Source organism: Saccopteryx leptura, chromosome 5, assembly GCF_036850995.1.
Source record: "Saccopteryx leptura isolate mSacLep1 chromosome 5, mSacLep1_pri_phased_curated, whole genome shotgun sequence".
Classification (NCBI taxonomy): Eukaryota; Metazoa; Chordata; class Mammalia; order Chiroptera; family Emballonuridae; genus Saccopteryx; species Saccopteryx leptura.
The window spans coordinates 205,082,772-205,212,034 of record NC_089507.1 but is presented as its reverse complement, the minus strand read 5'-3'; the positions used below and the strand labels follow the sequence as shown (position 1 = coordinate 205,212,034).

The following is a 129,263-nucleotide window of genomic DNA, read 5'->3' as shown; positions in this document are numbered from 1 at the left end:
AGAGAAATGCTTTGGGCTACCCTCCCAGCTCATGATTCTCCCTTGCAGGGAGGAAAAAGCCTCTTCCTGTTGTACTGGTCTGTTTGTTTTCATTAGTAAATCCAGATACATATCTTCTATACCTCAAAAAGAGAAAGTCCTCAGTCATGTTTGATGTCACTACTAAACCTGCCTCAAATGAGGTGAGAGCCATGCCTGCTTAGAGAGGCAGTAAGAGGGGTACAGCCCCCCGCTCTGAAACAGTCCCCTGGCCGTGGCCATGGTGCTCGTCTGTGGACTCTTAAGACAAACTTGAGCTCGCGGGTGTGACTTCTCAGCCGAGCCTCCTGCAGAGGTCGGAAGCAGCATGCCAACAGCGAATGAACACTAGGCACTGGAATGGGGAGCGAGAGGACGGGGAGAACCCTCCGTCTGCTCTGCGTCCGCAGTCATCAACTGCTACTCCATTAAGAGGAAAACAACTGAACTGGGACACAGCCCAGGAAAGGGAGGCAGCCTCAGTTCTGGCTGGATTCTGAAGTGCTCTCTGGCCTCAGCCATACCATGTTTTATAACCCAGAGTGTCACCTTCTGGTCCCTGGGCTCACTGTGTCCTCCCAAAGAGGCCCTTTGCCCTCGCCTCTTCACCAGCTAAGATCCCACATTAGAACTCAATTCAAGTTTATTTACTTCCCCCATGAGGTCAGATCTCCACAGTTAGGCAGGGAAGGCATTGTTTGATGACTCCTTTAAAATGCCTAGGCTGGCCCTGGCCGGTTGGCTCAGTGGTAGAGCGTCAGCCTGGCGTGCAGGAGTCCCGGGTTTGATTCCTGGCCAGGGCCCACAGGAGAAGCGCCCATCTGCTTCTCCACCCTTCCCCCTCTCCTTCTTCTCTCTCTCTTCCCCTCCTGCAGCCAAGGCTCCATTGGAGCAAAGTTTGCCCGGGGGCTGAGGATGGCTCTGTGGCCTCTGCCTCAGGCGCTACAATGGCTCTGATTGCGGCACAGTGACGCCCCAGATGGGCAGAGTATCGCCCCCTGGTGGGCATGGCGGGTGGATCCCGGTTGGGCGCATGCAGGAGTCTGCCTCCCCGTTTCCAACTTTGGAAAAATACCAAAAAAAAAAATGCCTAGGCTGGCTACAGTTTTAGCACTTGCTCCTGGGATTGTGTTTATTTTCTCACAGTCCTGCCTGACTGCCAGCCCGCTGAGAGCAGGGACTGTCTATTCATTCACTGTTGTTTCCGAAGCACTATACACAAGGCCTGGCCTAAGCAGACACATCAGTGGATCTGATCAATGAATAGATAGATGGATGCTCAGAAAGTGGTAGCTTTTGTTGTTACTGCAGAGTTCCAAGCACAGAGCGAAGAAACATACATGAAAGTACAATGGACATTTATGTAGAAGAAAGATGTTTAATGTAATTGCTTAAGCACACAGTTCAACAAAATTGGAGTCAGTTCAGTTCAAATTAACTTCACATAACAAAGAAATAAGCCTGGAGGGGGCCACTGTTGGGGTCAAAAGGCAAGTCCCTGCCCAGAACACAAGGACACTGACTTCAAAGAGGCCATTCTTGCCACCTACCTTCAAGAGTGGCCACACCTCCAGGCTCCTGAAACAGCTTAAGCACTTCCACACAGGAGGAAGCACAGAGACACAAAGCCATCCAAGGGTCGGAAGTCTGCATCCCTACCAAAGTGGGGCCTGGCCAAAAGGGGCTGGAGCTCAGAACTTGGGACATGCCAAGGACAGGGCAGGATGGCAGCCCTGGAGAACCAGCTCAACAGGCTGCTTTAGGTGCCAGTGGGCCAGGGTTTTCCAGTCCTGGGCCCCCCTCCATGCCCAGCTCAATGTGCTCTGATCAACCACACCGAGGTGGGTCTGGTGAGGCTCGGAGGGCAGCACTCAGGGAGTAGCATGCTTAGGGCAAGCACAGAGCCCAGCGCTTTGCTGCTGAGGACCTGCTTGCATGATCCGCTAGCTGTCCAAGGCAGGGGGAATGGAGAACGGCTTGAGCAGAGCAGGGGACCTTTCCAGCAAAACAGTGTCTGGTTTTTGGCTAAACTGAGCTTAATTTGAACCAAGCCTCTTAAGGGGTGGGAGGCCTCTACCTCTCCAAGGGGCAGAGGAAGGTGCTTCAGAGCTCGCTCTGGGCGCGCGGGGTCCCAGGAGCAGGCACAGAGGATGGTCGTCTGGCAGAGGTTTCCTGCTGCCCTTTAGGGTTTTTAAAATTCTGGTTCACTTCTTGCTGCAACTTCTTTGCAGGGCCGTTCCTGGGCTCAATTTTTAAGAGGCTGTTGATGTCTGCAATGCTGGATTTGTAGTCCTAAGAGAAGAGAGGAGGGTATGGGAATGGTGCCGTGACCAAGGGGAGGTCAGGTGTGGGTGGGGACAGCTGCTGCGACAGCAGAGGCTTTTCAAAGCCAGCAGCAGGCCCGACCTGAGCTGCCCTAGGCCCCGAAGGCGAAGCAACACGGCCAGCACCACCTCCCCTTGCCTGTGCTCTGGAAGCGCCACTGCAGGCACGGATGTCTGTAGCTCAGCTGGTGCCTCCGGTCAGGGTCCTCTTACCTTGAGTGCCTTATAGGCTTGAGCACGTCTGTAAAATGCCTTCACGTTCCTCCCATCCAGCCTGAGGGCCTCTGTGCAGTCCTTCACCGCTTCCTTGTACTGCTTCAGGACCAAATAGCAGAGGGCTCTGGCAGGACGAGACCGTGCCAGAGGTCTCAGGCGCTTCTTAGGGGCCCCCCAGAGCTGTGAGGCAGCCTGAGGAGTCATCCTGATGTGCAGATCTACTCTATGCTGCTTACTTTACACCTTCGTCCATCCTCACAACCACCTTGGCTCTTTTCACAGGTGGGAACGCTGGCTCGGAGGGGTGAAGCGACCTGCTGAAGGGTCTACCACTGCTGAGGGCAGACCTGGGACTCAACCCAGGTCCTCCTGCCTCCAGACCCTGACCTCACCGAGTCCCGCATTTCGTCTACCTCACGTTCCCACTCTGTGCTCTTTCAAGCAAAGAAAACGCTTCCTAAGACCCTTCCCTGTGACAGATTAAAAAGTTAACCTGCTTAAAAAGAAAACAAAATACCTAACTACTGGACTTCAGCTACCGCTATGCATGCTGACATGTTAGGGGTAAGACGTAATGGTGTCTGCAACTTTGAAATGCATCAGAAATAAGACAGAGTGATAGATGGCTAAATAGTGATAAAGCCAAATAACAAAATGTTCATTATGAATTTGGATGATAGGTATATAGGTGTTCAGTGAAAAAAATCTTTCAATTTATATTTAAAATTTTTTAAATGTTGGGAAAAATAAGTCATGCACATACGCACAAACCACTCTGCAGCTATGAGGAGTGTGTGTGTGTGTGTGTGTGTGTGTGTGTGTGTGTGTTCCTCACTCAATTCCAGTCCTTTCGCCAAAGACGGTCTCTAAAACAGATGTCCTGGAGCTCAGTACGTAAGTCCATCTGTTCCACCTCATCGTTCTGAGTGGGTGCAGAGTAGTCACTTAGTTAGGTGTACCTAATTTATTTTTCATTACAAAGCTGTCTGAGAGACAACATGCATGAGTGAAAAGGAACCCAAGCTTTGGAGTGACAAAGACCTGGCTTCAATCACGGCTCTACCTTGCCTGAGTTGTTTCCTTCAGTGCTTGTTAATTCATCTTTCCGAACCTGTTTTCTCACAGGTAAAATGGGACCATGACCTAACTTGAAGAATTGATTAAATGAGTCTGGAGGCCCATGCAGGGCCTGGTAAGTGTGGGTGCCGAGTACCTGAGCAGTGATATCCAGGGGTATCACCTGCACTGAGAGAGTGGAAGCGAGCCCAGGACGATGCACGGGTCCACGCTGATGCATACGCATGAGGCGGAGCAGCAAACGGCATCCAGCATGTGGTACAATTTCAGCCTCAATGGGTGGAAATCGCAGTTTTGTGTCAAGTTATCAGCCCTCTAAGTTAATTGATAAATTCAACATAACCACAACCAAAAGCCCAACAAGATGCTTTTTGTAATGTGTCAAAATGACTTTAAAGTTTAGCTAGCAGAGCAGATCTGGGAAGAGAGCCAGGGATGCTGTGATTGAGAAGGGGGCAAGACCAGTCCTACAGATAGCATAAAGCAACAGTAATTACACCAGCGTGGCACAGGCACACTTGTATGAAAAACAGTATTTAAACAAAGCAAAGCATTGTCCCAAAACATGACAACGATCCAGGAAAATGGGTTATGACAGGTCGGGAACCTATGGCTTGCGAGCCAGATGTGGCTCTTTTGATGGCTGCATCTGGCTCGCAGACAAATCTTTAAAAAAAAAAAAAAATGTTAAAAATATAAAACATTCTCATGTATTACAATCCATTCATTTCCTACCGCTCATGTTCATGGTTGCGGGTGGCTGGAGCCAATCACAGCTGTCCTCTGGGACAACACCAAATTTTTATTGGATAATGCGTAACATAAATGGGTTGTTGTACGGCTCTCATGAAATTATATTTTAAAATATGTGGCATTCATGGCTCTCTTTTAGCCAAAAAGGTTCCCGACCCCTGGGTTAAGAGGTCTCCAGCAACTTGAGGTTAGCAAGGCCGGAGGCCCAGAGAGAGAGGGCTCAGAAGCTGCTGCTGCACGAACCCGGAACAAGTGTATGGCCCTCCTGTTCCCAGGCAGGCCGAGGCTCCCTGGTCTGCTAAGCCAGCAGACCACAGGTCCAAAACTGAAGCTTTAAATCTAGAAGTTCTCTTTTCAACTCATTAGGCAGTAAACCCTGACCCGAACTGACATGAAACTGTTCTTTCCTCATACTACCCCATGTTAATGTGGAATTTCCTTATGTTTTGCCACGGAAATGCTAACAATTAACTTCACGAGCTGTCCCAGACCGTAAATGTTACGTGATTCAGTATGTGGACCATACTACCTTACTAAAATCTGAAACATTTAGATTAGGAACGGTGAGTGGACAGCAGATCCAAGCTCTCTGAACTAAAGTGTAACGTGGCGCAGGGCCTTCTACACTGCCAGGAGTCTAACCCCTCAGGCTAGACTGCCCTGTCTCTTGCTCCCAGGCCAGGTGATTACTCCATACCCTGGGTCTGCCCTGTGTTCAGGGCCAAAATTTCTAACAGGAGGGTCTTGGAGAAGCCATGGGCACGAGCAGGGAAGGGGTGCAAGACTTGTGCTGGGTGTTTCTGTGTAGCAAGACAGCGTTGCTGATTGGGGTGGTTAATGAAAGTTCTGGGGAGGGGAGCTAACAGAGCCCAGGCTCCCCTTGGCTTCCCTCAGTTTCTATCCCTCTAAGAGAGTGAATGCTATTGGCAACGCCTGCCTCACGGTAACCAAAATGAGTGTGAATGCGCGTTCTGAGCTGTAACATATTGACTAAGTGCTGAGAAGAAGAGCCCACCATAGTCCAAGAGAACATTACGGAACGGTAGAGCCAATGTCCTGAAATCCCCCAGACCAGTGGCTGTGGGGAAGGTACCTGTTGCTGTACGTGGCGGATTCCAGGTTACTAAGCGAGAGGCTTTCACTGTACTTCTCAATAGCTTTCTTATGGTTTCCCTTCTTTACAAGCTCATTGCCTTCTTCCTTCAGAACTCTGGCTCTCTCCACATCCCCAGAAGGCACTAGATGCAAATTCAGAAGAGGAAAGAACCATGGAGCAGGTGCCCAGCGGAGACCATGAGGCCTCATTGACATCATCTCTTCTAGCTGACTGCAGCCCTCTCCCCAGAGGTGCCCTACACTGTCGTCAAGGGTCCTTCCTGATCAATAGTTCCCCCAATCAATGGCTTCTGGGGAATTAAACGTGGTGTTTCATTCAGAAGAGGGTGGGGACTCCTGATTCAAACATACCTGCACACAGTAACCTACACATGATAAAAAGCAACCTGAGTTCCAGCCCTGGCACTGCCACTGGAGCTGGAAGATCTTGTGTGACCTACCCCTACCTTCTCTGCTGGCCTCAACGTCCTCACCAATCCAGTGGGGGCGACACCTACTCTACACACTCTACACAGGGCTGTTGTCAGGAGGAAAGCTGAGACTCCACAAGAAAGTGCAGGACCCCCTATGAACTTAAGCAGGAGAATTAATTATTTAAATAAACTTGCATCTGGTAAAGAAAGGGTGTAGCCCCCGGGCTTCCTCATCACTGTTCTGGTCCAAGCCTGTGAGGATCCCCCTCCCTCCACCGTCTGCTCAGCTTTTGAGGGGAAACAGGAGAGAAGGTGAAATCCAAGCTGCTCAACCTGGCTTCAGGCTGGAATTCATGTTCTAGCCCCAGCTCCCATATCACCTTTTTTAATTTTTAAAAACTATATAAACTAGCCTGACCAGGCGGTGGCACAGTGGATAGAGGGTTAGACTGGGATTCGGAGGACCCAGGTTCGAGACCCCGAGGTCGCCAGCTTGAGCGCGGGCTCATCTGGTTTGACCAAAGCTCACCAGCTTGGACCCAAGGTCACTGGCTCGAGCAAGGGGTTACTCGGTCTGCTGTAGCCCCATGGTCAAGGCACATATGAGAAATCAATGAACTAAGGTGTCACAACAAAAAACTAATGATTGATGCTTCTCATCTCTCTCTGTTCCTATCTGTCTGTCCCTATCTATCCCTCTCTCTCTGTTTCTGAAAAAAACAAACAACAAAAAAATACAACTATATAAACTAAGTATTTATGACAAAGGTACGGTTTTAGGAGTAAAACACCCTGGCACTCATCCCTCACCTTAAGAAAAGAACATTTTCGCCTGACCTGTGGTGGTGCAGTGGATAAAGCGTCGACCTGGAAATGCTGAGGTCGCCGGTTCGAAACCCTGGGCTTGCCTGGTCAAGGCACATATGGGAGTTGATGCTTCTAGCTCCTCCCCCCTTCTCTCTCTCTCTCTCTCCCTCTCTCTGTCCTCTCTAAAAATGAATAAATAAAATAAAATAAAAAAATTAAAAAAAAAAAAAAAAGAACATTTTCGAGGACATTTGCAGGCCTGAGGGCCCTTCTCCAAATCAACCCACCCAGAAAGAAACCATTCTCCCCACTGTGTGCATCCTTCCCTTTTTCTTTCTGGTAGTTTACTACGTACAATAGTTTCTATAAACCACTGTTTATTTTTGAGCTTTATGAAAGGACCAAATAATTCCACATATTCTCCTGTGATCTTGTTTTCTTTTTCCCCTCAAAATCATTACTGAGACAGATCTGTGTTGGTAGGTGTACCTATAGTAGTTCATCCATTCTCCCTGCTGTCATACAATTGGTTTTCTGTTCCCCTATTTATGGAGACTTGTGTTATTTCCAGTTCTGTTTTGTTTTGAGAGAGGAAAAGAGGGGGGGAGAGGAGAAAGAGAGAAAGACAGATGGGAAGGAAGAGAGAGAGGAGGGAGAGGGAGGGAGAGAGAGGAAGAGAAGGGAAGAGAGAGAGAAGCATCAACTTGTTCCACTTAGTTGTGCCATTGATTGCTTCTCATATGTGCCCTGGCCGGGGCTTGAACTAGTGACCTCGGCACTCCAGGACAATGCTCTATCCACTGCGCCACCTGCCCGGGCTTCAGGTTTGTTTTTTGCTATTATAAACATTTTGCTGTGGCCTGACCAGGCGGTGGCGCAGTGGATAGAGCATCGGACTGGGATGCAGAGGACCCAGGTTCGAGACCCCGAGGTCGCCAGCTTGAGCGCGGCTCATCTGGTTAGAGCAAAAAGCCCACCAGCTTGAACCCAAGATCACTGGCTCCAGCAAGGGGTTACTCGGTCTGCTGAAGGCGTGCGGTCAAGGCACGTATGAGAAAGCAATCAATGAACAACTAAGGTGTCGCAATGTGCAACAAAAAAATAATGATTGATGCTTCTCATCTCTCTTCGTTCCTGTCTGTCCCTGTCTATCCTTCTCTCTGACTCACTCTCTGTCTCTGTAAAAAAATAAACAAACAAACAAAAAGGAATAAACATTTTGCTGTGAACACTCTTACACAGGGGTCCCCAAACTGCGGCCCCCTGAGGCCATTTATCCAGCACCTGCTGCACTTCTGGAAGGGGCATCTCTTTCATTGGTGGTCAGTGATGCATCTTGTGCTCCTGGAGTACTGTATGTGACGGCACCGCAAAGCGCGGCGTCGCTCACGTACAGTACTACTTCTGCTGAAGCGGGATGTTTGCGTCATGGCTCTGGAAGCGCGTCATATCATTTGTTACGGCTAGCAGTGACAAATATGGAACCGTACATTGACCATCTCATTAGCCAAAAGCAGGCCCATAGTTCTCATTGAAATATTGGTTAGTTTGTTGATTTAAATTTACTTGTTCTTTATTTTAAATATTGTATTTGTTCCCGTTTTCTTTTTTTTACCTTAAAATAAGATATGTGCAGTGTGCATAGGGATTTGTTCATAGTTTTTTTTATAGTCCGGCCCTCTAACGGTCTGAGGAACAGTGAACTGGCCCCCTGTGTAAAAGGTTTGGGGACCCCTGCTCTTACGCGTCTCCTTGTGCACAGGAGCATGGGCTTCTCTAAGCAGAGCCAGTAGACTGCAATGTACGTAGCTCCTCATTTTACCTGGCTCTGCAATGCACTGCGTACTAGTCCTGCTAACTCCTGCTGCTCACCAGCAGCACCCCGTATCTTCATTAACTCTCTGCCAAGAATTTCCACCCCTTTTCCCTTTCCCACAGGAAGAATGTGCCTTTTTTTTTTTTTAAGGTGGGCAATTTTTTTTTTATTCATTTTAGAGAGGAGGGGGAGAGACAGAGAGAGAGAAGGGGGGAGGAGCTAGAAGCATCAACTCCCATATGTGCCTTGACCAGGCAAGCCCAGGGTTTTGAACCGGCGACCTCAGCATTTCCAGGTAGATGCTTTATCCACTGCACCACCACAGGTCAGGCCAGAATGCGCCTTTTAAAAAAATTTTTTTTTCCCTGAAGTTAAAAGCAGGGAGGGCCTGACCAGGCGGTGGCGCAGTGGATAGAGCGTCGGGCTGGGATGCGGAAGACCCAGGTTCGAGACCCTGAGCTCACCAGCTTGAGCGCGGCTGCTGAAGGCCCGTGGTCAAGGCACATATGAGAAAGCAATCAATGAACAACCAAGGTGTTGCAACGCGCAATGAAAAACTAATGATTGATGCTTCTCATCTCTCTCTGTTCCTGTCTGTCTGTCCCTGTCTATCCCTCTCTCTGACTCACTCTCTGTCTCTGTAAAAAATAAGTAAATAAGTAAAATTAAAAAAAAAAAAAAAAAAAGCAGGGAGGGAGAGAGACAGACTCCTGCATGCGCCTGACTGGGATCCACCCGGCATGCCCACCAGGGGGCGATGCTCTGCCCATCTGGGGTGTTGCTCCATTGCAATCAGAGCTATTCTAGTGCCTGAGGCGGAGGCCATGGAGCTGTCCTCAGCAACCGGGCCAACTTTGCTCCAATGGATCCTTGGCTGCAGGAGGGGAAGAGAGAGACAGAGAGAAAGTAGAGGGGGAAGGGTGGAGAAGCAGATGGGCACTTCTCCTGTGTGCCCTGTCTGGGAATTGAACCCGGGACTTTCAAACGCCAGGCTGATGTTCTACCGCTGAACTAGCTGGCCAGGGCCAAGAATGCACCTTTTAAGGCGCAGCTCAACCTGTCACCTCTACTGCCACCTCCTCTGTGAGCCTTTCCCTGATGCCCCCAAGCACACATCAATTCTGATTCTGAACTCCCCAAATACTAAAGACTCTTAAGCACTTGTTCTTCCTCCTGCATTTTCAAACGCTGTGTTTCTCAGTCTCCCATCAGACTGAGAGCTTCTGAGGGCTAAGACCGCCCATCCGGTCTGTGTCACACTGCTCAGCACAGGGCCTGGAACACACACGGCTCAGTATCTCTGAAAGAATGAAATAAGTGGTAGCTGCACTGAAGCCATCTAGTTCCTCAGCACCCCACAATTCCAGTCCAGGGAAGAGTGGGGACCAGTTACCTGGCTCCCACAAACCAGACTGAATGCTACCTACGGCCACACAGGTTCCTCCTGGGAAAGGAATAATTCCTGCCATCCACGGAGGCTCTCGCTCTGACCCCCTGCATGCACCACCTACCCTCAGCACCTACTTGCTTAGCTGGGAATTCCCCTGGAGCACTATCAGTGTCCAGTGGGCCCCCTGAAGAATGGCCTCTTAGTTTCCAGTCAAGGTGGACTGTCCCCTGTGTAGGGCTACCTGCCTGTGCTCTCCCTTCTCTCGTTTCTCCTCCCCAGGGGCTTGCACAGGGCTCATGTTCCTGGGGAAGTTATCACCCTCTATCTGTAGAGTAGGGCAGATGGCTCAGGGCTGAGCTCAACCCAAAATTTCAGGCCTTGGTCACAGTGACTGGTTCAGGGAATAGTCCATGACCAAATGGGCCAGAATAAACTGAAAATATGTGAGTTAAAGATTTGGGGGAAAGAAACCCTCACAGAAAAAAGGTAAAGTTTTCCTCTTCCTCTGAGTCATGAGCCACGGTCTATGGATGTGAGGCCAGGGACTGCTGTGGCTATTTTATTGCCAAGAGGGAAGTGTGCCTGAAGCCCACACCAGAGGAGAGAGCGGAGAGTATTGAGAAATGGAGTCAGAGCCTGCTAGCAGTGAGCTGCTGGGCAACTTCCCCTGAACCTGAACTCTGGACTTTTCAATTATATGAGCCACTAAAATCTCTTCATTATTCACCATGGTGAGTTTTGTGTTCCTGCAACCAAAGTGTCCAATACGATACATCCCAAATGCTGCCAGAAGAGAGAAGGAAACTAACACCATATACCTACACGCCAGGCTAGGAGTTCAACAATTCTTACAGTGGAGGGGCTTTGCTCACAACCCTCAATGTAGATCGAGACAGTCTCTAAGAGGGTAAGACTTTTTTGTTTTAATATTATTTTATAACTCAGCTTAAATGAGGCCAATTTTTAAAGGCTTGCTCTAGAGAAAGTGGCTACGGGGAAATCGCAAAACTGAGGATAAGTCACAGCTTACCTCTGCTCTTGGCAGTTGTGGTTTCTTTGGGTTTACTTTTAGCTGACTCTCTGTGGTTTTCCGGAGGCAAGGAATCCCACCTCTTCTGAGCTGAAACAGGCACCAAGGGGATAGAGGGGAGCTTCAGGCGCCACTCGGGCCCAAGTGAGTCCATGAGCGCTCTGGTCATTCTGGAAACAAAGCATACAGGGAGGTTTCCGGCTGGGTCAAGAAGCTTCTCTTCTCATAAACCCCAAGGCAGTGTCTGAGAGTCAGAGTTATTATTTTTTCCTGAGTTGAATCATCTCCTTATATCCTCCTGACAGGCAGAGGAAAGGCACAGGAGTCTGACACCTATATAAGTCTCAGTTCAGCCACAATCATGATGCTCCCTGCCTGCTTGGCCCTCATCTGGTCACATTCTACTTTCAAAGTGATGATCTATTTCTTGTTAAGGGTCTACATAAACCTTACCTTAACCCCAAAGGACGGCACATTCACTAGGAAAAGACCATGTTTTATATTTCCTTAATGAAGCTATTATAAAGCCATGCAAGCACTTGACATTTGATTTGATTAATGCTCAGAGATGTTTTAAAAATACAAATCTCATCATGTCATTCTCCAATGTTAAAGTCCTTCAGTGGTTCCCGTTTCCCTAGGGCTGCGATCTGGTCCCCTCCACCTGTCCATCTTCATCAGATGCCACATTCATGCTTGAGCCTATGTTCAAGCCTGTGCACGTGGCTGTCCTCTTCCTGGAACAATCTCCCCCAATTCCCTGTCCCCAGTCCCACCTCTAGGCCCAGCTAACTTGCTCAAAATGTTGTTCAGTGACCATATCTGATTTGTCAGCTGAAATCTAGCACCTAACACATCATTACCTGGCACCAAGATCCAATAAGTACGTATTGAATGAGTGAATAAAGCCAACTGTGTGCTTTTTCTGCTTTTACAACCATGTTCCTACGATATAGAATGAAAACAATACAATGATGATACCACTACAAATTCATGGTCTCAAAGCCCCCAAAGCTGTTTTTCTGATCAGCCTAGCTATACTGTTCACAAAAATTATGGGATCAGGGAACTCCAGTACCTTTAGCCTTTTGTAGAGTGCATTTTCATCAATGAAATAAAAGTTGGTTTTCATCACATTTGCTTTTTTTTTTTTTTTTTTTTTTTTTAAAACAGAGACAGAGAGAGAGTCAGAGAGAGGGATAGACAGACAGGAAAGGAGAGATGAGAAGCATCAATCATCAGTTTTTGTTTTTTTGTTTTTTTTTTTTTTCATTTTTCTGAAGCTGGAAACAGGGAGAGACAGACAGACTCCCGCATGCGCCCGACCGGGATCCACTCGGCACGCCCACCATGGGGCGATGCTCTGCCCATCCTGGGCGTCGCCATGTTGCGACCTGAGCCAGTCTAGCGCCTGAGGCAGAGGCCACAGAGCCATCCCCAGCGCCCGGGCCATCTTTGCTCCAATGGAGCCTTGGCTGCGGGAGGGGAAGAGAGAGACAGAGAGGAAAGCGCGGCGGAGGGGTGGAGAAGCAAATGGGCGCTTCTCCTGTGTGCCCTGGCCGGGAATCGAACCTGGGTCCTCCGCACGCTAGGCCGACGCTCTACCGCTGAGCCAACCGGCCAGGGCCAATCATCAGTTTTTTATTGCGAAACCTTAGTTGTTCATTGATTGCTTTCTCATATGTGCCTTGACCGTGGGCCTTCAGCAGACTGAGTAAACCCTTGCTCAAGCCAGCGACCTTGGGTCCAAGCTGGTGAGCTTTGGTCAAACCAGATAAGCCCGTGCTCAAGCTGGTGACCTCGGGGTCTTGAACCTCGGTCTCCGCATCCCAGTTCGATGCTCTATCCACTGCGCCACCGCCTGGTTAGGCTCATTTGCATAACTGAACAACTTTCTTTGACTTGTTTGCTTTTTTGATGTTCTTGTTTAATAAAACAAATCAAATGCTTCTTTTTTATCACTTCACATTTTGAAATATCCCCTAATTTTTGTGAGTATTTCAAACCTCTAGCCCCAACTCTGCTCCCTAACCCTCCTCTTCATCTAGAGCAAACAAACTTCCTCATACCCCAAATACAAGCGTACCTGCATGGGCACCCAACCCTCCTATTTCTTTTGTCACAACAGAAGAACTGACAAGGCCAACGCCTCCACCTACGCTCGGACCCCATCTCTTCCCAGGCCTCTCAAGGGCCACACTCGGCCAGCATCTCCGTCTCCGGGACTTCACTGTTTCTCTCCACTCACTCCAACTATCGGCACTTAATAAAACCCTCCTGGACGTCCCTCTGCCATCACAGTGACAACCCTCTGTCCTCACAGCCAGACTTCTTGAAACCACTCCCATAGTGTCTGACCCCACTGACCTGCTTCTATCAGAATCACCAGTGACTTTATTCCTGAACCCTTCGTCTGCTTAAGCTCACTGGGACACCTGACATGAATGACATCTTTGCCCTTCTGGAAATATTCCTTCCCTTGTGACACCAAAAGCTTCAAGTTTCCTCCTATTGCTCCAGCTGCTGTCCCTCTGTAAGTCCCTAAAATGCTGGAATTTCTCAAAGCTCCATCCATTTCGCCCTACACACTTGCTGTAGTGGTCTTTTCTTCCATCATTTCAGACCACCTCTATGCCTATAACCCCCCAACCTGTATGTCTGGCCTGTATTTTTCTCCTTTGCTCCAAACACATGTAAACACCCACTGCCTTCTCACCCCTCTAGTTTCATGCCCCCAAATCACCTTCAACTCAACATGTCAACCACTTGGATATCTCCTCTGTTTTTCCCTTCTCCCCATCCCTCAACCACCAAAACTTATTGAAATACTACCTCTATGCCCCGGGGGGTCCCACTGCCCTCTACCACGGTCTCCATGAGCTCTTCTGGATTATTGCCTGCCCCCTTTCCAGTCCGGTCTTTCACGTCATCCTTCCACAGGGCAGCCAGTGAACTTCTCTTTCAAGTCTGCTCACGTTGCCCCCCTGCCTAAGGCCCCATCATGGTGCCTCGCTGTGCTTGAATCGAGCCCAAGCGCCTGAACACCAGGCCCCGTGTGATCTGGCCTCACCACCTGTCCCGAGCGGAGCTCCTTGCCTGCAGCACCACGTGAAATAGACTTCTCACAATTTCCATAGTGCATCACACTTGCTCACTCTTGTGCAGGTTGCTTTTTCTCCTTGCTGGCCTTTGGCCCCAGACCTCTACTCACCTCTGTCTCAGCTCACCTCCCCGGAAACCCTCTCTGGCCTGCCTCTAGCTGGTTAGGGGCCTCCTCTCTGCTCCTACTGCCTCTGTGCTGCGTCATCTGTTCCCTGGTTCTGACGGGTGTTCTCCATGAGACCACAGATAGATAGAGCTCCCCATGAGCTCTACTAGGGAAGAAAGAGGTATGTCTCCAGCATCAGCCCTGGCCCTAGTGCAAAGTTAGGCACATAAGTGGTAGATTTTGTTTAACGTTAGAACTGAAAAGGAGGCAGAGAGTTCAAGGTGAAATGCAAATCCAGCCAGAAATGATGCACAAATATATACCATGAAACCCTCACAAGGCTTTGCTACTAGTGTGGTGTCTGGCTTTCTAGCAGCTCATGCAAAGGAAACACGATCAGTCACCCAAATGAGGACATCACGACATGTCAACTGCTGAGGGCCATGACATGTCATAGTACAACATTTTGAACCATATGCACAACAATATACCCATGACTGCTTATCTGAGCTGTTTATGCTTGAGCCTTCCTTTCCCCTCTGCTAGCTCTAAGGCAAGTGGAGTCTGTACTTCCTTTTGTTTTCGTATTCCCACTAACCCTGGCACAACACCTTAAATAGAGCTCAACAAATTACCACTGTTTGAATGAATCTGAGCACCTAGGGAAAAACAAAACAAAAACTCAGTACAGTAATCCTGACCCCTTAAACACCTACCAAATGGGACAGCAAATTCTCCTTCCACACCTTCACACTAGGTCATGAGAAATTTCTAAACCTATTCCAAAGGGACCTGCTGGAAGATGCTCAGGGGTTAGTTCCCAGCCAATGACAGAGGGCAGGGAGATCCAGAGGGAGTGCCCGCAGTGCCTCAGGCTCACCTGTTGACACCTTCCAAGGCTGACCTCACACTGCCATCAATCTGCAGCACAATCTTGTAGTCAACATAGGCCAGCGGATACTTCTCCAGAGCCTCGTAGGCTGATGCTCGCCGCAGCAAGGGCTTCATGCTGAAGGGAACCAAGGCCAGTGCTCTAGAGTGGGAGACAGAAATGTCATCAGCTGCTGTCACCAGGCTCCGCCCGCAGCTCCCTTGAGGCGGGCTCATCTATAAACCTTGTAAGATAATCTTTTCAACTTAGACTGAAGCAGAAAAGGGAAATGGATAGTCACTAATATTATGAAATTTGTATGCACATGCATCAATTTTCATAGTTGCAATTCCCCCCAAAATCAAGAACAAGTGCCTTGTAGCTTTTATGCTTTTATGTGTTTCCAGAGTTGTGGTCCCAAAGGAATACCACAGAGGCTTGAAATCAGATGGAGTGGTGTTTGAATTCCACCTATGCCACTACCATCTATCACCAGGGCATGAATCTAAAACAGTAGTACAGGCTATCAGATCTAAGAACACATTCAGGTATGCATACTACTTTAGTGATGATGAAAGAAGGCAATATCAGACTTGCTTGAAGAAAAAGAAGTATGAAAAATTGTTTCATGTTCTCTATACCTGGTCATCGATGGATACCATTTTCTGCTTTCTCCTTGCTTCTTTCCTGGCTGTTAACCTCTCCCTCTCTCTTTCTTTCTCTCCCTTCCTCTCACACAGACTCATCCCAGAAAAAAACCCTAGCAAGCCAGTCATTAGTCTACAACTCTCCCTCATCCCCAGATCTCAAATCCCATAATTTAAGTTTCACCTGGAAGTGCCCACCCTACTTCTTTTACAGCTGCAGAGCCAAGACTCCAAAGACACAAGACAGGAGCCACAAAGACCAAGTAGAGCCTCCTATTCTCAGTGACCTGGTGACACTTTCTAGTATCCATCACAGATGTAAACTGGTGGGATCAGTCCGAAGAAGAAACAGGCCAGATAAACCCAGATTCCTCTCCTGAACCCCTCAGGCACCCCCAGAGTTCCCCTTGACCACTTACGAAGTGCAATCTTGGATGCAGTCGCTGCAGTTCCCATCCTTCAAGTGGCACGCTGCGCGGTTGGAGTAGAGAACACTTTCTTCTTCAGGGTCTGCAGGACCTGCCCAGGTGGAAGCAGAAAGTGTGAGATCAGCAAGTTGGGAAATGGATGCCTTGGAACGCGAAGTGCATTTCACACTGAGTTCTCTGGGCTTTGGTAAAAGGGAACAGAGATGCCTGTAACCTGACCTTTTTGCTGGTGGAAGATCTTGTCTTCCATTTGTAAAAAAAACAACATCTGTGAGGCATAATAAAGAGAAGCACAATAAAATGAAGTATGCCTGTGATTACAGTTCCTTCCACCTGAAATGTCCAAAACTTTGTGCACTTTTCTTCTTCTCATCATTCAGACATCTCAAATGTCACTTCTTCAAAGAAGTGACACTTCAGAGTTGTCCTTGACCTCCCCCCATTCTAATGGAGTTTCCTAGTCAACTCTCTATCACATTACCATGTTTGTCTTCTACATACCCTTATTTATTATTAGACAGGTTTTATGGTTTGAGATCAACCCCCCCCCCCAAAAAAAAAAAACAAGAATAATCATCGAAAGGACCTTCTCTGTCTTGTTATACACTTGTCTGTACATGTGTTAAACAAATATTAATTTAAATTGAAGAATGAATGGTTGAGGAGAAGGTAGTTTGAGCTACATATTATCCTCAGGGATCAGCATGAGGATCAAATAACAGGATAGGGGCCAAAAGGACAATTAGGAAGCAGGTAGCTCATACCTATCAGGATGGCCACAATCAAAAGAACAGAAAGTAAGTGCTGGTAACAACCCTGAGAAGTTGGAGCCATTGTGCACTGTGGGTGAGCATTATCCACAACAGCTAAGAGTGGAAGCAATTCAAATGTCCATCAACAGGCCCTGGCCGGTTGGCTCAGTGGTAGAGCGTCGGCCTGGCGTGCGGGGGATCCGGTTCGATTCCGGCCAGGGCACATAGGAGAAGCGCCCATTTGCTTCTCCACCCCCCCCCCTCCTTCCTCTCTGTCTCTCTCTTCCCCTCCCGCTGCCAAGGCTCCATTGGAGCAAAGATGGCCCGGGCGCTGGGGATGGCTCCTTGGCCTCTGCCCCAGGCGCTAGAGTGGCTCTGGTCGCGGCAGAGCGACGCCCCGGAGGGGCAGAGCATCGCCCCCTGGTGGGCAGAGCGTCGCCCCCTGGTGGGCGTGCCGGGTGGATCCCGGTCAGGCGCATGCGAGAGTCTGTCTGACTGTCTCTCCCTGTTTCCAGCTTCAGAAAAATACAAAAAATAAAATAAAATAAAAAAAATGTCCATCAACAGATAAATGGGTAAAAAAATCTGGTATATCCATGCGATGGAGTATTATGCAGCCTTAAAAAAGAAAAAAAATCCTGTCACATGCCACAACATAGTTTAAAATGTCCTCATGGACATTATTCTAAGGGAAATAAGAAATAAGCCAGTCACAACAGATAGATACTATATGATCTCACTCATTTCAAAGATTTAAAGTGGCCAAAATAATAGATACAGAAGTACGAAGGTGGACACCGAGGGTGAAGGGAAGCGGAGTTAGTGTTTACTGAGTTTCAGGATTGCAAGGCGATAAAGTTCTAGAGATCTGCTGCACACAACAACGTGGACAGTTTATACTTGTCACTACTCAACTCGACACTTAAAAATGGCTAAGATGATAATTTTAATGTTGTGGATTTACCACAATGAAAAGGTGATAAAATATTTATTAATACAGAAATACGTTTCTGATAAGTCATTAAGTGAAAAAGAACCAGTAATAAAACATTAAAAAAAAAATTTTTAAAGGCGGAAAGAAAGGGCCAAGGAAGTTTCTGGAAGGATGCCCCAAGTGGGGGAATGGGCGGGAAGGGTGGTGGGCGGGCCTGGCGGGGGAAGTCGGCTTGCAGGGAAGGCAGGTCCCACAAGAAAGGGACAGCGCGAGGTCCGGGTAGTTGTGATCAGAGTGGGGGGGGAGGGCGGGAGAGAGGAGCAGCGCTGGCGGGGAAAATGGGGGATCAGGGTCGTACCTTGCTCCTGCAACACCCGCAGCGCGCGGCTGTAGAACGTGGCGGCCTCAGCGAACTGGCCGTTGCGGAAGCTCTCGTTGCCGGCGGCGCGGAGTCGCTCCACAGAGTCCGCGAGTTTGGGGGCCATCCTCCGTTCCCGCAACCGAGCCTTACCGAACGGCGTCCGAGCGGCAGCTGCAGCTGTGGGTACAGCGTGCGACTATTAACCTGGCCTTGAGGGGGCGGGACGGAGCGCGGTGGAGGTGGGGCCTGCGTGAGTCGGTGGTCCGTGAGGCCTGGCCCTCTGCGCCTGGCGCATGCTCAGTTCGGAGTTTACGTTTCCGGAGCGCGCGATCACCCTGGAGATGCGCTGGGCTCCTTCAGTGGCTAGAATGCTATGGTGCAAACAAGTGAAACAGGCCGGGTCCCAGCTCGCAGGTCCCATTGGGAACCGGCAGGCAATTAACCCACCAGCAAACGAAGAGGATAACCTCAGGTTATTAGTGCTGTAAGGAAAACGAAACACTAATGCCCTGAAAGGGACCACGTGGGAACTATTTTAGATAAGAGGGGTGGGGAAGGCATTTCCGAAGGACTAATAATCGAGCTGAGACCTGAGGGATGGCAAGAGCGAAGGCACTGAGGCTGGAAGCTAACTGGCACTATCGCTTTAAAGACATTGACTTAATCAGTGAATGCACGGATAGACTAATAAAGATCTGCTGCGGGAAACCAGTTTATCTTCAACCTCATCCGTCTTTAGGTCCCACTTAATACTCCAATTTTTTTAAATTGCTTGTTGCTACCTGCATACATTAAACTGTTTCTCTCGCTCCCTAACCTTTGTTTATGCTTTATTTTTTCCAAACACGTTTTCTCTTGCCTCATCCCGACTCAAGCTATAATAAACTCAAATATCTCCTCTGAAAAGTCTTTCCTTAATACTCCTCTCCTCTCCCACTATGTCCCTTCTCTGCTCCCATTGCTTATGAGATTTATCCCTAATTTAGTATTTATCATTCTGTGGTGATCGGTTTACAGTTTTTGTCAAAGATTGTGAGGTCTTTAAAGGCAGGACATAGGTCTTCTTTATCTTGTCTCCCCAAGACCTAATAGGATCTGGCACCCAACATGCACTTATGAAGGTCTGTTGACAAAAGGCCTGGTCTCTGCCCTTAGAAATCTAGTTATAATTATTTGTGTAAACTCCTAACCCACAAGACTATGAACTTCCTGAGGGTTAGGTGGCTGTTCCATCGGAATCCTCTCAGCCTAGCTTAGGCCCCATAATGTGGTGGGGAAACCAGCTGAGACACACACACACCGAGGCCGGCACGGAGGCAGAGATGGGGTTCCGGGCTCTCTCGGGCAAACAGCATAGCAACGAGACAACATCATCGAGTCTCGAGCCTGACTCAGGCCACTCAGGGCAGGAGCCTTCTTGACTCTACGGTTCCCGGTCCACGCCCCGGTGCACCACGTGATCCAGACCGCGTCCTCGCGGCCCCGCCCAGCTCCCCGCGCCTAGCATCGCTTCCGGTATGGGCGGAAAGCGGAAGCGTGGGAGGGTCTGCGGGGCGGGCTCTGGGAGGTCTCCGGGGAGGATGGAGCAGTGAGCGGGTCTGGGCAGCTGCCGGCAGCGCCATGGAGACGGTGCAGCTGAGGAACCCGCCGCGCCGGTGAGGGGACACTGGCTAACAGGAAGGGATGCGGTGGGAAAGGCGGGAACTGGCAGAGGGGGAACACCCGTGTGCGAGCCCCCGGAGGGAAGGGACCTGCGGGGCGTGGCTACCCGGCTGATAGGGGCACCTGCTGAATGGGGGACCTCTGGCCGGTGGGGGTCCGACAGAGGGGAGCACGCGAGGAGGGGGATAAACGTGGGACTGGTTAGGGAGAGCACTTGCTGTGGGGGGGACGTTCTGAGAATAGGAGGGCACCGCTACGGAGCAGGTGCTGAGGACGCGGGGACAAGTTAGGGAGCAGCTGCTGAGGGCCCGGGGAGGGGGCTACTGGGGCAGGCTATCTTAGAAGGGACTCACTGAGATAGGGGGAATGCTGAAGCAGGCTGAGAACCCATGAGGGGTCTGTGTAAAGGATGAGTCCGGACAAGCAGAGGAAAGGTTGGGTAGACTTTGTAAGGGTGGAAGACTCACCGGAGGGGTGCAGTCTGGGAGGATGTGATGAAGGGAAAGCTTTGCTCCTGAGGCTGAAGGTATACCAAGAAAGAGTAAAGATCGAGCCAGGGGGACTTCGTGGATTGTAGCATTTAGGAAGATGATCTTGGTGGTGTCCTCACGCTAGCATAGCGATAGCACCTTTCATTCCTGATATCCAGTGTCTTATTTTCCTCACATCCTTCAAAACCCAATGTTGGGAGGAAGATAAGGAAATAGGTTATTTTCAAGATGGGCAAATTGAGGCCTAAGAAGAGTTGAGACACAGTCCTATAAGTTTCTTTCTTTGCTCTAGGTCTGGGTGACTGGACCCAGCCTGACTGTGCCCTTGTCAGGCCTCTATTGTTCTGTATCAGCTCCAGCTTCTACAGCTACCTGGAATTGTTTTAAGTCAAGATCAGGGAAGTGTCTCAGCCTAGAAAGTCTGAACTCCTGGGTTGATTGCAGTTGTATCATTGCTTTGCTCTGTGGGCACCAGGGTCTTATGCCACAGCTGGAGAAAAGTAGACAGAGACTGAGGGAGTCATGCTTTTCTAAGGTACAGCATAGTTAGCTTTGGTTTCACAGAGACCTCTGACTTCCTGCAGCAGAATGAGCGCTGAAGTAGGAAGTGTTCAGTGTGTGGGAGTGCGGGGCAATGGAGGTGAAGGGAAGGGATTGGCAGCCTGGGCTGCACGCTTGGTGTTTGTTTCAAGTGCACAATACTGCAGAAGGCAAATAGCTGGTTGGGATGGACTCATAATTCACCCTACTGTGATGTGCTGAGACTGAAATAGTAATGATTATTACACTTATACAGTACTTACCAAATGCCAGACGCTATTCTCAGTGCTTTCCACGTCTCCTGCTGAACCGTATGAAATTGCTGGTATTTGACCAGTTTTGACCTATAAGAAGGGTCATTTCATATGATTCAACTTACTGTTAACTCATTTGGTCCTCATAGATATTCTATGAGGTAGTTTTTCTGTCTCTCTATTTCACAGGTAACAAAACTGAGGCCCAGAGAGGTTACTGATTTGCTGGAGGTTCCATAGTTAGGAAGTGGCAGAGCTGGAGTTTTAATCCAGGCAGTGTGATCCAAAGTCAGTGCTCTTAACTGCCTCGCTCTGATGCCTCTCTGGAAGTACCCCTGTTTCCCAGGGCCTCCTGTGTGTCAGCAAGATTTGCTATGGCACCATGGTGACCCCGTTATAAACATACATTTGTTACATTTCTTTCTAAAACAAGTTTGTTCTTTCTCAGAGGCTTTGGTCTGATTGAAAAGAGAATTAGTCATCTGAGTTTTGTCTTTACCTTTACTTTGCATTGTGAGATCTTGGACAAAAGAGTAAACCTTTTTGTTATTCTACACTCATTCCTCTGCCTTTTGGATTTTAAAAAATGTATTAAATGTACAAGAGAAGAGTGTTGCAGGGCTGCATTTTCGAGACTGGTGCTTTCCTGCTCTCATAACCAGTGGATGCTTAGTTGGCAGCTGATTAACTTTATTATCATTTGTGCTAGTTTCTTAGGACTGCCATGTCAGTTTCGCACAGTGGGTGATTTAGCCAATAGAAATTTATTTTCTTACAGTGTGGAGGCTGGAAGTCTGAGAATAAGGTGTCCGCAGGGTTCTTTTGAGGCCTGTCTCCTTCCTGTGTCTTCATACTGTCTTCCCTTTGCACCTGTGTCCTCATCTGTTCTCAGAAGAACACCAGTCATACTGTGTTAGGGCCCGCCCATATGACCTAATTTTACCTTAATTACTTCTTTAAAGCTCTGTCTCTAAATACAGTCACATTCGGAGGTACTTCAACATATGAATTTGAGGGGGCGGGAAACACATTAATTTTATTACTGTTTAAAAACTTTATCAATTTATCTTATATATTTGTTGTAACCCACCCATATCAAATATTGTGGAAAGAGAATGGGTGTACATAAATAAAATGAACCTTACTAGAGTTCTAAAATGGGAGAAAGATGTTTGAGATTTAGCCAAACCTGTGAGTAACTATTTCATAAACACGTTTGTGTTTGGAAAGGTACAGGTGTCTTTCAGAGATTCAGACGGTATGTGTTTCCAAAAAGGGGTAGCAATCCCAATGCAGGAAATGCTCCTTGTGTTCATGAGTTTGACATCTGTGTGTGACTAAGTAAGTGATGACAGATTAAAGTTGGTGGTTGCGTAGGAGGTTGATTTTTAAAGTGAGTTGCCATTAGATAACAGTGTGGCGGAAGGTGTAGAGTGCATTTCTGGGATGCTGGCCATCCATGTGGCCATCTGACTTAGGAGAGGAGCAGCTGCTGGTATTTGGTCCATGGAGGCTGTGTTGGTCAGGCCTGTTTATGTGCAAGCCGTGAAACTGCCTAGGTCCTGAGGAAGTCTCAGCTGAGAGAGTTGAATCATGAGTTAGACTGTTACGTTTATAGTGTACTTTCCATGAAGACTCATGGTATAAAATATCAAATCACTTATCAAAAGATTTCCCCATAGAAATCCTATTTGTTGATAATCCAGTGATACTTCTTAGGGTGAAATTCTGTTTTATTTTGAAAACTCACAAAGATCGCTGATAAGAACATCATTATATTTGTTAATCCACTTAGCAAATATTTATTGACCACCTCCAGGTTATCAGGCACCAGTGTAAAGATCACTTAAACTGGAACCAAAAACAAACAGAAAAGCACTTAGATTGTTTTTAAAAAGTATCCGAGCAGTCATACAAAGTTTGACTTGTCAAAGTATTATCAGCGCTTGCAGCTGTCTCTTGTGGCAGCAAGCTTCCTTTGTTATGCGTGGTCTCCATGTAGTGGAAATAGTTTTGCTTTTGGTAAACCACAAAGTCAACATTTCAAAGGAACACATTTGATCTTCCTTTATATAAGCTGTTTATAAAACTTGAATTATACTTGAGGAATGAGGTATTGTCTATTGTTTATATAGTTATAAATTCAGTGCTTCCCAGCCCTCCTCCCCGATTTATGAGATGTCATTCTAACTTCTGAGTTCATAGAAATTTCACTTCTGAGGTTTAAGAGAAGTTTCACTTCAGCCCTTTATGTTTGGAAACTGGGAGTTTTTAATGATGTCATTGGAATTTAATTTTTTAGGATCTTTTGATTTCCAAAGGTCAGCGTGGTCATTTTGTTAAGTTTCAAGTCTTGGCAATTATTGACTTGAAGCAAAACTCCCATTTCTCTATACATAGTCTTTGGTATTTAGAAAATTCTTTAAGGTGGCTTTTTTTGAGATCAGTGTTTGTTGGTAGATACACTGATATGTTTACTGATATGTTTAGAGGGGGTTTTTTTTGTTGTCCTTTGGCTTTCCTATTTTCTCTAGTAAGTTACACATTTGTGTGGTGTTTTTTTTTTTAAGATTCATGTTTTGTTTTGTTTTGAAAAGATTGGTATTATTTAGCTAGTTTCAACCTTTTTCTTGACAAAGAAATCTCTAGTGTGACTACTTCATATTTCCCCATTTCCTGAGCTCTTTTCTTTGTTGTCCTTCATAGTTTCAGGAAGACACACACACACACACACACACACACACACACACACACACACACATTCCTTAACAAGCTCCCTGAAGCTCGTTAATGATTTTCAGAGGTCTCAGAGATTAATGACAATATTGTTCATTTATAACCCCCCATGTTTGTTACAGTTGTACAGTTGTCAAGCACAGACATGAAGATCTGAATTAGCTGGAAGTTGTAAGCAATCATAGATCTTTGATTTTGGGGAACTAGTTAGAGGTACATGGCTACTCTTGGGAGTCTCTTTTGATGCTCTTTGTAAGTCTCAGCTGCCTAGTTATTTTTCACTTTTGATTATGTCTAAGCATATACTTTCCACTTCCTGTGCCTGTGATACTTGTAGACTCTGTGTTTCCACAAAATTATCAACAACTTGTTATAGAGGAGCAAGGGTCTTTTATGTCTTCCTTGGCCTCCTAAGACCATATTTCAATTCATAGTTAACCTTACATTAAACCTGTTTTCTGAAGAGATAGTTATACCATTTTAATTCATGGAATCATAAGATTTAGATGAATTTTAAAGGTTACATCTATTGCTTGGATGCACTCTGTAGCATTTCAGCCAATGATAATGTATTCTCTATTTAAAGTCTTCAGTGATGGGGATCTTGGGACTGCTTAAGGCAGTCTAAACCACTTTAGAACTACTACTTTTCTTATTAGAAAATTCTTACACTTTTTGGAGTCAAGTTTGCCCATTGGTAGCTCTCCACCATCCGGTCCTGATTTTGCTCGTTTTATACTTCCATGGGACAGCCCTTCAGCTTCTCATAGTTTATTTTTGTTGTTGTTTACTAATGAAGACTTAAGAGAGAAATTCCTAAGATGATAACTTAAAAATAAACAATGTATTTTGTGTTCTGGGTGCTAGCAAGTAAAATGTGTTTTGTGTTTCTATTTCTTTATTCTCAGGCAGCTGAAAAAGTTGGATGAAGACAGTTTAACTAAGCAACCGGAAGAAGTGTTTGATGTCTTAGAGAAACTTGGAGAAGGGTGAGTGTATGGAAAATATAGGGAGGCCAGCGGACCCCAAAACGTTTCTTCCCGCAACACCAGAAGGATATGAACCTTTCTATGGAGATACTTTGCAAACCTAGGAGAAGAAGGGGGTGTGTGATGCATATTGTCACTGCTCTGGGTGGGGTGGGAGGTAGATTTATAGCTTGAAATGACTTTCCCTCTCCCCCCGCCCTGTCACTATTATTGACAGATTTAGTGATCCCTGGTCTTTTTTAACACCAGTGACATTTATTGGTTGTTGTTGTTGTTTTTTTAATTCTTGTAGAACCCATAGTTCGCATGATTATATCTATTTAACAGACAGTTCTAATTAGTTTACACTTTGTTTAAAATTTATTAGTCAGACATTTTTATTTGTAGGTCATAGCTTCTAATCGATACATAACAACTTGTTTCAGTAAAAAAAAAAAAAGAGGGAAATTCAGCAGTTTAGTTAGTGCAACATTATGAAATAAAGTAAATAAAATCAAAGACTTCTACTAGTTTCATCGCTTTCTAAGGATCCAAAATCACAGGCTGGGAACTAGTGGACTTCTTAAAACACAGATTTGTGATTGAGTTTATAATATACTGCTGACATGATATTTAGTAATAACCATTGGCCATTATTGACTCTAATGATACATAAAGGTTACATCATATTTTTTTTGTATTTTTACATATCCTTTTAATTCTTGTATATTTATTCTCCTGTAAATACTGGAACATTAAAATATTAGAGATACCCTCTCTTAAGTCTTTGTTGCTAATTTTCAAATAGGTAATTAATTCATATTCAAAATTCAAAAAGCATACAAGTGTCTACAGTGAATAAAATCCGTCCCCTATCTCTATCTCTCAGCTACCCAGAAGCAACCAGTATAACGGTTTTTTATGTATTCTTCAGCTATAATATGTATATAAGCAAATAGTGTATGTGTGTGTATTTTTTCCCTAGTCTCTTGGGAGTATTGGTTCAAGAGAAGACCTGAAATATTAACTTTAAAAAATGTCTATTATCTATTTACTGTATGTTCTGATCTTAAATGTCTGTTGTCTGATAACTGTATATTCTTTAAAGTCAGGCCTTATATGTCATTAAAATATTTCGCGGTTTAGTGCCATTTATGCCTAATATAGATGAATAATAATGTTAAACCCCTCCTGGATTACACGGAAGAGGGGTTTTTTTCATGGATTACCTCCTTGTAGAAAACATTAGTCATCATCTTTTTGTAAGTTGGAAAAATACTCTTTGGAATCAAGCAAGAAATTCAGCAGAGAGAAAAGTAAAAGACAACACCATCTGTGCTGCTTACAGACAAGCGCAAGATGAATCTGAAGACTGCACATGGACTTGGCCGAGTTAAAGGTATGGGAAATGGCAGTCCTCTGCTTCTCTTGCCTGCCACGTTCAGCTTTAGCTTGGCACCGTCGCTATTCTCCTCGAGGAAATGAATCTAAGGCCCTTAATCTAACAATGTCATGCTCTGAATGAGATCAAGAGTGGTAGGCATCACTGACTATGTAACTGACTTGTTTCTTTCATTTTTAGTAAAAGGGCGTTACTGTAGTCTGAAGTCAGGCAGACTTCAGACCTTTATTAAACCCTGGCTCTATTGTTTATTAGTCATAAATGAGTGAGCCTGGGCACATGGCTGAAGCTTCACAAGCCTCAGCTATAAAATGGGGATATTAGTAGCTCCCTCACAGGGTTATGTCGAGTACTACCTGAGATAACGGGGGTAAAGTGCTTAGTACAGTGCTTGTCACACAGTAAGTGCTCAGTAAGTGGCAGCTAGTGTTTTATTTTTAACTGTATCAACTGAAGCATTTTTCACACCTTCTCATGTGAAATCAGAGTTCAATCTTAAGCTTTCAAGTATATTGAGGCATTCTTGAAGGGAGCTCTGGGTTGACTGGGTTTGGGGAAGGTCAAAAGAAAACTGCAGACAGAACATGTCAGGAATATAATGTAAGGAAAAACTAAATTAATTATGATTATTTTTAATTGTGTTTTAGATCTATGGAAATTTCCCTATAAAAATATTCACCAGGGAAAAAACAAAGAATGCTTCAAGTCTTTCTTCCCATGTTATTCTTTTAAATGATGCCACAAGTGCTTAGATTTCTGTCATCATGGTTGAATGAAGCTGATCAAGCCTCACTTAACTAGCAGAATCCTGAAGGAAGACCTTAACTTCACTTTTCGCCATACACTGTCATGCCATCTTTACACTGTTCTGGAAAATGAGTGGATTGTGAACTCTCTGACTTGTGCCTCGTGAAATAAGCTCTGGCTAAAGGGCTGTATTGGATCCTCGAGGCTGCAGTCAGTCTGTTTTAAGGAAACTGGATCTGCGGAGCAGGAGAGCCAAAGCTCCAGACCGGGATGACGGGACAGCACCTGGAAAGTGTTTTGTTTTAGTGCCTTTTTCCTACTATTTTACTTAACAGTTTATACTTGGACTCATTTAGGTTTTTATCGAAGGATGATCAAATCATCTTGCCCGTGGTTTCATAGCTAGTGAGTAGTAATGTGACCTGTACCTGGTTAATTTGCCCTCCGATATTTCTTTTTTTCTACGTTGCTTCTTGCCTTGTAACACCTACTTCCCCACCAACAGTGCCAGTTAAAATTCATTGAACCACTTAATTTTCATTGTAGGGCATCAAGTATTAAGGGACTTGCCTATAAGTAAGCATGATTGCTGAAGGCTTCTAAATCCTCTTTAGATTATTGTCAGTGCAGTATGTAGAATTATGTATCTTAGCTGCTCACATGAGCTATCAGAGTTTTCTTCGCTGTCAAGATAGCATAGGGAAGCATGGAGTGTGTTCCGGTCAACATTGCAGAGGAAGTGTATGCAAAGACCTCTCTCTCCACTTGAAATATATAAGAATAATGAGTGAAGATGAATTTAAATACTAGGATACATAGCCAGCTCTGGAACAGTGATAGAAAGATATCTATAATAGGGAGAGGACGGTAAAGCATGTTCAGCCTTGTCAGGAGATTATAGGTGGGCTTCCGACATGCAGTTGTGGGCTGGGACAAGGCTCTGCATCTGTGAGCTAAAGCTGAAATAAATTTGTCTGATTTCCACTGGAAAGTATTGTTTGCCTGTGGCCTGGGGAGGAAGGGAAGGCACTGGTCTGACAATAGGAACTGGGCCTGGACTGAATTCAAGTATGGGTTCTTGAATGGCAACACCCCCAAACTTCTAATATGATATCTAGTTTGAATTGGACAGCCTGGATGACTGGGTTGAGGGAGCTATAAAACTATCATGTCATGGAGTGCTCATGACAGTGCGCATTATGTAGAGGAAAATCATTCAAGATGAAGGGAGACTCATACAAGGAAATCCGCTGCAATGAGATAATCAGCAGACCTAACAAATGGGAGAATCACACCCAAGGAAGTAGAAATAATGGAGCAATGTGAGAAGAGATTTAACATGTTCGTTTATGGTTTTCAAAAAGGAGGGAATAACATCCTTAAAAGAGGAACACCAGGTTATTAACGTGATCAGTTAGCTCCATGAATAATAAAAAGCTGGGATTTCTGACAGTGAAATCTATAATTATTGAAGTCCTAAAAGCCTAGTAAATTGGATAAACAATAAACTGGAGAAGCTGAAAGGAAGATTTGTGAGTTGAAAGATAGAAATGAGGCCAATCACACAGTGGAAGACAGAGAAATACAGTGTGAGAAACCAGAAAGAACATCGACCGAGGAGGTCCAGTACAGGCCCGAGAGGAATTATAGAAGGATATATTAGAAGAGACAAAGAGAAAATAAAGAGACAATGCTGAGAATTCTCCAGACTTGAAGGAGGACATGTATCTTCAGATTGAAGAAGTTTATGAAGTGCCAAATAAATTGACTTCTGGTTAAATGATAGTAAAACTGTAGAATGTTAAGGATAAAGAGAAAATCTTAAGAGCGACAGAGAGATTGCCTGTGAAACATGATAATCTGGGGATAGCTGACTTCTGAGTAACAACAGAAGCTGGAAAACTCAGTGAAAAATGTTGAGGGAAAGCTATTGTCAAGGAAGAGTTCTCTATCCAACAAAACTTACTCAAAATGAAGGTGAAATAAATGCATTTTCACACATAATGGGAATTGGTGTATCAAGAATAACTTTGGGCCCTGGCCGGTTGGCGTGCGGGGGACCCGGGTTCGATTCCCGGCCAGGGCACATAGGAGAAGCGCCCATTTGCTTCTCCACCCCCCCCCCCTCTGTCTCTCTCTTCCCCTCCCGCAGCCAGGGCTCCATTGGAGCGGGGATGGCCCGGGCGCTGGGGATGGCTCCTTGGCCTCTGCCCCGTGTGCTGGAGTGGCTCTGGTCGCGGCAGAGTGACGCCCCGGGAGGGGGGGGGGCGGGGGGGGGCGGGGTGGAGAGCGTCGCCCCCTGGTGGGCAGAGCTTCGCCCCTGGTGGGCGTGCCGGGTGGATCCCGGTCGGGCGCATGCGGGAGTCTGTCTGGCTGTCTCTCCCCGTTTCCAGCCTTAGAAAAATACAAAAAGAAAAAAAAAAAAAACTTTGGAAAAAAAGAATAACTTTGGATGAAAGTAACAGGATACTGAACTAACAGTAGCTAACTAATAAGGGCATTTAATGATTAAGTAATAATAAGTCTGGGGTGGGGGGATTCCAGAATGGTTAATTGGCTTGACAATGGTTTAGCATTTCTGTCATTTTCTTAGTCTCAAAATGACCACATTAGTTTCAAACTTCATGCCTCACATTACAGTCAATCAGGACAGGAAGTGGCAAGTAAAAAGGGCCTTCTGGTGTGCTTCTCTCTTACCTGGAAGAAAGTCTTCCCCAGAATCCCTACAGCAGAATTCCCCTCAAATTGCATTGGCCGGAACTTCATCACTGGCTGAAGGAGATAGGATTACTCTGGCTAGCTTGGGCCACTGTGCTTTATCCCCTGGAACCAGGTGTTCCCAACAAATCAGAGGATTATTTTAGCAAAAGGAAGAAGGTTCTTCTCGACATGATCAGTGGTTGCTTTTTTCTTGCAAAAAAGAAAGAAAGAAAAAAAGTTTATGTAACATTTAAGGATTACTATTCTAGTTTTGCCAATGTAAGGGATTCTGATGGAGTTGAGATTTCATGTGTCCTGCAAAGATTTTTTTTTTTACAGGGACAGAGAGTCAGAGAGAGGGATAGATAGGGACAGACAGACAGGAACGGAGAGAGATGAGAAGCATCAGTTTTTCGTTGCGACATCTTAGTTGTTCATTGATTGCTTTCTCATATGTGCCTTGACTGCAGGCCTTCAGCAGACCAAGTAACTCCTTGCTCAAGCCAGCGACCTTGGGCCCAAGCTGGTGAGCTTTTTGCTCAAGCCAGATGAGCCTGCGCTCAAGCTGGCGACCTCGGGGTCTCTAACCTCGGTCTTCCGCATCCCAGTCTGACGCTTTATCCACTGCGCCACCGCCAGGTCAGGCATGTCCTGCAAAGATTTAAAAAAAATACATTGACATGATTCTTGAGTACCATTTTGACAGCTTAGAGCACTCAGCTACTTTGATATATTAGGTTGTACTGTTATTTTGATCTCACTGAGACAGTATCAACAAACAGGTGTGTTTGGGAAACTTGAAAGACAGTTTTCTCATTATTTCACTGAATGCCTTCCAGGATTTCAATGAAGATACAGTCTGTTTCAGATGGAGGGATGGTATGTCATTTGACCATCAAAATTGTCTTGAACAGTAGCTTGTGGTGTTGTCATTTTACAGATGAGAAAATGGAGGTGCAACAGGGCTAATACTATGTCTATAAATGTAGTGGTGGTAGGACTCAAATCCTGGGTCTTTAGATTCTAAATCTAATATTCTTTTAGCCTCTAAATTAAATGGATCCAATGCTTTTTATTTATTTTGATAATAAACTCAAGAGGGCCCTGACCAGTTGGCTCAGCAGTAGAGTGTCGGCCCAGCATGTGGAAGTCCGGGTTCAATTTCCTGCCACGGCACACAGGAGAAGCGCCCATCTGCTTCTCCACTCTTCCCCCTCTCCTTTCTCTCTGTCTCTCTCTTCCCCTCCTGCAACCAAGTCGCCATTGGAGCAAAGTTGGCCTGGGCACTGAGGATGGCTCTATGGGTTTGCCTCAGGCACTAAAATAGTTCAGTTGCAGAGCAATGGAGCAACAGCCCCAGATGGGCAGAACATTGCCCCTAGTGGGCTTGCCGGATGGGTCCTGGTTGGGGCGCATGTGGGAATCTGTCTCTCTGCCTCCCTGCTTCTCATTAAAAAAAAAAAAAAAAAAAAGAATGCAAGAAAACAAAGACATCCACTTTTGTGACCCCATTCAGATATGGAGCAAGCATAGACTTTGTGTTCAGTCACAACTGGATTGAAATTCTGGACGGACCACTTATTTATCACTTATGTGACCTTGGCCAAGTTGTATAATCTCTATGAACCTTTCACACTTACCTGTGAAATAGGGATAATGACCCCTTCTTCATTGATTTTTGTAAGGGTGAACTGAGATGGTGCACAGTTCCTGGCAGACATCAGGCATGTAATGGTAGCTACTATAGTAATTATTTTATACTAACACATTTAGTACAATTTTAATGTCAAATTTTTAAGATGCCATTTTTGTGGCTGTTTTCTTAATGGCAATTTCCCCCCAAAAGTACTTGATCACAATTTTGCAAGTGTAGCTAAGTATATATTCATTAGGCACTTAGACATGTAAATTAAAACTGAGTTGCTTGTGTTTCACCACTTTTATCTCTTGGATTGCTTTAACTTTATAAATATTCTTCTTCCCCCAATTTTAGGTCTTATGGCAGCGTATATAAAGCTATTCATAAGGAGACTGGTCAGATTGTGGCTATTAAGCAAGTTCCTGTGGAATCAGACCTGCAGGAAATAATCAAAGAAATCTCTATAATGCAGCAATGTGACAGGTAAAGTCATGTGGTTTTACTTTGGAGAGAACACAGCTTTGAATTTGCTGTGATTGTTTAAATAGAGTTTGATGCCTAGAGTTGCATTTACTTACATGTTTTGCAATTTAATGGAAACATTATGCTTTTTTTTTTTCAGAAAAAAATGATGAAAAATGAGTGTTTTAGTAGGTAAACTTTTATAGTTTCCATTTCTGCATAGTTTTTGTTTTTATTTTTTTTCAGTAAGCCCTTTTCAAAACTAGGAAGAAGAGGCCAAGAGGGAGAAGGCGGTGCTAGCTTTTTTTTTTTTTTTTATAATGGTATCTTATTTCCTATTGAGAAAAACACTTCTACAGAGACAGCTAAGAAGAGGTCCTTCAGATGCTTTTAGCTTTAGAAAGCTTAGCATATACAGATAGATCTGTATCTTTTGCATTACTGTTCCTTCAAATATTTTAAGAAATTATTTAAGCTAGGAATAGCTGTTTTATTTTTTGAGGAACTAATATTTGTCAAATGCAGTAGCAGGAAGTTAGGCCAACAGGCGACCACAGAAAAGCACGTGGTTTGCTCTGAAATTCCGTGACAACATGGGTGGTCACAGTGATGAAGCAGACTTCTCCTGTACCCTTTAGATTAGAGAAACACGAACTTAGGGGCAATGCCAGCTCTAGAGAGTTAAAAGGAGAGTGAGGAAGTCTTGCACTTGAACCTGCATTCATTATTCTGAAGCTCTTTTGGTGAGCAGATGAGTTGGTACCTCCTATTTTTTTGTGAAGCTTCAACATTAGGAGAGGTGGCTCTACCTGCTAGGAAATTTGCTCAAGAGCCCTTAAGTCTCACTGACTCAAGAATTCAGTTGTATCTTTTCTCCGTTCCTCCCTTCCTTCCTCTCTTTTATTCTCTATACTTTGGTGATTACTTTTCTTTTTTATAAAGTGAAAGGAGGGGAGGCAGAGACAATTTCCCACATGCATCCAGACCAGGATCTACCCTGCAAGCCCCCTACAGAGCGATGCTCTGCCCATCTGGGGCATTGCTCCATTGCTTAGCAACGGAGCATAAATGCTCAGCAACAGAGCCACTCTTAGCGCCTGAGATGAGGCCACCACAGAGCCATCCTCAGTGCCCAGGGCCAACTCATTGCAATCGAGCCATGGCTGTGGGAGGGGAAGAGAGTGAGAGAGTGGGCGCGAGAGAAGTGAGAGGGGAAAGGGTGGAGAAGCAGATGGTCACTTTTCCTGTGTGCCCTGACTGGGAATTGAACCCAGGACATCCACAGGCTGGGGCGATGCTCTACCACTGAGCCAACTGGTCAGTGCTGGTGGTTACTTGATAGGAGATAAAAACCTCATATTTCTTGATTGGCTTGACCAGAGTAAGGTAGCAGTGTTGCTTTCCCTCATCCATAAGATAAATTATAGGATTGTTTTCCAGTTGACAAAATGGGATTTGGCAGCTTTTGAGGGACTATGCAAGAGCTATGTTTTAAACAAGGTATATTAATGTCTCTGGTTAAGGAAGAGGTATTTTGAAGAGCCTACTTTGTGTCTGAGTACTGGAGGGAACACAGAGAAATATAGGGCCAAGTTCTCATCTCCTGGGAGTAGACTGATTGGGCAGGCCAGGCATGCAAACGAACAGGAAAATGTAGCTGGAAATATGAGATGTACAGAACATATTCCAACAGGAAGTACCTGGCAGTAATTGCCTGGTAGAGGCCACAGACACCATAGGAATCGAAGGAAGAGCAAGTGTGAAGATATGTACCCTAAAAGATTTATTACTTTCTTCATTAATATTCATTTAGATTTTTTTTCCCTCCTGTCCTGATCATTAGCTTGTTTCCCAAGGATGAAGGGACTTGAAATTCTGAGAGTTAATGGAGCTGAGTGGGTTTTATCATCTTCACCTATTATGCAACACTATTTAGCCCTGGTAACAGTCTGGCCAGTTCAAGCTGGCGCTTCTCAGATGGCAAATTATTTCATTTTAATGGGATATTTTACTTTTCTCTGAAATTCCTTGTTTGGTATCTTTCTTGAGGCTTGAAACCCCCAATTTTCCCCTGTATTAGATTGTAGTGGGTTTTTTCTGCTCAAAGTACGTGTGACTTCTTGGGAAAATACAAATAAAAATAAGAAAATAAAATTACTTCTATTGGAAAAATAATCATTGTTAAATACTACTTAGTATACATATTCTCCCCTGTCTCTTTTTGGAGTTTCACTGTGCTTCCTATTATGTAACCTCCAGTATGCGCGCACGCATACTGGTGTGTGTGTGTGTGTGTGTGTGTGTGTGTGTGTGTGAGAGAGAGAGAGAGAGAGAGAGAGAGAGAGAGAGAGAGAGAGAACAGGAAATCTTATCAAGTATTTATTCTGTAACATTTTCCATGGTTATTTCATTATATGGATGTATCATTTTTTTACTAAACTCCCTAATGTTGAACATTTAGATGGTATCTAAATTTTCACTTTTATAAATAGTACTATGATGGTAATCATTTCTTTTTGAACATCTGTAATTGTTTTTATTTAGGATGAATTGTAGACTTAGAAATGCTGGGTTAAAAGACCCATACTTTTTTCCCACTTTTGTTGTTTACCGTGTTCAAGAAAAATTAGAGTAGTTTACATTCTTAGCAATAGGGGGTATCCATTTTATGAATGCTTGATCTTTTGAGCAGAGGAATTTTCAGGTATTTAACAGCATGAATTGAAGAGAGATGTTTGAAGGCTTTCCACTAATTTGTATTGTCTCTCTCACTTTCTCTCCAGCCCTCATGTAGTCAAATATTATGGCAGTTATTTTAAGAACACAGATTTGTGGATTGTTATGGAGTATTGTGGGGCTGGTTCTGTGTCTGATATCATCCGATTACGAAATAAAACAGTAAGTTTACCTTCTAGAATAATGCCACTGAGCACGTCTCTCAAGCCATCTTCTTTCCTCTGCCTTTTTTCACGCGCACTCTCCTGCTACCTTATCCAGAGAGATGACTGTCAGATTTCCCCCTTTCCATGGCTCTTTCCCCCTCTTTGCTCTTGGATGTCTCTTAAGTGGGGCAGTTTTTTGTTGTTGTTGTTTTTTTGTATTTTTCGGAAGCTGGAAATGGGGAGGCAGTCAGACAGACTCCCGCATGCGCCCAAGCGGGATCCACCCGGCATGCCCACCAGGGGGCGATGCTCTGCCCATCTGGGGCGTTGCTCTGCTGCAACCAGAGCCATTCTAGTGCCTGAGGCAGAGGCCATGGAGCCATCCTCAGCGGCTGGGCCAACTTTGCTCCAATGGAGCCTTGGCTGTGGGAGGGGAAGAGAGAAACAGAGAGGAAGGAGAGGGGGAGGGGTGGAGAAGCAGATGGGCACCTCTCCTGTGTGCCCTGGCCGGGAATCAAACCCGGGACCCCTGCACGCTAGGCCGTCGCTCTACCACTGAGCCAACTGGCCAGGGCTAAGTGGGGCAGTTTTGACAACAACCTAGTCCAGTGGTCTTTACACGCTTTGCTTATTCTGTCTTGGGGGAAAATGACTATCCAGTCCTGCCTAAACAATAAATTTTGAATGTTTAAATTTGGATTTAGCATTCTTCTCCTACCCACAATGTTCACAGATTAACTTCCTCTACATTCTGTCAATCAGGGAATACTTTCTGTGTCAAAGATTATTTGCTGTTAATTGTGATTACATGGTGGGATTTGAAATACAGTTTGTCTGAATTAAGATGTGCTGTAGGTATAAAATATGCACCAGATTTTGAAGAATTATTACAAAAGAGCGAATGTAAAAATAGTAACATTTTTATATTGCGCTCCTGTTGGAATAATATTTTGGATAAATATGGTTTAGTAAAATATGTTATTAAAAGTAATTTTGCTTGTTATTTTTTTCTTTTTTAAATGAACTACTAGAAAATTGAAAGTTGTGTTTGTGGTACACACGTATTTCTTTCGGGCAGTGCTACCATAGTGATTGGCTCAGCTGTTTAGAATAAGGAGCCAGGAAGCAAGTGATGAGCCCTGTCCTCTTTGGCCACAGAAGGTACCCCAAACGCTAGCTCACTACCCCACCAATATATTTGCTTGGACTTTAGTGAAAGCTTTATCATTTATTAGCGCTGTGACCTTTGGCACAAATTACTTAATTTGTGCTTCAGCTTATATAATAATAGTACCTACCTTATTTGATTACTGTAAGGATTAAATGCGATTACAAAAATAGTGCCTTGTATAAACTAAATGCTTAGTAATCATTAGATATTTTTAATGTTATTAGCATAATGCCTGGCTTATAATAGATGCTTCTTAAATATTTGTTGATTGGTTGGTAGTGTAGTTATTAAACCATGTGTATTCTTACATGCCTTATATCAGTTCATTGTCATGAAACTCTTGAAGGTGATATTTTTATGTCATAGATTGAGAAACTGAGATTAAGAGAAGTTTGGTAACTAGGTTAAGTCACACAGCTATAAAGTAGAGCCAAGAGTAAAAGCTAGATCTTTCTGTTCCCAGATTTCTTATTTTTTGTGCCACAGTATGCTCCCTTCTATTTGTGAGTTGTTTGTCTTAGAGGACTGAATGAGAACTTGTGGATTGACTGAGTTTGTTTAGGACTGGGACTGATCAGATAGATATCCTGTGTCAGTTTCCAGCATTCTCTTATGTGTTCATTATCATTCAACAAATATTTTTTCAGAACCCTACTATGTGTCAGGTGGCTTTCCTGGTGCTAGGGATACAGTAGTAAACAAATCAAAGACATTTTAAAATGCATCTGTATATTTCCAGTAGGGAAGACATTACATAAATAGGTATAGAAATAGTATATACTATGTCAGATGGTAGTAATGCTGTGTTGACCAGTAAGGTAGAATAAAGGAATAAAGGATAGTCTAGGAATGGAGGGATTTTCTGATGAGGTGACATTTGGACAGAGACAGTGAAGTAAGGGAGCATACAGCAATCTGGATGAAGAGCATTCTAAACAGAGAGAACAGCAGGTGAAAGGCCCAGAAGGGGGAGTGTGTGTACAGTGTTCGAGGAACACCAGGCAAGCCTACATGACACACAGACGGAATGAGCAAGGTGGAAAGTGGGAGAAGATGAAGGTAGCTGGAACCAGGTCATGTAATACCTTGGTGGGAACTGGCTCTACTTTGGAGTGACTTAGGAATCCATTGGGATTGTGAGCAGACCTGGCTTACGTTCTAAAAGGTTCTTTATGGCTTCTGTGTGGAAAACACACTGTAGAGATTCAAGGATTGGAGCAATGAGACCAGTTAGGAAATTATTAGAATAATTCGGGCAGGATATGATGGTAGCTTGGACCAGGGTGAGTACAGAGAAAATGTTTGGATCTGTTTTCAAGACAGAGTAAAGCCAAGGATGACTTCAAGGTTTTTTGGCCAGAGCAACTAGAAGAATGAAATTGCCTTTTAGAGAGAGAGAGAGAGAGAGAAAGAGAGAGAAGCCTGGGAAGAGTAGAGAAGGTTGGATGGGTGGTAAGGAAAGGGGTAGGATGTTGGAAGAAATAAAGACTTTGAGTTTGACATGTTATGCTTGTGGTACTTGTTAAGTATTCATTGGAGATGTTGTGTAGGCAGATACATGAATCTCATGTTTGGAGAGAGATCTGGGCTGGAAATAGAACTTTGGAAGTGGGCAGTGTAGCAATGGTATTACAAGCTGTCAAGTGCTGTTTATGGGTTGAATAAGATCTTTTATTCTAGGAGAGGAGTTTGGATTTTTTTTTCTTTTTCTAATGTGCTGATATAAACTGATAGAATTTTTATTTCTCATTCTTTTTTCAGTTAACAGAAGATGAAATAGCTACAATATTACAATCAACACTTAAAGGACTAGAATACCTTCATTTTATGAGAAAAATACACCGAGATATCAAGGCAGGAAATATTTTGCTAAATACAGAAGGACATGCAAAACTTGCAGATTTCGGGGTAGCTGGTCAACTTACAGTAAGTAAAAATGTTACTTGTACTGATAACTTTCAGCTCTGTTCTGAGAAGGAGTTCCTTTTATTTATTTTTCAAATATAATACTTGATGTAATTGTGTTAACAAAAAAATATAAAAAATTCATAGACTGTACCAGTAGGTTACCACATAGCTAGTAGGTTATTTTAGATCCTTTCCTGGACTTCAGGTCTCATAGTTTGAATTTGGTTAACTTTGATATAAATAAAATCTAAAACAAGAAATGACAGAGTAGAAGTTTGAATATTATTGGGCTACATCATTATTATATTTATAAAAGGAAGACAAATTAAATCCAAACTGCTTTCCTTGAATAAGACATAATGTCTTCTCACTGGGCCCGCCTAGTTTAAGTCACAGTTACTGAAACACTGTCCCCATTGGTTACAGGATACAGTGTCTTAATTCTCCTTCTGCCTCAACAGTGTTTGACAATGAAAAACAATTTTTTTTACCCAAAACAGGAAGTCTAGAATTATCTGATTCTGTAAAGTACGTAGATAAGTACGTATGTGTAAAATACACATAGAAAAAAATAAACAGTTATACACGTAGAAAAAAATAAACAGTTCTGGGTAGTTGTATACTAAAATTTGCAACAAAGTTGTATATCAATTAATTTTCTTGGGTGGTAGACCCTATAAATATATTTTGTTTGGTTGTTTTCTTAGCGCTGGTATTATGTGCAGTTTTAATTAATTTATTTTTTTAAATCAACCTGGAACATGTTAGTCTGTTTCTGGACTTAGTATTTTCTGTTGACCTAGTTGGCTTAGCATCTACTCAGAACTTTAAAAAAAAATTATAGCGATCCAAATACCCATTTGTGGTTTTAATCTTTGAAAACAACTTTGACTACCACCATTTGAAAATGCCCCAGCAAATTTCAAGTTTCAGAGCAAAGGAAGTGACTAAGCAGCAAGATAGTTCCTGTGTTAAAATTTTTTGCATAGGACTGACCAAATGAGATCGATTTAAAAATATTACCTGTCATTAGCTCCTGACTTGGCGTAACCTAACTGAAACCACAGGCATTTCAGAAGGAACATGGGTGATGGTGATGGGAAGTCCTGTTGCATATTTAGTTGTTTAAAATCCTCGTCCTGCCTGACCAGGCGGTGGCGCAGTGGATAGAGTGTTGAACTGGGATGAGGAGGACCCAGGTTCGAGACCCCGAGGTCGCCAGCTTGAGCACCGTCTCATCTGGCTTGAGCAAAAAGCTCACCAGCTTGGACCCAAGGTCGCTTGTTCCAGCAAGGAGTTACTCGGTCTGCTGAGGCCCCGGTCAAGGCACATATGAGAAAGCAATCAATGAACAACTAAGGTGTCACAACGAAAAACTGATAATTGATGCTTCTCATCTCTTTCCATTCCTGTCTGTCTATCCCTATCTATCCCTCTCTCTGACTCTCTCTCTGTCCCTGTAAAAAATTTAAAAAATAAATAAATAAATAAAATCCTCTTCCTAAACTACAGGAATTCAAGGAAGGTTCTCTTTCATTAGGGCCATGCCAACCTGGGGACCTATGCAGGTAGTTATTTACCCATGTTTACTGCACTATATATTCTTCTTTACTCCCCAAACTAAGCCTATATATATATATATATATATACATATATATAAATATATATAACATATATATAAATATATATGTTATATAAATGATATTTAAAATTATACATATATGTACATGCATATATAATTTTCTTTCTTAAATTTCCTGACTGTACATATAATACATGGTCATATAAACCATAGAGTATTACAGAAATATATGAGATGGGAAGAAGTCCTTAGTGATTCTAATTTCTAGATATACTTGTTGTTAATAGTTTGGTGTATGTTACTTGAGGGTTTTGGGGTTTTTTTATTTTTTGCTATTTATGTAACTTATTATTATTGGTTATTGTTTCATTATTTTTCTTTTTTGGAAACAGGCTATATGTAAGGTCACAACCAAATGTTTTTATTGATGTTAGAGAGGAAGTGAGAGAGAGAACAAAACATCAATTTGTTGTTCCACTTATCCATGTATTTATTGGTTGTATCAATTGATTCCTGTATGTGCCCTGACCAGGGATCAAGCCTGCAACCTTGGCCTATAAGACACTGCTCTAACTAACTGAGTGGCCTGGCCAGGACCTTTTTTTTTTTTTTTTTTTTGGTTTCACAATATATAAATAGTTTGTACATTTTTTCTATGCCAGAAAAATGTATTTATCTCTTTTTAAAAAATATAGTATTTTATTGTACAGATGGCTATTTATTGTTTTTAACATACCCCCTTTAGATAGTCATTTGGGTTATTTTTCCTCCCCTCTCCCTATTACACATATCCCTACAATACTTGTACATAGTATATATTTCAGGGTACCTACAGATAAGATACATCTCTAGAAATAGATTTGGATCCAAGGATATATACATTTAAGTTTAATAAATATTGCCAAATTACCTACTAAAAGTGGTACCAATTTATACCCCAATAACAGTGTATTTTATTGCATAATTTTATACTTTTATCAACACTAGTTATTAGTAATTTTTTTCATTTCTGCCAACCTTAGTGTTTTATGATTGTTATTTTCTGTGTTTCAGTAACTGATGGAGAATATTTTATGTCTCTAGGTCATTTGAATTTCTTTTGTGACTTGCCTGGTCACGTCTTGAGTATGATGGTTATATGTGTTTCAAGTATGAGACATTTCTTATTGTTGGAAAAGTCTCTTTTTCTTCATAGTTTCAATGCTGAGTGTTGACCTCTCCCCTTTCTACTTTAGGATACAATGGCCAAGCGAAATACAGTAATAGGAACTCCATTTTGGATGGCGCCAGAGGTGATTCAGGAAATCGGGTACAACTGTGTGGCAGACATCTGGTCACTGGGAATAACTGCCATAGAAATGGCCGAAGGAAAGCCCCCGTATGCCGACATCCACCCCATGCGGGTAAGGTGGGGTGCTTAGTTCCTGGTCATCAGAAAGTTAGTTCCATGGCTTACTTGGTTGGGCTTTCCACTTTATCAGTCTCCATGATTCCCTGTTTACTAAGTATCGGTTGTCACTTACATCAGTGTCTTCTCTAATGATGTCTTAGACTAATAGTGAGAGGAAAGAGAGGAAAGCAGACTATTTTTTTGAACTCATATCTCTAACACCCAGTCTGGTTTGTGTGTTGTGTTTTTCCTGCCCGACCCTTACAAGTATTTAAATTTTTTTTTTTTTTTTTTTTTTTTTTTACTGAGACAGAGAGAGTGTCAGAGAGGGGAATAGATAGGGACAGACAGACAGGAACGGAGAGAGATGAGAAGCATTAATCATTAGGTTTTCGTAGCGACACCTTAGTTGTTCATTGATTGTTTTCTCATATGTGCCTTGACCGTGGGGCTACAGCAGACCGAGTAACCCCTTGCTCGAGCCAGCGACCTTGGGTCCAAGCTGGTGAGCTTTGCTCAAACCAGATGAGCCCGCGCTCAAGCTGGTGACCTTGGGGTCTCAAACCTGGGTCCTCCGCATCCCAGTTCGACGCTCTATCCACTGCGCCACCACCTGGTCAGGCACAAGTATTTAAATTTGTAAGTTCTGGTTTATAGATCAGCAGACTCCCCTCATCTTGGAGGCTCTGTATCCTCCAACCTCCATCTACTTCTAGAGCACTAAAGGCCAATAGATCTATTGTCCACCGAAACACCCTAAGGCAGTGGTTCTCAACCTTTCTAATGCCGTGACCCCACAATACAGTTCCTCATGTTGCGGTGACCCCAAACCAAAAAATAATTTTGGTGGCTACTTCATAACTGTAATTTTGCTACAGTTATGATTCGGAATGTAAATACCTGATATGCATTATGTATTTTCCGATGGCTTTAGGTGACCCCGCTGGGGTCGTGACCCACAGGTTGAGAACTGCTGCCCTAAGGGGTGTCCAGACTTTGCCCACCCCAGGACCCTGCACCATAGCAGTTATAAGACTCGACCCTTCCTCAGGGGCTCTGTGGTTTTCTTCAAACCTCTCAACCCAGCTCCTTCTCTCCTCTGATTCATTAGTTCTCCTATTGAAAGACATAACTGTTTTTTTTAGAAAGTATTCCTGGACCCAAAGATAAACTCCCCTCTTTTTGTGGGGGTAGAAGTGGGGAAGGGTGGGAGGATTTACTGGTTATATTTTTAGATTTAAAGACTATGATTTAAGCTTTGATTTTTGCAAAGAGTTTTGTTTTCTTTTAAACGGTGGCTCTTGTATTGGAAACTCAGTAAGTAATAGTTATATATATATATATATATTTTTTTTTTTAACTGCAATGTAGTGGGCCAATTCTTTTTTCAAAAATGTTGAATTGGCTTGGCTTGGAAGTTAATGACTCCCTTGTGACTTTGGGGACTTGTGGGTTCAGGGTCTCCGTGCAGTCCTCCAGTGGTTGGGTAACATTTAGGGAGGGGGGAAATTTGACAACTGTGGGGCTGAGGTTTTATCTTCAGGATATTGATGCTCTTGGGTCTTGTCTTTTAACCTTGAAAGGCAATGTACTGTGGTTAATAGAAATAAAAAAAAGCTTGATGGATATTGTGAGGTTTGTGGGACAAGTATACATACAGAAGAGGGAGAAGGAAGGGGGAAGAGAGATCACGTATTCTAACTGTCATACTTCTTACTTTAAAAGCTTAGACTTTTATTGGAATTTGGGTGAGTTCTTCAGTGCTTAAGAGAAAAATCATTTTATTGAACTTCAAATGTATTTGTACTTATATTTTTATTGGAGCATCACTTTTATTTTACCAAATCTTTTTTTTTTTTTTTTTAACCAGGCAATCTTTATGATTCCTACCAACCCTCCTCCTACGTTTCGAAAGCCGGAACTGTGGTCAGATGGCTTCATGGATTTTGTGAAGCAGTGTCTTGTGAAGAGCCCTGAGCAGAGAGCCACTGCCACTCAACTCCTACAGGTATGAGTCACCCTGAGGGGCTCCCCCTGCATCTCATCCACGTGCTGACAGAAAGATGCTGTTAACCCACCCACTCAGAGTTGGTAAAGAAGTACAGTATAAGACATTTCCCACCTCCCAGGAGGTTTGGATCTGATTAGAAAAGACATGGGAAAGAATATTAAATCATCGAATAAGATAATCTGGCGAGAAAATATAGGGTTCTATAGAATTAGAGAATGGGAGGTGACATTTAGTGAGCACCTGCTGGGTGCACATGTCACATCGTTTAATCATTGCATGGGTCCTGTGCAGATGTGCACCACTTCGTTTTTGTAGGTGAGAAAATGGAAGCTTAGAGAAGCTAACTCTTTGGGGCATTCAGCTGGTGAACAGCAGAGCTGAGATGAGAACTTAGGTCTTTTTGATTCCAAAGCAGGAGTGCCATCAAATCTACCCAGTTCCGGGAAAGAACTGAGATTAATGGTGCTGTGGTAGCTCAGCGTGGAAGGAGGCTGCTTTGGATGGAGATGCGTACTGAGCATGCTTTCCTGGAGGAGGAGCCTATGTGCTGGGGCCTCAAAGGGTGGGCGGGGTTTGGCCGGCTATGTGCCAAGTGATCCGGAGCTGGAATTCTAGAGCTCAGGCTGCCCAGGTTTGAACCTGGCTCCCTACTTCCTCACTTTATGACCTTAGGCATAAAGTACCTGTCTCACATGTTGTGAAGATTAAGTGATATAATGTGTAACTTTGAACAGTCCTTTACATGTATTAAAGATAGTATGATACGGATTTGACAAATATTTGCTGTTATTATTGGGCGAGGCCAATGGCTTTCAACCATATCAGACCCTGTGTGTAAGTGTGTATTTTTAAACACTCATTACTCTTCTGGAATGAAAATCATAGATAATAAATCTATTTATGCCCATACTTGAAAAAGAATCAGTATAATGTCTATGATATTATGGAGACATATAAAGATACTTTATAATAAAACAATGTATTTGTCAATACAGAGATGCTCCAGCTTTACTCAGCTTACAGACATAATGAAGTGGAGACCTGTACCTATCATTATGGAAGAACTTAGATTTACGAGCAGTAAAAAGAACAGAAACCATTCCACTCATGAAATACAGGAATGTGAATCAGTGGGCACTAAAGCTAATGTTAAATAATGGCAGACCAGACTTATTTGTATATGATAAGAGGAGGGAAATGATCTTAGAGGCTTTCCAAGTGGAGGGAATAGGCAACATGATATTCTTGCAAATGAGCTGGGTCTTATTTCTAAGTGTAGCGGCAAATTCCTTTCTGCCTGGCTGGCATACTGATAAATTTTAGGGAAAAGTTATCTCCTGTATTGTAATCCCACCACATGTTGAGGCATACTTTCAATCTGTAGAGTATTTACAAAGAACTTGGAGACTGTATCTTTTGGCAAAGCCTGAATGCTCTGTTATAAAGTGAGTGTGGTTTAGCTGTTGTCCAAAGCAAAATGAGAACGATTAGATTTGTTGACTGATTTAACAAATGTTTCAAGTCCCTGCCGTGTGCCAGGCACTGTTTTGGCACTGGTGCATAGAAACTGTCTCCAGCGTTTTGCACTTTTTTGTTTCAGCACCCGTTTGTCAAGAACGCCAAAGGAGTGTCGATACTGCGGGACTTAATTAACGAAGCCATGGACGTGAAACTGAAACGCCAGGAGGCCCAGCAGCGGGAGGTGGACCAGGATGATGAAGAAAACTCAGTGAGTGGCAGGCCTGGCTTTGGGGCCCAGGCCATTGGTGCTTGTTATGTCATGGCTGCCAAGCCAGGTAAGACGCGCAGATGTTGGGTCAGCCTGGAGCTGGCGACCTTCCTTGCATGACTCTGTCCTGTCCTGGACCAGGGCTTGCCAGAGGCTTGCTTCATGTGTGTTGGCTCTTCCGATGACACTTCCTAAGACAAAGTGGGTTTAGAACCTAAGTGTCAAATCCAGAAATACGTGCGAGAGGAGTCGTAGTAATTCAGAAAACTCACTTTTGATCCAATTAGCCCAAATTTGAGCTTTTGTCCTTTTACAGGAGGAGGATGAGCTGGATTCTGGCACGATGGTGCGAGCAGCAGGTGATGAGATGGGCACGGTCCGAGTCGCCAGCACCCTGAGCGATGGAGCCAATACCATGATTGAGCACGATAACACATTGGCATCCCAGCTGGGCACCATGGTGATCAATGCTGAGGATGAGGAAGAGGAAGGGACTATGAAAAGTAAGGCTCTGACTAAATACGCTAACTTCTCAGACAGACCATGCACAGTGCACAGAAAGCAGGTTCACGACCCCACAGGCTCAGTCTTGAGGCCTTGTCTGTTGCTACAACCGAAGGAGGAAAAACACGGGAGGGCTGTGGTGAGGGCATGGGTTCAGGGACGGGGAAAGCTGGCTTGTGTGGTCAGAGGCAGGAGAGCATCAGCAATGAGAGGGGCCTTCCTTTTGAACCTGAATGGCCATTCTGTCTTTGAATGCTATCATTTTTCCCTCCTTTTCCTTGACCTGTGGAGGCAGGCACATATGCTGTGTTGATGCGTAATTCTGAACTATTGCAATTCTGAGTGGTTGACTGTACATAATATCTTCAGTATTTTTATTTATTTATTTATTTTTTCCAGAGACAGATTGAGAGCCAGAGAGAGGGACAGACAGGGATAGACAGACAGGAATGGAAAGATGAGAAGCATCAATCATTGGTTTTTCGTTGCGCATTGCGACATCTTAGTTGTTTATTGATTGCTTTCTCATGTGTGCCTTGACCGTGGGCCTTCAGCAGACCGAGTAACCCTGTGCTCGAGCCAGCAACCTTCGGTCCAAGCTGGTGAGCTTTGCTCAAACCAGATGAGCCCACGCTCAAGCTGGCAACCTCGGGGTCTCAAACCTGCGTCTTCCGCATCCCAGTCTGATGCTCTATCCACTGCGCCACCACCTGGTCAGGCAGTATCTTCAGTATTTTCATAATACTCTGTGTGGCTAACCCAGGTCAGTACTCAGCCAGTCTGTTCAGAATGTACCAATTTAAAAGTCCTATCACATCCCCTTGAATTTAAGCCCATCTTTATTCTTATCCTGCTGATCCTTTCATACCTGTGACTGAGTCCTCACACCTGAGCTCAGCTCCCAGGATAGTGCTTCTTCTCCCCCCTTCTTCAGTTGTTTCCCTTTCCCTTCCCCTGTATTCCAGACCAAGTCACAGAGAAAAGGAATTCAAGGGTACAAAGTGGTAATAGTTGAGTTGAATAAGTACAGTTTAGCCTAAACTTTGCATAGGTGTAAAGCATTAAGTCTCTATGATCTTTTCATTATCATCTTTTTTTTTTTTTCATTCCATTTTTAAAATTCAAAATTTCTTCCTCTCTAAAGCAGGGATTGTCAAATTGTGGTCCACATCCTGAGCCTGGCCTGCCACCTGGTTTTGACAAAGTCTTATTGGAACACAGTCATGTCCATTCATTTACATACTGCCTGTGACTGCTTTGTGCAGAGTTGAGTATTTGTGAGAGACCACGTGGCTCCCAAAGCCTGAAAGCTTTGCTGTCTGGTCCTTTACAGACAGAAGAAGTTCTCTAACCCCTGCCCTAGACCCTTCGCTTTGTGATTAATTGATTCATTTTTCTTTAGCGCCTGTTGTATTCCAGGTACATACGTGGGTGGATGCTGAGAATGCAGCAGGGAGTAAAGAAACATTTTTTGCCCTGAAGGAACTCATTGTCCAGTGTGGGAGACAGACCATTAATTATACTTCAGTGTATGAGATGAGTTCTAAAACAGAGGTAATGTAGGGTGCTGTCAAAGCAGAATGGAAGAGTATTTAATTTAGAAGGGGGGTTGCTGAAAAATCCCTGGAGGAAAAGGAAGGCGGGTTGGCAGGTAAGTAGGGTGGGTTGGAGATGTTCCAGCAGTGCTCACAGACCCCTAGAGGCAGGAGAAGGCCAATAGGTTCAGGGGAACTGTGGCTGGTTTGTTGTGGCTAGAACAGCCAGTCTCGGGCTGGGGTTCCCAGGCAGCCCCCTCTGATTTTCACCTTGCAGGTATTCATATTTACAATCAGCCCTTTGTTTTCTGAAGGAAAAAGGTTTTCATTTTGTTGTTTTGTTTTGGGTCCAAGGCTCATCATCTGTGTTTGGCCTCTGATCAGAATCACACAGATGGTGAAAGATTAGTAATACTGTTGATAGATATTTAAATTGTATAACTTTTCTGGAATGTAGTATGTATTAAGAGTTCAAAAGGTTCAAACCTTTGACCCAGTAAATTCCACTTCTAGAAATCTGGTCCAAGAAAATAATTGAAGGCCCTGGCTGGGTAGCTCAGTTGGTTAGAGCTTCCTCCCGATTCGCCAAGATTGTGGGTTTGATCCCAAGGCAGGGCGCATACAAGAATCAACCAGTGTTCTTCAGTTTCTTCTGTGTCTTGTAAATTTCACCTTTTGCGACAGCATTGGATGGACCTGGAGAGTATTATGCTAAGTGGCATAAGTCAGACAGACAAAGACAAGTATCATATTATTTCACTTATATGTGGAATCTAATGAACAAAAAAAGTAGGAACAGACTCATAACTATGGAGAACACACAGCTGTCAGAGGGGGTTGAGGGTTGAGAGACTAGGGGAAAAGGTGAAGGGATTAAGCAAAGAAAAAAAACTCAGAGACACAGACAACAGTATGGAGATTACAAGAGGGAGAGGGGGTTGGGTAGAGAGAGAAGAGGGTAAAGGGTGCCTGACCAGGTGGCAGTGCAGTGGATAGAGCATCGGACTGGGACACAGAACCTAGGTTCGAAACCCTGAGGTCGCTGGCTTGAGCCCAAAGGTCACTGGATTGAGCCCAAAGGTCGCTGGCTTGAAGCCCAAGGTCACTGGCTTGAGCAAGGAGTCACTTGCTCTGCTGTAGACCCCTGGTCAAGGCACATATGAGAAAGCAATCAGTGAACAACTAAGGTGCTGCAGTGAAGAATTAATGCTTCTCATTTGTCTCCCTTCCTGTCTGTCTGTTCCTGTCTGTCCCTCTCTCTGTCTCAATCACACAAAAAAAAGAGGGTGAAAGTGGGGATAGATGGTGTAAGGAGACATGACTTGGGGTGGTAAACACACAATACAATATACAGATGATGTATTATAGAATTGTATCCCGGAAATCTATATAATTTTATTAACAAATGTCACCCCAATAAATTCAATAAAAAGTTCTTCAAAAAAGAGCTAATGAATGCTTAAATAAGTGAAAGAAATTGATGTTTCTCAAACAATTTTAAAGAAGAAAATAATTGAAGATATGGGCAAATTACATTCAAGAATTTTTTTCAAATGTGTTACTTAAAATTGTAAAAAAACCTGGATTAATTTAAATGTTTAGTAGCAGATGGTTGGTCAAATAAATTATGATACAGCCATATGGTAGAACACTACATCATACAAAAAGATTAATGACCCTGTTTCAGAAGAAATATTTAGGATATATTGTTGAGGGAAAAAAAGAAGGAATCAAAATTATAGCATGACTCCAATTTTACAAAAGTAAAAAAATAACGTTAATATGTGCATAGAAAAAAGGTGGAAAAAACAATAAAAAAGCTGGAAGGAAATGAATAAGTAGCTATTTTTGGTGATAGGATTATAGGTATTTATGTTTTTCCCAAATTATTTTCTAGCATTTATCAGGAAAAAAAATCCCACCAAAAATACTATTGATGTTATAGTGTGAATTAGGACTTTGAGCTATGTAGTGCCTTAAGAACCTTTCTTTTTCGCCTGACCAGGCGGTGGCGCAGTGGATAGAGCGTCAGACTGGGATGCGGAAGACCCAGGTTTGAGACCCCGAGGTTGCCAGTTTGAGCGTGGGCTCATCTGGCTTGAGCAAAAAAAAAAAGCTCACCAGCTTGGACCCAAGGTCGCTGGCTCGAGCAAGGGGTTATTCGGTCTGCTGAAGGCCTGTGGTCAAGGCACATATGAGAAAGCAATCAATGAACAACTAAGGTGTCGCAATGCGCAACAAAAAACTAATGATTGCCCTGGCCGGTTGGCTCAGCGGTAGAGCGTCGGCCTAGCGTGCGGAGGACCCGGGTTCGATTCCCTGCCAGGGCACACAGGAGAAGCACCCACTTGCTTCTCCACCCCTCCGCCGCGCTTTCCTCTCTGTCTCTCTCTTCCCCTCCCGCAGCCAAGGCTCCATTGGAGCAAAGATGACCCGGGCGCTGGGGATGGCTCTGTGGCCTCTGCCTCAGGCGCTAGAGTGGCTCTGGTTGCAACATGGCGACGCCCAGGATGGGCAGAGCATCGCCCCCTGGTGGGCAGAGTGTCGCCCCATGGTGGGCGTGTCGGGTGGATCCCGGTCGGGCGCATGCGGGAGTCTGTCTGACTATCTCTCCCTGTTTCCAGCTTCAGAAAAATGAAAAAACAAACAAACAAAAAAAAACAACTAATGATTGATGCTTCTCATCTCTCCGTCCCTGTCTATCCCTCACTCTGACTCTCTCTCTGTCTCTGTAAAAAAAAAAAAAATAATAATAATAATAAAAAAGAACCTTTCTTTTTCTTTCTTCCTTTCATTGCTTTTTATGGCCTTAAAATTGATATTTACAGAGTGACATTTGTCACTCCCTTATAGTCTCTGTACATTCTTATTTCATTGTGTTCTTAGGGTATGTTTTATCCCCTGAAGTCAAGATGGAAATGCCCCAGATATATTGTTCTTGGTGTTACAGAAATTATCAAATGAATGCTGTAAACTAAATTTAGTTTTTCTTTTTTTCTTTTTAAAGTAACCTGTGTGCTTGGTTAGGAAGGTTTGTTTTGTGGTAATAAGCTGCCTCTAGTTCTTCTCTTTCATTCGGAGTGCCATATCTCCTTCTTGTTTGAAGAGCTTTAATTATGCAGATGATTATAATCAGAGTGCAGTATATCTAGGCTGACCCATTAACATGTGTTGTGCGTGCATGTGTTATGGAAAATCTGCCTTTTTTTATTTAAAGAATTAATTTTGTTCCAAATGTAATTTTCATATTTCAAGTGCTAATTAATTCAGTGGGTTGTGTGTTCAGCCTCTGAGCTTGGATTGTTTCAGCATGCCTAACGAGAAACATGCATCTTTTATTATAGTCGTGGTGAAAAAAACATTTAAAAACCTGAACATTCACTGTTGAGTGATACTGAATATCCTCAGTTCACAGACAATCTGCACAGATCTTATAACACAGTTTTTGAGTCACAAGTTTGACAGATTTACCATTTATTTTGATATCTTTTACCCATTATTGTTTTAAGAGTAATTTAAACTTTTTTCATTATGGAAAATTAAAGTAATATACACAATTGTGCAGAATAATATCATGTTTTCAATGGACCTATCACCTGGTTTCAAAAATAACTCACTGCCCATCATATTTCAGCCCCCTCAAAGGAAAATAACAAGCTGAATTAACTTAAAGCAATAAATATTAAAGCCAAGACTTGATGCCAGATATGTTTAATTTCACAGCTCCTGCTCTTAACCATTAAATTATACTGCTTCTCAGCACAGCCCCTTTGTTAAGTTGTTGGGGGACAGAATTAAGGCTCTTGTTACAGATCCTATGTTGGCAAGCCTCAGACTACGTGAACATACCTCTTCTTGCTGCTTATTTGAATAACTAGCTATTCTCCATGTTTCCCCAGGATTTCCCGAAGCAAATGGTAGATGATTTTCAGAGAGGGTATGCCCCTGTTGATAGGTTAATGATGTTGTTACATAAGGGAGTAGGTTTTGGTTTTATATCTCTGAGTCTACAGTAAAGAATCACATCAAAGTTGGAGGGAGGAGATTAGAGTGGGTGAGATTTGATTGCTTTATAAGAAGACACCTTCAGAACACCTGTAAGAACCATAGAGGTAAAACCATGGCCCACACTACAGTGTGTCCGTAAAGTCATGGTGCACTTTTGATTGGTCACAGGAAAGCAACAAAAGACAATAGAAATGTGAAATCCGCACCAAATAAAAGGAAAACTCTCCCAGTTTCATATCTATTCAGTGCATTTCGATGTGGCTCACGCACAGATTTTTTAGGGCTCCTTAGGTAGCTATCCCGTATAGCCTCTACAGACTCGTCACTGACTGATAGCCTACCAGAACAGGGTTTCTCCACCAAATTGCTGGTTTCCTTCAACTGCTTATTCCACCGAGTAATGTTATTCCTATGCGGTGGCGCTTCGTTATAAACGCACTGATATTCACGTTGCACTTTGGTCACGGATTTGAATTTAGCAATCCACAGAACACACTGAACTTTCCTCTGTACTGTCCACATCTCGACTGGCATGGCCGTGGGCTGCTCCGCTGTATACACGGTGTTACGTCATCATCTGCGCATGCGCACATGCTGCCACATTCTACAGAAACTGGGAGGGTTTTCCTTTTATTTGGTGCAGATTTCACATTTCTGTCATCTTTTGTTGCTTTCCTGTGACCGGTCAAAAGTGCACCATGACTTTATGATCACACTGTACTTTGAGAACAGATGTCTGAATAAAATACCAGTTTAGAGATTTTCGGAAGGCTTCTGCTATTTGTTTATATAAGTGTTTTTTTTTTGTTTGTCTTTGTTTTTAATTTTTATTGTTTTTTAGTGGAAGAGGAAGGGAGGGAAAGAGAGACAGGAACATTGACCTGTTCTGTATGTGCCCTGACTGGGGATTGAACCTCTGCATTTCGGATGATTCTCTAACCCAGTGGTCCCCAACCTTTTTTTGGGCCACGGACCGGTTTAATGTCAGAAAAAATATTTTCACGGAACCGGCCTTTAGGGTGGGTCGGATAAATGTATCACGTGACCGAGACAAGCGTCAAGAGTGAGTCTTAGATGGATGTAACAAAGGGAATCTGGTCATTTTTAAAAAATAAAACATCGTTCAGACTTCAATATAAATAAAACGGAAATAATGTAAGTTATTTATTCTTTCTCTGTGGACCAGTACCAGATAGCCCACAGACCGGTACCAGTCCAGGGGTTGGGGACCACTGCTCTAACCAACTGAGCTATCCAGCCAGGGCTTTTTAAAAATTTTTTTTATTAGGACCATAGAAGAACTTTATTGACAGGAGGGGTTCTGTCGGTGTTGGGATCATTGTATTTCCTTTGGCCAGCAGAGGGTGCTCTGTAATAGGTTATGAGTTAAAATCGTGTTCCCATTTTGTGTTCACAAATCTCCTTTCTATGGTAGGCTTTATTCAAGGTTAAGACCATTATTTATTTCTAAATATATTTTAAGTAACCACAGCAACATGAGGGCAATGTCTTTATTTTATTTAGGTAGGAGTTTGGATACCTCATACTTGGCAAAGTTCAAGCAAGACTGAAGTCAGCCAAAACCTGTCAAAATAGTTTAAACTTTTCTTCCCTCTTCCCAGATTTCTCAGAATTCTTAACCAGAATTGATGCTTTCTTTCTGCATCATGGTACCATGCATATACTTTTGAAGCTGTCATCAGCTAAAATGGCCCTAACCAAGCAATTGAATAAATTTTAAAAATAAAACTTCAAATTCTTGTGCAGAACTGACTTGGGAAACGTTATTTTATGCATCAATATAAATATTAATAATGCCAACTTATAGTTTTTGTTGCCTAGCCTTTTTGGTTTTCATTTAATTCACTTCCATGTTGCCTTATGCTTTCTTGGCCTAATGGCCTTTTTCTTTTTTTACCGATTCACGGTAGCTCTTTAAGTTAGATACTAATTTTTTGTCAGTTATATGCATTGTAAACATTTTATCCCAGCTTGTGACTTTTACTTTTAATTTTGTAGGGTCTTTTCTTAAACAGTAACTTTTACTTTCATGCAGTCACATTCGAATTTTCTTATGCTTTTTGTGTCTTCTTGAAGAAATCTGTTGCTATCCAGATAACTGAAAAATAGTCTCAAATATACGTTTTTCTTTTAAGTTATAAAGTTTTACTCTTTAGGACTTTATAATTTGTCAGAAATTGGTTTCTGTTTACAAAATGAATGTAGTTATCTACTTTTATTTTTTTCTCTGTGAAGGACTTGTTTTCATCCTCCATTCAGGTGTTTGATTTATATTGTCTTTTCAAGCCTTCCTTGACCATCTATCTAAAATAAATTCTCTTTTCCCACAGATTACTACTTGAAATTTAGATCATTATTTATTCCATATAATGTTTAGCAACAGTGTATAACATTTTGTAAAATAGCACTGGGGTTTTGAATGAATTGTATTGAATATATAGATTAATTAGTCAGATTTGCCATCTTTATGATATTCTTCTTCCTGTTCATGAACATGGTTTACCTTTCCATCTGTGTGGCTGATTTCTTCTGTCCTTAGATAACTTTGTAATTTTATCCACAAAAATGTTTTAAATCTAAAATTGACTTTTTTTTGGATTGTTTAATTTCTTCTAGGTTTCCTGGAGCTTTTGTTTGTTTTTTTTATTTATGAAGATAGTCAGATAGTCATCTGTGAATTACAATCCTTGTTTTTCCTGTTGATCTTAATACTTACCAGTACATATTTTTGAGTCTTACTAAGATCTCCAGTATGGTAGTAAATAATAGAGAGGATAGTGGGCATTCTTTTTTTTTTAGACAGAGTCAGAGAGAGGGATAGATAGGGACAGACAGACAGGAATGGAGAGAGATGAGAAGCATCAATCGTTAGTTTTTTGTTGCGACACCTTAGTTCATTGATTGCTTTCTCATATGTACCTTGACCATGGGGCTACAGCAGACCAAGTAACCCCTTGCTCGAGCCAGCAACCTTGGGTCCAAGCTGGTGAGCTTTGCTCAAACCAGATGAGCCCGCGCTCAAGCTGGCGTCCTCAGGGTCTCGAACCTGGGTCCTCCACATCCCAGTTCAACGCTCTATCCACTGCGCCACCGCCTGGTCAGGCGGGCATTCTTGTCTTATTCCTCACCTTAGAGAAAATTTTTCTCATGTTTTACCATTAAGTCTTATTTTGTAGCAGGATTTGGTGTAGATATCCATTATCAGGTTAAAGAAGTTCTTATCTGTTTCTAGTTTAAGAAATTTTGGTTTTTAATCCAAGTTGATGTTAAATTTTATTGTTTCTTGAGTCGAACACCTAGCTGTTTAATTCTCCTGCTTAGTGATGCATTCAGTTAACATTGTCATTTTCCCTCTAGTTCTGTTTTGGCTGCATCCCGTAAGTTTCATACGCGGTACATTGTAAATCTTTTTTCCCAACTTGGCATGTTTTGTGCTTTTTATATTTTTCTTTTTTAATCCATGAATTATTCAGAAGTGCTTTTTAAAAACCAAGTGTGTGAATTTTAAAAACTGCTTAATTTTGATTTTCAGTTTCAGAGAATTATGGTTAAAGAATATGGTCTGTGTGGTATCAGCTCTTTGGTATTTTCTTGAGACATTTGTGTTAGCATGTCAGTCATATTGTTTCTGATATTGGTATTTTGTGTTATTAAGACTCACAGTGTGAAGATTAACAGACAAGGTTTTATTAGCCAGATTGATGGAAGGACAAGTCAAATGGAGTAAAATGTTAATGTTTGAGGAATCTCGGTGAAGGGTCATCAGAGTTTTTTGTACATATAGAACTATGCCAACATAATGCATTAAATGATTTTCAGTCCATGGTTTTCAGTTTTTAGAATTATGCCTCAAGAGGCTAATTTGATATAGTTTATAAATTGAAAGAGTTTCACTTAAGAATTTCCTAATAAAATAGTATCTTGAGGTTGTTGATTTTTACTAACTGATACAGATATTATTTCTGTCTTTAATATTGATAGAAATATGTGCTTCAGAAAGTCAAACATATCCCAGAGGTTTAGGAAAATGTTAATTAGCCTTATTATGCATCATTCAGAGTAATATATTGGACACTGGATACCATTAGTACTGTAATAATAAGGAGATTTTATAGCTGTTGTCTCCTGTGCATTTTAAATTAAATTATATGTGGGTTTTGTTGATGTAGCTTAATATGCAAAAAAATGATTTCACTATTTCATTCTCAAGCAAATGTCATTTTTTAAAAGAAGAGAATTTCTCCTATGTTTTATTTGATCATTATCAAACAGGGCATTAATATTTAAGTGCTAAAATGAGAACTTCTAGTTTTATACTAGAAGTATAGAAAAAAATTCAAGCTTTCAAAACATTAAAAATGTTTTGGTAGATAAAGTATATCTATGTATATTTGGTAAATATAGCATATACTTTAATAATACTTTAAAGATAAAGTATGTTTGAAAGCAAAAAAAATGTTTGCAGAGGCAGTGATAGCATGATCTTAGAGCAACTGAAATAGCCTGATTTGCATAAATTTAGCAATTAAGTGCTGTTGCCTCAAATGAGGAAATGACAGGAGAAAGGATGGCCATTTAAAATAATATGTACCTCTGGCCCTGGCCAGTCAGCCCAGCGTGTGGAAGTTCTGGGTTTGATTCCTGGTCAGGGCACACAGGAGAAGCGACCATCTGCTTCTCTCCCTCTCCCCCTTCTCTTCCCCTTCTCTCCCACTTCTTTCCCCTTCCCCTTCTCTTCCCCTTCTCTCCCCCCTCTCTTCCCCTTCTCTCCCCCCTCTCTCCCCCTTCTCTCCTCCTTCTCTCCTCCTTCTCTTCCCCTTTTTCCCCCTCTCTCCCCCTTCTCTCCCTCTTCTCTCCCTCTTCTCTCCCTCTTCTCTCCTTCTTTCTCTCTCTTCCTCTCCTGCAGCCATGGCTTGAATGATTTGAGCAAGTTGGCCCCTGGCACTCCATGGCCTCACCTCAGGCACTGGAATAGCTTGATTGCCAAGCAATGGATCAGTGGCCCCAGATGGGCAGAGCATTCCCCTTTAGGGGGCTTGCTGGGTGGATCCCAGTTGGGCGCATGTGGGAGTTGTCTCTCTGCCTCCCTGCCTCTCACTTTTAAATGTATATATATAATATATACTCCATCTACTAAAGATTCGACCCTAGTTCTCCCTCCCAGGTCTCATTGGCTCTATGGTATCGTGACCCTCGTCCCTACCGCATTCCCAAGAGATACACAGTGGTCAGTTCCCCTCCTATCTCCAGGCCTGTGAGGCTGAGGATTGGCAGAACTTGGATGACTGAATTGAAAGGTTTCCACCAACTCAGAGCCTTTCAAATTAAACTCAGTGAACTAAGGGAGTAAAAATATGGTTTCTCTTTAAAACTGGCAGTCCATTCATAATTTTTAATTTTTATTCTAGAGGAATTGCCACATTAATCTCTTTGAAATGGAATTTTAAAGCGTAGTGTCATAACTAAGTTTGGGTGACCCAGAAGCATGTTTTAGGTAAACTTCTGTGATGTATTCTGTGTAAAAGCATTTTGTATTGATGGTTCTGCAGAAAGTCATGAAGACACCTATTGTTGCTGAGTCTCCACACGTTAAGACATCAAATCCAGGCTCTTGTTGAAGTGATTTTATTTCACCACCATCCATCAGATACTAATTTCAGAGCTGCGTAGGATGGAAATTCTTGACTCACAGCCTATTTTCTTTCCACCTGCAGTTAGTTGTTTGAAGGGGATTGTTGTAACATTGCCTCCCTTGTGTGTTATCTGTCCCGTTCTCCCGGACTCAGATGATAGCATTTGCAAGGACGGTACATAAAACATAAAGGACCGCCGGTATTTTAGCACTTTTTTACCACAATAGGCCTACTGTCCTATTTCTGATCCGCAGGATGTTTATAACTATCATGAGAGACTATTCGTGTTCATGTGTCCTTGCTGCCACTCACAGTCAGCATCATACGAGAGTTACAGATAGCATTAGAGTAGTGACCCCTCCCAGAGCTAAAACTTAAACATTTAGTTGTATTAGACTCATATCTCTGAGTAAGAACAAGAAAAAGAAAAAGTAGTAGTGGAAAGAACAGTAGTTTGTGAAATCGGTAATTTGGTTTGAAACTTGGCAGAGTCTCACGGACTGAGTCAGCCTGGGCAAGTTACTTCCTTTCTTGACCTCAGTTTCCTCTTCTGCAGAAAAGGGGCATACAAATTCCAGTTTTGTAGGGTTGTGAAGATGATATGAGTTAATATATGTAAAATCCTTCATATAAATGCTTCAAAATGGTAGGTAGGTTATTAATTATATGAGCCTTTTAATGTATGGCAGAGGAGTTTTCCTTGGACCTACAATTTCCTTGACTCAGGGCTACTTTTCAGCATCCTGACTGCTTTTCTCTTGCTAATTAGGCTTGTAGTTTTCACTGTTGGTATTAATCATGTTTTTTAAATGCCACCTCCGTGTCTGAACACTGTTATGAAATTGGTCCATTTAAAGGAAGATCACTTGTCAGTTTCAGTAATGTTTTTTTAAGATGTGCTGAAGAGAGAGAGGGAAAAAGAGCTAGTGTGTATATGAGTGTGTGTGTGTGTGTGTGTGTGTGTGTGTGTGTGAGAGAGAGAGAGAGAGAGAGAGAGAGAGAGAGAGAGAGAAATTCCTTGTAAATAAGATGATAGATGTTCTGAGAATCTGTGAAATAGCTCAAAATACAAGATGGTGGATTTTAAAGAGGGCTGGACTTTGGATCCACATGAGCCTTCCTTTGTGGAGTTTCAAACTCTTATCTTAATACTGTGGAATGTATTACTGACTGGAATTTTTTCCATTCCTGAAAGATAGTCACTGTGGTTCACTGGGTATTTATCAAAAGCTCCTCTTGGGTGAGATTCACAATAGAAGAGCAGACATCTTGGTTCTTAGACTTTTCTCACAGTTGCACAAATAATTCAAGGTCATTGTGCCAGAGTGGAGACTAGATCCTAATTGTTTGTGCAGTTTGTCTAATTGTGTCCAGATGTTGGGCGCACTTTTATCTTTGGAAACCATTAACATTCTTGATTCTTTTAGGATGAGCCAAAAAGCACAGACTCTTGGTGCCTGAAAATTCATTCAGAACACCCTGCCAGACCACATGTTAGGATATGAAAGTACCAGATCTCAGCGTAACTTGGGTAAAAGGCTCAAGACCTATATTTTGGGTATGATAAGGTGCTCCGTAAGAATTCAGCTGGTGAAAGGTGAGCCAAGAGAGGGCAGCAGTGTGATAGTAATGAAGGGCAAAGGAAAATGTGTCCCTAAAGATATACTTTGGCTCTTATGCCTACGAAACAGATAGATCAACTTCAGTCAGTTAGGGGAACATATTTCTGTTTCTCTAAGCTGTTTTTGACTTCCTTACTCCTCTTGTTCAGCTAGAAAATGGGGATGCATTTTGATAAATTTAAATGGGTCTATAAACAAAGTAGGTGATTCTCTTAAGTGTTTATGTTCTAGAAAAGATCACTTGAAATCGATATTTGTTAAAATATTATTTAATACCAACCGAGAAGCACTTATTAGGTCATTACTGTGTACTGTACAAACACCAACTGAGATGTTTAATGCTGACAAGGAATTTATAGGTTACAAGGAGAAGATGACAGTCACTGGGACCATTATCTAATATTTATGGAGTGCCTACTGTACTGTACCTATTCTTTCTTATTCCTTGTGTGGATGAAGCATCCCCTAGGTGCTTCAGATAGTGGTATTTGATGACAACATAGCTTAGTTAACATTATAGGGCCTCTACATGTGAATGTAATGTAATCCTGGGCCAACTGCTAGGTAAGTAGTAGAGAAAAGTGTTAAAGGGTCTGTAATATACAGAAAGGATAGGGGAGGCTGTTCCTGGCAGGCACAATGTCACAAAGGTAGGAAAAAACATTGAATATTCTGTTTGGCTGACGGGGATGTTGACTTTGATATTGGAGAACATTGAATGCCAAAATAAGGAGTTTGAACTTGACTCTGTTGGTAGTGGTATAATATAAAGACATTTTATCAGAGAAGTGATATAACAAAGTGTTTTTTAAGAAGAGTTAATTGGATGATTTGGAGTTTGAAAAGACCAGAAAAGTTGAGACCGATTAAGAAATTGTTGAAATAACATAGGTATGGATTATTCTCACTTGTAAGCCTTTTATATCTTTTTAGATGCGCTGCCTCTGTTCCTTCAGTTAGTAACCCATTGAAATTTGGATTTAGATCTCTTTGAATACACATAGGACGCCCACCAGATTTAAAGAACTAGAGCACCATTGCTTAGCAGTCAAGTCAACGTACAGAGAGGCACTTACCAGAACTGGCTAACTGGAAGAGTTATTTCAGCTGGGCTCCAGGGAATTTTATAACTTATGATTCCAGTAATTCTTAGTGGTTTCAAAGAACATTCAAGGGAACATTTATGGCCACACACAGAAACTTAAAGTATAACTTGTGTAATTAAATGAGTTAATACATGTAGGTTCCCAGTAACAAAAACAAAACCAAAAACCACACACACATAATAAATGTTAGATTGAGAAACAAAACAAGCAACCTTATGATAAGGCATATTATTTCAAGGAAGAAAAAAAGTTCTGAGGGATTAAGTTTTGTGAAACTGAGAAGAAAATGCAGGCTGTGTCCAACCTTCTAGTTTAAACAGAATTAATTACTATTAAGGTAGAAAAGAGTTATTACTATAGAAATTAAGGAGAGAGTAGTTTGACCATTGTGGTTTACTTAGTAACAATCTAAAAAATGAATGTTGAAAATGGAAGGGCATAAAGTTTAATGTCTAGTTGATGGTCATTCCAAGGGAAAAGAGGGGTTCAGACTTTGATCAAGCTTCTTCCCAGTTATGACGACTTTGCCATTGTGTTATAGTTTCTTTAGAAGGACCCAGAAATAAAAGCAGTAGTAGAGGAAAGAAGTCCTGCTAATTTTTTTAAATTGAGTTATTGATACATAATTTGCATATCATAAAATTCACTCATTTAAAATGTGCAATTCAGTGATTTAACACTCCAGAAGTTTTTACTAAGGACTGTTTTTTATAAAAACTGCTATCGCTTCTAATTTAGAATTTTGTTTAAAATGAAGAGAATATACTTTCATTAATTTCCCTTACTGTGCCAACAGAAAGTCTTAAGTAAACAGGCATCTTTCCAAATCGTGAGGTTGCTGGGGTAGTGGTCAGTATATTTTTTATTAAGTCAGAGAATATAAGGAGATCTACAGTGTTAAGGTAGAAATGGTTGCTCAGTACAATGTGCAGCCTGAACCCATCCAGGATGACTGGACCCAATTTTGGCATATGTTATGGATAAATTTGCACTGGAAAATAAACCAAGGCACCACAGTATATCTTATACTTGGTAAACAATGTTCTCTGGATAACTTTTCAATTTTCCCAAAAGACTAATATATTTCGGTATTTTTATTACATCCATGTTAATTTTGAGTTGGCAGAGGTAACCTAACCAACTACCATTATGTTTTGATAATAAGGGATATAGATTTTAAGAAAATTATTGAAATAAATAAATGTGCAATTCAGTGGTTTTTAGTGTTCTTACAGAGCTGTGTAACCATCACTGTTATCTAGTTTAAAATATTTTATTATTTTTAAATTGAGGCGTAATTCACATATCATAAAACTCACCATGCTAAGGTTACAATTCTGTGGATTTTAGTGTATTAACAAGGTTGTGCCACCATAACCACTGTTGAATTCCAGACATTTTCATCACCCCCAGAAGAAACCACAGCCCTGTTAGTGGTCGCTTCTCATTGCTCCCTTCCCTATCCTTAAGCAACCAGTAATCTGCTCTCTGTCTCGCTGGGTTTGCCTATTCTGGGCATTTTATGTAAATGAAATTATACAAAATATGGCCTTTGTGTCTGGTTTCTTTCACTAAGTTTAATGTTTTCAAACTTTATCTGCTTTGTAGTATATATCAGTACATCATCCCTTCTCATGGCTGAATATTATTCTACTATGTGGGACCCTATTTTGTGTACAGTCTTGATTTTAGAACATACTGATCACTCCCAAAATAAACTTCACATCCTTTAGCAGTACTCGCCATCCCACCTACTCACCCCAACCCCATAGCCCTAGGCAACCCCTTACCTTCTTTCTGTCTCTACAAACTTGCTTATTCCAAACATTTCATATAAATAGTCATAGAATTTGTGGTCTTTCGTGACTGACTTCTTTGATTTAGCATAATGTTTTTGAGGCTCATCCACGTTCATGTATCAGTATTTTGTTTCATTTTATTGCTGAATAATGTCCCACTGGGTAGAGATACCACATTTTATTTATCTATGCATCAGTTGATGGACATTGGGGTCCTTCTGCTTTTACATAGCATTTTTTTCAAAGGAATATAAATACAGGCTACCGTTGCTTATGAATTCACCCCTTTGTCTGTGGGCTTAGACAGATTGCCCATTTAGCTTGCCAGATGCTGCTTACAAAGACGGAACGGGCCAGCCCCAGTATAGGAATTCATGCTTTTCCTCCATCAGATAAAAGAATCCGAGCAAGGCATGGTTGTTTTCAAAGTTTGACTTCTCTGCTCTCCCTGTGGCTTCAGGTTTCTGGTATTATCATTCAACTAAACGTCTTCATTCCCTGGGATACACCTGAAAAAATGTCCTGGCTGACATTGGAACAAAAAGCCCACCAGGCAGCTGGAGCCCTGGGGACAGCACTGCCTTTAATCAGCTTGGAATGATTCTCTTACGCTTTCAGTACTGACAGGCTGTTGTCCAGCGCACTTGATCATCTAGCTCCAGAGTGCTGAAAGAAAAGTCCAAAGATAAGGTTACTGGGAAAATTCCATTCTCCAGCTCTTTCTACACTCAACTCAATGGCAGTTCTGACATGTCAAGAATTTTCATTTTGGTTTTAGAGAATTTGCAATATGAGATGCAGCCAACTAGACTTAAAACCTGATGATGAGGGTTCATATTCTATCCTCCATGGTCACGAGCCATGAAATCTTGGGGAAATGTCTCACCCATAAGGTGGAAATAATAATACATACTTCAAAAGCCTTGAGGCTTAAGTGAAATAGTACCTTGCCTAGCACTAGGCAGGGTGCCTAATAAGTGCACGTTTTCTTCCCTCCTGCCTATGTTCATGGTGACCATGACATTGGGATGAGAACCTCATGTGACAGCACCGAGTAAAAAGCCAGAAACTTAGGAGGTACCCAGTACATGTAAGTCGAATGTGAACTTGAGTTTCCAAAGAGTGATATTCTTATAGAGAGTGGTGTGTGTGAGTGAGGGAAAGAGACAGACAGACACTGTGTCAGTTCTTGCTGTATCACCTCAATGTAGTGGCCAGCTGGTGCACAGCAGCTGGCTCTGGCTGCTTTAGAGAGGGCCTCTACTAAGATAGGCTGTTGACTAAAGCCTCTCTCCACGTGGTATTTCAGCATCGAGTGGGCTCACCCAGCTTTATTTGCATGGTAGTAAGACACAAGCACTTTTCAGGTACCTGCTTTGGTCTCAATGGCCAAAGCAAATTGCATTGGCTAAACCCAGAGTCATTGTGGAGGGCCCTACAAGGGCAGTGATACCAGGAAGAAATTATTGTGGCCATTTTTACAAACAGTATACCTTAGATACTACTGTAATTACTATAGAAACGCAGATATGTTTACTGAGAATTATTATCAGTCTATAAAATCAGGTTGAAGACAGGTACAATAATTTGATGACAGTGTTAAGGATATGTTGATCACAGCTGGCATACTGTCTCCTCCGTATAAACAATCTATTGCTTAAACACTCAGTTGAAAAGATAGAATAGTTGGTAATTAACCCCAAAAATAAGTCTCTGAGTTGAGAAGGACTATTGTCATTTTATAACTCAAATATGAAGAAAACAAATGTTGTCCTTTTCTCATGTAAACAGTGATAGAAATTCAACAAATGATTCTACTCTAGCTTGACAGACCTTTGATTTTTACGCCATGTTTTAGAATTAGACCATGGAAAAGTTATCTCTAGTGTTTCATCACCTGGTTTAAAGACCTGATTTTCTAAAATCCACCAGTATTGTGCCTGAAAGGAATTAATGAAGCATCATAGAAGTATGCAGTACTAATTATACAGTTTTTATTGTTAGATATGGTACTTTCTGAAACAATGTCTTTATGGTTTCTGTAACAATTCCACAGGCAAACATTCTAAATGACCTTTTATTGTCATTTTTATTAGTAGATTAATCTCAGTAGTTTTTCTGTGCATATAGATGGATGGATAAACAGATAGGAAATGACAGGAGTGATGAGGAGAGGTTGGTGTATGATATACATGCAACTTATTCTCAAACAATAAGTGTGTATTTTCTTTTTAGGATTTTATTTATTGATTTTACAGAGAGGGGAGAAGGGGAGCGAGAAATATCAACTTATAGTTGCCTCACTTTAATTGTTCATTGATTGCTTCTGATACCTGTCTTGACCAGGGGGCTTCAGCTGAACCAGTGACCCCTTGTTCAAGCCAGTGACCATGCAGTCATGTCCATGATCCCACGCTCAAGCCGGATGAGCCCATGCTTGAGAAAATTCTTTTCAAACAAGATGATATTTGTTACAAAAGTTTACTTTCAGTTCATCATTTGTCCTGGCTTATAGTGTATGGGTGCTTATTAATTTTTAAAAATTTGTGATGTTTTCTTCACACAAAAGGTTTTCATCTATTCATTTTTTATGGCATCTAGGTTTTTTCCATAGTTAGAAAGCCTGTTCCACACCCAAGTTTTAAATGTATTCACACATGCTTTCTTCTAGTACTTAACGGTTTCCATTTTTACAATTAGAGCACTTCTCCATTTGCAGTTTTCCTGGTTTAAGGTTATGAGGTGTGGATCCAGTTTAATCTTTTCCAACTAGCTCTCCAGTTGTTTGGATAGCCATCTTGGCTTTCTATTTTGTTTCCAGACTTTCTATTCCGTTCAGCTGGTCAAGGTCTCTAGTAAAAGTACACTGTCTACCTTATATGTCAGCAGCTGCTTGGCTCAAGGAGGCTTTCCAAACACTCCTTTTTTATGTGTAGGATTCTGTGTAGGGCTTGCTACAGAGTTAGCGGTCTCAGAGAAGGGGACTGATTGAGCAGAAGGACTTAGGTTCCTGACTTGTTGGCAAATCCCTAACACCCCCATTTAACAAGTTCATTTTGTTGTAGTTCCTTCAGAACTGTATTATGAAATAATACCCTAAGTTTAACATAAAAATTAAACAGTAAGCATGAAAAGCACTTAACATCATACCTAGGACAAACAAAACGAAACACACACTCAGCACCTAATCACTGAACTGGTCTTGGCCAATACTGTGTTTAATTCCTAATAAGTAAGGAGGCAGCAAACAGTGAAGTAAGCTATTGGCAACGTCTGGAAGTGGTCAGATCTGGGATTGGCTGCTGTTAAACTTAGCAGTGGAGATAGTGAGCAAGATGACAAATGTCTGAGAGGCGGTCAGGAGTCAGGAGATAAGAGAGCAGGGAACAAGGGTGCCAGGAGAGAAACACTTGCTATTCTTTGTCTTCTAGACTCTTCCCCATCCACTTCTTCTTCCTTCCTTTTTAAGTAAATGTGAATTTATTAGAATGCTATTTGGATATCACAGAACCATGTTCAAAAATAGGATGAAACCAAGGTACCTTTCTTTCCATTTCTCTTTCAATTACAGTTTACATTCAGTATTATTTTGTATTAGTTTCTGGTGGACAGCACAGTGCTTAGACATTTAAATAAGAAGTACCCCCGCTGGTATTTCTGGTACCCACCTGGCATCATACATAGCCCATACCCACTTCGTATGGCTCTAAACCTTCTGGTCTTTTTTCCTAGTTATTGGAGAGAAGGGCTATATAGCCCACACGTTCATGGAAAGCACTAAATAAAAACGATTTCCCAGTATTAGACTACTAAGCACAAGCACTGAGCCACTTCAACACATGAAATAGGTACACTGAGCTAGCTAGGTTTTTACGTCATGCTGAGTAAAATTGTTCTCTTTGCTGGTGCTACTAGCTGTAACCAGTAGCTGCTACCTTCTGCTGTCATATAACTGTTGTTACAGCTGCACTGCTGTGATAACTGCCCCTCTCTGTACCTGCTGATGCTTTTCTTAGGGATGGTTTGAGACCCAGCCCAACAATATCTTCCCTGACTGCTCCACCTGGCAAGAGTCCTCCATCTTCTGGGCACATGTAACTCTTAGGATCAGTTCTATCTATTTAATGCTTGTCCTATACTATCTTTTTTAAAAAAATATTTAAAAGAACTATGTATGGGGTCTTGGGTGCTAGATTTATCAGGGTGACTGCTTCATAAGTTATATAAATATCTAATCACTAGATTGTACACTTGAAAGTAATGCAACATTGTATGTAATGTAATTGAAAAATAAAAAAACTATTCAAACAAAAAAAATGTTAAAAAGAAGTAAATAAAATCACCTACAATCCTATTATCAGAGACAAATCCTAAACATTGTGGTATATTTTCTCTCAGTCTTTTTATTTTTTTCTCCTATGTATGTGATTTTACAGAATTGATATCATACTGTGTGTTTAATATTGTATCCCATTTCTCTCAACTTTATCATTAACCATTTGTAAATGGTATTTTAAAAGTTATATAATATTTCATGGAGTGGATTGTGATTTACTTGTATTTTCTTTTTCATGAGTATTTTTCTCTTTGGTCCAACTGAGACTTTCGAGGGAAGTCACCCAAATGAATAACCCCCTCTCCTTACAGCAGTGCCTGTAGAGAATATTGTATATGTCAATAATTAAGAAATGTTTTTGCTTGCTCCTCCATTTTCAGGCTGATCCTACAGGAACTATTTGTTACAGGGGACCCAAAAATATTGTTTGCAGCTTACTCAAAACCATTGTATCAGCCAAGTCTTTCCACCTAGAAAAAGGGACCCGGATGAAAAAATTGCATGTGTTTTAGGGAGGCTGTGAGTCCTTTGAAACTGTATGAGGAATATTTTCAGTGAACATTTGTACATATTCCTATAGTTTTCAGAAGACTTTTGAAGAAGTGCTTATCTTAACAAAAAGGCACAAAACCAGAGGCTATCCGTACCCCCTCTGGATGAAGAGAGATCTATTTATTAAACTTACCTGAAATCTAAGTTACTGTATCTCACCTTTTGTTTTCTTGGTTTTCAGGAAGGGATGAGACCATGCAGCCCGCAAAACCATCATTCCTTGAATACTTTGAACAAAAAGAAAAGGAAAATCAGGTCAACAGCTTCGGCAAGAGTGTGTCTGGCCCCCTGAAGAACTCTTCGGATTGGAAAGTCCCACAGGATGGAGACTATGAGTTTGTGAGTAGTGCTGGGGGTGAGCGGCTCTGTCGGCTGGGAAAAGCTATTTGAAATATCACACCTCCCCTTCTGTCGTTCCACTGAGAGTGCCTGAGCATTTCCCATGCGGTTCAAGTCCCCTCTGACCACCCCTGCAAGTCGTTCCTGGGCTGGGGCCTCGTGAGTTGGAGACAACAGCATTTTGACTGATATTTGAGCAGTTATGGTTCTCCCAATTAGCGACATCTTTTTCACTTTAACAATTCTTTATTCACTTGCCATTTTTCTTTTGTCGAGTTTGAAATTGTTAATGGTAGAAGGAATATTCAGTCATCAAATGAAAATGCACTGTCTTTAGAGGTTTGTCTGAGATTGTTTTTATTTGAGTTAGACCAGAAGTCAGTTAATGCTGTTTTGTAGTATGTTGTTTTGCTCTTATCCCAATTGTAGGCCCTTTGAAAGGATTATTCTGAATTCTGCCCAAGGATGAATATTAAGTTATTCCAGAGTTTCTTGTGAAAAACTGGGTGTGTTTTTTCCTGTCTCCGCTCTGGGACATTCTCCTTCGGCCACAGACGCTTGTTAATGTTCACAAAGATTTAATGAGTAGAGGCAATAAAAAATTTGGGGGAAAAAAAAGTAAGCCAAGGAGTGTGCATTCCTTTCCTGAATATTTTTAGAAAAGAATTTTCTCTTTAAGAATATTTACATTTTTGTTTTAAATTTTTATGTTCTTAAATACCATTGTAATTCTATTGTTGATTATAAGCTTAGTTTAGGTGTTACGTAGTATTTGGATTCTGAGAGGGCTTTTTAGTCCTGGCTTCCCATTATCCTGCTGACTGGCTTAGAGGAAGTGATGTCATCCTTCCATAATATACTTTCTACTTTTGTAGAGTGGCAGGAATGTCATGGCTGTACAGCTAACGATAGAGATCTTTGGAGGACCAGAATAACTCACGTGAGGTTATTTCACTGATTAGTCACTGAACCCAAGTTAGAACCCAAGTTCACATGTTTTATCATGTTCTTGTTCATTCATTCATTTACTCATCATCTACTCTGAAGCTTCATCTGTTGTTACTGTCTGCTTAGTCACTCATTTATTTATTCGTTTTTTTGAGTACGCTTTTCTAGGAATATAGTAGAGAATAGAACAGCCCAAAATCCGTCCCTCATGGAGGTTTCATCCTAGAAGATGGAAATAAGGAAATATATTTAGTGTGTCAGATAGTGGTAAGTGTTGTAGAAAATATAAAGCAAGAAAGGGAGATTGGTGGGGAAGGGAAGTAAAGAGAGAGAGATAAGAATGTATTTATATTTTATTAATACTGTATGATTTTTGAGCCCTGGCTGGGTAGCCCAGTTGGTTAGAGCGTTGTCCCAATATGCCAAGGTTGTGGGTTTGATTCCCAGTCCGGGCACCTATAGGAATCATCCAGTGAATGCCTAAATAAGCGGAACAACAGATCAATGTTTCTCTCCCTCCCGCCCGCCCTCTCTTTCTCTCTTCCTCCTCCCCCTCCCCTTTCTCTCCAAGATCAATAAATAAAAAATTTTTAAATAAATAAAAATAGAATTCTAATGAAGCACAAAGAGCTAATAACCTAATATGTCTCTGAAGTTGTGCAATACTGGGCCCATCAGAATATAAAACCATTAAAATATTAATTCAAAATTAATTTGATAAAAATAACAGAAACAGAACAAGACTGATTGCTTGGATTCCCAGCGTAGTTATAAAGTTATAAGCCATTCACAGCTTTTTGTGGTAAGGAAGGATACATTTTAGCCCTGAGTTTTCCCTGGAGAGTGATAGTCTCTGATTTTTATTAACTTTATCTTAACTATTCTTTTCTAGATCAGGGCTCCAAATAAGACGGTGAAATAGAGATTTCTTGGGGTTTTTATAAAGAAGCTTTACTGAATTATTAGGCCACAGTTGATTACTCTTTTTTTTAGATTGTACTTTTTGCTTTTGGCTGCACAGTTTAGAAATTAGACGTTTGGTGGGAGGTGAGAATTATAATTTAACATCATGATTGCCATGGTAGCAGAGATGCTTTATTTCCATGTGTTAAGTTAATACTCTCAAGGGTGCAACTTGATGTTTGGAGGAACCCAGGTACCTAGAACTTGAAACCTTATCTGCCATCTTACAAAAATGAAAGAAGCACTCCCCAAACTTTCTGTCTTTGAATTTATGGTCCATTTGTTTCAAAATGAATTTTTTAGACTTTGTGTATATCCTTAAATATCCCAGTGTCAGTTGGTAAGATAGAATCTGTTAATGTTTCCATAGTTCAGTTATGACAATCATCAACTCATGACTAATCCTCCATTTCTAATATTCCCACCACTTTTACCACTTGATTATTCTGAAAAAAAAAAAAAATCCCAGGCATATTTAAGCAAAAGTACCTTACAGTGTGATCACCCCACTAACTATAGTAATCATGTCACCGTGCAACATGTCACAGTAATATTAACTGTATTCCCTTTCACTGTTTTCACTCATCCTCCCTCTCCATTCCGGTAACCATCCCTTTGGTCTCTGTTTTGGAGTCTGGGTTGTTGTTTTTTTGCTGTTGCTGTTTTTGTTTGTTTGTTTTTGGGGTTTTTTTTTTAGATTCCACATATAAGTGAAACCATACAGTATTTGTCTTTGTCTGTCTGACTTTTTTCACTTAAGAATCTAGATCTACCTGTGTTGTTGCAGATGGCAAGATTTCATTCCCTTTTGTTGCTGCATAGTATTTCATTGTATATTATATATACACACCACATCTTGATCCACTCATCTATTCATGGACACCAAGGTTACTTCCATATCTTGGCTATTGTAAATAATGTTGCAATGGACATAGGGGTACCTATATCTTTTTGAATTTCTGTTTTTGTTTTCTTAAGATAAATACCCAGAAGTGTAATTGCTGGGTCATGTGGTATATCTAGTTTGAGTGTTTTGAGGCATCTCCATACTGTTTTCCATAGTAGCCCCACTGACAGTGCACAACGATTCCCTTTTCTTCACATCCTCACCAACACATTATTTGTTGATTTTTTAAAAAATTTTACTTACTTATTTATTTATTTATTTATTTTTTACAGAGACAGAGAGTGAGTCAGAGAGAGGGATAGACAGGGACAGACAGACAGGAACGGAGAGAGATGAGAAGCATCAATCATTAGTTTTTCATTGCGCGTTGCAACATCTTAGTTGTTCATTGATTGCTTTCTCATATGTGCCTTGACCGTGGGCCTCCAGCAGACCGAGCAACCCCTTGCTGGAGCTAGTGACCTTGGGTTCAAGCTCGTGGGCTCTTGCTCAAACCAGATGAGCCCGCGCTCAAGCTGGCGACCTTGGGGTCTCGAACCTGGGTCCTCAGCATCCCAGTCCGACGCTCTATTCCGACGCTCTACCCACTGCGCCACCGCCTGGTCAGGCTGATTTTTTGATAATAGCCATTCTGACTAGTGTGAAGTGGTATCTTATTGTGGTTTTGATTTGCATATCTTGCACTTTGAATGAACTTTTATTCACACATGATTTTGTAACATCATGCATTGGTCATTTGGAAAATATTGGTTCCCTGAGTTACATAGATTTTTCCAAATGTTGGCATATTTCATTATACACTATTAAAAACAACCACATTCCTTGAAATTACCACCAATCTCATCAGAAAATTTTCTAGCATCTGAACTGTCAAGCTCATAGTGGTAGAATCCCAAAATTCTGATTTTTATTTGAAAGTTTGAATTTTAATCCCTGGCAACACTGTTATTTTTCTCAAAGTGACCGCTTCACTTAGTTCACTTTTGTGAAAATGCCTGCCAAGTGCTCAGGTCTGAATAAGCCCAGTTTGTCAGTCATTGCAAGTAAAACCGGTGCTCCGTGAAAAAAGCGGCTAGTTCCGCGTGCAGCGCATTTGCACAAGTACTTTGCCTCAGTGCAGCCATCCCATTTCAGTCTGAGGCGGAAGCGTGCTGTGCACACTGCCTATTTCACCCCAGACACTGTTAAAAAGGCATATACCCAAAGGGTGGAACTTGAATCAAATTAATACTTTTTTGCTACTTTATCAAGGACATTGCTAAGGTATATATATACTGCTCACAAAAATTAGGGGATATTTCAAAGTGAATCTGAAGTGATAAAATATCCCCTAATTTTTGTGAGCAGTATATTTTTTAACGGTCGTGAAGAATGCGGTAGCTACTAAATATCATTTGGTGCCACTTCTTGATGCGTACTAAGTAGCTAGCAGTTTTCCCCACCTCTGCTTTTTGCCATCAGTGCGCATATCAGAGCAATAGAAAGGCAAATCATGTCTCCATATTAACGTGAGAATGGGTGGACCTCAGGTTCTTCAAGAGGGCCTCAAGGATTTCCCAGGGCTTTCTAGGCCACACTTGGAGAATTGCTGATTTGGAACCTTGATCAAACTCAGTTTCAATTCTTTTCGGGGAGGCTATTTCACAGGTGCTGTGTGTACTTGCATTTCCAAAGGCAAATGTACAGAACAGAGTTATGCGGACTTAGTTTGTCCCTATCTTTTCTGCTCTGTCCCTCCCTCATTTTTTGTTGTTACATTTTGGTTTTATTCACACTCACACACACAAATACATGGATGTTTGTACCCCCATTTTTAATCAAGCAACAGTATACCATACATACTTCAGTCTATTTTTTTTTTAATTGATCTGAGAGAGAGAGAGAGAAGAGCAGGGGAGGAGTGGAAAGCATCAACTCATAGTACTTGCTTCCTTTACGTACCTTGAGGTTCTGAACTGATGACCTCAGCATTCCAGGTTGACACCTTATCTACTGCGCCACCACAGGTCAGGCTCAGTCTACCTTTCTGTTTTCACTTAACTCTATCCTAGAACTATCTCCGTAGCAGGACAGGGAGATAGTCCTCATTCACTGTACAGTAGTTGATTCTGCCAGTCCTCTGATGATGGACAGGTTATATGTAGTGCTTTTACAGTTGATCTCTTCATAAACTTATTTATAAATAGACAATGATACATTTTATAATTGTTCCCTTTGTTTTTTATTTATTTATTTATTTATTTATTTTTCATTTTTCTGAAGCTGGAAACAGGGAGAGACAGTCAGACAGACTCCCGCATGCGCCCGACCGGGATCCACCCGGCACGCCCACCATGGGGCGGCGCTCTGCCCACCAGGGGGCGATGCTCTGCCCATCCTGGGCGTCGCCATATTGCGACCAGAGCCACTCTAGCGCCTGGGGCAGAGGCCGAGGAGCCATCCCCAGCGCCTGGGCCATCTTTGCTCCAATGGAGCCTTGGCTGCGGGAGGGGAAGAGAGAGACAGAGAGGAAAGCGCGGCGGAGGGGTGGAGAAGCAAATGGGCGCTTCTCCTGTGTGCCCTGGCAGGGAATCGAACCCGGGTCCTCCGCACGCTAGGCCGACGCTCTACCGCTGAGCCAACCGGCCAGGGCCTGTTCCCTTTGTTTTTTAAAGTTCATGCTTAGCCTATTAGTTTTGAGAAGCAAGTTACATACTTTAAGCCTGTAGAGCTTTCATTTCTTTGTAGTTAATGCCGGTGGTGGTGAGGATGATGGGCACTGAGTGGAATTACTCAGAGGTCTCCCTCTGCCGCAGTCTGGTGCTGTGATATAAACTAAAGCGGCTCTGATTCAGTCGTAACACCTGTGTCCCAGCGTGAGTAATCACTCTCCCTGTTTGTGAGATGCCCCGGGTGTAGAATGTTGCCAGGACGGTAATGAGGAGGGAAGGAGTTCCCCGCAGGCCTGGATTTCCTAATTGCTGTAATCAGAACCTGAAGTTTCTTAAGGTTGAATCTCATGTCTCAACTAAGGCAAGCGTTGCTTTAATTTTGCTGCGATTGAAGTCAAAGAAAAAAAAACGACTTTAAGTTTTATATTACTTACTCTTCAATCAAAAGGTTCCAAAGGCTAAAACATAGTTTTAATGTAAATGAATTATTAGTCTAGGAAGCAGTTTTAAATTTTCGAATGTGAATTCTTCTTCTCACTTCCGAATCCACAGCCCTGACTTTGAATTGTGGCCTCATGCACCCAGACATGTCTTTCCACTCTTCTTCCTCTAGAGCTGTCAAATATACTTTCCTTATTCCTTCTTCTCAGCTTCGCCTCAAAGTTTTGTCTCACGTGGACTCCTGAGGGTTCGATATATTCCTAGGACATGAAATGGTAAGAACATAGGGAAAAGATTTATGCCAATCCCCTCCCCGCCTCAAGGAAGAATATTAGAATTCTGAAAGGAGTATTTAAAGCCTCGGACCTTTGAAAGAAAAAACACAATGTGGAACTTGTTACCTGAGATAATTATTCCTTTATCACACACCCCTCCCCCCCAAATCCTGATGAAACACAACAGAATGGAGCATCTTTTGTCTTTGGCAACCTTTGCTGCAAACACCAATAATTCTTAATGGGAGGCAGGTGTCTTATCCTTTCTTCATCTCACGGTTGGAGTTTGATGCTGGTGTTACTGAGACTTCAAGCTGACAGTGGAAGGAGAAGAGGTATTGAGAAGGTGATTCAGACAGGAGGAGGCTGATTGATGGTGACTCGTATTGCGACTGAGAAAAGAACACAGCACAGGCTATTGGTTATTTTTAGACAGGAATGTGTTAGATTTCACATTTGTTTAGAAATTCTTATAAACTTGCAGTTGGGTCAACTTATAAGGAAATATGTTGTGCCTGCGTGTAGCTAAGTGACTGCTGTTTTGGTTGAGGCAGTAGTATGCCTGGTAGTTATGATAACTACAGTTGGGCTTTTAGGGTCCGTTCTGTAATAGCAGTTCCTGTAGGCTAGATTCTGTGTGTGTGTGAGAATTAACATTGTAATGCATATGAAATGCCCTGAGCAGATCATCGGCTCTTCCTCCTCCTTCCCTCCACTCTCCCTTTATTTCTTGAAACATTGTTCTTGGAGTAAATTTCAGTAACCCAAACCAGTGATTTTCAAACTTTTTACACTTGAGGACCTGTGAAGATAGGAGAATTATTTCAGGGACTGTTAAGGCAGAAATCACCCTGAGCATAAGTGGAATTCAACTAAGATCATTGGGTCTATAATCTTCATACACCAGCAGGGTGGCTAACTCTTTCGTGGACCGGCACAACGCTCTGGCAGACCGGTCCACACACCGGCGGCTGAAAAACACTGACCCTAACCGCTCTCCCCAGTGATTGCCATTCACTTCCATTTTAAAGCCAGAGCTCCATTCCCAAAGAAAGCTTGCTCCCAGAGACTGCTTCAAAAACTACTCTGAAAAAGGAGTTAGAACTATATTACCAGTTGGAAATTAATTACCCAGAGTGGTCATGGGTATGAATTTTAGGACTTCCCAGTGCCGGCTTTCTTTCCCTTACATCTCTATTCCATGCAGTTTTTTCTTTCTACCCACCTCTCATGCCATAAATTTAGGGTTAGTGACATTTTTCAATTCTAGAGCTGTCACACTTACTCCCGTCGCAATGCATGCTTCCTGCCAATAGGTGCCGCCCTCTCTCTTCTTGTGAGCGCAGTGTCCTCTGAATTTCCTTCCAGCAAAGGAGAGGTTGCTGCTCTATTAAAGGAAAGATAAAAAAACTACTTCAGCCTGGAAGCTGGGCGTGGTGTGAAGTGAGCTTCCTTGCAAATATGGGGACCTCGTACCACAGACCAGTCGACTGAGCATTCGATTGTGTCAGTAGAAGGGTGAATGGCCTTGCAGGAGTCACTGTCCTCTTTGAGCTTCAGGTTTATGATCTGTGCAAGTCAAGCTTTCCCCAAAGGGTTAGAGGAAGGATCAAACGAAATGGAGTTTGGGGTTACTATTTTGAACCAAGTTTGTTCTAAATCCTATCATTTGGAACTATGGTAGAATTCTACTAGCAGAGAATTGTAAGATTGCTTCTGTTTGTTTTTTGTTGTGTTGTTCATTGTGTATGAAGTATTAGTACTTATTTTATTATTATTTTACTCTTAATTTCACCTTTGTAAAAAAAAAAAAAATTAGATCTTTGAGTAGTAACAGCTAATCCAGAGATAGGAGAGGACCGAAGGAGCAGGTCAACTTCCACCGCTGCTGTCTTCCGTTTGCCGCTGATGGTACCGTTACCATCACATTAGGGTCCTAGAACACTTAATATTGTTAAAGGCACGTTCGTACTTTGTTCCTTTATTTGGTGATGCTTACAGAGTTCCTGTAAGGGAGGCAAGGGGAGGTTTCTTATCCTTTTTATAGTTTGAGGATTTGAAGTCCAGAGACGTTAAAAGCTGGAGCCGTGTCTGGAACCCAGACCCTCAGGTTGCTTCCCGCCTCTGGCTGGTGACCGTCGGGTGTTTTCCCACCGGAAACAAAATGGAGCCAGCTGATCCTGAGCTCCAGGCACATACTAGGTATTTAAGGGATGTTACAAAGCAGGTAAAAGAATTACATTTTATATACTATGTCATGGGGACTGTAGTGACCAGGAAGAATGGTTTCGGGTGGATTGTGTCTTACTGAGAATTTTGTAATATTAGAGGAGTATTCATTATTGCTATGAATGGTTTTTTCATACTTAATCAGAACATAAGGCAGATTGACAAGTTTGCATTTCATTAATTATTTACATGAATTATTCCCCTTGTGGGAACAATTGAATTTACACCTTCTTTTGATGTTCTTTATTATTTACTTTGTAACCATGGGTTTATAGTTATTATGCTGTTCTTCAGGAACTAAACTAACTAAAAAGGCATTATTATTTTTAAAACATTTTTGGTTTTGCCCAGATGTAATTCCTGTGGAAACAAATGTATCTATCGTAGAGGAGTCTTTTTTTAAAAGATTTTATTTGTTGATTTTAGAGAGGAAGTAGAGGAAGATAGTAGTTGCTTCTTGTATGTGCCTTGACCGGGCAGGCCCAAGGATTCCAACTGGCAGCCTCAGCACTCCAGGTCAGTGCTCTGTCCAGTGCGCCACCACAGGCCAGGCAGTAGAGGAGTCTTACTGGCTGAAGCAAACATGTGCTATACCCTCAGGTGAAATCTCTGCCACAGTGCCCTGTCAGTCCCATCCAGGCCCCTATTCCCAAATTTCCCCCTTTTTCATACCCTGTTATCTATTCAAAATCAGCTTTTATTTAAATTTACTTTTATTACTGTTATAGTATTCAATACTTTTAGTAATATTCATATTGGTTGTTTGTTATCCTGTCTTTGTTGTCCCCCCCCCCCTTTTATTTTTACTATTATTTTTCTGACTAAAACAGCTGACACGAGTTCCACCTCTTGGCAAGTTTTTAAGTCCCGGTACACAATACAGGACTGTTAGCGACAGGCACCGTGCTGTCCAGCGGATCTCCAGGACTCATTCTCGCGTACCTGACACTTGGAACCTTTCCACTAATAGCACCCTGCTTACCCTTTCTCTTGTCTTATTTTAAATTTTATTGGCAGGGACATTTGCCCTCTTAAGGTTGCAGAATTTGAGAAGAAAATGGTGGAAGTAGCAGTTACTGAAAATGTGTTACTTTATCATGTGGTTTAAACCCATTATGCATTCTTATGTGCATTCCCATCCATTCATCTGAGCATACAGGAGCATGTTAATTAGGTTAGAAATTTGGTAGTTTAAGTCTCTTTTCCTCTACTTTGGTAAAATGTTAGCAGAAAACATTGATTGGACCTGCAGTGTTGGGAATCCCCTAGATCAGTGGTCCCCAACCTTTTTTAGGCCACGGACCGGTTTAATGACAGAAAATATTTTCACGGACCGACCTTTAGGGTGGGACGGATAAATGCACAAAATAAAATTATGCAACCACCGTAAAAACTGTGGTATTTTAAAATATAATTGTCGAACTTACGAGACAAGCGTCAAGAGTGAGTCTTAGATGGATGTAACAGAGGGAATCTGGTCATTAAAAAAAAATAAAACATTGTTCAGATTTAAATATAAATAAAACGGAAATAATGTAAGTTATTTATTCTTTCTCTGCAGACCAGTACCAAATGGCCCACGGACCGGTATCGGTCCGCGGCCCAGGGGTTGGGGACCACTACCTTAGATCCAAGTTGCGTACGGCATGCCGTGCATTCAGCAAGGTGCCTGGCGTTCCTTCTCTGTTACTACTGTGTGCGTTCCTTTCAGGGTGACAGCTTACATAAAGTGAAGGGGGGCAGTGGATTAGGAACCAGATCTCAGCTCTGACAGTAACTAACTTTGTGTCCTTAAGCAAGCCACCTAAGCTTGCTGCGGCTCTTGTTTCTTCATCTGCTAAATAGAGGTGAGATTAAAAAGTCTGTAAGAGCCCTCAAACTCTCAGTCTTTGTTTGCTAATCTTTACCATGGAGATAATACAGACCTGTCACTGGGGTTATTTGAGCCTGAAAGGGAGAGCCCTGTGTAGAGCACATAAAAGATGCTCAGTGTATGTCAGGGTCCCCCCCCCCCGTTTTTGTGAATGCAGGAAGGTATTTTGAACACCCTGGAGACCAAAATGAGCATAGGAGGCAGTTAAGCCTACTGACCCAGAGCCAGCTAGACCTGGATTCAGTCCTGGCCTTGCTATTTTTGAGATCTGCAACTCTAGGCAGCTCACTTAACCTAGAATGAAAAAACTAATCACATTTACATCAGGGTTATTGAGAAGATTAAATTAGAAAATACTGTTAAGTGCTTAGCAGAGCACCTGACACATAGTAGGCATTTGGTAAATTTTATTTGCACATATAATACCTAGGTGGGAAACAGGAGCTACCAGAGGGGAGGAGTTAGGAAAATGAGATGGGCTGCCCCAACGACAGGCAGGAGATGCGTTCAAACTTACTTCATTGTTTTGTTGAGGGCTCTGCTGAGGCAGCTCCCACTTCTAGTCATTTGCTTTGAAGTATTTAATACCTAAGATAAGCTTAATTCTGTTGTGACTTTATTCGTCGGGTATAGGTATCAAACATACTGATTCAGACAGACCTTTTGAGTTTCCTCTGATCAGATTGCTTTCCTCTGCATCTGCCTGGAAGCTGTAAGACCTGGAATATTTCTACATTGATGTTCTTAATACTGATGGCGTTGTTGTTAATATCAAATAGTGTGCATCTGTATGTGTGTATGAGAGAGAAAGGGAAAGAGAGAAAGAGAGAGGAAGAAAGAGACACAGACCAGCAGAGAGAGAGAGAGAAAGCCATATGGGGAGCCACCCCCTGTGAGCACTCCTGTTCCCGTAGCCTAGTTCACATTGCATGCACACACACACCCAATGAGCAGGTGGCCACAGCAGAAGGAAGTGCAGCCTCAGATACGTGTTGCAGACCCACCAATCACTTCCACTTGCTCTTAGGGAAATCATATTAGAGATAATTCAGACATGGATGTATTTTTTTTTTCAATCTAACTTCTTATATCCCTTGTTTTTTAAATTAAACTTTTTATTTTGAGATAGTTATAGTATCACATGCTGTTGTAAGAAGTAATAGAGATCTCGTGTACTCTGTAACATCTTGCAAAACTCTAGCACGATATCCTAACCAGGATATTGACGTTAATCCATCAAGATAAAGACCGGTTCCATCACCCCAAGGATCCCTCCTGTTGACCTCCATAGGTGCACGCTCCCCACCCCATTTCCTAACTCTGAGCAGCCACTGACCTGTTCTCCATTTACTGGATCTGCTCTGAAGTTTAAAAAAATCTGAAGGGCTTAGGGTTTCAAAGGAAGGAAAGTCAGGAAATCTGCTGTGTTCCCCCGCAAGCGCTCTTGTGCCCAGATGTAGCAGGAAGTTCTTTTCACACGTTGGGAAGAAGCACAACCATTCCCCCAATTCAGGTGGAGGTTTCCTCCTTTGAAGTGCTGCCGAGACTGTAATTATAACCTAGGATGAATTTAATCCAATTTTTCGGATGAATTAAGATGTGATGAAATAGCATGTGCCATCTGCTGCGTCATCTGAGGCCGCTCTGCTCTGTGCCAGCTCGGTGAATGAGGGCAGCAGCTGTCCAGAAGTTGTGTTGCCGAGGGAACGTGTTTAACCTCCGGGACTGTGGGTGCAGCACTTCGCGGGAGAATTTTAAGAAAACGCTCCCGAGTTCCTGGTATTTAGCCAATATGTGCAGTTTTACGTACAGTTACGTAAAAGGTACATGATGTGGAGGAGGTCTCCCTTTTTGTATTCTCACCACCTACCCTTCTCAGTTCTGTTAGCACAAAAAATGAAATCCCCCAGGAAAGACTCGTCCTTACTCCCCGCCTGCTGGCCTTCCACCACATCGCTCTCCTTTTCGTCTCCACGTTCGGTCCCTGGGCCTTTTTTTTTACACAAGGCGGGTGACTGTAGCTTCAAGGGAAGCTCAGTGTTGGGCTAGATGACCTCTAAGGTTTTGTCCTACCCCAAGAGTCAGTGAGGCGCCCTCAGCGACCTTGTGCAGCTCCTCAGATGTGGTGGAGGAGCTTTGGCATTCACAGTAAGGGGTGCTCCCAGGCTCGCAGTGGAGAGCCCCAGCAGCCGCCCTTACTCCGTGGCTGTGGACTACCCTTCTCACCAGGGCTGGGCTGGGCAGCTGGGGGAGGAAGAGCCCGCTTGGCCGCAGCACATGCCCGTTTTACAATTTGAATTACTGACGTGGGGGTGAGCTCTCCAGTTTACCACAGATCGTGCCACTTCCTGTGTATTGTTTTATAACTGGCCTCTTGAGTTTATTTTTCCTGTCTGTGCCAGCCCCTGAAAACACTTGCATTGTGACCTGATTTAACTAATCCTCAATTCTTGGCCATTTAGGCGGCCTTCAGCTTTTTATTTATTTATTTATTTTTTATTTATTTTTTGTATTTTTCTGAAGCTGGAAACGGGGAGAGACAGTCAGACTCCCACATGCGCCCAACCGGGATCCACCCGGCAAGCCCACCAGGGGCAACGCTCTGCCCACCAGGGGGCGATGCTCTGCCCCTCTGGGGCATTGCTCTGCCGCGACCAGAGCCACTCTAGCGCCTGGGGCAGAGGCCAAGGAGCCATCCCCAGCGCCCGGGCTATCTTTGCTCCAATGGAGCCTCGCTGCGGGAGGGGAAGAGAGAGACAGAGAGGAAGGAGGGGGGGTGGAGAAGCAATCCTATGTGCCCTGGCCGGGAATCGAACCCGGGTCCCCCGCACGCCAGGCCGACGCTCTACCGCTGAGCCAACCAGCCAGGGCGGCCTTCAGCTTTTTAATATTCAACATTGCTTTAATGATTGTCTTTGCATAGTCTGTATGTCCTTAAAATGAATTCCTACAAGTAGAATGCTTGGGTCACACTTTACAAGTGTGAAATCATGATATGTGTTGTCAAATTTCACTGTTGTTTTTGCTGTTTCAATTGCCAATTTGTGTGATTTATTTAAGGAAATTTTTATTCTCCTTACTGATTTCAAAGAGTTCTTCATATATCAAGTAAGGTTGTGAACATTCTAACATATATAGTAAAGGTATTTTTCCAGTTTCTTAAAACTTTATATAATATATGGTATCTAACTATTCAAATATTTTAAACCTTTATGTACTTTGATTTAGCTGCTTTTTTTTTGGATTTTATGGAAATTTATGCCATGTTGAGAAGATTTTCCCATCCCAAAATTATAAAAATATAAACCCTTTGTTTTAGACTTTTTTTTTCTTTTTCAGTATTCATTCTGCCTGGAATTTTCTTGGTTTGAAGAGTAAGGTAGTGGTCTAGCTTCATATTTTTCTAAACAGCTAGGCTGTTTTCCTACAAAACCAACAATGTTTAATGTACATGGTAAACTTGGAATTACCAAATTTTTATGGCTTATAGTATCTAAAGCTGGCTTATTTTTATAGAAAGTTTCCACTTCAAATTCTGAGTTTCAATATTTTTCTGCTTTTAAAACCTCTAGAAAGGAGCTGTGAACAAACAGATCACCATATTGGTTTTGGCATTAACTTTAATGCATCTCAAATAGGCTGATTCCTCAGAATTTAATCCAAAAGTACTTCTATGTCTTAATGCCTGTTTGCCAAGCAAAATTGATTATTTCTAACCAAAGGGCCTTCAGTGCTGGACTGAAAAAAAGAGTCAGGGGTCGTCCTCGGCTGGTGGCACATTATGTAATTTGGCATCAGGTACAATGCTTTTTATTTTTCTCATAAGTTTCTTTCTATCTTCTAGCCTGCAGTGGTCAATGCCTTTTGTTGTTGGGGACTTTGGGGGTGGGGGTGGTAATTCTGATACTTTCTGTCCAAGTCCTAGTGTTATAACTTTAAAGTGCTTTTATTTTATTTTTTTCTTGGCAGTTTAATCAATAGCTATCAGAAGTCTTTCTTTGGCCCTGGCCAGTTCACTCAGCGGTAGAACGTCAGTCCGGTGTATGAAAGTTCCAGGTTTGATTCCTGGTCAGGGCACACAGGAGAAGCAATCATCTGCTTCTCCACTCCTCTCCCCGGCTCTTTCTCTCTGTCCTCTCTCTCTTCTCCTCCTGAAGCCATGGCTCAAATGGTTTGAGCAAGTTGGCCCCAGGCACTGAGGATGGCTTCATGGCCTGGCCTCAGGTGCTGAAATAGCTCAGTTGCTGAGCAATGGAGCAGTGGCCCGACATGGGCAGAGCAACTCCCCAGAGGGAGCTTGCCTGGTGGATCCCGGTCAGGGTGCATGCAGGAGTCTGTTTCTGCCTCCCCACCTCTCAATTAAAAAAAAAAAAAGTCCTTCTTTGACAGTTATTTCTGGCCTTCTCTGTATTGTAGAATTTAGTTGTGTTATGAATTTGTTTTTGCTGGTATATTTTCACCTGTGGTGCTTTGTGGCTGTATCACAGGGATTCTTTCTGTTACTTTCATTAGAGGTACTTTTAGTTCTTCTAGTTTGGAAATTTATCAGCGAACCTTAGTACCTTGGTAGATTCCTCTTGTCATCTTCTAAATTATTATAGTGTCTTTTCAAGTAGACTTGATTACTGATGCTTTGTTTTAGGTCAGGTTTGTTGATAGGAAGGCACATTCTGCCAAAGTGGTTCAGAGGCCGTATACATAATGGTTAAAACCACCAGAGTCATTCTGTTTGGGTTCATAACCTATCTTCTCCACCTAGTATGTCAACAGGCTAAGTTTTCTTTACCTATCAAATATGGATAAAAGTTACACCTGTCTCATAGGGCTGTTGTAAATATCAAGTGAGATAATGCATATAAAACATTTAGGACAATGCCTGGCCTGCAGTGACATTTAATAAGTGTTATTGTTCAGTCTCCTTTTTAGTGTTTATTTCCCTTCCTAGGATGTTGCAATGCTGTTTTCCCCCCTCTTAGTTGTAAGTACAGTGTGTCCGTAAAGTCATGGTGCACTTTTGACTGGTCACAGGAAAGCAACAAAAGACGACAGAAATGTGAAATCTGCACCAAATAAAAGGAAAACCCTCCCAGTTTCTGTAGGATGATGTGGCAGCATGTGCGCATGCGCAGATGATGACGTAACACCGTGTATACAGCGGAGCAGCCCACGGCCATGCCAGTCAAGATGTGGACGGTACAGAGGAAAGTTCAGTGTGTTCTGTGGCTCGCTAAATTTGAATCCGTGACCAAAGTGCAACGTGAATATCGGCGCGTTTATAATGAAGTGCCACCACATAGGAATAACATTAGTCGGTGGGATAAGTAGTTGAAGGAAACTGGCAGTTTGGTGGAGAAACCCCGTTCTGGTAGGCCATCAGTCAGTGATGAGTCTGTAGAGGCTATACGGGATAGCTACCTAAGGAGCCCTAAAAAATCTGTGCGTGAGCCCACATCGAACTGCACTGAATAGGTATGAAACTGGGAGAGTTTTCCTTTTATTTGGTGCAGATTTCACGTTTCTATCGTCTTTTGTTGCTTTCCTGTGACCGGTCAAAAGTGCACCATGACTTTACGGACACACTGTAGAATACATACTCATTGTAGAAAGTTTGAAAATTAAAGAAGTTCTAAATTCTCTTCTACTGTTCCACCACCCCCAGCAGTAATCACAGTTTACATTTTAACATCTGCATCTAGTTTTTTATACTTATATTTATATATTATCATACGTGTATATATGGACATATACATTACCATATGAGATCATTCTATGTGTGTAATATGGCATCTTATTTTTTTTCTTTTTTCTTTTTTTAAACTTTTTTTTGAGTTTTTTTTTTTTAATTCATTTTAGAGAGGAGAGAGAAAGGGAGAGAGAGAGACAGAGAGGGAGAGAGAGAGGAGAGAGAGACAGAGAAGGTGGGGAGGAGCTGGAAGCATCAACTCCCATATGTGCCTTGACCAGGCAAGCCCAGGGTTTCGAACCGGCGACCTCAGCATTTCCGGGTCAACGCTTTATCCACTGCGCCACCACAGGTCAGGCGGCATCTTATTTTTTTTACTTAACACATCTTAAACATTTTCTCATATCATTAAAAACATTTATCCAATCATCACTTTTGATGGTTACATAATAGTCCACCACAGTATATTATTTTGATTGTCTTACTCATTCTCCTTTTATTTGGCATCTAGTATTTGGAACTTTTTTGGTTGGAGTTAGGTTGCTTTTAGATCATTCTAATTTAGGCCAGGCTTTCTTTCTTATTAACAACAGGTTTAGAAGTTGAGGCTTGTTTGCTTTTGAGATTGATTTTTTTTTATTTTTTGTCTGTTAAGTGTGTGTGACTTAAGCTAGGATTTGAAACGTCAGACCCTATATTCTCTGACTTGTGCCTTCTATTCGGGTCTATCTCTATGCTTGTTTGCCTTTCAGTCTTTCTTTGATGAGTTTCATTTTATAATCCTGCGCTGGAAGAAGGATAAATGGAAACCATGATTAGTATTTTGGTCTCTGACCCCGCAGTGCCCCAGGAATGCCCAGGAGCTGGCCACAATAAACACCAGTTGCATGTTAATAGATCTTTACTGAGGTAATCATGCAGAGAAGTTTCTGGTGAGAGGACTATCCTAAATCGTTCTTGACAAGGTTTACTGGTTTTGTTTCAAATTTCTTGTTTTTCCTGTAATGCCGGGTTTAAAGTATGTTAAAGCTGAGTGCATTTGTACTTGGGAATATAATGAGATCTTGTACTTTTCATTTTCAGAAAACCAGCCAAGAACAGCAGTCTGAAAAAGAAATTCGTATCCAAAATTGCCAGGGAAGCCTGCTGTTTAGATATGCTTTCTGAGAAACCACATGGCAAATGAATGTCATCTTTGTCTCAAGTCGCAGGAGCCTGGCCCTGCTGGGGAATCGCGCTCGCTGATCTGAGCTTGGTTTTTAACTCAGTTATTGCAGTGGCACTGAGAGCAGCCCTTAAAGGCCGGTGGTTTGTGACCCAGGAGGTTGCTTAAAATGGTATCAGTCTGTGTGAGCCTGACACTGTTTCTCATTTGCTTTGTTTGGTTCCGGAACTGCTTGGCAGCTTTCTTCTTTATAGTTCACTCTCGTGGCCTCTTAGTTTCTACTGTTAAATTACTGGACAATTTTTATCTTAACCACATGTGAGCCAGAGAGCTGAACCCAGACGTGGGGCTGTGTGAATTTGAGTAAGGCATGAAGAGTGATAGGAAATCATTTAGACCTAGATGACTTAGGACAGAAGATCAGAAATGAACCCTAAGATCTTTAAATAGTATCTTGGCACCTTGGGCCCTAGCCAGTGCTGTCCTGAGGTCATTTCCATGTGGCTTCACTGGAAGCACACATGCCAAATGGCATATATCTTAAATTCCTAGAAGCCATCGCTTTTCTCAGTGAACTGTTCCAACCCTGTGTCATTCAGAGAAAGATGGGCTTTCAGCCCCTGTTACATCTCCAACAGAGGTGTCTCCAGTGTCCCTTGTTCACTTCTGGTCATTTCTGAGAAGAAGGGGGGGTCCACAAGTTGGAAACTACTTCATACCATTGCTTAAAACTCTTCCTGATGATAGTTTTTTTTTATTTCATCCAATTTTATCCCCAGGGAACATCAACCCATGTGTTTGGTTATTTCTCACAGGAACTCTGCAGAAGGTTGGCATTTTCTGCCCTCTCCACTGTACAGATGGAGAAAGCGAATCTCTCGCCTTTAGCCGGCACTTAGTATTGTGGTAACTTGACTTGAATAGACCTTACCAGCCCTATGCTGACTTTTTGTTACCGGGCAAGCCACTAAATTCTGGTACTCCCTGTATTCACTGTTGCGTTGGTGGAGTCTTTGTGCTTCGTTCTTTCTGAAGCTAAGAGTGTAAGTGTGAAATTGTCTGACCAATAGTGGGTGTTAGGTGATGTTTCATTAAAAGTATTGACTAGTGTCAGAGCTAGATTCAGTTTTGATCTCTGCCACTTGGTGACTCAGATTAATTCGGCAAACCTCAAATTTTCCATTTATTGAATCAGGTTAATAATAATAGCTGTAAGATCTAATGAAGATCAAACGAGATAATACACGAAAGTGCTTCGCATAGTGACCGGCTGATGTTTTTAAATGCTGACTATTACTATGACTATAATCATTCTGCAGGGAGTCCTTACATCCCGCCCTCTCACCAGGGCAGCACTGCTCCGGCTTCTGCCTTCCCTCCCTTTATGTCTTCTTGATTTACTGGGAATAACGACGTCAGCATTATACGGAAATGAGATGGGTGTACAGGCAATGTCTCTGGTCCCTGGAGAGTCGTGTTGCCAGAACTGGGGATTGGGAGTGAACTAGCCCTTTCTGTCCCGCTCACAGAAGAAGCACCCCTGCTCATCCAGCTTTGTCCTCATGGTCCCGAATCCTTAGTCCATGGTCTTTTCGGTTTTATTCCAGATAAATCAAACCATTGTTGAAAAGAATAAAGGACTGTCGCTTAGCCCTGGCTGGGTAGCACATTTGGTTAGAGTGTTTTAAGTAAGAAAAAAGAATTTTAATGATAAAAGTCCCTATTAGGAAGTTAAGTGTTTCTGGAAAAATTGAAAATCTCTCTCGTATACACCCCCCCCTCAAGACGTGATGTTAAGTCTTTGACAAGACTTGATAGCCATTGCAGAAAAATTCTGACATGCCTTCCAGATAGACTGGAAGCTAACTCCGCTTTTGTTGCAGAATTCTTTTTCTCCAAGGCTATTGAGAGAATATTTGGGGAGCATTCTTTAGGTTGTAGATCTGCGCCCCTTCATTACAGAGGTGTTCCCAGCAGGAGGGCTCACTTACAGAGGTGTTTCTATACTTTCCAGAAACCGAGTGCTCTCCACTCACCAGTATACCCAGTGTAAGAAAGCCCAGCTATAAAAATCTAGGCCTGCAAAGCAGCTTACTCAGAGAATTTTATTTGCATTCCTAACGAGTTTTCTGTAGGCATTTTGTTCTTCCAGTGTATTTAAGTTGGATCCTATTTAGTCAGGAGATACCTTTTAAGACTCCTTCTATTAAGTAAAGTGGGGCCAGTTTGTATTTTAGCTTTCAGATTTGCTTGGCAGTCTTTGGGCTTCTTCTTGTTATCTTGGAAATTTCCAGCCTGAGAAAGTATCCAGAGGCACAGCTTGCGGGGATTCTTACGTTATCAGCAAGCTCTTTTCGTGAATTATTAAGCAACGTTAAAGCAGCAGCTCGGTATAGTTGGTGTTTGGGTATTCTTACCTTCTGAAAGATTAATATCGCTGCGAGAATGATGATACGTTTGACATCACCCTCGCGTGCTTTCAAGTATCAGGAACATCATCTTCTGCTCTATTCTTGTGCTCTACCTAAAGAAGACACTCACTGTTATTCTAGGAGGTTTCCTTCTTCTAAGCTCTGTGTTTGCTAACTCTCTGAAAGTTTGCCTCTCACAGTTTGGCTTCCTTAAGTGTGACATTTATAACCCAGTTTTAGAGCTACCCTTAAAATAGAATTTTCTTAAAAAGCACTGATGAGCCACCAAGACCAGAGAGAATTTTGATGTCCATTTTCCCTTGCAGCTTTATGGTAATCATGACACTGGATGAGCTATTCGTTTTGATTTTGGCTTGCCTGGGTCCATTTGGAGTAATTGACAGAACCTTATTTAACAAACTTATATTATCCTCTTAGGTTTATTTATTGATTACAGATTTGCAAAGCTTCTCAAAAGCCCAGTGTCTTACTAATAATTGAGGGACCGCAGTAAAAGGTCATTTTCAAGTAAGGACGTAAAGCTTAAGAATATATTTCTTTATTAAATATTTATTGAGAACTCTTTTCTGCTGGCCTGACTCTGAAAATATACAGGGTGGGGCAAATGTAGGTTTGCAGTTGTTCCTATGGAACATAATATAATAATCGATAAATAATAATACGAGGATAAACTTGCTGTTTCACATACTCACAATTGTGAACCTACTTTTGCCCCACCCTGTATCGGATGTGCCTCCTACTCTTGTAGCTCCCACTTTATAGAAGGAAAAGGCAGTCAGGAAGGAAGAGGGACTAGAGTTTGAGCTGGGCTGCAAGGGTGGATGGGTGTTCTCTGAACCAAAGACAGAATTCTACTCGGCAGAAGGATGCCGGTATGGGAAATACGTACCTGAAGGAATTTTGAGTAATTCCCATAATATTGAAATATGAACTCGAACTCGTAAGTCCTTTCATTTATAGGGTGGGGCAAAAGTAGGTTTACAGTTTCTTGTATAGAAAATAAGCCAGCCTGACCAGGTGGTGGTGCCGTGGATAGGGTGGCAGACTGGGACACAGAGGACCCAAGTTTGAAACCCCAAGGTCACCAGCTTGAGCACGGGGGCGCTGGCTTGAGCGTGGGTAATAGACATGACCCCATAGTCGCTGGCTTGAGCCCAAGGTTGCTGGCTTGAGCAAGGGGTCACTCGCTCTGCTGTAGCCTCTGGTCAAGGCACGTATGAGAGTGCAATCACTGAACAACTAAGGAGCTGCAACGAAAAATTGATACTTGTCTGTTTGTCCCTATCGGTCCCTCTTGCTGACTGTCTTTGTCAAAAAAAAAAAAATGATCCAATAATTAACAGCACAAAAATAAATTCTGTATATCTTGTGTACTCACAACAGTCAACCTGTATTTCACCTAATTTTACCAGTGCCCTGTATCTCAAGTGTGATGCTTATTTAAAAGAATATTTGTGTTTCATTGTTTAAAATTCTACAATTCAAACTTTTGCCTAAGTTAGAGTGAGCATCCGTTCTTTGCAGTATAAACGTGTAAAAAGGTGAGGTCCTCCTCGGAGACCCTGACCACAGGACTGCTTCCTTCTCTAGACTCCGGTAGCACATGTTGCCTTGACACAGAGTCAGCTCGGGCTTCACGGTCGGCATGCTAGGTAGGGCTCATCTATCTCACCAACCGGCACTGCTGCTTTAGGGCCATGAGCGAATTCCTGTATCTCTGAGCCTCCGTTTCCACCTCTGTGAGATGGGATGATACTACTTTTTTATGGACTGTTCCAAGGATTACATGAATTAATGTGTGTAAAGTGCTGAGCACACCTAGCACATAGTACTCAGTTAGAGGTGGCTGCTGTTCCTACTAGCAATTGTCAGCACGTATTAATGCCGGATTGTAGCTTGTTTTTCTTCATGACTCATCAGCCTCAGTTATCTCCACTTCTAGTGTCAAGGGTGTAAGGTATTTTTCCCCGCCGAGAAAGAAGGAAGAGGGCTCGGAGACACCAAGTGTAGAATAGCAAAGGCTTTATTGAGTACAGCACATCTCGCCCGGCAAGGTTCCCTGGCCCCGAAGAAAGAAAGATGGAGGCTAGATGGAGGCCAGGGAAGTTGCACGGATTAAACCGCATGGGAGATATTTAAAGGGGTCCCTCTAGGGAAGTCGAGCTAACATGACGTGGTAAAATCCCACTGGCTAGTAGACAGTCGCTTTTTTCCAAACGGTTCCTGTGAAGCCTCTTTTGGCGCGCTTGGTTCGTGGGTCTGAGTTCCCCACATGACCATCCCCCATTATCCACCAACCTCACAAAGGGATCCTGCCACATACTTTTATCCTGCACACACCCTCACTTAGCTACACCCCCATCACCCTTACTCCTGTCCTGTCCAGCCTAGCACAAGTGTCTGACACAGAGAAGGTACTCTCTGTGTCTTTATAGTTAAAGACACAGAGTACATAGTAGCAGTACCGTATCTTGTGAGAACCATTTCTCTCTGATTTGGGGTCTGAACGCTCCTGTGGATTCTTGCTGTGGAAAATCAGAGTCATGAGAGTAGGAAAAATGTGGCTTTGGTCAAAACTTTATTACTTTTGGCCAAAGGGCTCTTATAAAACTCACAGAACCAAAACAAAACAATAATAACAAAAAGCAGGTGTGTTGTGATATTCAGAGTAAGTTGTGAAAGTTCGTGCCAGAGCCAAGTGGAAGTAAATGCTCTGTAGTAAAACTGTTTTAAAGAAAAAATCTTTTGCTTTTTTCCTTTTGTTTATACCATTTACTGAATCGTGTCCTTATACACACGCACACACTGTAGATACAGAGCCCTCGCTAAGCGGGAGGCTCTCTGGATTCGGTCTGCAAGTTGGTTGAGGCTAATCAGCTGACCCACGTCAGAGCTCTTGGCAGTATATCCCCAGCCAGCTCCGAGGCAGATCTGTTTGTTTTACCCAGGCTTGAGGTCTGTGTTTCATTCCAGTCTTCTTGGTACGTATTTTATATACATGCAGATGTTTTCTTTAGTTGGAAATCTGGTCATCATCCCATGTATTGATTTAAAATGATCATTAAAAGTTTTACAACTTTTCTTCCTTATCGGAGAAGCATTAGGAAGACTTTATAAGGGCCTAATGGAAATAAATTTTGGCATGACCATAATTTGAATCAGAGGAAATTGCTCATTACAGTTCTCACACAGTTCACTTAAGGTGCAATATCTTTTGAAATCAAAGGGTCTAGTGCTTACTTCATCTACACAAGTTGTGATTTGATTGTCAGCTTCCTTGCTTTTCTGCTTGACTATCTTCTCACTCATCTGCTGAATTATTACTGCATCACCTGGGAGTCTTATCCTCTGAAGTCACCTCTCCCCAGTCTAGAATCCACTCCTAGATAGAGACAAGATAGGGTAAACATCTTCAGTGTCACTAAATCAATGCCCCGAGTACCTTTTGACCAACCTTCATACGTTTTCTCTATTGCTAACCTTCAAGGACTGGTGTTGAAGGTGTGGAATGGCATGTTGGTGGCTTCATTCAACTTTTTAGCTTTTATCAAACTTCCATGCTGTCTTGCTAAATTCCAAAGGTGTGTTCTTTCCTTATTCTTGGCCACAATTAAACACACCTGTGACGGGGCATCAGCCTGACTCACCTGTCCAGAAGAGATGATGTGTTTGAGAAATCCTGTTTATGACACTGGACACAGAATTATGAGAGCTCAAGTACAGACTGTACAGAAATGAAGCTCGTCCTTCAAGTTTTGGCAGGTCTCTCTTTGATGGTTTTTAAGGGACATCTCCTGATGCTGTTTGCACAATAGATTTCTTATTATTCTTTTTTTTTATTATTAAGTGCAAGGCAGGGAGGCAGAAAGACAGACTCATGTGCCTCGAATGGGATCCACCCAGCAAGCCCTTTATGGGGCAATGCTCTGCCCATCTAGGGCCATTGCTCAGTAACTGAGCTATTTTAGCACCTGAGATGAGCCCATGGTACCATGCTCAGTGGGGCCAACTTGCTCAAATGAGCCATAGCTGTGGGAGGGGGAGAGAGAAAGTGAGAGAGAAGGGCGATGGTGGAGAAACGATGGTTGCTTCTCCTGTGTGCCCTGACCAGGAATTAAACCTGGGACTTATATACACTGGGCCAGCACTTTACTGCTAAGCCAACAGGCCAGGGCCACGATAGACTCCTGAGGTGAGACTTTCCAGCAACAGAGGAGCAGAACTAACTTCGAAACAGGTCTAAACCCTGTGCCTGGGGTGAGGACCAGACCTGTCTGTTCATATGGGGCTGTGGCCAAAGCAGGTGAAGCCATGCTATACATTCTGATGTGTTTAGTTGAGCATGACTCTGCTGATTCAAGATAGGCAAATTGTCGGTGTCATTACTGTGAGTTACCACTTGTGATGAAACTTCAGCCAGATCTTCCCAGTTGTTCTCCGGGCCAGTTGTGCAACTGACATTGTACATGGTATAATTTGGAATTTCAGAGTTGCAAAGCTGTGTGAGAAGAAATCAGTTCTCATCAGCCTTCTGTTCTAATACCTTCTGGAACCCGGGGGTTGCTATGGTCTGGCCCAGAGGAAACAGGCCAGATTCATCTGACTTGGCATTTCTCACACATAGTTCACTAGGACGCCTCTGTGTGTATGGTGTGTGTCCCGCGCTGTAGTTGGAGCTCATCAAGCCCAGTTCTTACAGCAACAGCAGCCGCTATTTAGGTTCCTCATGGGTTTCCTCTATCTTCCAGAAGGGGATGTAAGGAGGTAGTTCCCACTTACCACTCTCATCCTGGTGTGCACCAGACACTAGGCTATGCACTTCACCAGTACTGCTAAGCCTCACAACTTCCCTTGTGGGCTAGACACTGTTGTCCTGTATGAAAAGTGGGGAGAGTGAGGCATATGTTAGATGACTTGCCCCAGGGTACCCAGCCACCAAGGGCAGAGCTCCCAAGGGGCCCAGGTCCCTCTGCCTCAAAGCCAGGGCTCCTCCCAGAAACCTGTCTGCTTCTCCAGCAGACATTGCCTTTTATTTTTCTGTTGCCCAACAGTGTTCCTGGCCTGGTAGAGCTGCCGGTAAAGTTGGCTGATGAGCTTTGAATCGTGTCCAGTGACCTTGAGTTGAGTCACTGCCGCTCAGCCTCAGGGTCGTGCACATACTGGGCTCAGGAAGTGCAGCCAAGTAGTCAGCATCGTTCATCCCTGTGTCACAAATGGTGTCACAAATGGGGAAAAGATCCCAGTGAGGTCACTTAACTTACATGAAGTCCCCATCGTTGCTGAGCAGTGACATTTTTTAATGTGAGGGCCATCAGATGTATTTAGCATCAGCCAAATTCATAATTCCTCCAGTCTCCCCACGTTTGTCACTAACACGGGCTTATTTCCAGAAACGCTTCAGTCTCTTTCAATGCTTTGCTGTTTCCCCGTGGGAACTGACTTGCCCCCTCTTATCCTGATTGACCTCATTTGTAGAAGGAGGACAGTAACGACCGCTACCTTAGAGAAGGGTTAAAGGCAATGGTGCAGACAGAATGCTTAGCTCCATGCCGAACGCACGGCACATGCTCACACAACACACTTCTGTGTTTACGTGTAGACTCAGTAGCAAGACAGCACTGTACTCTGCTGAAACGGAGGGAGGCTGAATTTCGGGTTGGAAAAAAAAAAAGCATACTTGAGATATAGCCCATTTCCAGAGACCTCATTGTTTAAGAGACTCTCATCTCTCTCTGCCACTCTTGCTCCGGAGTTCCCGCGCCAGAGACGCAGCAGCGCTCCCACCGACCACACCCACCGCACCCTTGCTCGCCTCTCCGCCGGGAGCCAGTTCGCGCCGCCGCAGCCGCCCAGCCCGCCGCCACCCTCCGCAGCCATGTCCACCAGGTCTGTGTCCTCGTCCTCCTACCGCAGGATGTTCGGCGGCCCCGGCACAGCCAGCCGGCCGAGTTCCAGCCAGAGCTACTGTCTGGGCAGCGCTCTGCGGCCCAGCATCGGTCGCAGCGTCTACTTCTCGTCCCTGGGTGGCGTGTACACCACCCGCTCTTCCGCAGTGCGCCTGCGGAGCAGTGTTCCTGGCGTGCGGCTGCTGCAGGACTCCGTAGACTTCTCGCTGGCCGACGCCGTCAACACCCAATTCAAAAACACCCGCACCAATGAGAAGGTGGAGCTGCAGGAGCTGAATGACCGCTTCGCCAACTACATCGGCAAGGTGCGCTTCCTAGAGAAGCAGAACAAGATCTTGCTGGCCGAGCTCGAGCAGCTCAAGGGCCAGGGCAAGTCGCGCCTCGGGGACCTCTATGAGGAGGAGATGCGGGGGCTGCGCCGGCAGGTGGACCAGCTCACCAACGACAAGGTCCGCGTCGAGGTGGAACGCGACAACCTGGCTGAGGACGTAATGCGGCTTCGGGGGAAGTTGCAGGAGGAGATGCTTCAGAGAGAGGAAGCCGAGAGCTCCCTGCAGTCCTTCAGACAGGATGTCGACAATGCTGCTTTGGCGCGTCTTGACCTTGAGCGTAAAGTGGAATCCTTGCAAGAAGAAATTGCCTTTTTGAAGAAACTCCATGATGAAGAAATCCAGGAGCTGCATGCCCAGATTCAGGAGCAGCATGTCCAGATCGATGTGGACGTCTCCAAGCCTGACCTCACAGCTGCCCTGCGTGACGTACGTCAGCAGTATGAAAGTGTGGCTGCCAAGAACCTTCAGGAGGCTGAGGAATGGTACAAGTCCAAGTTTGCTGACCTCTCTGAGGCTGCTAACCGGAACAACGACGCCCTGCGCCAGGCCAAGCAGGAGTCCAACGAGTACCGGAGACAGGTGCAGTCTCTCACCTGCGAAGTGGATGCCCTTAAAGGAACCAACGAGTCTCTGGAACGCCAGATGCGTGAAATGGAAGAGAACTTTGCTGTCGAAGCTGCTAACTACCAAGATACTATTGGCCGCCTGCAGGATGAGATCCAGAACATGAGGGAAGAGGTGGCTCGCCAGCTTCGTGAATACCAAGACCTGCTGAATGTTAAGATGGCTCTTGACATGGAGATTGCCACCTACAGGAAGCTGCTGGAAGGCGAGGAGAGCAGGATTTCTCTGCCTCTTCCCAGCTTTTCTTCCTTGAACCTGAGGGAAACCAATCTGGATTCACTCCCTCTGATTGACACCCACTCAAAAAGGACACTTCTGATTAAGACAGTTGAAACTAGAGATGGACAGGTCATCAATGAAACTTCTCAGCATCATGGTGATCTGGAATAAAAGTTGCACGCACTTGGTGCAGCAATATATTACAGCAAGAATAAAAAAGAAATCCAGCCTGACCTGTGGTGGCGCAGTGGATAAAGCGTCGACCTGGAAATGCTGAGGTCGCCAGTTCAAAACCCTGGGCTTGCCTGGTCAAGGCACATATGGGAGTTGATGCTTCCTGCTCCTCCCCCTGTTCTCTCTCTATCTCTCCCTCTCTCTCTAATAAAAATGAATAAATCTAAAAAAGTAAATAAATAAAAAATTTGAAAAAAAAAGAAATCCATATCTTAAAGAAACAGCTCTCAAGTGCCTTTCTGCAGTTTTTCAGGAGCGCAAGATAGATTTGGAATAGAAATAAGCTCTAGTTCTTAAGAACCAGCACTCCTAAGAGTTAGAAAAAAGTTTACAACATAATCTAATTTACGAAGAAAACTTGTGCTAGAATACTTTTTAAAAAGTATTTTTGAATATCATTAAAACTGCTTTTTCCAACAAGTATTTGACCAATGCGTCTCTGCTTCAATAAATCTTTGTAAAACTCAAAAAAAAAAAAAAAAAAAAAAAAGAGACTCTCATCTGATCTGCACATATGTTGTTGCCTGTAATTGCCCAGACGTCTGAGAGACGTCATCAGACAGGGTCAGAGGCAATGGTGAGTGACGTCCCGGTGTTTAGTAGACAGTAGTGAGTGAATGTAACCTCAGTACATCAGCACCTTCTGTCACACTCAGAGCCCACCCTTTTCCATTTTCCTAAGCGGTCAGGGGATTCTAAATAACCGTGAGTAAGAGGCTTGTTTAGTCCTCCAGCCTTCTGTGACCTCCAGGAAGAGAGCCGGAAACCCCAGTGTTTGTTCCCGTCTGCACAGCCCACCTGCAGGAACGAGCCTGTGGCTCTGGGTTTGGCGTGTGTTTTGTCTTGTCCAGAAGGATCGTGTCTTATTCTTTGGATTGTCTCATTCTTTCTTTCTTTTTTTTTTTTTTTTTTTTTTTTTTTTTTTTTTATTTTTATTTATTTTTTGTATTTTTCTGAAGCTGGAAACGGGGAGAGACAGTCAGACAGACTCCCGCATGCGCCCGACCGGGATCCACCCGGTACGCCCACCAGGGGCGACGCTCTGCCCACCAGGGGGCGATGCTCTGCCCCTCCGGGGTGTCGCTCTATTGCGACCAGAGCCACTCTAGCGCCTGGGGCAGAGGCCAAGGAGCCATCCCCAGTGCCCGGGCCATCTTTGCTCCAATGGAGCTTCGGCTGCGGGAGGGGAAGAGAGAGACAGAGAAGAAGGAGAGGGGGAGGGGTGGAGAAGCAAATGGCGCTTCTCCTATGTGCCCTGGCCGGGAATCGAACCCGGGTCCCCCGCACACCAGGCCGACGCTCTACCGCTGAGCCAACCGGCCAGGGCCATCATTCTTTCTTGAGACTTGTTTGGAGGTTCTAGCAGGGGAGCGCAGCTACTCGTATACCCTTGACCGAAGAACGGTCCTCTCCTCTAGCGGGGAAGGTCGTCCTCTTCGACCAAGTGCACAGCTTCGGGAGGGACGCACATGGAGCGGTGAGGGAGGAAGGGGACACCCGCCTAGCCAGCCAGATCAGCCGAATCAACCCTGGCGATCAATGGGGTGACAGATGTCGCAGCCAGATCGCCCTCACATCCTGGATTGTCTCATTCTTTCTAAAGTGTGTTTCTTGTACTAGAAGTTCTTCTGTTGTCTGGGGGGGAAAAATTAAATTGGACATGTCCTTTATTGCTGAATAAGCCAGGATGGGAGACCTGCTTCTTATCACTCCATATAAAACAGAGACTTTAATCAAGTGAGCAAAGTCTTCCTTCGATTTCAAAAGAATGTCGAGAGGAATATAAGCTCCGTTCACTGCTTACTCTGCAGCGGGCCCTCTCAGCGCCTTGCCCAGAGCCTCGCTGCCTGTGGTGGTGCCCACAGGACACCTGCTGCCTTGATTTCTGTGGCCTCCCTGTTTGTTTGACTGGAAACCAAGGGCACTGCCATTCCTTCAGCCAGTGTTGTGCATAGCATCGCAAAGTGGACAGAGTCACCACCCTCGGGGAACTTTTATCCTGGGCAGAGAGACAAATAAAAGAAAATAGATAAGATGACAAGGTGCTATGACTGTTGTGAAGGAAAGAAACCAGGGGCTGAGACAGGGAATAATGGCGAGGAGGCGACCTTTCTAGATGGCCAGAGAACCGGACGTCTGAGCTAAGGCCTAGGATGAGGAAGAACTGGGGATGAGCTGTCCAGAAAGAAGGAGCATTTCCCTGGAGGCCAGAGAAAGTGTGGTCAGTTTGAGGACCTAGGATACAGTGTGGCTCGAGGGTCCTGAGCACCGGGACGAGCTGCAGGGAGGGAGGTGGGCGGGGCCGCTGGAGCCCTAGTGAGAGGAGGGTTTCGTTTGAAGTGTAGTGGGAAGCAAGGGTGAAGCGATCCGATCCGTTTCTCATTGGTAATCATGTTTGTTGCTGTGAGATAGTGGTTGCCTGAACTAAGGGTCGGAGGTGGAGAAGGGGAAAAGCAGATGGATTTGAGTTATACCAGTATTTCAGAGATTGAAGGGCTGGCCACGGGCCGGGGCTCTGAGGGAAAGGGAAGGACCAGGGATGATGTGCGCACCTGAGAAGGGGAAGATTAGGAAGGAGCAGGGGTGGGGGGGGGGGCAGGAGGAAGGGCAGACTGCAGAGTTTGGTCGTAGCTGTGCTGACGGGCAGACTTACACAAAATCATCAGGGGCCGAGATATCCAATAGGGTCTGACCCAGGCGTGTGAGTCTGGAGTACAGAGGAAAATTCTGGTCTCGAGATATTGATGTGAGAGTCACCGTACAGAGAGGACAGCCAAATCCTAGCCTGGGTCAGCACACTGCGGCTTGCAAGCCAATGCAGCTCTTTCACAAAATACCACGTGCGGGTGCTACCTTGATAAGGAATGTTCCTACCTATATAGTTTAAAAAACTTGGCTCTCAAAAGAAATTTCAATCGTTGTACTGTTGATATTTGGCCTTGTTGACTAATGAGTTTGCCGACCACAAAACCTAGGGGATACTGACATACTAAATGGTGGCATTTCCTTTCACTAGTGACAACAGCTCAAGCTATCTACGTGGCCAGTTGGAGAATTTCCTCCTTCAGGGTGCTGGCTGTAGTAAAACTGTGGAGCTACAGTTATTTTCCTGCAAGATGTCCACTTGAAATTTATTTATGCCACCAGCAACCATGAAGGTGAAATGCTATACTTGGCGCCGTAAGACCATTCCCTGAGCTTGTTTGCAGAAAAATCCATATCTGGATGGTGTGACCGAGTCATTAGCAGTGACTGGCTGGCTGTGTTCTAATAGGTCAGGTGTAACTTAAGCCCCGAAGGCCTTTGGGAAGTAAATTAGTCTGAAGGTGGCTGAGATAAAGCAAGGGAGCTTGTTGTTGCCCCAGATTAGCATCAAGGGCAAAAAAGCTGCCATGGAAATCAGAAACCTAGAGGAAACTTTCCACCAGAGACAGGCTAGTGACTTTGGAGGATTTTGCTACCAGGAAAACAAGGAAGGCGCAGAATCAAGCTCTCCAAACAGGAGGATTTATGAGACACACTTGAATAGCTTCGTTAGCATCAAAGTCTGGTGTCTCCACTCCGGGAGTCTGACCAAGGAGCTCTGGATTGGGGCTCAGGAGTCTGTACTTTTACCAGGTGATTCTGGTGCAGGTGACCCACGGAGCACACTTTGAGAGACATTGAGTCTCAAAAGACCTTTTGAGGTCTAGGCAGCCCTCTCTGAAATGGGGAAATGGAGGGAGGGGTTGTCTTGAGTCACAGAATGTGTTGAAAAGCCAGGCAGGTCTCCTAACTCACATTTCTTCATGTTGTAGTTGACTCTTCATCCTAACAGTGGATAAAAAGCCAGTCTTCTCTCCCAATTGCCGACTCCCCTCCCTTCACTGTATTTTCTTTTCCAAAGCACGTATCTCCTTCTAATGTAAGAGGAATTTACTGTGTTAGTTGTCTCTGTCTTGCCTCACTAAAATCAGCTTCATACGGGCACTGATTTCTTTTTCCTTATCAACTGAGAGGCAGGGAGGCAGACAGACAGACTCCTGCAAACCAACTGGGATCCACCCAGCAACTCCCTGTCTGGGGCTGATGCTCTGCCCATCTGGGGATGCTGCTCCATTGCTCTGCAGCTGAGCTATTTTAGCACCTGAGGTGAGGCCATGGAGCCATCCTCAGTGCCTGGGGCCAACTTGTTCATTCAGACCATGGCTGTGGGAGGGGAAGAAGTGGGGAGGAGCGGTGAAGCAAATGGTAGTTTCTCCTGTGTGCCCTGACTGCGAATCGAACCCGGGACTTCCACATGCTGGGCTGATGCTCTACCACTGAGCCAACCGGCCAGGGCTGCAAGGGCACTAGTTTTTGTTTGTTTCACTGAAAAAAAACCACTCCACCCTCACTGTAGAGCAGGGGTCCCCAAACTACGGCCCGCGGGCCGCATGCGGCCCCCTGAGGCCATTTATCCGGCTCCCGCCGCACACCCGGAAGGGGCACCTCTTTCATTGGTGGTCAGTGAGAGGATCATAGTTCCCATTGAAATACTGGTCAGTTTGTTGATTTAAATTTACTTGTTCTCTATTTTAAATATTGTATTCATTCCCATTTTATTTTTTTACTTTAAAATAAGATATGTGTAGTGTGCATAGGGATTTTGTTCATAGTTTTTTTTTATAGTCTGGCCCTCCAATGGTCTGAGGGACAGTGAACTGGCCCCCTGTGTAAAAAGTTTGGGGACCCCTGCTGTAGAGGGTGGGGTGTTGAATGAGTGTGGAGTGCTGTGGTGGCCTTCCCAGAGATGGTTTGGCGAACTGTCACTATAGGAATTTCCCTCTGTATCCTATGTGCCTTGGACAGCGCCTGGCCCATAGGAGGTGTTCAGTGAGTATTTAATAAGTGGATGGGTGGCTGAAAAATATTTTGTTGAACTAGAATAAGTTAATGAGCAGTGTGGGGAAGTGCCGACCCTTAGGTATTGTTAGCCCGAAACAGTGTGGAATACACTTGTTTGATTCTGGCTTGGATCAGATGTTACAGGAACAACTTGTTTATAGGAGAGTAACAGAGGTTTTAAAATAATATTAATATTAATAATAGCAACAGTTATTAATAACAACAGTGATGACTCTGCCATGTATGTACTATATGAGGTTCTGAGCTAAGAACATCACACCCTTAACACATCCAGTCCTCCTGACAGCCCAGTGATGGAGGGACTGGTATTGTGTTTCCCAGAGGAGGAAACTGAGGCTCAGGGGTCTAAGGCTACACAGTCAGTAGAGATTTAGGGTCTGTTATCCGAAAGGTGAAGTCACACATTCAGTATTAGGTCTGGGGCGTTCTCCGGAGAAGGAACTGAAAAAGCTAAAGACTAGGCAAGCATCACTTTTTGGGGCGTCCTTGGGCCAAGAACACCAACCTCTTAGCTGGTAGGAAACCGCAGGCTGGAAAGAAAGATGCATTTTTCTCAGCCTGGCTTTCCAGCGTTCCCCCACACTCTCCAGTCTTTCCATCCTTGCCTTACAAAGAGCCTTTGGTCTCGGGCTGTTAGAGTTTTCTCACTCCTCAGACAGCCTCCCTGCAGCGGGCCAGGGGAAATTCCTGTGGCGACAGGTCACTAAACCGTTTCTGGGGAGCCACTGTAGCGCTCGGCACTCACTCCCACCCCACCCTGTAAAGGAGGGGGCAGAAAGAGGCCCCTCCACCCACCTTCCTCTGCCACTTCCCTGTCGGGTCTCAGGAAGGGGCTGAGGGAGAGGAAGACTATAAATCTCTAAGCCTTGACTGAGCCTTTTGAGTTCTCACAACCTGTACCTATAAAAAGAGTTGTGAGCTCACAGAATTTATCACCACCTGCTGTGGATAATGTCGCATTCATTCCCACCCTGCCAGCCAGGACTGGCCTCGCTCGCTCGCTCGGAGTCAGTGAGTATGCCACGCACACAGCATCGAGCCACGTGCCCTGTGACTGCAGACACGGGTCACACACGGCGCGCCCCTGGGCTTCAGGGAAGAGAGGGTTGTCAGACGCCATGCCCTCTCTAAGCACACAGTGGACCAGGCACTGTGCTAACCACTCTACAGCCCTGATCTCATTTAATTCTAATCATAAGCATGGCGAGGCACTGCCGTCTCACTTCGTAGACGGGGAAGGCCCAGAGAGACTAGCAGCTCACCAGAGGCGCACAGCACTTGCGAGAGCAGAGCCGTGTTGTACACATGCAGCTTCACAGCAGCTCAGCCCACGCACTGCGAGTCTGCTCCTGCTGCACGGCTGGGTCAGAGCGCGGACTCGCATCTGAGCCCCCGACCAGCTGTGGGACTCAGGCAGGCCACTCAGCCACCCTCTTGGTTGGCTCGCTCATCAGGTACATGGGGATAATGACATACTCAGATCACGAGGCAGCTGTGAGGATTAAATGCATCAATATACGTAAAGCACTTCGTGGCTGACACATAGCAAGCACGGTGTGCGGGCCTGCTGTTGTGATTTGTGTATCGAGGCCTGTTTTCTTCTATGGGTGATGGGAACTGCGAACTTTCAGGGTTTCTCTAACCCCCCACCTGCGGGTTGTGTCTTTAGTCCAAGACACTTACAGATAATCCACAGGAAGTGCTTAGAGCGGAGCTGACATATGATGACCCCCCAATAAATGTTAGCGCCAGGACGTTGGGGGTGTGGGGAGAGCACTTGGTCCGTAGTCAGCATCCGTCCTCCTTGTGTGGTGTCCGGGAGGTGTGGTCACTGTCCAGATGCCCGTCTCCTGGGTAGGACAAGCACTGGGAGACAACCGTTACTTTGCAGACATCAAGTTACTCTTAAATGAATGTAAACAGTAGGGGGGATGAGAGTATGATTCAGTAAGTTCCTGGTCAAGGAACAGCCAATCTGAGAGATGGGCACCTTGAACTCTCACAGGGATAACTCATCTCAGGAAAGCTTGATGGTGAGACCACGTGTCCTCCTCTCCCTTCCCTCCGGGTGCCTTGAAGGGCGGCCTCTGTGCTGTTCAGCCACTGGCCTGGGCTGCATTGTGACTGCTGTCCACTTGTCTTCTAGTTGAAGAGCTGGACGGTGGAGGACCTTCGGAAGAGGCTCCTGGCCCTCGACCCCATGATGGAGCAGGAGATCGAGGAGATCCGGCAGAAGTACCAGTCGAAGCGGCAGCCCATCCTGGATGCCATTGAGGCCAAGAAGCGGCGGCAGCAGAACTTCTAAGCCCGGCCCGGCGGGAAGGTCCCTCTCCCGCATGGCAGTCGGGGCGCTCGTGAGCTCGGGACTGCTCGCCCACGGACTTGTCGCCACTCCTGCGCCGTCGCTGTTCCAGGGCACCTTTGTGAACTCAGGAATGTGCGCCAGCGGGAAGGGCCGCCTCGCCACCCGCGGGCCCGCCGTCTCCTTGGTGTGTGTGTCTGAACGGTTCAGGTGGATGACTGCAGAGGGTCTGTACTGGCGCTTGTAAACTCAGAGTTTTAATCCCCAGGAATAGAGACTCCTCGTCGAGTGATAGCTGGGAAAGTCTTACATTGTCTTGTGTTTTTCTTCTCCCAATAGCTTTCAATTGCTCTTTCTGGAAGACTTTTTAAGAAACTATAAATATGCATATATGTATAAATTATGACCAGATTCCCCACTCGATGTGGTGGCGTCTCTGTACAGGTACAGTTTTAAACAGTTTGCCTCTTTTCTGTAAGATGATGGTACTGTGGAACGAGGGCAGGGGACGCCGGGGGCTGTGGGGTCACTCCACTCCCGGGAGTCACCCTCACGCTTCTGCAGGGCTGCATTTCAAAATGAGGTTCGGGCCAGCCTTCACCGCGGTATCGGCCTTGTGTGGGTCTTCCCGGCTTCTGGAGCTACTGGTGACATCCAGGACAGAGCCTGGGGAGTCACGTTTACTCTGAGTCCCAGGGGAAGCCCGGCGCCCTCTTTGTGAATTGGCCTCCACGGTCCCAGCGCCTTTGGTCCACCTCCACTCTCCCACCTGCCTAAAGTCACAGCACAGATACTGCCCAGTGCCTTACGGGGAGCCGTGACCCAGTGAGGGGACAGGCCTCCCAGGGACTCGCAGCAAACACGGGGCTGTGTTCAGTCCGCAAAAGGGAAAAGGGTTTTCCGTGTTCTCACTGTTCACGTGAAGATCATACACGTGGCATTTTGCTCTGCATTCCATAGAGATGGGGGTGGAAGGCATTGGTTTTGTGATCCACATTCAACTATGTGACTGTTTCCTTTTTTATTTTACTGCTAAGGGGTCTGGAAAGGATCGTGAATATCAGAGTAAGATTGGTTCTCCAGGAGGCTCAACCCAGACACGTGGAATGGCTGAGCTGGAAGGGACCCTTGACCTCATCTGATCTGACCGAGGCTTGGAGAGGGCCAGTGACTTGGCCAGAATCACAGAGCCAGTTCAAGGAGGAGCTGGGACTAGACCTCAGGCTCCCTAGGCCTGGTTCACTGAACCCAGCAGCCCCTTCTCCAAGGGAAGAAAGCTGTGTCGGTTTTGGTTAAGTTCCAGGGAAGTCTGCTAATGGGAACCTGCTCTTGCTTTGTCTCTTCTGTGGGTGAGCCGACAAAGAGATTCCCAGGGAGGCCAGGTCGTCCTGGGTCAGCCATTCCACGGCCTCCGCACCATCTGCCCAAGAGCAGACGAGCCTCTGCAGGCAGATTTAGGGCCAAGAGCAGAGCAGAAGGCTCATCAGACAGCACTGAGTCCTCCTGCAGCCTTGGCTCAAGGCCACCTGTCATTTAGTCCCATAGCAGAGAAGAGACAGTTGGGAAAGGCAAATGTGTTTTTATTTTCAAATATCTCTTCCTCTCAGATAGGGGCTGTGACTGGGTCTACCGAAGGATCCTGCAATTTGACTCCATAATGGCTTTTGCTTCCCAAACCTGGGAATCAATGGAAAGGCAGGGAATGTTCTGCTTCTGTGGCCAGATTCTATCCTTTGCAATTAAAGCAAGTTTTAAAAAATGCAAGAGGCAGTTATTGGTCTGCAGGGCTTGGCCAGTTAAGCAGCTGTGTGGCCAATGCAGACAATAGAGGACAATTTGAGGATCCCACAGGATTAATAAATGGCAGCTAGCATTCATTGACCACTTATGATTTGCTCCAAACTTTGCAATAATAACTCTGAGTTAAATACTTTATCTCCATTTCAAACTGATAAGAAAAAATACTACGCTTGATCTTAGCCAAAAGGCCGAGAAGCGATTTTATCTCCATTTCAGACGAAGAACAGGCTCAGAGGGGGAAAATGTTCTTTCCCAAGGCAGGACATCTACTAAGTGGTAGGGTCGGGATTCATAGCATCACCACATAGGATCAGTATTTACAGAGGAACGTCTTTTTCAAACGAAGTTACCACCTTTTCTTGCATGAACTAAATAACTTCTAATGTGTGTTTTTAAGCTGGGAAACAGCTGAATTAGTAGTCAAATCTGACGGCCAACTAAGTGAGCTTAAAAAACCAAATCATGGAGCAGGCTCTCCCCCACACCATCTGCTGTGAAAATTAACAGCCCTGCCTCATTCTCTTTCTTTTTTAACAAGGACTTCACACCGGGCCAGACAGGGAGGCAATGCCCATTTTCTCCCTTCCAAAGAGAGATCTAAGTAAAAGAAGGTTCGGTTTATTTCCCATAAATATTCTTGTGTCTTGATCTGGAGTTTGTTTCAAGTATGTGTGCATCCAACAGGCTAGTCCAGCAAAGGACACTGCTCACCAGTCCAGCGAGACAGGGTCCGTTGCCAGAAATCCATCTGGGCTCAGATAAACTTCCTGACAAGGTGTGTTTGTTTTCTAGTGACAGGAAGGCAGGGGAGCAAACCCTAGGCATGTCTTTTCTTGAATACTGAATTCAAGATAAATGAGTGTGCTCTCATTGAGCCCTGTCAGTCATTACCTGAGCATTTGTGACTCAAACTTCCAGGGGACTCTTAGCCCCTTACTTGTCCTCGCCTTCTAAGAAAGGATGACCCACACATAATTATGTTTAAAATTTTTTTCCTAATTCTCTAAGAATATCTTAATTGCTTCCTTGTCAGCAATTTTGAAGTAAATTTCTATTTTTCTTTTTCCATTGTCCCTTCTCTCAACCATTGGATTGATGGATGAATGTTTTGGTGGTTGACTGGCTGGCTGGCTGGTTGGGTGGGTGGATGGATGGATGGATGGATAGATGATAAACCAATGCAATACTCAGAAGCAACTTAAGAACTATAGCCTTAACTCCTTGAGACTATAGATTCTGATCTAGGTAACATTTACTTGGCACCTAGCAGATGGCAAAATTTATTATACCATTTAAAACTCAATATCTCTTAACCAATACCAGGAATAACACAGGTTCTTATAGATCCTACAGATGTTAAAAGGCTAATTATATGAACAACTGTATGCTAATAAATTCAACAATTTAAATGAAGTGGACAAATTAATCAAAAGATACCAAGTACTAAACTCAAGAAGGAGTAGATAATCTTAAAAGTACTATATATATATATAGAAATATAATAGTTCTGGAGATACAGGTATTAGTGTCCTCTTTTATAGATAAACTGAGGCCCAGAGAGAGAAAGTCTGTTGCCCAAGGTCACACAGCTAGAATATGGCAGAGCCAGGATTCAAAGTCAGTTCTTCTGATCCTTATTCCAGAGCCCTTTCTAGCATACCATGTTGCCTCTAAAGATCGCAGCTCCTCCTTTACAGGAAAATTGTTCCCACCCGCTCCACCCCTTCCTACTCCCTCCCCTCTTAAGAACCATGTTTGTGTTTTCATCAGGATTATAGTAACTGTCTTTGGAATCCATGTTCTTATTTGCGTTTGGGGGAAAAAAATCTCTTCTACCAGCTTGCACTCAGACCAACTTGGAAAAGAAAAGCATAAATGCTGTTGCAGATGTACATCTTAAAAAATGTGAAGTTTGTAGCTTTAACTTTTTGTAACAAAAACTAGTAACACTGGCTTAAGTGCTGACTTGAAATGCTGTTTTATAAGGTTTGGATGTAAATACTCTGTCTTATCAGTGGTTTGTATATGTGTGAGACATAGCTTCCTTCACTGCCTTTTTTTTTTTTTTTTTTTGAGATGCTTCCTATGTGCTCTTATTTTGGAATTGTTTTCCCTCCTTCCGTTTTCCTACACCTTGTCACCTTTGTTTTAAATAAACCGTCCTTTGGACCACAGACTGTCCTCTTTTTAAAAATGAGATCCCCCATCTGTTGCCTGGATAACGGTGGCATGGCCCTTCCCAACAGCGACTTTGTGTAACGTTTATTCTAGAATCCAGAGCCGGGGGGAGGAAGTAGGGTAGGGAGTAAACTCGGGTCAGACACGCACCGTGTGCCAGGGACTGAGCTGGCTGTCAGGGGTATAAAGATGAACCAGACACAGTTCTTGCAGCCCAGCCGCGGCATCAATTCAGACACACCAGAGCAACACTGGCGATACCCCAGTGGAAGGGAGTTCAGAGCCTGGGGACACGTGAGGAGGAGTGATGATCAGTTCTGCCAGAGTGTCTAAGGAAGCTTTTCTGCACTTAAATAACAAAAACAAGATGGCCAGGAGGAGAAAGGGAAGGGAAGTGACCGAGAGAAAGCATCCTGGGCGGAGAAACCAGCCTATTCAAATAGTCTCATGTGAGCGAATTATCAGCACCTGACATTAAACCAAACCTCAGTTACAGCTAAACACGAACTAAGACCTCACTTAACAGTGTCAGTAGGTTCACTTGAAGTGAAGTGGTGGATAAGTAAGCCAGTCTTACCATAGGCCAACTGATGGAAACTCAAGTCCCTCTGGCATCTCAGCGTCAGCAAGGAAGCCACATTGAACAAAGCGGTGTTATCTGAGCACCTGCTGTGCTATTTCTTCAGGGAACTACATCTGCTGTTTGTGTGCTGGTGAGGCTGGCTGAGGTGGTTCCTATATACCCTTTCTCCCAGCCATGTGATGGGCGTGTGACCCAAGGCAGTCCAGTTAGACTCAGTCTTTGGGAAATTTCTAGTTTGAGCAGAGTGATACATAAAACAGAGACAGTTGTTATTCTGGTGTTTTAATTACAGTGTCCTAAAGAGGTGATTCATGGGTTCCAACAACCTCGCTCTCTGTGTCACCCTCATTCCTGTCTTTCTCAGAGCCTGCTTGTTTAATTTCACTTGGATCTTAGCAAATAGCTAAGGGATGCAGTCATTTTTTTTTTTACAAGGACAGAGAGTCAGAGAGAGGGATAGACAGGGACAGATAGACAGGAACAGAGAGAGATGAGAAGCATCAATCATCAGTTTCTTTCATTGCGAGACCTTAGTTGTTCATTGATTGCTTTCTCATATGTTCCTTGACCACAGGCCTTCAGCAGACTGAGTAACCCCTTGCTCGAGCCAGAGACCTTGGGTCCAAGCTGGTGAGCTTTTGTTCAAACCAGGTGAACCTGTGCTCAAGCTGGCGACCTCGGGGTCTCAAACCTGGGTCCTCTGCATCCCAGTCCAATACTCTATCCACTGCGCCACCACCTGGTCAGGTCAGATGCAGTCATTTTTTGCCTAAGTTTTCCAGAGTTGGATTCCGTCGTTTGCTACTAAAGACTCCCGACTGAGACAGAAACAAACAGGCGACATGTCCTCCAGGCCAATGTGGGTATTAAAAATGACTGCGTTGTCACGAGGCAAGACACACTGAGGTTGCTGCTTGTGCTTGGCCTGGGACATAGTGGGCGAGCGCCACTTCCTGTCTTCCTTGATATCGTCTGACCACCGAGGAGGTGGCTGGCTCTCTGAGAAGGGGTAGCTTCTGTCATAGCACAGTCTTAAGCAGGAGAGGAACTCCTAGGCTGTGCGATAGAATGTCTGGTTTGTAACTGCACAGGACAATGTAAAGGGGAAGTCAACAAAGCCAGCCCAGACTCCTATGGGCACAGAATGGAATGGGGAGCAAATTTTCCATGACCGCGGCGAGCGAATCTCATGACTCGGCATTGGGTTAGCTCTCCAAAACCAAAGTAGGCAGTTGGTTATGCAGGATGCCAAGTTCACTGGAACTCTGCAGTGGAATGGAATGAGGCACCGACAGGAAGAGTGGGATGGCTGTATGAGAAGACGGGGGAGAAGCCCAAGGCACTCTGAACCGCCGGTAGAAGCAGTTCTGAAAGCTCCCAAGTGCCTGCTTGCCCCACCCCTCAGGCTGCCTAGCTGCAGGGCAGGATCAGTTTTGGCCTAGAGGGCAAAAAACGGACTCTGAGTGAGTAGGAAAGAATCTTAAAGCCGTACAGAAGTGCAGAAACGTGTTAACTGATACCACCATTTCGAAATTTGGGGAATGTTCGTGGGAATGGCTTTTTGTGGCACTTGAAGAAGGAAGGCGGCAACATAAGGGACCAGGCTGACCTCAATATGCGTGCATGTCCCAGGGGTTCTGCATTCTTCGTGCTCATGCCAGGAGCTGGCAGGGTTCTAACAACTGATGGGTTGGCCAGTGCAAACCTGGACCAAAGGCTGGCCGACGTGAAATGCAATTTAAAGGCTCCAAATCCCTTGGCATCATAGAGGAAAGGATTTAGATATTTCTGAAGACGTGTGCTAGAGTGGATCTGTCTTGTGTCTCCTTCCCACAAATACCTCTAACTACGGCCCTCAGTGAACCCAGAACACTTGACCCTTGCTCTGAGGGAAAGTCTAGGTCAAGAGTGCCGGGTAGAAGGGCTCTCTGATACCAGAGGGAAGGAAGAATGCAGAGGTGTGGAAAGCCAGGTGTTGGCATCTCACCCTCAGAAACCGAGTGCGAATGGTCACCGTCGTACTCAGCAGGCTCTGAATGAAGCAAGATCTCAGCCTAGAGGACCCTAAAAAGTTTCATCAGAGGTGGCCACTCAAGTCTTAACTTGATTTGTATAACCCAAGAAAATGTAAGAAACAAAGCAAAGCAAAACAAAAACAAAAAAACATTCTCTAAAACAAAACAAAAAAGGCCCTGACTTAAGCTACCATGACAGGTGCAGAGCTTCACCTAACACCCAGACTTGAGTTTGGCTGTTGATCTAAAAAGCCTCTGGAACGAAACATGCTGCTTGCCCTTGAGGAAGGACTGCTATACTGCTGCTACCTGGACATGATGTGAACATTTTCCAACTTCTCCCTCAGGACCTGTGGCCACCGACCAGGGTAACTGGGTGCTGAACAAAGGTAAATACTCAACCCTTTCAGGGAACCTTGGATGAAGACTGGGAGCTAATACCGATTTCTTGAGTCCGAGAAGACTACTGTCGGTCTACCCATCATGGGAAGAATAGTGCTTTAACCTTTTTCCTTGTCACTGGAGATCAGGTGGTTTCCCAAAACTGTCCCGTATATCCAGTTTCTGAGTGCTAGTTTGAAAAGCACTCCACCTGGCTCCTTGACCCATGGAGGCCATTATAATATAAAAGGCCAACAGACTCCAATTGAGCAACTGTTCCGGAATAGAAAACTCAATAGTAGAACCACATTTGGGGGGAGGCTGCAGAGATTACTGCCTCCACCCGAGATCCTCCAGAGTGGTGACTCCTATCAAAAAAAAAAGCATCATTAGTTTCCTGTTTGGGGAAAACAAGATTCAATGGGTCTTGGGAAAATGGCAGGGGGTTATTTTCATCAAGTGGTAATTCCAATTTTAGCTGCTGTATCAGATAATGTGCCCCTTATTACAGTCCCTGGAGCTGATAGGCATCTACTGGTTTCATTTTCTATTCCAAGAAATAGAAATCACTGGAAGCATTTTGCTGGAAAGGATAATGGTTTTTCTTTACTGTTCACTCAGGGACACCTCAGTTCTCTCCCAGCTCTGGATCAGAAGGACTCTGATCCCCCGATTCCACTACAAGACATCAAACTGATTCACTACATTGATTAAATCCCAGTAATGGGGCCTGGAGAGCCAGGATCATTTCCTTATAGAAACATTTATAAAACTGCGTGTAGGCATAATGTGTGCTGGGCAGCCAGAAGTTGGAATGAAGTGGAAATCTACTACTTTTGCCTATTAATATCTCTCCCCTTTACTTTGGTGACATCACATGACCCTTTCTTTGGGTAATTATCTTTTTCCATGCATGTGATCTCTTGTAGATGTTAACCTAGGCACCTTGCCCTCCACGCCCTCCAAGGGAGAGGGTATGGCACAAGCTAGGCAAATCAGCCTCTCTCTTGGGATTGGGACTGTGAGCAGAATGATCCAGAGAAGGAAGGTGATTGGAGGAGGAGCATTTGGATGGCAGTGTCCTGAACAGAAGGTTCCTGAGTCCTGTACTGTGGTCCCCAGAGCTCCCTTCATTCCTGTACTATCTGAGGCCTGGTCAGTCAGCTTTTCCTTTGACTGGGTGAACTTCACCAATCCTCTTCCATACTGGGCTGAATGGTGGTCCCAAAGATATGTCCACATCCTACCCTCTGGAACCTATATGTTACTTTATTTAGGAAAAGGGTCTTTCAGTGGATATGATTAAGTTAAGGATCTTGAGAAGAGATCATCCTGGATTAGCCAAGTGGGCCCTAAATACTAGTATGGATGTCTTTATAAAAGACAGGCACTGGGAAATTGGACACACAAAGATAAAGTGCCGCAATGACAGAGGCAGCGTTTGGAGTGATGCAGCCACAAGCCAAGCAATGCCAGCAGCCACCAAAAGCTGGAAGAGGCAAGGAGTGACTTCTCCCCCAGGACCCCTGGAGAGACTGTGGCCCTGCCGACACGCTGATTTTAGATTTCTCGCCTCCACAATGGCGAGAGAATACTTCTGTTGTTTTAATCCATCAAATTTGTGGTCATTTGTTATGGCAGCCACAGGAAACTAAGACGCCTTCCAATAAATTCTTTTTTTTCCTTAAGGTTTCTGTTGCTTGTAGCCCAAGAACCCTAGTTATAACTGTTGTTCATCTCGTCAATGATTGAGGCTAATGAAGAACCCTTCTTGACCAACTTAGCTCCAGCTGGATTCCCATCACTTACCACCTGTGTCAAATTGAGACTGGAACCACAGAATGGGGATTCTGAGTCACTCCACCCTCCTCCAATCGCCCAGAAAACATGCCAGGCAGCCAGCTCCACGCAGGCAGAAACAGGTCCCTGGGCCCCGCCTCTTCATTTGCATAATGGTTTTCACTGACACATGGCTGTTGTTGCTTGTCTGCCAGGACCACACACAACTTCTTGAAAGGCTCAGGCCAGAGGATGCTCTCCTGAGCTTTCCCCATGCCGGCTTTAGGGATTTGTCGGTGGTGTCAGAAGTCTGGAAGCTAACTCGCTCCTTGGCTGGTTCAGCAAGACCATAAGGGTGGTGGTGCATGCAGCCCTGCTGGTCTATGCCCTGACCTGGGCAGAGCTGGTGCTAGATGTTACCAGGTGAGCATGCGGGAGCGCCAGTGTGTGCGCACGTGGTCAGTTCATGAGTGGCCCCATGGCTTAGTTCCAGTCTCTACTCCAATCTGGAGACTGGAATCCATCTATGTCTGGAGGTATATGTACGAGGCCCTGTGTATGACATGAGGCCTTCACACATGCCGTTCCCTCTGCTTGGAATACACAGCTTTTCTAGAGCCCCCGCTGGCTAGTTGCTATTTACCCATATGATGGCGGGTTAAACTGTCACTTGCTCTGGAAAGTCTTCTCTGACCTTCTCGGTCAATGATTCCTACTATATTATACACCCTTATAGTTCTTGTATGTAGTAGAGTTTATTATTACATATTTATGCTATTACTGGATTAAAACCTGTCTCCCCACTAGTCTGTTAGCTTCAAGACACAGGGATGCATATTTTGCTCAGCATTCTACCACTTGAATCTAGTGAGATGTCAATAAATCACAGGCCTGGCAGGTAGAGCAAATCTCAGTGGTGGAGCTAACACAGGGATAACTGGGGGTGGGGGGCACAGTGGGGAACCTGAGAGTGCACCCAAAGGCATTTAAATTTTAAAAATATAGTAAAAAGACTGTTCAGCTAAAAACCTGCCTGCAGGCCACAATGTGAAGCCACAGCTTATGGCTTTTCCTCTGGATATTTATTGAATGAGTGAAGAATCCACAAGGAAATCATTGTAAAGCCTCAAAGCAAGGAGGAAGAGTGAGGCAGAACTGACAGACCTCCTTCTCAGTCTTGTCTGCACCCTCTCGAGGGCTGGTCTCCTTCTGGCTCTTTCTTTCCTCTTTCTCCCCAGCGCTCAACACAACAGCACCTGCAGGAACTTGCTGACCCATTCGGCATTCACTAAATGCCTCCGCTGCCCTAACCCCGGGTCCAGACAGTGTCCTCCATCCCGAAGCACAGCGTGGCGGGACAGACAGCCACAGTCAGGCAATGACAATACAGTGGTGGGTGTTCTGGCAACAGTGTGGGAAAGGGCTAGGGGAACCCTTGCCTCCAAACATTTCTAGCAAGCAGAGAGAGGATTCAGCCTGCGAGAATAGGAGATATGCCCCCAGCAAGGATGAGGGGGCTGGAACTTGCCCCAAGGGACAGGAGTCTCAAGCGTTTTTCTGGATGGTAACTCAAGGTCTGGCTGGAGGTCTGCCGGGGGTGCAGACAGGAACTGCCACAGTCAGACTAGGGGGGATCCAGGGTGACAGGACAGGTGTCCGTGCAAGGCGGCTCCTTGCTACCAACATTTCTGAGCCAAGCTGACTTGAAATCAGTGCCTTCCTGTTCCACTGGGCTCTCATCTCCCTCTGGGCCCTGACTGTGACCATTTGACAGATGGGCTGAAACCTGGAGATGGGATAGGGACCTGCCCACTTCACATATCAGGTTCTGGCAGAGCTGGGTGTAGACTTCAGGCCTCAGGCCAGGGCCTCTCTTCTGTATCTCAAGCCAGCCCTGGGAGAAAGCTGCAGGTATTGCTTCACAAATCTTGCACAGCAGCTAAGGAGGCAGCTTGCTCTTCCTCCCAGACCTCATCTTAAGAGAGCTGACTCCTTTTGGAAGTTCCTGGGAGAGAATCACAGCTTAGGTCCAAGACTCCTACCTTTGAACCCCGTCTGGTCTTTCCCCTAACTCTGACAGAGGGTTCTAGCTCTACAGATCAAGTCTGGGGATCCAGGAACCCACTAAAACCCCATGTGACTTCCATGAGGGCAGAACACAGAGTGGAAGAAGCATTGTTTTTGGTAGACCAAAAAGCATGGATTCCAAGTTTGACTCTACCACATCTAGCTGTGTGACATCTGAGCAAGTTATTGCACCTCTCTGAGCCTCAGTTTCCTCATCTGTGGAGTGGGGATAATTCCCATCCTCCAACATAGGGCCAAATGTGACATGGCTAATAGATAGCAGGTGTTCAGGAACTGTTAGCATCCTTCAGACTTTCTCCCGCTGGCTGATGCTGCTTCCCAGACAGTTTGGAGGTTTGCTTTTCAAGGTCCCTGAGCGGCTCTTCAGGCTCAGAATCTCAGGCAACACTATCCTGCCCCAAGCCTTTGGAGGAAGGGACCCAGCCTCTGGGTGTCATTTCTCGGGCCAGGGTGAGTGAGTGATCCTGAGCATTCATGCTACCACAAAGATCTTCAGGGGATGAATCTCTGCTCTGCTGTAGCTGGCTGCAGAGGTGTGCGAAGGGGGACATGGAGCCCTGGTTTTAATAAATCTGAGAGTTTGGAGGCCCATCAGGGGCCTAGGCCTCCAGGTCTGTAGACTTTCCCTCCTGGGAGGTCTCGTGGGATGTGTCCAGAGACCCCTCCGACACCCCATCAACACTGCTTAGCAAATCTTCAAACTCCTGGTGGCCGCTGTTACGCACGGCAGCTTCCAGAGCCTTCTGGCGCCGGTAGAAGTGAGAGAACTTGTTGAAGATGATGGTGATGGGGAGCGCTACCACCAGGATGCCCCCTAGGATGCAGCCCGAGGCTGCCAGCTTGCCGGCCACGGTGACTGGCACCACATCCCCGTAGCCCACGGTGGTCATGCTCACTGTGCCCCACCACCAGCAGGCTGGGATGGTGTCAAAGCCCACATCCTCCTCCTTCTCAGCCGTGTAGGCCACACCGGAGAACACGGACACACCCACGGCCAGGTACAGCAGCAAGATGCCCACCTCACGGTAGCTGTGCTGGAAGACAACGCAGGAAGCCGAGTCAGAGCTGGGGGGCTTACCGACCTGGCCTTGGGCATACGAGGAAACTGAGGCCCAGAGAGTAGAAGGGACAGGTCCAAAGTCACAGAGCAAGGAAGAGCTGGTGCCAGGCCCCAGACCCCCTGACTCCAAACTAAGGTCTTCAACTACATTAGCAGCAAAACCCCTGGGACTGAACACAGGCCTGATTTCCACTGCCCAAGCTGCCTGCTAAGCCATGTACATTTCTTCTAATGCAGATAGCACTTGAGACACCAGTCTGTTAATGAAAAGTTTGTGTGATTTTTTGACACCGTTGCAGAATCAAAAGAGAGCCATAGTTTACATTCCACCATGCAGTTGGTTTTGTGTACTTCTGACTGGTGGACCACATTTCTGATAAGGACAAAAATATTTTCTGCCTCTCAAGGAAGCTAAGAGGATATATACGTTCCCTAGAGACCACTCACCATATGCACTCACCTATGGGTGTGTGTATTTGCTCTTACCCTAAGGCCAAGCCCTAGGGCAGTGGTTCTGAAACAGGGCAATTCTGACCACCATCCCCCCCAAAGGACATTTATTTGGCAATGTCTGGAGACATTTTTGATGGTCACATTGGGACAGGTGTGCTACCAGAATCTAATGGGTAGAGACCATGTAGGCTGCTATACACCCTACAATGCACAGGACAGCCCCCACAACGAAGAATTATCTGGCCCCGAATGTGAGTACAGGCTGAGAACTCCTCGTCTAGAGCAGGGCTTCCCAAGCTGGAAAGTGTGGAGAAATCGTGTAGGTATCTTGTTTAAAAGGCAGAACCCCCTGCCTGACCTGTGGTGGCGCAGTGGATAAAGCGTCGACCTGGAAATGCTGAGGTCGCCGGTTCAAAACCCTGGGCTTGCCTGGTCAAGGCACATATGGGAGTTGATGCTTTCAGCTCCTCCCCCCTGTCTCTCTCTCTCCCTCTCTCTCTCCTCTCTAAAATGAATAAATAAATAAATAAAAATTAAAAAAAAAAAAAAAAGGCAGAACCCCACTGAGAAGTTCTGGTTTAAGGCCAGGAATTCTGCAATCCTGGGAAGCTTCCAGCTAATGAAAAAGCTGCTAGTGGTCTCAAAGGGGCCTCGCTATGAGAAGCAAAGCTCTTATCTAGAGTCTTACACCTGTGTCTTGGATCTTGGAATCCTCCATCAATTCTCTTCTCCCTCCTCACAGAAAGAGCTGTTAGCATCAGGCCCTGGCTCCCTGCATGGTGGAGGCAAATCAGAGTTGTGGGGTGGAGGGATCATCCCTGGAGGGGTACTGAGTTCAGGGTGTCTGGCTAGTCGAATTCTCTGTACCTGTCCATCGCCCCAGCTCACCCTGCCTGTAGCCAGCATCCTGGCTGCCTTGCCATGAGTTCCAAAGTCACGGGTGGGAAGGATCTATCAGCACTGTCTCGGGCTCCTTAACAGGGTTACATGCAGCTTTAGGAGAAAACACGTGGTGCTGAATTCAGGCACAGCTGGGTTCTTCTCTAGGCTCTGCCACTCACTCACAGAAGAACCTCTGACAAGTCCTACCACTTCCTGGAGCCTCAGTTTCCACATCCACAAAGTAGTAACAATAATACTTTCCCCTTCTTCAACCCCATTTCCCTTGGGATAACGTCCAAAAACCCTGGGCCAAGAGTTCACAGCCCTTCAATACCCTGTTCCATTCACCTCTTCAATCTCATTAACAGGCACCCCCTCCCTCCATCTCCCCTTCCCATCATTCATCCCGTTCTCCCTTCTGGCCTCCGTCCAAGCTGTTCACATGTCCTCCCTCCCCAAACCAGGCTAATTCCACCCACTTGAGGGTAAGCTTCCCCGGGCGGTGATTCACTCCCCAGTGCACAGCCTGTCTCAAGGAGGGTGCTCAATAAATTACAACCCGGCTTTAAAAAGCCAACCTCAGGTTCCTCATCTACGGGAAGGGAATAATAGCATCTTCCCGAGGAAGTTGTCCTGAGGATGAAATCGATAATGGATGTGAAAATGGCACAGAATTAGCAGTTGGTAAGTATTAGCTCTGGGGCTATTACTAGACTTGTTCTATTAAGCGTGACCTATGATATCTGTGCCCCCGTATAACGTCAGAAGAAAGGCTCAGTGGAGAAGCCAGTTAGCGTCCTGCTTTGTATATTCTGTGCTATGTATTATTTGATATTTGACTGATGGATCAAAAGTGACCTTTGTCTTTTATTTATTTTTTTTAAAAGAAGACCAGCAAATCTCTGCCTCAGTTTTCTCCCCTGGGACATAGAGATAACCTTCCTTAAGGCGCTGTTAGGAAGGTCAAACTGGACGTGAAATGTACACCTGGTTACCTAGCCCTGTACCTGGTATAAAGAATGTGCACCTGGACACAGCAGGCCTGTAAATTCACCTGCCCCTTGGGTACACAACCGCCCCGGCCCTGAGAGCCCTACCTTGAGCGTGGCGCCCAGCGAGCGCAGCCCGGTGGAGTGGCGCGCCAGCTTGAGCACGCGGAAGATGCGCATGAGACGGAACACCTGCACCACCTTGCCCAGGTCGCCGAGCTCCTCGCCGCTCGCACCTGCCTGCTTGCCGAGCGCCGCACCAGCCACCAGCGTGAGATAGAAAGGCAGCACGGACACAATGTCGATGAGGTTGAGCGGGTGGCAGAAGAAGTTACGCGGGCTGGGAGCCAGCAGGAGGCGCGACGACACCTCGAAGCTGAACCAGGCGATGCAGAAGTACTCGAGGCGCCTCAGCACCGGGTCGTCGCGCGCTTCTTCCGCGCTGCGGCCCGCGGCCACCGCGGCCAGCGCGGCCGCTGCCTCGCGGGCCTGGTACTCGGGCAGGCTGTGGATGCACATGGCGGCGATGGAGGCGAGCACCACGCCGATGGAGACGCAGCTGAAGAGCTTGCTGGGCAGCGAGTAGCCCGGGTTCTCCATGGTGAGCCAGAGACGGCGGCGCAGGCGGCCGCAACGCGCCGCGCCATAGCGGGCCAGCTCGCGCTGCACGTCGGAGATCTCGCCCGGGCTCGGGTCCACGCTGCTCGGCGCGTCGCTGTCCTCGTCCCAGGCGCGCGGCCGCGCCACGCGCCGCTCCAGGTAGCGCTGGCGGCAGCACGTGGCCAGCGCGCTCTCGCCCAGGCCCCAGTAGTCGGCCTCCTGGCCGAAGGCGAAGACGCACAGCTCGTCAAGCACGTGCAGGTGGCCGGTGCGGTAGAAGTGCAGCAGTCCCAGGAAGAAGCCCGGGTGCCGGTCGAAGTAGAACTCGCGTGACGCCGCGTCGTAGTCGTCGCACAGGCGCCGCGCCTGCTCCTCCGACGCCGCGGCCTGCAGGCGGCCCAGCCGCGTGCCCGGGAAGCGTGCCAGCGCGTGCGCGCTTAGCCGCCGCTTCACGCCGCCCACGTTCACGCGCAGAGCCTCATCGCTTCGCCGCCAGGGGACCCTGGTGCCGGGCCTCGGGGACTCACTCACCATGGCTGCAGCGCGCCCACCTGCGGACACGGGAGGAGCGTGCTGAGGAGGGTCCCAGAAACTTCCTTCCAGGAAGATCCTCAAAGCCCCTGCCTCATCTACCCGCCAGGGCCAGGCGTGCTGGCTGCTGAAGTGTCTGGTATGTAGTGGCTCTCAGTAGGTGTCAGGTGCCCTCTGGACAGAAGGGTCAGGCTTGGGTTTGACTCGCTCTCACTCCCCCACTGGAAGACTTTGGCCAAATCACTGAGCCTCCCCCCTCTCGTTTCATTGGCATAAACAAACGCTGAGCTCTCTACCTTGAAGGATTATGACAGTGGCTGAATGGCAGGATGTCCTGGTACAGGGGCGGGGCGAGGGGGGGGGGACCTCCTATAGGATGTCTCTTTTTCCCTGACAGAATAGGATTTTTGAATCCCAGAGGTCTACTGTGGGATCTTGGACGCACCAGCACACTGAACCTCAGTTTCCTCCTTAGCAAAATGGGGGTAGTGAATGATTGCCTCCTAGGGTTGTGGAGAGAATCAGTATAGACCAGTAGTTCTCAAACTCTGTTCCCTGGACTGGAAGCGTCAGCATCACCAGAAATTTGTCAAAATGCAAATTCCCAGCCTGCTCTGGACTTGCTGAATCAGAAACGCTGGGGATGTGGTCCAGTAGTCTGTGTAATAACAAGCTCCAAGGGTGATTTTGATGCATGGTCAAGTTTGACAGCAATTAGCTTAGACTGTTTAAAGCATCTGTAGAGTTTGTCAGATTGAACTTTGGCTCTCTGGTGTGGCTGTAGGTAAATCGTGTCACCTCTCTGAGCTTCATCAAGTGAAGATCAAAATATCCACTTCAAACTCTGGTTGAAAAGGTTAAATGAGCTAATGTCTGTATGGGGCCTGGCTCCCAGAAGAGGTTTGGTAAATTATCCACCTGATTCACTGTCTCCTGGAGTCAGGCAACCTTCGTTTATCTCCACCACAGGTGCACCTGGCACCTTGAGGAAGATGCTTTTCTCCACGTCAGCTTCTTGGGCCATGCAGACGATAGCACCTGCCCCCAAGGAAAGCTGGAGGATTAAGGTAAGTTATGGAAGTGCTCAGCCTTTGTGGATACCAAGGAAAGGTTAGACCCTGCCACTGCCCACTGTCTCTCAGCTCTGATGGAATTGAGGGCCAGAGACTCACCCCCTGACCTCGGTAATGTCATCTGCACTATGGGTTCAGTAATGTCTGCTTCCCGGGACGGACGGGGATTGAGTGTGCATCAGGCAGCTGGCCCAGTGCCTGGCAAGGAGCGGGCGGGGTGTCCTTCACTTACCCTGGGCTTGGCGTTTAGCGAGTCAGGGTTTTGTCCTTAACTCTATTATTTGTGTGATGGAAGACCAGTCTTCTCCAGCTCCGGGCTTTAGCTCTCTTATCTGTAGAATGGAGCACTTCAATTAAAGGGTTAGTGTGAGGATGTGTGCAAAATTCCTGAAACACAGTAGGTGCTCAGTAAGTGTCAATCCCCTCTGGTCAGACCTGGGTTCCAGTTCTGAGCCTACCTCTTACCAATGATCTTGAGTGGACCCTTCTCTGAGTTTCAGTCGCTCCATCTGTAAAGTGGGGGGCACTGTCCTTTCCTGGATAGCTATGAGGATTACATGAGGCAAGGTGTTTAGCAGCACAGTCCCTGGCACATACATTGTGCACAATAAATATCACCTTCCTGCTCTATGAAATGGGACAATTAATCAACAAAACTTCCCCCACAAGCATCTAAATACCAGTAAAGTGATGTCTCAAAACTACCCAGCTAGTCCACGACACGGGTAAGGCTGCAAACAAGGTTTTGTGACTCTCAAGACTCTTTTCACTCTTATTTTGATCACCTGCTATGTTCTGGTCACTTCTCTGGGCTCCGTGTACTCTTCACTGGTTTGAATCTCTACCCTAACCCCACCTGCGAGGTTTTCTAATTTGACAGAGGAGCAAACAGGAACAGCCCCAAAGTTCGGCCATCCCACTTTGCTCTCTCCTTGGGGGTTCTCAAAAGCAGCCCCCACCGTCCACTCGCACAGCCCCCGCCCCTTCCCCGGACCACGCCCCTCCCGGAGGAAGGCCCCTTACCTGCCGCCCTAGTGCGTCTGTCTGGGAAGGCGCGCCTAGGTGGGGAGCAGCTGGCCGGCCCCGGGGCTGGTGTCTGCCCCGCAGCCTGGCGGAACCACGCTGCTGCGGAGGCCCCGCTGCCTCCTCCTTCCCAGTCTTCCTCTGTCCCCCGCGGCTGAGACTGCATCGATCGCTGCCGGGGGAGGGAGGGAGACCGCGGACGGCCGGAGGCGGTGGTTTCTATTCCTGACTTGCTTGGGGAATGTGAGGGTGTCTGGGGACTGAGCCCTTCAGCCAGGACATCCTCCCAAGTCAGAGACCAGGGGATGAAGGATTATTTAGGGGACAGGGTCCCCCCTAAAGAGGTATTTTAGCAGGGGCTTCTCTGACAAAGGAGCAACAGTAATAATAGCTTCCTATCTTGATGAGTACCACTCTGCTTCAGGTGACTTATCTAAGTTATTGCTGACACGGACTTGACAGGGACGGGGTCTTCTTACATTCCCCCTTTTACAGATGAGGCCGAGTCACCTGCTCAGGGCGCTTAGCTAGGAGTTGTGGGCTTGAGATAGGAGCTCACATCCTCTAAGGCAGGGGTCCCCAAACTTTTTACACAGGGGGCCAGTTCGCTGTCCCTCAGACCGTTGGAGGGCCGGACTATAAAAAAAACTATGAACAAATCCCTATGCACACTGCACATATCTTATTTTAAAGTAAAAAAAAAAAAAAAAGGGAACAAATACAATATTTAAAATAAAGAACAAGTAAATTTAAATCAACAAACTGACCAGTATTTCAATGGGAACTATGGGCCTGCTTTTGGCTAATGAGATGGTCATTGGCCGGTTCCATATTTGTCACTGCTAACCGTAACAAGTGATGCAAGTGTGCGGCGCCGCCACAAACAGTACTCCAGGAGCAAAGGATGCAGATGCATCCTGTGGTCCTCTCACTGACCCCCAATGAAAGAGGTGCCCCTTCCGGAAGTATGGTGGGGGCCAGATAAACGGCCTCAGGGGGCCGCAGTTTGGGCCTCAGTGAGCTGCATGGGCCTGCAGGGCCGTAGTTTGGGGACCCCTGCTCTAAGGCCACCACAGGGGATCTGCACTAGGGAGTTGGAGAAAGTGGCTTCAGCCCCCTGTGAGTTCCAGGCCTCGCCAGAGCCTGCTCAGGACTCAGCTCTTTCCCTGCTAAGCTGTGAAGTCTGGAACAGATCATTTTGCCCCCTGAAGTTCAGTCCCCTTCACCCGCCCAGAAATTCCTAATTCCCACCTTCCGAGTGGGTTGTGAGGATAAAGTCTCTGTGCCAAAGACTTTGTCAACGTTGTATAGTCTGCAAGCATTTATTAAGCACCTACTGTATGCCTGGTTGGGGAGAGGGTGCTGGAGTTTAGGACCTGGATACAAGGAAGGATTCCTACTTTACAAATATTAATTGTTATTAATAATAACAACCAATGTTTATCAAGCACTTATCTTGAGCCAGGTATTCTATAGGTCTCATCTTGTTTAAGCTGCAAATATATCTGTGGGGTAGGTGCTATTATTATTCCAACTTTACAGATAAGAAATGGAAGGCATGAAAGGTGAAATGACTGGCCCAAGGTCACATAGCTGATTTCTGAATCCTCCAGAGGAGTACTATCCAACAGATATAATGTGAGCCACACATTAATTTAAAGTTCTGATAGCAACATTAAAAAAAGAAAACAGCCTGACCAAGTGGTGGCCCAGTGAATAGAATGTTGGACTAGGACGCAGAGAACTCAGGTTTGAAACCCCGAGGTCGCTGGCTTGGCACAAGCTCATCTGGCTTGAGCACAGGCTCACCAGTTTTGAGCACAGGTTTGCTGGCTTGAGTGTGGGATCATAGACATGACCCCACAGTCACTGGCTTGAGCCCAAAGTCGCTAGTTTGAGCAAGAGATCACTCGCTCTGCTGTAGCCCCCCAGTTAAGGCACATATGAGAAAGCAATCAATGAACAACTGAGGAGCCGCAGTGAAGACTTAATGCTTATCAACTCTCTCCCTTCCTGTCTGTCCCTATCTGTCCCTCTCTCTGTCTCTGTCACACACACACACACACACACACACAAAAGAAAACAGGAAGAATTAGCCTTAATATATTTTACTTAACCCAGTATATCCAAAATACTATAATTTTAGCATGGAATCAATAAGAGATTATTAATGAGATTTTCATTTTTGTACTAAGTCTTCAAAATCCAGTGTATTAATTTTTCATTGTCATGTAACAAAATTGCCACAAACTGAGCCACTTAAAATAATACACATTTATTATTACACAGTTACCGTTAAGTCAGAAGTCTGTGCCCAGCATGACTAGATTCTCCACTCAGGGCCTCACTTGGTTGAAGCCAAGGTGTCATCTAGGGCTATAGTTTTCATTTGGAGCTTGGGGTTCTCTTCCAAGCTCTCAGATTATTGGAAGAATTTATTTCCTTCTGGTTGTAGGACTGAGGTTCCCCTTTGCCTGCTGGCTGTCTGCTGGGGATCACGCTCAGCTCCTAGAGACTTTATGTGGCTCCTTGACATGTGGCCACATAGGCCATTCACAACATGAATGTTTGTTTTCTTCCAGGCAAACCAGAGTGCTGATTTCCTTTTTTGTGACCAGCCAGAGAACATACTCTGCTTTTAAGGGACTCTCCTGCTTAGGCCAGGCCCACCCAGGACAATCTCCCTTTTGCCATGTAACATACATTCACAGGTTGTACCTATACTCAAAGAGGAGGAGATTATACAGGGATGGGGGTCACTGGGAATCACCTTAGAACTCTGTCTACTGCATCCACCTACAGTAAATCTCAATTTGGACTCATCACATTTCACGTGCTCACATGCGGCTAGTGGCTACCACATTGGACAGCGCAGCTCTAGGCTTTATCACTTCAGTTCTTCCCTCAAAGTTAGAAAGAGCAGGAAGATGCTTAGTGATCCTTTTGGCCAATTCCCTCATTTTTCCAGCAAGGAAACTGAGGCATATCTGCAGAGAAGCAGGTCTCCCACTTCCTGGCGTAGTACTCTGTCTACAACCTCCACTACCCTCAAAACTCGGGGTATGCCCCCCTGGAATTGGAGAGGTTGTTTCCAAAAAGAGAAAAGACAGATTTGTTTCCCAAGGGCAGAAAGGAATGGAACCAGGATCTGGTTTTGTCCCCAGATCATGCTGGTGTTGTGGACGAATTCACGCATGACAGAAGTGGGAAGAGGGGCCTTTGGTACTAAAGGGGCATCTGTACAGTGCCATGGATGGCCCCCCAGTTCTTTATTCCCTGGCTCCAAGTGACCATCTGAACCCAAGGGGTTTTACCCTAAAGAGTAAGCTTGCTGTTGCATAAAGTACAGAAACTTTGGAATTAATTAGACCCGGATGTGGCCGGCAGCTTCTAGAATATCTCCCAATGAAGTTTGCCTGCTGAAGTCACAGCTTTGTGTAATCCAGGGGTCCCCAAACTACGGCCCGCGGGCCACATGCGGCCCCCTGAGGCCATTTATCCGGCCCCCGCCGCACTTCCAGAAGGGGCACCTCTTTCATTGGTGGTCAGTGAGAGGAGCATAGTTCCCATTGAAATACTGGTCAGTTTGTTGATTTAAATTTACTTGTTCTTTATTTTAAATATTGTATTTGTTCCTGTTTTGTTTTTTTACTTTAAAATAAGATATGTGCAGTGTGCATAGGGATTTGTTCATAGTTTTTTTTTATAGTCCGGCTCTCCAACGGTCTGAGGGACAGTGAACTGGCCCTCTGTGTAAAAAGTTTGGGGACCCCTGGTGTAATCCCTTCCCCTTTAGTGTGGGCAAGACCTCCTGATGTGCTTCCAATGGACAGAATAGCACAGAGGTGATGGGAAGTCGCCTCCCGGATGAGGTTACATAAGATTTTGACTTCCTGCAGTTTTGGTGAGGCAAGGTGCAATGCTGGGAAGGCAAGAAGAAGGGCACCCTCCCACCAGCAACCAGCTTGGAATTCAATTCAAATGCCCTCAAGGACCTGAAATTCTGTCAGCAACCCCATGAACTTTAAAGTAGATCCTTCCCCAGTCGAGGCTCATATGAGGTCCCAACCTTGGCCAATACCTTGTTTTCAGCCTGGTTAGACCCAGAAGCCCAAGACCCAGCACAGCTGTGCCTGGATCCTTGACCCACAGACACTCTGAGATAAGATAAGAAATGTGTGTTGTTTTGAGCTGAAAAATGTATGGCGATTTGTTACACAAAAATAGATAACTGATACACTCAGTTCGAATCTGCCTTTAACCACTAAAGTGCTGCGGGACCCTGGCCAGCTGATGTCCCCTCTTGGATTCTGATATTCCTCTGTATCCTGCGACTTTACTGAATTCATTTACCAGCTCTGGTAATTTTTTTGGTGGAATCTTTGGGGTTCTGTACATAATGTGTCACATCACCTGCAAATGATGACAGTTTCACTTCTTCCTTTCCAGTTTGAATGCCTGTATATTGTATTGTGTGTTTACCACCCCAAGTGCTAATGCTCATTTATTGCATCAGAGGGCCGGCTTCCGGCTCACAATCTTGACAGGTGGCAATGTCTAACTAGAATTCAGTACCATTATTTAATATTGTTCAGTCGGACATGATTTTAATGGAAGTCAGCTGTTTTCATTGCTTTTGCTTTTAGAATTACATTCTATTTGTGACAAATGATCCTGTTTGTCCCGCTTACAGTAGTGACATCAAGTTACTCTTTTGAAATTATATACCAAAGTGAGCCCATTTAAAGGAAAAGCATTAGATAAACAGGAGTACAGGCAATACACAAAATGTCACGGTGCTGTTTTGCAAGTCTGGTGAAAATTGTGAAAGGGGTACACGAACAGACGTGTTCGGGAAACTGCTGGAACATAAATGTGGGTGGCTTGGGCTGCCACCAAGAGAGGCCTACCTGAATCGGGCATTTTAGGGGGAAGAAACACATGTACAGAGATGGGAAGGCGGGTGTTAGGAAGGATGAGGAGCTCAGTGTGGCCATGGTCCAGAGAGGGGTCCTTCGAGGTCCGGCCGGGGACTTTGATTCCCAGGAGGAAAATCCAGGCATGGATGGGCTGCAGGGGAAGTCACAGCAGATCTGTGTCTGTCAGAAGGCTGGAACTGCCGCTGGCAGAGATAGTTCTGTCTGGGTGGCAGGTCCCAGGCCCCTCCGTCATCATCTCTTCCTGCTGGGAACCCCATCCTGAGATTCAGAGCTGAGGATCCTAAACCAGAATTAATCTGAGGACAGAGAAGGAAAGGATTAACTCCCTCCCATAACAGGGCTCTGAGTTTTGGACTTGATCGCCCATCCAGACCCCATCAGCCCAACCTGGTGACCACGAAGGCAGGATTTTCCACTGTTTTTTTAAGGCAGACTGAAGCTCAGAGCAGTTTAGGGTTGTGGTCCAAGGGACATGGCAAGTTTACTAAGAGAACTGAGGATCCCCAGTTCCTCCATCATCCTAACAGGACCCCTCAAACCCTACCCTCTTCCCCAATAGTGGCCTCAGGAGGGCCCAGGCTTCCTATGGAGCTTGTCGGACTAGATGGTATCTTCGAGCCGGGTCTCAGAGAGGGAGCCAACCTGCCCCAGCTCACAGGAGCTGTACTCACCTCCAGCCGGGTTCCGGCAGTCCCGGCCGCAGGCGCTGAGGCAGCACCGACTCTTGCCCCGGCAGTCGGAGTCCTTGTGGCACAGGTGCAGGGTGGGGCTGAGGCAGCGCAGTCGGTCCTCGGGGCAGGTGCCCTGCTTTACTGCAACACAGGGACCTGGTGAGCCCTGCCGCAGCCTGGGCCCCGGGGCTTGGGCTCGGACAGTCGGCGAGGTGGAGAGGGACCCTTACCTGCGACCAAAGGGACACACTGGCGGAAGCAACTTTTGTAGCAGCACTTCATCCATAAGGGACACTGGCTGTCTTCCATGCACTGGTTGGGCACCGACGGGAGGCAGGGCCCATCGTCCGGTGGACATCCCCCACGTTTCTCTGTAAGAGAACCCCCCACGTGTTGCAGCTGGAGGCAGATCAGAGTCATGTACTAACTAAGGGCTGACCTGAGAATCACGTCTGAATTCTCCTCCCGTCCTTTGGCAAGTTATTATTTGTTTTTTTTGTATGGATTTGCTTTTATTTAGTTAGTTAATTAGTTTTTTTTGTTTTTGTTTTTGTTTTTTGGTATTTTTCTGAAGCTGGAAACGGGGACAGTCAGACAGACTCCCGCATGCACCCGACCGGGATCCACCCGGCACGCCCACCAGGGGCGAAGCTCTGCCCACCAGGGGGCGATGCTCTGCCCCTCCGGGGCGTCGCTCTGCCGTGACCAGAGCCACTCTAGCGCCTGGGGCAGAGGCCAAGGAGCCATCCCCAGCGCCCGGGCCATCTTTGCTCCAATGGAGCCTTGGCTGCAGGAGGGGAAGAGAGAGACAGAGAGGAAGGGGGGGGGGTGGAGAAGCAAATGGGCGCTTCTCCTATGTGCCCTGGCCGGGAATCGAACGCGGGTCCCCCGCACGCCAGGCCGACGCTCTACCGCTGAGTCAACTGGCCAGGGCAATTAGTTTTTTTAATTGAGGCTTAACCAACATATAACATTGTGTTAGTTTCAGATGTACAACAACGATTCGGTATTTGTAGACACTGCAAAATGATCACCACAGTAAGTCTAGTTAACATCCACCACCGTAGTTGCTAGAAATTTTTTTCTTGTGAGGAAAACTTTTAAGATCTACTCTCAGCAACTTTCAGACATGCAGCACAGTGTTATTAACTAGCGATGCCATGCTGCACCTCTCATCCTCGTGACTTATCTTATATCTGGAAGTTTGTACCTTTTGATGCCTGCACCCAAACGCCCACCCTTCACCCCTCCACTTTCTGTATCTGTGAGCTTGGTGTTTTCTATAGGTTTGGTTTGGTTTTGCTTGTTTTTTAGATCCCACATATAAGTGAGATGTTAGGGTATTTGTCTTTCTCTGTCTGACTTATGTCACTTAGCAGAATTCCCTCAAAGTCCTTTCCACTTTGCAAATGGCTGGCAAGTTTTTATTTTATTTTTATTTATGTATTTTTACTCCAAGCCTCCGTTTTCTGTCTACAAAGTGGGAAGCTGCACTCCCTCCATTTGGGCAGGTTTGATACTCAGGTGACATAAAGGATAGAAAAAAATGAAGTTCAAAACCAACCCCTGGGCCCTGGCCAGTTGGCTCAGCGGTAGAGCGTTGGCCTAGCGTGCGGAGGACCCGGGTTTGATTCCCGGCCAGGGCACACAGGAGAAGCGCCCATTTGCTTCTCCACCCCTCCCCCTCTCCTTCCTCTCTGTCTCTCTCTTCCCCTCCCGCAGCCAAAGCTCCATTGGAGCAAAGATGGCCCGGGCGCTGGGGATGGCTCTGTGGCCTCTGCCTCAGGCGCTAGAGTGGCTCTGGTCGCAACATGGCGAAGCCCAGGATGGGCAGAGCATCGCCCCCTGGTGGGCAGAGCGTCGCCCCTGGTGGGCGTGCCGGGTGGATCCCGGTCGGGCGCATGCGGGAGTCTGTCTGACTGTCTCTCCCTGTTTCCAGCTTCGAAAAAATGAAAAAAAAAAAACAAAAAAAAAAAACCACCCCTGCGCTAACAAGGCCGCACCTGGTCTGTCCCCCGCCCATCTCCCCAGCCTTGTCCTCTGGTCCTCTTCGCTCTCTGTGGCACCTGACCCACGCACGCCACACCGCTTCTCTTTGCACGGGCTCTGGCCGTGCCCTTGGCCTGGTGCACCCTCCTACACCCCGTTCACCCGGCGTCAGCTGAAACACCACCTCCCCAGGAGACCCTGCCCCTCTGACCCTAGGTCAGCCGCCCTGCACCCCACATGCTCCCGAAGGATCTTTTCTCCAGGGTTTGGGACTCTGCCTCCCTGTCTGCCTCTCTCCCTTTGCCAGCAGCTGTGACAAGAGACCCCCTGTCTGCTTTGCTCACCACGAGGCTGAAGTACAACCCTTGACACAGAACACTGGAGGCTCAGCGACTATTTGAAGGAAAGGGGTTTTGTTGTTGTTTTGTTTTGTTTTTAAGAAAACAAAAGGGTCTTTACTTGCCGTGTTTGTGAAGAAGACCAGCATTCAGCATTGGCTTTCCCAGTACAAGACCCAGCAAATACTTAAGGAAAAAAGGCCCTTCAAGGCTGTTCATGACGGGGAAGACGGCAGTGTTCTCACTTAATTACTACCTCTGGGAGATCATCACTTAGCTGCAGGTGCTGGTATTGCAGAAGTCGGGGGCAACGTGTTTACTCTTGAGTTAGCAATGTGGAGGAAAGGGCCCAAGGTCTTATGTATATATTTTGAGGACTGAGTTTAGGCAAAATATTTCTGCTTTTACAGTTTATCTCAGGATGGTCAAGTGCTTCCTCCCCACCTCCTGCCACTAGGATGTGGTGGGTTGGTCACAATGGTGGCAGGACCAGGTGTTAGTTTTGCTTATTCATTATATGTATTGGCTTGTCTGTGTCATGTCTGTCTCCTGCCTTTAAAATGAAAGCTCTAGGAAAGTAAAGACCTTGTGTGTTTTGCTCTCTGCCGTATCTTGATACCTAGAAGAGTGTCGTGGCGCATAGTAGCGAGCACACACTAACTATTTGCTGAAGGAACAGATGGATTTGAGGTAGCAGGTCTTCGTTCCAGCTTTGGACCATCTGAGAATTTTCTAAACCTACAGACTGTGTCTTCTAATTAGTTGTTGGCACGCTATTGAACACCAATCGGTGTTAATTCACCAATTGACAACTCTTGGGGACAGTTAATGGAGTGATTTCTCTCACATGAAAGAACGGGTTTTGAAGGGAGCTCCAGCATCAGCTCTGCTGTTTTCCTCCACTGTCTGAAATTCTACAGCGAGCCAGGCCGGGATCTCACGTGGAGAGTCGGGAGGATGGACACACGATGAACGGGGGAGACCAGCATATGTTGTTCCTTAAGTCACCGTTTACTCCTGAGACAGGGGCATGAGCCCTCATTTTACAAGGAGTGGGTTTGGGCGGTGAGTCTTCCTGATTCCAAAGACCTGCCCTCAGTGGCCACCTTTGACACTGACTCAGAGTCAGTCTTTGGCCTTGGGCAAGTGGTTCCTCACTGAGCCTCGGTTTCCTCATCTGCAAAATGGGGATAAAGATAGCCGTGACCTCACAGCCTGGCAGTGAGGAGGAATATGGTGATGGTGCATGAATCAGCCAGTGTGGGATCTGACCTTGGAACTGGCCAGCGCCCTTCCCTTCTCAGCCTGGGGTTTCTGAGCGTCCTCTGTGAGGGCTCCCAGAGGGCACAGGGGACTGCTCCCCAGGGCCCTGCCCTCACTACTGTCGCCTGCCCCATGGAGGCAGCGCTAGGGCTGCACAGGTGTATGTAGGTCAGACTGTTCCAGCCCGCAAGGGGATGGGAGCAAAGGCCTCGCCCAGGTGGGAGGCACCTGTCTAACTACTCCGGCAGCCCCAGCCTCCTTTGCCTGGTGACGGGTCAGCCCCAGCCTTTTGGGGAGCTGAAGGAGAGAAGAGAGGAAGGGCTAGACCTTCTTTCCAACAGGTCCCAGATCCCAGATCCCAGAAACCACATCCCTACTCCATTCCGTAGTCCCCTCTACAGAATGGGCTGGGGCTCAGTCAGGGCCTGAGAAAGGCAGAAATAAGATGGGAAGGGGCCAGACCAGGCATGGCCTTGTTGGCCACAGAGGACAACAGGTGGGTCATCTCTCTGCCATGTGGACCCACAGATCCACACACCTCCATAGAGACAACCAGAGCAAAGGGAGTACAGCTAGGCTTGTGCCCCCCACCCGGCAGAGGCGCAGAGATGCTCATGGATACGGAGATGGACATGTGTGCACCCACAGCCCCACACTCAGCTGTGCAGACAGGCACAGACAAGCACCGAGAAACTGGCAGGGAGACGTTTACAGACATAGATGTGGGCAGGCTGATGGGCACAAAGAAGCACCAACAAAACACAAGCACTAAGAGCAGACACACAGCTCACGCACAGACACATCACACACAGATACACACTGAGGTCCCTGCCTCCTCAAAACCCTTACACTTGCCAGAGAGGTAGAAAGCACCTGGTCCCTGGAACAGAGGAACCTGCCCACACTTACCTCCCTTCCTTCTGCCCGAGGCGGCAGGCAGCTGGCTCCCCAAAGCCAGGAGGGCCACCAGGAGGAGCAGGCTCTGGGCCCTCATGTTTCTGTTGTAGCACCTAATAAGGTCAGGGCCCAAGGGCCCCTAAATTACCCCCTGTGGTCCCAGGGAGGCTAGAGCAGGTGAGTAAAGGAAGGAAGGAGATGGCGTGGATGGAGTGGCAGGTGTCTGCCTCATCCTGGCCCCACCCCCTGCCCAAGAGCCTCAGTGTAAGGGCACTTGTGCAAGAATTGATGATATAGGTGGAGGAAGGACCTGGGTGTGGGGGGCTAGGATCCGGTCCTGCCTGTACTGCTGACTTGGGCTGTGATCTTGGGCAAGTCTGGTCCCTCATTGGGCCTCAGTTTTTCTCATCCATATAATGGGTGAAGGTTGTTGAGTCAGATACTCCCTTTCCTGGCTCTCTAAGATCCTGAAGCCCCAGCACCGGCTTAGGCAGGGGAATACAAGTCGGCTTTAAATGGCAAGGATTTGCAGAGTTCTGGGTGCCTAGGAAGCATGAAGGTTAGGGGCAGAGCTCTGCTGCCCAGGCTGCACTGTGCGTAAGGCCAGGCCTGGCCTCTTCTCCTGCCCCTCCTTGAGAGGTAGACAGAGAACGAGCGAGCAGGCGAGCGCCCCGCCTTTGACGAGATCCACTCCAGTGGCGGCGTCTGGAACAACCGCCCTGTGCCCGAGTCTGGCTCAGCTGTCGGGATGGGTGAAGCATAGGATTGGGTTTGGCTGAGGTCGCTGTCACATCAGATCTAATTCTTTAATCCAGCTAAAATTTATTTGAGCATAGGGTGTGAAATAGGGAAATGCCTTTTTTCTAAGTTATTAAGCAATTGTCCTAGTATCATTTAGTAAATAATTCAAACTTTTGCCCCTGGTTGGGAATCAGAACTTTATCAAAAGCTCCACAGTTTTGTATGTAACGGGCTAATTCTGGTTTTCCTGTTCTCTCCCTTTGATCGGACTGCTTTTGTGATGGTTGCAGCTTCACCGTGCATTTTAGGGCTGACAATGTCCCGTTACCTCTCAGTAATCTCCATTATCAGCCGTCCCTGTCGCAGGTATTTCATTCTTCCATATCAACCTAATGGCCATTTCGTTACGTTCCAAAAATAAATCCATTGTTTTTTTTGTTAAAAATTTTCAAAAATACACAAAAGAACAGCAAGTAGTTTTATGAAGTCCCATGTACTCCCTCGCCCGGATTCAACAATTAACATTTTCCCCAGCCTTGTTGAGATATCCTTGACATGCAACATTGTGTCAGTTTAAGGTGTGCAACGTGATGATTTGATACACGTATGTATTGTGAAATGCTTACCACAGTGAGGTAACACTCCCATCACCTCACATCATTACCATTTTGTTGTTGATGTTGTTGTCATGGTGAGGACAGGAAAGCTCTACTCTGAGCAGCCTTCGAGTAGACAAGACAGCATTGATGGTTATAGTTACCATGCCGGACATTAGATCCCTGGAACTTAGTCATCTCATAACTGAAAGTCTCACCTGGCCCTGGCAGGTTGGCTCAGCAGTAGAGCATCGGCCAGGTGTGTAGAAGTCACCAGTTCAATTCCCGATCAGGGTACACAGGAGAGGCAAGCATCTGCTTCTCTACCCCTCCCCCTTCACTCCTCCTCCCATAGCCATGGCTCGAATGGTTCTTGCAGGTTGGCCCCAGGCACTGAGAATGGCTCCATGGCCTTGCCTCGGGTGCTAACAT

General features: G+C 44.8%; 4 protein-coding genes and 1 pseudogene across 6 annotated transcripts; 1 reads left to right on the top strand and 4 right to left on the bottom strand.

Annotated features, from left to right (window-relative positions):
• Positions 1–1,376: 1,376 nt before the first annotated feature.
• Positions 1,377–18,562, bottom strand: TOMM34 (translocase of outer mitochondrial membrane 34). The gene is made up of 7 exons (XM_066387703.1): positions 18,159–18,562; positions 16,106–16,205; positions 15,049–15,201; positions 10,961–11,130; positions 5,482–5,626; positions 2,556–2,682; positions 1,377–2,310 (listed from the first exon to the last, which is right to left on the bottom strand). Exons 1-7 carry the CDS (start codon positions 18,283–18,285, stop codon positions 2,122–2,124), a joined length of 1,011 nt encoding a protein of 336 aa, XP_066243800.1. The 5' UTR covers positions 18,286–18,562; the 3' UTR covers positions 1,377–2,121.
• Positions 18,563–19,687: 1,125 nt separating this feature from the next.
• Positions 19,688–103,935, top strand: STK4 (serine/threonine kinase 4). 2 transcript variants are annotated; one of them, XM_066387693.1, is made up of 11 exons: positions 19,688–19,816; positions 24,753–24,833; positions 31,655–31,783; positions 34,546–34,660; positions 37,577–37,741; positions 40,541–40,708; positions 42,566–42,703; positions 44,307–44,435; positions 44,752–44,938; positions 65,733–65,890; positions 99,806–103,935. In XM_066387693.1, the coding sequence occupies exons 1-11, from the start codon at positions 19,782–19,784 to the stop codon at positions 99,962–99,964; spliced, it is 1,464 nt and encodes a 487-aa protein (XP_066243790.1). In that variant the 5' UTR covers positions 19,688–19,781; the 3' UTR covers positions 99,965–103,935. The 2 variants fall into 2 exon arrangements, with proteins under 2 accessions (XP_066243790.1, XP_066243789.1); XM_066387692.1 differs by lacking the exon at positions 99,806–103,935 and adding an exon at positions 91,210–93,235.
• LOC136407202 (U2 spliceosomal RNA) lies at positions 101,797–101,961 on the bottom strand (annotated as a pseudogene).
• A 7,449-nt stretch (positions 103,936–111,384) lies between the features above and the next one.
• Positions 111,385–115,876, bottom strand: KCNS1 (potassium voltage-gated channel modifier subfamily S member 1). Its single transcript, XM_066385974.1, has 3 exons — positions 115,801–115,876; positions 114,278–115,320; positions 111,385–111,819 (listed from the first exon to the last, which is right to left on the bottom strand). Exons 1-3 carry the CDS (start codon positions 115,874–115,876, stop codon positions 111,385–111,387), a joined length of 1,554 nt encoding a protein of 517 aa, XP_066242071.1.
• A 6,138-nt stretch (positions 115,877–122,014) lies between these two features.
• Positions 122,015–127,724, bottom strand: WFDC5 (WAP four-disulfide core domain 5). Of its 2 annotated transcripts, none has more exons than XM_066385972.1 (4): positions 127,507–127,724; positions 123,238–123,378; positions 123,008–123,143; positions 122,015–122,632 (listed from the first exon to the last, which is right to left on the bottom strand). In XM_066385972.1, the coding sequence occupies exons 1-4, from the start codon at positions 127,589–127,591 to the stop codon at positions 122,617–122,619; spliced, it is 378 nt and encodes a 125-aa protein (XP_066242069.1). In that variant the 5' UTR covers positions 127,592–127,724; the 3' UTR covers positions 122,015–122,616. The 2 variants fall into 2 exon arrangements, with proteins under 2 accessions (XP_066242069.1, XP_066242070.1); XM_066385973.1 differs by having other exon boundaries at positions 123,008–123,148; positions 127,507–127,716.
• Positions 127,725–129,263: the final 1,539 nt, after the last annotated feature.

Coding starts and splice junctions, on each gene's coding strand:
- TOMM34 (XM_066387703.1), bottom strand. CDS start 18,285: ATGGCCCCCAAACTCGCGGACTCTGTGGAGCGACTCCGCGCCGCCGGC. Junction 16,206..18,158: donor GCGGGTGTTGCAGGAGCAAG/GTACGACCCTGA, acceptor CCACCTGGGCAG/GTCCTGCAGACCCTGAAGAA. Junction 11,131..15,048: donor GCCTTGGAAGGTGTCAACAG/GTGAGCCTGAGG, acceptor CTTTGTTTCCAG/AATGACCAGAGCGCTCATGG.
- STK4 (XM_066387692.1), top strand. CDS start 19,782: ATGGAGACGGTGCAGCTGAGGAACCCGCCGCGCCG. Junction 34,661..37,576: donor TCCGATTACGAAATAAAACA/GTAAGTTTACCT, acceptor TTCTTTTTTCAG/TTAACAGAAGATGAAATAGC. Junction 40,709..42,565: donor CCGACATCCACCCCATGCGG/GTAAGGTGGGGT, acceptor TTTTTTAACCAG/GCAATCTTTATGATTCCTAC.
- KCNS1 (XM_066385974.1), bottom strand. CDS start 115,876: ATGCTGACGCTTCCAGTCCAGGGAACAGAGTTTGAGAACTACTGGTCT. Junction 115,321..115,800: donor TCTCTCCACAACCCTAGGAG/GCAATCATTCAC, acceptor CCGTGTCCGCAG/GTGGGCGCGCTGCAGCCATG. Junction 111,820..114,277: donor CGCTGGGCGCCACGCTCAAG/GTAGGGCTCTCA, acceptor GTTGTCTTCCAG/CACAGCTACCGTGAGGTGGG.
- WFDC5 (XM_066385972.1), bottom strand. CDS start 127,591: ATGAGGGCCCAGAGCCTGCTCCTCCTGGTGGCCCTCCTGGCTTTGGGG. Junction 123,379..127,506: donor CTCGGGCAGAAGGAAGGGAG/GTAAGTGTGGGC, acceptor GTTCTCTTACAG/AGAAACGTGGGGGATGTCCA. Junction 123,144..123,237: donor GTGTGTCCCTTTGGTCGCAG/GTAAGGGTCCCT, acceptor GTTGCAGTAAAG/CAGGGCACCTGCCCCGAGGA.